The sequence below is a fragment of the Lissotriton helveticus genome, chromosome 8 (genome assembly GCF_964261635.1).
Source record: "Lissotriton helveticus chromosome 8, aLisHel1.1, whole genome shotgun sequence".
In the NCBI taxonomy this organism is placed as follows: Eukaryota; Metazoa; Chordata; class Amphibia; order Caudata; family Salamandridae; genus Lissotriton; species Lissotriton helveticus.
The window spans coordinates 795,663,161-795,807,339 of record NC_136069.1 but is presented as its reverse complement, the minus strand read 5'-3'; the positions used below and the strand labels follow the sequence as shown (position 1 = coordinate 795,807,339).

Here is a 144,179-nt window from a genome sequence, read left to right as displayed (position 1 = left end):
TCCACATCGACCCCAAGACCACACTCAGAGGCACCCTCCTCTACAGACCACCAGGACCCCGCGCAAAATTCAGTGAAGACATCTCGGACTTCATCACTCCACACGCGCTCCCCTCCAAAGAATACATCCTTCTGGGAGACATCAACTTTCACCTTGAAAAGAACAACGACCGCAACACCACCACCCTCTTGGACAATCTCGCCAACCTCGGACTTAAACAACTGGTCACTTCCCCCACCCACATCGCAGGTCACACACTCGACCCCATCTTCACCTCCAGCAACCATGTCTCCTTCAGCCACACTACGGAGCTCCTCTGGACTGACCACAGCTGCGTTCACTTCACCTACAACAAACCAAAACCCATCAACCACCACCAACCAACTCTACAAAGAAAGTGGAACAAAATCACCATCGACCAGATCTCCTCATCGCTCCTTCTAAACCCCCCAGCCCTCTCTTCTAATGCCAACGAAGCCGCCTCCAACCTCACCCTTTGGCTATCCAACACCGCCGACACCTTAGCACCACTGAAAAAACGTCATCACAAACTTGGCAACAAGAAGGCCTCATGGTTCAACGATGACCTCAAGAAATCCAAGAAACTGTGCCGCTCCCTTGAAAAGGCCTGGAAAAAAGACCAATCCACCAGCAACAAGGATGCCTTCAAAAGCGCCATTCGTACTCACCACCAACTGATCCGAAAAGCCAAGAAAACATCATTCAAGGATCGACTTGACAACAACGCCCACAACAGCAAAGAACTTTTCAACATCGTCAAGGAATTTTCCAACCCCTCGGCCAACTCCAACGACATCACCCCCTCTCAAACCCTCTGCGACTCCCTAGCCTCTTTCTTCCACAACAAGATTGCCGACATCCACAACAGCTTCGACAACCAACCCGGAAGCCAACCCACCCTACCATCTGCAGACCATCTTCCCCCCGCTAACACCCTTAACGCCTGGAACCCAATCTCCACCGAGGACACCATCCGCCTGATGAATTCCATCCACTCAGGATCCCCCACAGACCCATGCCCTCACCACATCTTCAACAAAGCAGACTCCGTCATAGCTCCGCACCTCAGAGACGTCATCAACTGCTCCTTCAACTCCGCCACCTTCCCGGATGACTGGAAACACGCTGAACTCACCGCCCTTCTGAAAAAACCAACAGCAGAGCCCACCGAACTCAAAAACTACCGCCCCATCTCGCTTCTTCCATTCCCGGCCAAAGTCATCGAGAAAGCAGTCAACAACCAGCTCGCCGCCTTCCTCGAAACCAACAAATCCCTCGACCCCTCACAATCTGGCTTCCGAGCAAAACACAGCACTGAGACCGCCCTCATCGCAGCAACAGACGACATTCGAACTCTACTGGACAATGGAGACACAGTCGCCCTCATCCTCCTCGACCTCTCTGCAGCATTCGATACAGTCTGTCACAGCACCCTTCTACAACGCCTCAACAACATCGGAATCCAAGGAAAAGCACTTGATTGGATCACCTCGTTCCTCAATGGAAGAACCCAGAGAGTCCGCCTCCCACCATTCAAGTCCGAGGCCTCTGAAATCATCTGCGGCGTACCACAAGGATCCTCACTCAGCCCCACCCTCTTCAACGTTTACATGAGCCCCCTTGCGGCCATCGCTCGCCAACACAATCTCAACATCATCTCCTACGCGGATGACACTCAACTGATCCTTTCTCTCACCAGGGACCCCAGCACCGCCAAAACTAACCTACACGAAGGAATGAAAGAAGTCGCAGAATGGATGAAACAAAGCCGTCTGAAACTGAACTCAGACAAAACAGAAGTCCTCATCTTAGGTACATCCCCCTCGGCCTGGGATGACTCCTGGTGGCCGGAAGCCCTCGGAAAAGCACCCATCCCGACAGACCACGCACGGAACTTAGGCGTCATCCTAGATTCTTCACTCTCAATGAACAAACAAGTCAGCGCCGTATCCTCCTCCTGCTTTAACATTCTTCGCATGCTCAGAAAAACATTTCGCTGGATCCCCTCCGAAACAAGGAAAACAGTCACCCATGCTCTGGTCACGAGCCGACTGGACTACGGAAACACCCTCTACGCAGGCACCACCGCTAAACTCCAGAAGAAACTCCAACGAATCCAAAACGCATCAGCTAGGCTCATACTAGACATCCCACGCAACGAACACATCTCTGGTCACCTGAGAGACCTACACTGGCTACCCGTCAATAAGAGGATCACTTTCCGACTGCTTACCCACGCACACAAATCACTCTACGACATCGGACCAGATTGCCTCAACTCTCGGCTGTCCTTCTACACCCCCGCCCGCCAACTTCGCTCTTCCAACCAAGCCTTCGCCACTGTACCTCGCATCAACAAGACCACCATGGGAGGCAGATCCTTCTCATACCTGGCTGCCAAAACATGGAACTCACTCCCCGCTTACCTTCGCCTCACCCAGAATCACCTAGCGTTCAGAAAGCAGCTTAAAACGTGGATATTTGACAAATAATCCTCCCCCCCTTTCCTAAGCGCCTTGAAACCCTCTGGGTATGTAGTGCGCTATACAAATTTCATGACTTGACTTGACTTGACTCCAGTGGTGCGGAGAGCCTGGGACTCACGTCTGAGCATACCCAGCCCACTCGGGGTGAAAATTGCAAAAAACACAGTTGATGGACAGAATGTAGAACAATGTCATACATTCACCCCAGTACAAGGATCTGGGCCTAAATCCATCATTTGTTAGCACTCCACAGCACCCTGGGTTAGACACTGGCTATATGCAAATCAGCTCTGACCCTGTGCCTCATGGGAACAGTCCAGTCCGAACAACCAAGCCATGTCTTTCCCAGACCGGAATCAAGCATCCAAGGACCGGTTTCTGGCTATCAGCCTTCATTCAGCCTGGATAGCTTGACTCCAGTGGTGCGGAGAGCCTGGGACTCACGTCTGAGCATACCCAGCCCACTCGGGGTGAAAATTGCAAAAAACACAGTTGATGGACAGAATGTAGAACAATGTCATACATTCACCCCAGTACAAGGATCTGGGCCTAAATCCATCATTTTTTTGCACTCCACACCACCCTGGGTTAGACACTGGCTATATGCAAATCAGCTCTGACCCTGTGCCTCATGGGAACAGTCCAGTCCGAACTACCAAGCCATGTCTTTCCCATACCGGAATCAAGCATCCAAGGACTGGTTTCTGGCTATCAGCCTTCATTCAGCCTGGATAGCTTGACTACAGTGGTGCGGAGAGCCTGGGACTCACGTCTGAGCATACCTAGCCCACTCGGGGTGAAAATTGCAAAAAACACAGTTGATGGACAGAATGTAGAACAATGTCATACATTCACCCCAGTACAAGGATCTGGGCCAAATCCATCATTTTTTTGCACTCCACACCACCCTGGGTTAGACACTGGCTATATGCAAATCAGCTCTGACCCTGTGCCTCATGGGAACAGTCCAGTCCGAACTACCAAGCCATGTCTTTCCCAGACCGGAATCAAGCATCCAAGGACCGGTTTCTGGCTATCAGCCTTCATTCAGCCTGGATAGCTTGACTCCAGTGATGCGGAGAGCCTGGGACTCACGTCTGAGCATACCCAGCCCACTCGGGGTGAAAATTGCAAAAAACACAGTTGATGGACAGAATGTAGAACAATGTCATACATTCACCCCAGTACAAGGATCTGGGCCTAAATCCATCATTTTTTTGCACTCCACACCACCCTGGGTTAGACACTGGCTATATGCAAATCAGCTCTGACCCTGTGCCTCATGGGAACAGTCCAGTCCGAACTACCAAGCCATGTCTTTCCCAGACCGGAATCAAGCATCCAAGGGTCAGAGCTGATTGGCATATAGCCAGTGTCTAACCCAGGGTGGTGTGGAGTGAATAAAACGATGGATTTAGGCCCAGATCCTTGTACTGGGGTGAATGTATGACATTGTTCTACATTCTGTCCATCAACTGTGTTTTTTGTAATTTTCACCCCGAGTGGGCTGGGTATGCTCAGACGTGAGTCCCAGGCTCTCCACACCACTGGAGTCAAGCTATCCAGGCTGAATGAAGGCTGATAGCCAGAAACCGGTCCTTGGATGCTTGATTCCGGTCTGGGAAAGACAGGGCTTGGCAGTTCGGACTGGACTTTTCCCATGAGGCAAAGGGTCAGAGCTGATTTGCATATAGCCAGTGTCTAACCCAGGGTGGTGTGGAGTGAAAATAACAATGGATTTAGACCCAGATCCTTGTACTGGGGTGAATGTATGACATTGTTCTACATTCTGTCCATCAACTGTGTTTTTTGTAATTTTCACCCCGAGTGGGCTGTGTATGCTCAGACGTGAGTCCCAGGCTCTCCACACCACTGGAGTCAAGCTATCCAGGCTGAAAGAAGGCTGATAGCCAGAAACCGGTCCTTGGATGCTTGATTCCGGTCTGGGAAAGACAGGGCTTGGCAGTTCGGACTGGACTTTTCCCATGAGGCAAAGGGTCAGAGCTGATTTGCATATAGCCAGTGTCTAACCCAGGGTGGTGTGGAGTGAAAAAAACGATGGATTTAGGCCCAGATCCTTGTACTGGGGTGAATGTATGACATTGTTCTACATTCTGTCCATCAACTGTGTTTTTTTGTAATTTTCACCCCGAGTGGGCTGGGTATGCTCAGACGTGAGTCCCAGGCTCTCCACACCACTGGAGTCAAGCTATCCAGGCTGAATGAAGGCTGATAGCCAGAAACCGGTCCTTGGATGCTTGATTCCGGTCTGGGAAAGACAGGGCTTGGCAGTTCGGACTGGACTTTTCCCATGAGGCAAAGGGTCAGAGCTGATTTGCATATAGCCAGTGTCTAACCCAGGGTGGTGTGGAGTGAAAAAAACGATGGATTTAGGCCCAGATCCTTGTACTGGGGTGAATGTATGACATTGTTCTACATTCTGTCCATCAACTGTGTTTTTTGTAATTTTCACCCCGAGTGGGCTGTGTATGCTCAGACGTGAGTCCCAGGCTCTCCACACCACTGGAGTCAAGCTATCCAGGCTGAAAGAAGGCTGATAGCCAGAAACCGGTCCTTGGATGCTTGATTCCGGTCTGGGAAAGACAGGGCTTGGCAGTTCGGACTGGACTTTTCCCATGAGGCAAAGGGTCAGAGCTGAATTGCATATAGCCAGTGTCTAACCCAGGGTGGTGTGGAGTGAAAAAAACGATGGATTTAGGCCCAGATCCTTGTACTGGGGTGAATCTATGACATTGTTCTACATTCTGTCCATCAACTGTGTTTTTTGTAATTTTCACCCCTAGTGGGCTGGGTATGCTCAGACGTGAGTCCCAGGCTCTCCACACCACTGGAGTCAAGCTATCCAGGCTGAATGAAGGCTGATAGCCAGAAACCGGTCCTTGGATGCTTGATTCCGGTCTGGGAAAGACAGGGCTTGGCAGTTCGGATTGGACTTTTCCCATGAGGCAAAGGGTCAGAGCTGATTTGCATATAGCCAGTGTCTAACCCAGGGTGGTGTGGAGTGAAAAAAACGATGGATTTAGGCCCAGATCCTTGTACTGGGGTGAATGTATGACATTGTTCTACATTCTGTCCATCAACTGTGTTTTTTGTAATTTTCACCCCGAGTGGGCTGGGTATGCTCAGACGTGAGTCCCAGGCTCTCCACACCACTGGAGTCAAGCTATCCAGGCTGAATGAAGGCTGATAGCCAGAAACCGGTCCTTGGATGCTTGATTCCGGTCTGGGAAAGACAGGGCTTGGCAGTTCGGACTGGACTTTTCCCTTGAGGCAAAGGGTCAGAGCTGATTTGCATATAGCCAGTGTCTAACCCAGGGTGGTGTGGAGTGAATAAAACGATGGATTTAGGCCCAGATCCTTGTACTGGGGTGAATGTATGACATTGTTCTACATTCTGTCCATCAACTGTGTTTTTGTAATTTTCACCCCGAGTGGGCTGGGTATGCTCAGACGTGAGTCCCAGGCTCTCCACACCACTGGAGTCAAGCTATCCAGGCTGAATGGAGGCTGATAGCCAGAAACCGGTCCTTGGATGCTTGATTCCGGTCTGGGAAAGACAGGGCTTGGCAGTTCGGACTGGACTTTTCCCATGAGGCAAAGGGTCAGAGCTGATTTGCATATAGCCAGTGTCTAACCCAGGGTGGTGTGGAGTGAAAAAAACAATGGATTTAGGCCCAGATCCTTGTACTGGGGTGAATGTATGACATTGTTCTACATTCTGTCCATCAACTGTGTTTTTTGTAATTTTCACCCCGAGTGGGCTGGGTATGCTCAGACGTGAGTCCCAGGCTCTCCACACCACTGGAGTCAAGCTATCCAGGCTGAATGAAGGCTGATAGCCAGAAACCGGTCCTTGGATGCTTGATTCCGGTCTGGGAAAGACAGGGCTTGGCAGTTCGGACTGGACTTTTCCCATGAGGCAAAGGGTCAGAGCTGATTTGCATATAGCCAGTGTCTAACCCAGGGTGGTGTGGAGTGAAAAAAACGGTGGATTTAGGCCCAGATCCTTGTACTGGGGTGAATGTATGACATTGTTCTACATTCTGTCCATCAACTGTGTTTTTTGTAATTTTCACCCAGAGTGGGCTGGGTATGCTCAGACGTGAGTCCCAGGCTCTCCACACCACTGGAGTCAAGCTATCCAGGCTGAATGAAGGCTGATAGCCAGAAACCGGTCCTTGGATGCTTGATTCCGGTCTGGGAAAGACAGGGCTTGGCAGTTCGGACTGGACTTTTCCCATGAGGCAAAGGGTCAGAGCTGATTTGCATATAGCCAGTGTCTAACCCAGGGTGGTCTGGAGTGAAAAAAACGATGGATTTAGGCCCAGATCCTTGTACTGGGGTGAATGTATGACATTGTTCTACATTCTGTCCATCAACTGTGTTTTTTGTAATTTTCACCCCGAGTGGGCTGGGTATGCTCAGACGTGAGTCCCAGGCTCTCCACACCACTGGAGTCAAGCTATCCAGGCTGAATGAAGGCTGATAGCCAGAAACCGGTCCTTGGATGCTTGATTCTGGTCTGGGAAAGACAGGGCTTGGCAGTTCGGACTGGACATTTCCCATGAGGCAAAGGGTCAGAGCTGATTTGCATATAGCCAGTGTCTAACCCAGGGTGGTGTGGAGTGAAAAAAACGATGGATTTAGGCCCAGATCCTTGTACTGGGGTGAATGTATGACATTGTTCTACATTCTGTCCATCAACTGTGTTTTTTGTAATTTTCACCACCAGTGGTCCTGCAGCACAGATTGTGCCACACACTTAAGTAGCCACTTTAGCCATATCTTAGGCCTGATATTGCAGAGCTTGTGTGTGCAGTTTACACAGCCACATCGACCTGGCAAAATAAACCTTTTGCCAGGCCCACACCTTCCCTTTTTATACATATAAGTCACCCCTTAGGTCGTTCCTGGACAACCCAGAGGGCATTGTGCAATGTATTTATAATGCAGGACATATGCTTTTTTAAGTTTAAATGTCCTGGTTGTGAAAAGCTCCAGAGTTGTTTTTCAGTATGGCAAGATAACTTTGGGGTTACCTCATCACATTCATCACATCATAGTGTAATTTCCAATTGGGAAGAGATAAGACCCACATGACTGGTGTCTCTGGAATACTAATTTAAAATCTTAACTTATGTTGAAGTCAGATTTTAAGTTATAATTTTGAAAATGGCACTTTTAGAAAGTTGACATTTTCTTACTTTAGCCATCTGGTACCTGCTGCTCTTCTCTGATCACATGTCTGGGTGGGTGACAGTTGTGTATTACCCCTAGGCAGCCTCACACAATGGGAGCTTAGATGTGACTTGATGGGCCATCTTGATAAGATGGGAAGGAGGAGCTGGACCCAGCCTCATTTATACCTGAATAGGCTGTGTCCTTTCCCCACACAAAAGGCTGCATACCCCCTGTAGTGAGTCTGGAGCCAGGACAGTAAGGGAGGACTTTTGTGCACTTCAAAGACATGTCTTTGAAGTTTCTCCCACTTTAAAGGCACATTTCTAATAAGTACTGGACCTCTGATACCACCACTTCAGTACACTTCTGGACCTGTAATAAAATCTGTCAGAAAGTAGTACTGCTGTGCTGCTGAAATGAAGGCCACTCTGCTAGACTGCTACTCTGAAGGAGCTGCTGCATTGTTGTTGCTGACCTGCTGCCCTCTTGCCTGGAGAGGATGGACTGGACATGGCACCCATCTTGAACCCATGATCACAGCGGGACTCAAAGGGGTAGCCTGCTAGCCTCCTGATCTGAGCCCAAGGGACATAAAAGTCTCCCCTCAGCTCCTGGACCAGACTTCAACAAGCTCCTGACCCCCAAGAGGGGCCTCTCAGTGTCACGATCGCCCTATTACCGGTAATCACTGCCTGCCTCATTGCAGTGTGTTGGGTAAGGAACGAGTGATCGAAGAAACTACACTTCCCAGCACTACTAGCGGGTCACGTATCACGTGGCTTGGCTTAATGCCAGAGACGGAATTTAATGGCGTTTGCTGGAGGCTGCGGTGCCGATAATTCTGGACTACAGGTTTGGCTGTCTAAACTTGCTGCTACTTTCCTTGTTCTATGAGGCGGTAAGAGTGCACTTGCACTACTCTTCTGGCCGACTATTTCTGGCCCAGGACGACGTGTTTTCGTTCATCTTGGGGGAGTTGAGGAACTATAGATGGTCTCTGTTTGGTTTCCGTGTTTGCCTTGCGATAGCAATTCTCAGTGGGCTGGCACCTGAGCTGGGATTACGGGCATAGAAGCCATGGGGTTGGCCGCCCACTTATCAGAACTTTCCTCTGTTGGGTGAGACCGTATTTCGTCGGTCTCGTGCAGAGGAGCCTTTGTTAGATCCATTTTGTTGTTATTTCTGTTTCGTTTGCTTCTCTGTTGGGTGAGATCGGATGACGGCGATCTCGTGCAGAGGAGCTCTCTTTGTTCATAACTGTAAAACATTTGCAGCTTACACACATATGTAAGCTTTGCTGTTGTAGTGTTTATTTGTGGAGAATTAACTAAAAGAGGATTAAGTGCTCTCTGACTATTTTGACGTTTATTATATTTTCTCAATCTAACTGGTGAAATGAACTAGGATCATGAGTTACTCATTTTCGCACTGAAGTCTATACCTCCTAAGCTGTTGCTTTTGTTGTTTCTTTTACTTATATCCAGGAGAGATATCAGAGAGGGTATGTCATTGCTGGGGTCTAAAGTATCTGAGTCACTTCCATCACATGGGTAGGTGAGTAAGGAAATAGGAAACGTGATATACGTTGATATCCAAGATAATGCAGTTGTGGGATGTTCTTGTTATCTTTTGTATTTTGCAAACTCAGTGTATGAAGTGATCTTACCTCTGCCCTCCCCTCTCTTCTAGGGCCTAGGCTCCAATTATTTTGCTTTTCAGCTGAGGGGGAAGGTGAGGAATAAGATGAATTCTTTAATACTGTGTGTCTAGGGCTATCAGTAGCATTGTGTCTTTCTTCTCTCATCCTCAGATCTCCCTCCCCGCAGTCCCTACCCTTTCCTTCCTCCGCTCGATCACCTCAAAAGTCTGAGTTGTTTCACAAGCCAGACTTGAGGTAGTCCAGAGGTGGGCCCCTTATAGCGCATCAACACAGTCCTGAGGATCGTCTGGTGGGGCCTGACACTCAGCTCCTTAAGTTCAAGCTTTTGGGCTGTTTGCTAACGCTAACCGTTTCAGGGTAAACCCCTCATCAGCAAGGCTATCTTGAATCCAGTTTCAGCACAGAGAGCAAGGGACTGACATCTGGACATACCCATCCCACTTAGGGCGAAAAGTGCTGTGGCAACAAATGATTGGTGGAATGATGAATGAATCAAACATTCTCCCCCAGTCAAGAGACCTGGGTCAAATCCATCATTCTTTTTCTCTCTACGCTATCCCAGTTTGGACCCAGCCATATGCAAATCAGTCTTGATCCTACTCCTCATGGGAAAGTCCAGCCCAAACCACCAAGCCAGGTCCTCCAAGGTCCTGAAACAAGCATTCTAGGAACGATTTCAGGGTAACACCCCTCATCAGCTAGGCTAGCTTGAATCCAGTGGCACAGTGAGCAGGGGACCTACATCTGGACATACCCATCCCACTTAAGGCAGAAAGTGCTACGGCAACATGATGATCAGAATGCTGAATGAATCAAACATTCATCTTGAGTCAAGAGATCTGGGTTAAATCCAATGCTCTTTCGTTCACTACACCACCCCAATGTGGACCCAGCCATAATCAGTCTTTTTTTTTTTTAAACCTTTATTGTGGCATTCAATAAAAATACAAGCATGGGCCTACAACCGCCGGGGCCGGACGCTAAACAAAATTAAGACCCCCTATATCACAGTACGACACAGCTCATCAGCCGACAACCCTGAGGTCCGGCAGCGATTCAGGATAGAACTTGTATTAGAATGCACAACTGAGTCCCAGGATGAGACAGAGGTTCCATTTTATATTATTTAAGAAAGGATCAGGCGCCATACAATCAAACAAAAGAATACGGGGGACAGGGCAAGAGACAGGATATGCACTTAAGAACCGCTATAATGGAACATTGGCGCCAAAGCATATGAATCTATGCAAACGACAATACAATATACATTCAATGTTGAGCGCCAGTTCTCAGGGCCTGCCCACCCGGGAATCAGGATATCATAAAAAGCATAAGCACTAAATACAAGTACACAATAAGAATCCGAATGATTCACAAGCTATACGATCCTTTAAGGAAGAGAAAGGGAGAAAAGAAAAAGGCCATAGAAATAAAAAAGGCAAAATAAAAAACGCATTTTCAACCCTCCACCCTGCACCCCTGCAAATGGCTACAGCCTAACTCCACTAGCAGCGTGCCTGTCGCCCCTAATGACTAAAACCCTAAAAGTAGGAAAAAGAATGGAGGAGGGCTTATCCGTTTGGGCTCCCAGCCCCTTTAGTCCCCCCGCCAGAAACAGACACCCCCTATCACTAAAAGACCAACGTATGACAACACTTATAGACGAAATTAGGGGGCAGCGTAATTCACCGCCCAGCCTTTTAGATCAAACGGTTGCAGGTCGAACACCCGTAAAAGCCACTCCAACCCGTCCCATCCTAGTTGATCTCAACCTTGGCCCTTCCGAATCAGCACACAAACCCCCCCCCAGTGAGACCCAAAGGCACACAAAGGAGTAATAGAGGAGAAGGGAGTCATCAAGAATCAATCTATGGCGACTCGTAGGCAGTGAGTCCACAAGAACTTCAGACGCAGAAGAACTCTCCCTCCTAGATGGACAGTCCCAATGTATCTTGTGCAGGAGTCGTAAAATCACCAAGAAAAGAGAAGACGACCACAAAATGAATGGAGAGTCAAGAACAAAAGTCTCCGGGAGGGGAACGCCTTTCGATACCTCCAAAGTCGATAGTGGTGGAAGGTTCGGCAATACACTGACGACCTCGGGAACACCTTCCTCCAGGGCACCATCCGATGGTTTCAATACTTGCTTCCTCATGGGGTTCTCGCACGGAGTCAAAATGGCCACGGTTTGAATGGCTGCAGATTGCTGTTCCAACAGTTAGGCTGGGTCCGGTTCCACCAGGAGCATCTCAGATAGGCGCATGTCCAATTTGCACAATAAGACATCCACATGTGAATGAAACGCCCTAATTTCTGCCAATATTGACCTCAGCGATGACTCAAGCACCGTTCGATCCATAATCTCACACCCGACACCAATCACAATCACCTCCCCGGGTGAATCTGGCATCCTCATGGGGGACAAACAGGATCACGAACGTGCAGATGCGGAGGGTGACCAGTCTTTATTCGCAGACACGGTTAACCTGGTTAAGGCCGACCCACCGAACCCCGGCGGGCCCAATACCGGGTCCGCGGGACGGGGACCCCCACCCGCAGCCAACAGCAAGCAGAGTCACTCCTCCATCGATGCTGAGCAATAGAAATGATCGCTGCCAAATTCGGGCTTAAACAAAGCCTCCACTCCGATTGACCGGACCCAGCCTGGGTCTCCCGGCCGATGTTGTTGCACTGCAGCCCGGCTGTGAAAGTACTCGAGGCCCCGGCTTCACCGCTGGAGTAGGCCACAATCTTCAACTCGATGTAACTTCGTAAAACCAGCCGATAAAAGTTCCCGGATTTCACCATCGGAGTGCGGAACAGTTCATGTACAAAAAGGCTAGGCGTAAAATCAGGATAATGTACAGGATATTGCGGCGGGATACGGAGGTCGGCGGAGCCGGGAGCCTAAGCAGCCATCTCGTTTGCTGACGTAGCTCCTCCCCCCAGCCATAATCAGTCTTGACCTTGCTCCTTATAGGAACAGTCCAGCCCGAACTGCCAAACCTGGCCCTCCCTGGACTGGAAACAAGCAGCCTGGAACCTGTTTCAGGGTAACACCCCTCATTAACCAGGCTAGCTTGAATCCAGAGACACAACGAGCATGGGACCCACGTCTGGGCATACCCATCCCAATTAGGGTAAAAAGTACTGCGGCAACAAATGATGGATGGAATGCTGAATTAATTAAACATTAACCTCCAGTCAGGAGATCTGGGTTAAATCCATTCTTTTGCTCACTATGCCATCCCAGTTTAAACCCAGACATATGCTAATCAGTCTTGACCTTGCTCTTCATGAGAACAGTCCAACCCGAACTGCCAAGCCGGGTGTTGCTCGCTGTTCCACTGGATTCAAGCTAGCCTGGATAGCACACATACAAAGTGGGAAAAGGTTAAAGGCAGCCTACGCATAGTATTTTGTACTGGAAGGGTATTCTTCCTGTACAAAACCTATGCTAGAATCACAGGTGCACCCTTGCCCATGGAGCGAAGGTATCTCTGTGGTGCAGGGAAGCTGATTTCAGTGCCGGCGCTAGGAAAAGGGGAGGAGAGTGCCATATTTCAGTAAATATGGTGCCCTCCTCCTCTCTCCTTCATACACAGCGCAGCATTTGCGGCTGCTGCACTGCGCAGCATGAGTTAATGGTAAATCTACCCCTAGATATTAGACACCTTAAACCTATGACCATGTGACAGACCCCCAAACTACGTGACTGGGTAGAGTCCATGGGTCTCTGTGACATCTAGAGGATTAGACACCATGGCAAGAGAACATTCAGTTTTTATTCCCCGTTTCACAACTTACTCTCTTGCCTAGACTTCTTATTCCTTCCGGCTTTAGAAACCCATGCAGTGGTACAACATGACAATTCTAACAAGAGGTATATCTGATTGTTCCCCTATATTTGAGACATTGAATGAGGAAAGATCAAGACCTAAAGGGTCTTAAAGATTTACGCCCTGGTGGCTTAAGAATCAAGACCTAGTGAAATCCTTGCCGCACATATTGAAAAATACTTTCAGATTAACCTAGCCTCATTTTCCTCATCTATCACTGTGTGGAAAGCCTTAAAAACTAAAAAATGAGGGATAAGGGGTGGGCTATTGCACTCATCAGGTCACATAGATTAGGCAGCTTGCATTCTCACCCTAGAGATGTAGGTACTTGAGCTTGAACGCCAGAATGCAGGGCCTACCAAAGCTCTGCATCTCTAACAGTTTGAACTCTCTGGATACCAAGTTAAAGACGTGTCCATGGACAAAGCTCAGAACATTTGGATTGCTTCCCAAAGTAGAATTTACGAATGTGGTGGAAAATCCAGTGGTGGCCAGCAGGGATTGGGAGCGGCGGGCGGAGGGGATCTAACAATAAGGAAAAAAAACACTTACCTTATCGTCGCGTCTCTACTCCATCTCTCCTCGCATTGGGAACGGAACAGGAAGCAACCAGGCTCCCCTGACCAATCACAGCGCTGCAATGCAGCATTGTGATTGGACTGAGCATCGTGGTTTAGCGCTCAGCCAGGGAATGGAAGCCTGGGCATGTTCTCCACCCAGGCTCTAATGCAGACTCGGTGGAGAACATGCAAAGTGCGAATGAATGTTTGACCGGCCAGAGACGGCCAGCCAAATATTCATGCGCACTTGGAGTGGGCACACCACTCCTCCTCCTGCTCCTCTGTCATTGGAGCCGCCCCAAATAAAATTAAAATAACGTGGAGTTATTATCATTTTATTTTTCCTTTATTTCACTGCTAAAAAGCATTGGGTCAATGCTCCTCCGAATTAGCGGAGCCTCCACTGGAAAAACCACGGAAATTAGCATATTTGTTGGCTAAGCATGAGCAACAATCGAGGGTGATCTCACATATTACAACCAAGGAAGGTAACATACTTACTGACACCAAAGAAATAGCAGATACATTTTCTGCCTGTTGTCAGGCCTTTTATGCTCATTGGCCTCCCACACATTGAAAGTTGCACACCCATATATTGCACGCCTCGCACTTAGATTTTTTGCAATTGACACACAAAAGAGACCATGACATTGCCATAACAATTGATGAAATTGTATAAGCGGTTACAATAAGGGAAAACACCAGGAGCACATGGTTTCCAAATAGATTTGTTTCTTAAGTTCCTATCATTGGTTAGTCCTCATTTACACTCTATACGAGGAAGTGACTAAGAAAGGTATAGTGCACTAGGCCTGCTCAGTTACCAAAACCAGGTAAAACACCCGAACAATGCCATTCTTACCAATTGATCTCACTCACAAATATAGATACCAAAACCCTACCAAAGATACTTGTATATTGGTGGACCAAAGTTATCAGAACAATTGTGCACCTAAACCAGAACAGTTTCATGTCTAGGCATAGTACTAAACACAGCCTATGGAGATTGCATCTGATCATAGCAGTAAGCGGAAGTTTTGAGGTCCTCTTGCCCTTCTATTATTATATTTTGAGAAAGCTTTTGACACCATAAGTTGGAGGTTCTTGCTGTAAGTGATTCATAAGATGAATTTTAAAAGCATTAGATTTGTGGCCAACCTTAATATCATATATTGGTCAGAAAGGGCACAAGTGAGGTTTAACAAGGCATTATTAGACCCCTTTCCTGTAAACAGGGGCACCAGACAGGGATGTCCCTGTCTCTATCCTTATTTTCACTGGCAATTGAACCCCTAGCTGCGTGGATCAAGATATATGCACTAATAGATGGTTTTCAATCGGTAGATCTACAAGAAGCCTGAATACTTTTATATGCAGAAGACCTGTTTCTCTTTCTGCGAAACTTTGAAATAACTGATACCTGTATAATGCAAATTATGCACCTTGCTGCAGATGTGGCAGGTCTCACAGTAAACTGGAATAAATCCCTGTTGGTCCCCCTTGACCTGTCCGAAGATGGTATGATATCGCAGTCAAAACTGAAAATACATATGGGAATTTTCAAATATTTAGGAATCCATATTTCTACATGTCCCCATCAAGTATGGAAACCTAATATTTCCCCTCAACTGACTCAACTTGTCCTTAATATTCGTAGATGGACTGCCCTTCCCCAGTCTATAGCTGCAGGATAGCACTTTTCAAATGATTGCCCTCTCTAAGATCTGTACATCCTGTAAAATTATCCATGTATCATTCCACAATCCTTCTTTGACCAACTTAAAGTCATCACATGGAAATATTTGTGCATGGGTACCAAGGAGAGCCTAGGCTAAGCATACACAAACCACACATGATGGGGGATTAAGTATGGCAGATACCCAACTATACCACTGGGCCACTTAACTTATAATCATCAATGATTGTATGTTTACGGACAGAGACGATCTGGAATATAGGCTTTAATTACAATATTTTTAAGATACCAACCAATTATACATTTTATACCGAATAAAAATACCTAAATATCACTCTGAGGTTGCCATGCTGGTATGAATGGGGTGGTGCAAGGCATTAAACCATATTACATGGTATAAAAGAAATAACTACATATGATGGACCCCCCCCCCCCCATGGCAGAGAGATTTGCTCCTGAAAGTCTGATAGCACTTGAATTCAATTCCTGGGACCAAATAGGCAATTCAACATTAAATGATATATAGGAAGGTTATTATATAAAGTCATTAATCGATTTTAGTTGAGAATTTTGCATACACAAACCCCAATTGTTCAAATTCCATCAATTGAGACATATACTTCAGCCTTTCAGATCTAAACTAATACATCCGTCAAGGGTTTAACCCACTAGAGTGTAAGCTGACTTTGGGCCCACTAGGGAAGAAATGGGATTTCAAGCAGTCATTGGTGGTTAATACGCCAGATCTAACAGTACAACTACGAGCTTCCTGGAAGCATACCTTGCCATGCTCGATGATGATGAGTGGAAGGAAGCCAAGGTGGCCTCATGCGTTATATCCGTCTTCTCTCTCCTCCATGTCATCCAATTTCTGCATCTACACAGAACTTATTATACACCTCAGAGACTGTCCAAAATAATGCCAGAACTCTTCCCAAAACTGCGCTTGCTGTCACACAGACAGGGGCACCTAATTGCATATGGTAATGGATGCTTCTCCTTTTGAGAATTTTTTTCAGGCTGCCTTTGGAGGGCGAGCAGCTGCAGTCCTGAGCACACTCTTTGTTCCCTGATATCTTCCCAAATTATAATATTCTTGGACAGTTTACTTTGCAATCGTCTGCAAGTGTTAATTTTGCGATTAACCTATTAGTACATAGGTTGCATCAATAAATTAAAGGCAATTCGCAAAAAATCGGTGCACAATTAGATGCCACTATTTGCAGCCTGCGAATATATGTACATCAGGCCCATAATTTGGATCTAGGAATATGCAAACTAACAACTATACTCATAACATCAGTCATGGTTACTAGATCAAAAATAAAATTGAGTCCTCAAAACGGTAGATCAATCTATTTCTTCATTACTTAGGCCAGATTAATCAATTTCGATTTTATTTCTTCGATACATTAATTTGTAAGAGGAATATCACATAATAGATCATATCTCATTGAAAAAGAGCCAAGTCAGAGTTTATAATTATGCTGATGTTTTGCAGTAATGATTTCCCATCAATCACTCCAATGAATCCCTTGAATTCTTTCAGAACACAATGTTGTTTATAAGAGACTGGATGAATAGCAACCATTTAAAACTTAACTCTGATAAGACTGAGATTGTCATCACTCACAATAAACAGAATCTGGGGAATTTATCTTCTTTTCCTCTGTTGGTGGGAGACCCTCCTATGCCCAAGAATTCTGTTAAGAGTCTCGGAATAATCATTGATAAGAATTTATCATTGAAACCCCGTGTGGGAGCAATCACTTCTGCCTGCTTCACTCAACTACAAAGAATAAAGGAAATTGGCAGATTTTTTTTACTTTCAATGCTCTAATTCAGATTGTGCTGGTTTTGGTAATCTCTAGATTTGATTACTCAATTCCCCTCTATCTTGGCCTCCCCAAAGGTAAAATCAGAGTTTGCAGCTGGTTTAAATCAGGCAGCAAGGCTCATTTGTCAAGAGCCTAGACGCTGCCACATCACCCCTCTATTAAAGGACCAGGAATAAGTCCTAAATCCCCGAGGAACTTTAGCCATGGAGCGAGGCTTGAAGCATGAGCACAGAATCAAGTTTGCATCACCAAAACAACTGCAGCCTTCCCAGATACCACCAGAGATAAAGGGGCCTTCTGACAAGACATGATTGAGGATGGTTGACATGCTGGGACCTTGACTAAGCAGGCTGGGGTCAGTGATTTCCACTCACATTTCATGTGGAAAAACCGGACGGAATGTTTTTTTTGGCGGGGGGGTCAAAAAGGGGAAAAACCTCAGTGATTTGGTAAGCAATCACTGGTTCTTGAGATAATTCTCTTTCCTCGCGCAAAAAAACCAATATCAAACAGTAAGTAATACACCAGGGTGCCTATTTACAAGCCCCTTGAGCTACCGGGGCATCACTTTTCCCCATGTTAAAACTAAAGAGACGCACTGGGGACGCAAGGGACTTGTAAATAAGCCCCCAGGATATGGTATTGGGATTTACAGGTGCAGTATTACTCATCATCAGCCAGATGCATCAAGCTAACAACCGGTCGCAAAGGGGCAGATTCTCAGAATCTGCCCCTTTGCGACCGGTATTTTTGCTTTTGGGATGCATCATCCCAAATGCAAAAATCGCAATTTGAGAATTCGCTAAATTGCGAATGTTTGCATTTAAGGAATCTCAAATAGAGATTCCTTAAATGCAATGCATGAAAGTTTCAAAAATAGCGAATTCGCTAATAGGGCACGCAAATTACCACGAAGTACAACTTCATGGTAATTTGCAAAAACTTTGAAAAATGCGCCAAAGTGCATTTTTCAAAGTTTCATGTTGCACACACAAATGCCCTAAGGGGATGTGTGTGCGCAACATATGTGCACGGATCAATTTCAGTGGTGCAACAGGGTGTCCACCGCTTTAATGAAAGGGCAGTGACGCTCCACAATTACTGAGTAGGGACTCGCTAACATTTGGGCATTAAAATGTAACAACATGTGTTTTATTTAATCATGCACTCACACGCCGGGCTTCCTTACATGAGTGGGAGCAGGGTCTTGTGAAGAGTAGGGTCGTGTGAAGGCAAATAAGGATAAACCTTTCCCATTGGTGTACCATACGCCCTGACACACCATTGAACCCTTAGAGGCTAATTAATGAATTAACAAGCCTGGGTGACAACACCACTACTTTACCTTTACTGAACATTAGTAATACTAGAACAGAATGTAGTGGGGTGTAATTTTGAGTAAATGTATAATGTGAGTCGATTTGAAAACGGAGACTGTGCCTGTCTTTCTTTCCCTCCTTACTATTATTCCACTCTAGCCTTAGCTACAGAGGCTTGACTCACCGATGTCCGTCCCGCCAGACACTGCTGGTACATTTAACAATTGACCTCTAGGTGAGTGGGGCCAGCCTGTACCTATGTAAACCGGTAGTGCTGTTTTTAAGTTCTTAATATTTACGCTGCTGCCCTTCATGTTTTTAATCTCACAAGAAACGCCTCCTTACCTACACATGTGAGCATGGCACTCAATATTGCTCCATTGGGAGATGTTTCACATTCACCACATGCTAGTAGTCACCAACACTAGCATGCCACTGTATGCACCAGGTCATGTAAGGTATGGAGTATTGTACTGTACCTGCTTGAGAGATGTAACCTCTTACCTTCTCCTTTTGTTTCCTTAAACCCAGGCATGGACTAATGTATTTGCAGGTACTCTATTTCATAACTTTATATGTAAACACTGATACTTAGATAGATCAGCAATACTGTAGACAATGAGTACTATTTATAGGTCCTGATGAATCGCGGGTAACTAAGCCCTGAGCGAGAAACATGTCGACCACAATCCTCACTTATTAGTATAGTCTCGAGTGTGGAATATATCACTTTCCAAACCTCCTAGACTAACTTTTGTTTTTATTTAACACACGGGACCACCCGATTAAAGTTCCTTTTGGTACCCCTGCGTTATTTTAATTTCACGTGCTGTCTACTACTACTCTGGCCCCTCACCCACACTTCACCTAAGGGCAGTTGGATAAAAGATCTCCGCTAAAGAGCCCCTCTTTGAGGTGTAGCCCGTTGGGTATTGCACCGCCCACCCAACGAGGAGCACTGCCAATGATGAAGCATGACACCTGCAAGGGTGTGTGAGGCCATTATATCCAACAAAATGGATACCCATAGGTAGGTTATCATTTAAACCTCCTCTACATATCCACACCCCAGTGACCTGCACCTTTAACCCAGGAACAGCCCAGTCCCCTCTTTGGTACTTGTCCTTTGGACACCCCTGCACCCTTGAAATCGCAATCTCAAATTGCGAATCGCTAATTGCAATTAGCAAATTGAGATTGTCTTCCCATTCATTCCTATGGGCCTCTAGGCCAAGAGGAATGAATGGGAGGTATTCCTTAATTGCGACTCGCAATTTGCGACTCGCAATTACGGAATTCTAAGAAATCGCTATTTTTTAAGCGATTTCTTCTTGCATACCATTTTGCTATTCCTTATTAGCGATTCCTTATTTTTCGCTAATAAGGAATCGCAAAATGGATGCTTGATGCATCTGGCTGCATGAGTCTTGTGGAGGTCAGAATGAGGGCCTAGCTGAGAAACCAACACTCACTTCTTTCACTGTTCACTGTTTTATGCTTTAAATAATGTAATAATATGAGGAAGGGGTCCCAATGAGATAGAGAGAACAAAGTAAAACTGAATAAAGACAACAATCATATAGACATGAAATATAGCCGCATTGTTTTAATCACAATGGGTAAAAAATAATTAATCACAACAATAGTTAATTAATTGGTGAAAAGGTGGAGCAAAAACCCCAAGAAGAGGGAAAGGGGGGGAAAACGTGATGTTGTGTGGATACAGTGATAGGAAAGGATTGGTAAGTGACAGAATAATCAGTGTTTCCAACTGAATACTTTTGATGGTTACAAAATATGTACAAAGCAAAACTGAAAATGATCCACTTTAAAATCAAGACACATCGTACTCCAAACAGTACAGTGTATGAACATTTGGGGCGTGGAGTCGATAATTAGGACGGGTGGTTGTCGACGTTTCGACCCTCTGTTGAGCAGGAATACTTTGATCCTTGCAACGGGGTCTTCTTCAGGACGGGAGAATGGGGGTGGGCCACCTATTTAATGTATACAAATACTGGCATTATTCAAATTTATTTGACAGCCGGAAATAAATCACCATCATTAGATGAGAAAAGCACAGGAATCTATTGAATATATGAAAGGGAACACATACATAATTGTATCAAAGGTGTGGTTTGGCTCCACTATGGTTGGATTACGATTAAAAAGAAGAACGCTAGGAGAGTCAGCAATTCGCCACCAGAGGTAGTAGGATTGGCACGTAGTGTCTGACAGGGTATACCTAGTCACAAACGGTATAGTGTGGGAGTATTATCGTAATTACCCACATAGTGATAGGAATGGGCACTTGGAGGGTGCGCAGGAGACTCACGACCCGTCGCACAATGGTTGTGTGCTGGGCCCATGGTGTCTGACATGATATAAGGTTAGATGAATAACCGTTACCTTTAAAGAGTCACTTGAAGGTATAGTGTCAGTTTACGACATCGGGTTACTGTGAGGTATCGTATCGATCAGGGACATCAGGTGGACGTTCCTAGAAGGGGCCGATAAAGTGTCATTGGAGTGAGTGGTTGACACACATTATTAAAATTATTAAAGAGCGAGGTCTAACGCGCTCGGGAGTAAACTTACCCCAACTGAGTGTTCTTTCCACGTGTGACTAGGAATGAAATGCCAGATGTGTCTCCAAATAAGTCTATGCAGAAATCTAAACAAGAATAGTCAGATTGAGGATTAATGTTGAGGGGCCAACAAAAAATCGTCGGGTTGCATTTCTGGCAAACGTGATCAAGATACGGAACACTCGGGCACACTTACCCCGTCGGAGTATTGTTGCCACGAGGGAATGGGGGCCGGATACAATCCCGGATGATTCTACGAGTTAATCTGGGCGGGAACCGAGAGAAAGATAGTTAGAGGGAATGGCGCTTAACAAAGTAATCGTGGTAATGAGTGAGCTCGGATAAGTCCGCCAGTAACGCTTACCGAGAGCTAATTGAATCAGGTTCACGAATCCGATTGAGTTCGCAATGGCGAGACTCAGTTCCTGCTTGGCTAAGTTACCTAGGTAACAGAGTCACGTGGTCACACCGACCTCGATGGAGTTGGAAGACAGACTACGCTAATGTCAAAGGGACTGGGGATTATTGTTAAAGCGATCGCTGCATTTGGCAGGAGAGGTAGAATAATTAAAAAGCCAAATAGATGGATAAAATTATATGATAATTAGTCTCTTCAGAGGAGTCGTTAAATTACTGCGGGTTGCCAGACATTATATGAACAATGCGAATACAATGAATGGTACGAGTACAAAAATTGCTAAATGCAGATATTACCGCATGTAGTTTGGTGACCAGAATGGAAACCATTATATGTGTACTAGGTGGTGCATTATTAATATCGTTCATGGAGGGTAAAAAACAATAATTATCATGGTAAACGCGGTAACGCATAGTGAGGCCCACAGGTGCGAGATAAAATGTTCCAAGGGGGCCACTGTTATATTAATTGGCGTACCTCTCACACGAGGGTAAAGGCCAAGTCAACTCAACTGTGAAGTAACATAGTCATACATGAATATATTCAGTGTACATCATGGTATGCAACGCCTTGGCGTACCTCTTCCAAAAGGGTAAAGGCCATGGCGCCACATGTGAGACAAAATACATAGTCACTGCAGGGTTGCCAATTGTGAAAAAGAGCTATCTTGTTCATTAAGACCTTTATCAATGGAATCAAAGAAAAACATCCACTTTAGTTCCCGAGTGTTAAGAATACTTGCAACATTACCACCCCGGGGACCCAGGATAGCCTTTTCTATCACTACCCATCTGAGACTTTCTGGTGGGTGTGTGGCAGTGGTGAAGTGTTCAACCAACGGAGCTCCCTGTACAGCACACCTGATTCTGCTCATATGTTGAAGTATGCGCACCTTGATTCTCTGTTGAGTTTGCCCGATATATATTAGCTGGCAAGGGCACACTATCGCATAGATTACGTTAGAGGAGTTACAATTGGTGTGTGCCTTTAACTGAATTTTCCGTTGACAATGTTGGAATTCCTTCCCTTGGATGGTGTTGTCACAAGCTTTACAATTGCCACATTTGGAGTGGCCGGTCACTGGAGGCAAGTTCCATAGAGTCGTGATAGTCGGTTCCTGCGGTGTGGGTAAGAGAGATCTCACTACAAAGTCTTTTACGCTTTTAGCTTTTTTGAAAGCGTATAGTGGTTTGGCAGATTGGTTAATGTCCTCGGAGATCAATTGCCAATGATGATTTATAATCCTTTTGATTTCGTTGCTTCTGGTATTAAATGTGGTAACACACACAATCCTAGGTTCTTGTTGGCTCCTGTTGTTCTTTGGTGATAAGAGTTCCTCCCGGGGATAGAACCACGCTCTTTTCTTTGATTGTTTCACCAACCGTCTAGGGTACCCTCTAGTCAACAGACGATTAGTAAGCTCCTCAGACTCCGTCAGATAGTGTTCTCTGTTTGAACAGTTTCTGCGGATTCGGAGAAACTGCCCGAACGGCAGATTGTCCCTGAGGGCTCTGGGGTGGTGGCTGTCGTAGTATAGCAGAGAATTCCTCTCTGCTGGTTTCCGGTAGAGTGTTGTCAAAAGGATTCCCGCATCCTCATAGATGGTGAGGTCTAAGAAATTAATCATGTGATTATCCGATTGTATCGTGAATTTCAAAAAATCGGATTGAAGGTTCAGCCAGTTGAAAAAGGAAAGCAATTCCGCTGGGTTGCCATCCCAGATGATGAGGACATCGTCAATATAACGCATCCAGAGACCAAGTTGGTCTCTGAATGGATTGACTGGATTGAGAATGGTGTCCTCCTCAAAGGCGGCCATGTATAAAATGGCTACATCTGGAGCAAAGGGAGCCCCCATTGCTACACCAGATGTTTGGATATAAAAATTGTTTTTGAAGATGAAAAAATTCTTCGTCATAGCAATTCGGAGTAGGGACACGATGAACTCCGTAGGTACTTGAGCTGGTGCCGGACGGCGCTGAAGACAGCGTGTTATAACATTCAGGGCTTCTTGTTGTGGTATACAAGTATAAAGCGACACCACGTCGCATGTCGCCAACAACTGGAGCTCCAGGTTGAAGGGGGAATTTTCAACAATGTTAATTGTGTGCATCATGTCACGTAGGTAGGTAGGAGTGGATTCGGCCAACGGTTTCAAAATGAAATATATATACTTGCCCAGTGGCTCAAGTATAGAGCCATAGCCAGACACGATTGGTCTGCCTGGTGGGTTATCCATGCTCTTGTGGATCTTGGGAATTATATATATAGTAGCCAGACAGGGATGTTTCTGGTTCAAAAAATTAAATTCGGATTCAGAGAGGAAGCCCATGTCCAATCCGGTTTGTGTTATCTCCAGAATTTCTTGAGCGATTGCTCTGGATGGGTCGGCTCGTAGTTGTTGGTAGCTGACTCCGTCATTCAATTGTCGAAAGATTTCAGTTTCGTATGACGAAATGTCTTGAACGACAATAGCTCCCCCTTTGTCCGCCGGTTTGATAACCACTTGGTCTTTGTTGGCAAGTGACTGCAAGGCCGCCTTTTCTCCCTTACTGGTATTGTAACGGACGAATGTTTTGGTCAGCAGAAGTTGTTGCACATCACGCCACACTACCTCCTCAAACGCCAAAATCTTGTGTGACATAGTACTATTGTAGGGAACAAAAGTGGATGGAGGTCTGAGGCCAGTCACTGATAGTTGAGTTCGTGGTTCCGAATTGCGAAAGAAGTATTTAAGCCTGATCTTCCGAAAAAACTGATAAAGTTCTGACCGGACAGTGAAGTTATCAGGGTTATTGGTGGGAACATAAGATAGTCCTTTTTCCAATACTTTGGTTTCATTCTCGCTAAGAGTCTGTTTGGATATATTGACCACAGGGCTACAAGACACAGGTGCTCCACCTAGTAGTTTCATTTGAAAAGGAACATGGGAGGCATTTACCATCTGTATGTTTTGTTGCGGGTAACTCGCTCTCCGTGTTGTTCCTGCTGGAACTGAACCTGTTTTTGAGGTTGACCACGACCTCCATCCCAATTGCTTGTGTTTGGTTGAAATCCACGTTGGTTGCCTCTGGGCCAGTTGTTTGCCCTACCACGGGGTGGTCGCCATGACCATTGACGCTGGCCTAAAAAAGGATAGTATTGATGTTGTTGTTGCTGCTGCTGTCCATAGTCAGGGCCGTAGAATTGGTTGCTGGTACCGGGCTGTTCCTGTTCTCCTTCAGAACTGTACGAGGAATCCGAAAAAGTTTGGTAATTGCGTCTGGCCCTGTAGGATCCTCGACCACGATTGGTAAAACGACCCTGGTTGTCCTGACGGAAGTAGTCTTCCTGCAGGTACGGGTAGGTTTTCTTCTTATCGTATAGTCTTATATCCCGGGCTAGTTTCTCTAATTTGCGGTTTTGAGTTGTTAAATCAAAATCCTTGAGTGTCGCTTCAAGGTTATTGAGGGTCTCCTTCGCGTTTGTAAAGTTGGCATCAGCCGCTATCTCGGCTTTGAGGGTAGTCTGTCTTCCAACTCCATCGAGGTCGGTGTGACCACGTGACTCTGTTACCTAGGTAACTTAGCCAAGCAGGAACTGAGTCTCGCCATTGCGAACTCAATCGGATTCGTGAACCTGATTCAATCAGCTCTCGGTAAGCGTTACTGGCGGACTTATCCGAGCTCACTCATTACCACGATTACTTTGTTAAGCGCCATTCCCTCTAACTATCTTTCTCTCAGTTCCCGCCCAGATTAACTCGTAGAATCATCCGGGATTGTATCGGCCCCCATTCCCTCGTGGCAACAATACTCCGACGGGGTAAGTTTGCCCGAGTGTTCCGTATCTTGATCACGTTTGCCAGAAATGCAACCCGACGATTTTTTGTTGGCCCCTCAACATTAATCCTCAATCTGACTATTCTTGTTTAGATTTCTGCATAGACTTATTTGGAGACACATCTGGCATTTCATTCCTAGTCACACGTGGAAAGAACACTCAGTTGGGGTAAGTTTACTCCCGAGCGCGTTAGACCTCGCTCTTTAATAATTTTAATAATGTGTGTCAACCACTCACTCCAATGACACTTTATCGGCCCCTTCTAGGAACGTCCACCTGATGTCCCTGATCGATACGATACCTCACAGTAACCCGATGTCGTAAACTGACACTATACCTACAAGTGACTCTTTAAAGGTAACGGTTATTCATCTAACCGTATATCATGTCAGACACCATGGGCCCAGCACACAACCATTGTGCGACGGGTCGTGAGTCTCCTGCGCACCCTCCAAGTGCCCATTCCTATCACTATGTGGCTAATTACGATAATACTCCCACACTATACCGTTTGTGACTAGTTATACCCTGTCAGACACTCCGTGCCAATCCTACTACCTCTGGTGGCGAATTGCTGACTCTCCTAGCGTTCTTCTTTTTAATCGTAATCCAACCATAGTGGAGCCAAACCACACCTTTGATACAATTATGTATGTGTTCCCTTTCATATATTCAATAGATTCCTGTGCTTTTCTCATCTAATGATGGTGATTTATTTCCGGCTGTCAAATAAATTCGAATAATGCCAGTATTTGTATACATTAAATAGGTGGCCCACCCCCATTCTCCCGTCCTGAAGAAGACCCCGTTGCAAGGATCAAAGTATTCCTGCTCAACAGAGGGTCGAAACGTCGACAACCACCCGTCCTAATTATCGACTCCACGCCCCAAATGTTCATACACTGTACTGTTTGGAGTACGATGTGTCTTGATTTTAAAGTGGATCATTTTCAGTTTTGCTTTGTACATATTTTGTAGCCATCAAAAGTATTCAGTTGGAAACACTGATTATTCTGTCACTTACCAACCCTTTCCTATCACTGTATCCTCACAACATCACGTTTCCCCCCCCCCTTTCCCTCTTCTTGGGGTTTTTGCTCCACCTTTTCACCAGTTAATTAACTATTGTTGTGATTAATTATTTTTTACCCATTGTGATTAAAACAATGCGGCTAAATTTCATGTCTATATGATTGTTGTCTTTATTCAGTTTTACTTTGTTCTCTCTATCTCATTGGGACCCCTTCCTCATATTACTAAGCAACCCAGGTCCCCTTGACTCCGTCTGGGTAAACCCCCCCAATTGTACACTCCTTAAATAATGTAAGGCTCACATATTCAGTTCATTTTGCAGATTAATTTGATTGGCAGGCTTAATACCTAGATGTTTGTAGACACAAGTAGTTTGCATCAAAACCCATCACATAACATGAATTAATTTATAGGGTAGTTCCCTGAGGCTTACTTACAGTAAGCTGTGTTTTCCGAGCCACAAAATTAATTCAAATTGAAATAAACTGTATTGGCAAGACATGTGTTACCCGTGTTGCAAAAGTACATACATTGAAACTATCCATAAGGGAGTATATTGTTGCTTTTCAGTTTTGACCATAAATCTACAGGGGGGTATCTTAGTCAGTGATATTGGGAGGACGGGAGTCTAAAATTACCTAACAATCACCACAGTGAACTCAATTAAAAACGATTGACGAGACAAGTTGTATGGCTATAGAGGATCTCAGCTCAAGGTTGCAAACTCCAGTCCCAATAAGAGGAGGGGTGTGAATATGCTACAGTGATCTGCGTATAACCTGCATGCCTTTTATTGTACTATCAGTAAAAGAGCTTGGTGGGTTTATTCCACTTTACCTGTAAGTTAGACCATAAACTGGTGACAGAGATGATCTCCTTGTATAAAGCTAAATGCTTATCTGTCACATCTTAGGGAGCAGAAATGTGGGGTCATCATAAAAGCCGCCGTTTACAAGTTGAGGAAAATAATTTCATCAAAAGGCTATTGATGACCCCAAGGAGTGCCCCCACGCATTTTTGACATTCCGAGGTGGGGTTGGATTACCTAGAGGATCGAATTGATACTGCCCCTTTATTCCTTTGGTTCAAATATGCCTGTCAGAGGACTTAACGATTTCAAGAGAAGTTATCAAAGACTGTACTAATCTTGATAGCGTCATGGCGATTCCTTGGCCACGATTTGTCAGAGATAAATTTTATGAGATTAGTTTGGGGCACTACTTTGTTGATCCCACCAGCATCCATATGAATGCGAAAACCATGATAAAAGAGGCTCATAAGTCTGAGGTGAATAAACGTTGGCAACACTTGGTGGGGCTAGGTCACCCAAGTTTGCCCATTACTCAACAGCAATGTTATCTTTCTTTTACTACGAACGTACAGATACGATTTTTTATGACTAGATTTCACCTATGCACTTTGCACTTTCTAGAGGCATTTTCCACACAGTCAGTTTGGGCTGATAAACTCATCCCATGCGACAATTTGACAGTTCAGAGCACCCTGCACATTATGCTGTTTTGCCCTCTTTATAAAGAGCAGAGGGTACAATTTTTAGCCCCACTTTTGAGGGAACTTCGTCCCTGCACCTACATAGATGGTTTTCACTTTTTGCACTCTTTGTCTACTGCTTCTATTTGCACTGCTGTTTCCAGTTATATTAAAACTACAATGTCAATGAGAAAATGATGCAAAACACAATAGATAAACAGAAGCAGATCGTTGGAATTAAAAGCCACGACAAATAGACACACCGGTCCCATGAACCATGTAAATAATCACATGAGGGTTCGGACATATTAAATAAGAAAGGTTGCCAAATCCTGAATAAGAGACAGTTTATCCTAGTCCTGGGCCCCGAGAATCAGAGAGATATTCACGTAAAGGTCTTGGACATTGAAGGAAGGTTGGCCCCCAAATTGTTCCTTTCATCCTTAAATCAAGGGTAGATCATTAAACGGAAACATGGCCATTAATAAAGACTTCTAGCTGTGATTTCAAAATACCCTGATTGAATAGAAGAAGATTCTCACATACGTGCGATTGCATGGGTGATACCAGTTATAAGGAGAAATATATTATTGTTTGTCCTGATGAAGGAGGTCCTATCGAATTTAAACCACCGAAACGCGTTGACGCTCTAATTTTATGTTAAATTTGGAAGGTCCAACAACATTGTGGTGACAGGAAAGCTAGACTCATGCCCTCTGTTGTACCAAGATAATCCGAATTACCGTGTACAAGACAAAAGTTAATTGTCTATGTTTTCTCCTGGTTTTTAATCTATGAAGTCGTTTTTAGGTCGAGCATAGCGAAAGACCTATTGTGATCCGTATTTGGGAATGTGGACACGAGAGGGTGCACGAGCGCCAAGCGCAGATTTCACCTCGTGGGCGTGCACGGCGCCGTGCCCCTCTCGTGCCTCATTCCCACGCGCAAACACTGCCACACTCACGCATGCGCACACACATTCCCACGGGCACACACGCATCCCCCTCCTCCCCTCCCCACACACACGGGGCTTACATACACACACAAACGCACACACACACCCTCCCAACCCCACTCACCGGGCACACGCAGGGCTTCCATCATTTTTAGAGATGGCGGGGGGGCTGTGCATAGCTGCGGGTGGATGGCGGCACGTCTCAAAGCAGAGCGTCGGTCTGACGTATTAGGCTCTCACCCAATTGTCACTCTGGGTTTGTTGCCTACGTCATTCCCGGCATGCCTTGCTCGTTTCTGACTGCCATGCGCCGGAAGTTTCAGTTTCGTTAGCGCTCGCTGGATCCCTGTTAAGCGAGTGTGTGTCATCGCTGGAGCTGGGAGGGGTGCGGGGGATTTCAGGAGGCACGCCCGTGGGCTGGGAGCTGCGGTGTGAGGAGTGCCACAAACACCCAGAGCTTCACCGGAGACCGCTGGCTGCGCACCTTGTTTTTTCTCGTTTCTGTCTCGGTCTCCCTCTTTCCAAAATTGCGCTTGGGGTCTGTGTGTAGGTGCCTTGTCTGTCCCCCAAACTCTGCACAGTCTCATACATTTGAGAAGAAAATCTTTCATCTGGAATATTACAATAAAAATCAGGAAAGGAATATCCAAGCGGGATTCAGAGGAGGTAAGCACCACTCTAGAAATGATCTTTTTGTTGTCTCTGGCGTAAGAAATGTTAATTTACATAAGATGATATAGTAATGCATCACTTTTCATAGACCTGAACGTTGCAGAAAGACGTTGGAATAATCCTTTGATGCCCATGCACTAGTATTCTTGGTGAATCTGTCTATCTTAAAGTGTGAAATTGAGGTAAGGAGTGTACGTCTTTCTATGTGACTCTTTAAGTGAAATTTTGGCAAAGGCAGTACGTACATCAATGACAGTGGGTACCCATGCCACAAATCTACTCTACGAAACGTCATTGCAGCCCTCTCAACTGCCGTTCTTCTTTTTCTGTCTTTTCCCCGCAAGTATCGCGTATAAATATTTCTTGCACATACGTGTATGTGGGAAGGGTGCCCAGTAATAAAAGCCAAGAAAGAAAGCGGGAAGAGCATCATGACAAAACATGCTTTATGATACTGTGGCTCTACTTCGCTTGTGTGCATGTCAGTCTACCAGCTAGCCACAACTGTAAATACGTAAAATATGGTTTTAGCTGGTGTGTTCTGCCCACCAGTCTTTTCTTAAAGATCCCAAATCCCTGCACAATGGTGACTGTTGTTTCCAGGGCCAGGATGGGGAACAGCCGTTGTTATTTGTGATTTTGTTCCTTTTGATGGGATGTGGACAAAACGTTAAAAAAACTATATAGTGGTTTCACATAGGCAAACTTAAGAACACCGTGATTGCTATCCATGCAACTGAAAGAACTCAAGCGATACATTTGTGCTTACATTTGTGTGTTATATTGCTGCTCAGCCCAAGTGTGTGAGAGAATGTTGGTGAATGGAATGTTCGTGTGTGACCCCCTCACCCTCACCCCCTCACACCCTCACACACCCCCTCACCCACCCTCACAACCCCTCACACCCCCTCACACCCCCTCACCCTTCCACACCCTTACCCTCGCACACCCTCCACACACACTCATCCTCACACTCCCTCACACCCCCTCACCCTCACAACCCTCTCACCTTCACACACACCCTCACACCCCTCACCCTCACACCCCCTCACCCTCACCCCCCCTCACCCTCGCACCCCCTCACCCTCACTCCCCCTCACCCTCACACCCCCTCACCCCCTCACACCCCCTCACCCTCACACCCCCTCACCCCCGCACCCTCACACACCCTCACACCCCTCACCCTCCCTCACACCTCCTCACCTTCACACCCCCTCACCTTCACACCCCCTCACCTTCACACCCCCTCACCTTCACACCCCCTCACCTTCACACCCCCTCACCTTCACACCCCCTCACCCTCCCACACCCTTACCCTCGCACACCCTCCACACACACTCATCCTCACACTCCCTCACACCCCCTCACCCTCACAACCCTCTCACCTTCACACACACCCTCACCCCCCTCACCCTCACACCCCCTCAGCCTCACACCCCCTCACCCTCTCACCCCCTCACACCCCCTCACCCCCTCACCCCCCTCACCCTCACACACCCTCACACCCCTCACCCTCACTCACACCCCCTCACCTTCACACCCCCTCACCTTCACACACCCTCACCTTCACACACCCTCACCTTCACACACCCTCACCTTCACACGCCCTCACCCTCACACACCCTTACCTTCACACACCCTTACCTTCACACGCCCTCACCCATACAACCCCCTCACCCTCACACCCTCTCACCCTCACACCCCCTCACCCTCACACCCCCTCACCCTCACACCCCCTCACCCTCACACACCCTTACCCTCACACCCCCTCACCCTCACACACCCTCACTCACACCCTCACACCCCTCACCCTCCCTCACACCCCTCACCCTCCCTCACACCCCTCACCCTCACACCCCCTCACCCTCACACACCCTCACCCTCACACCCCCTCACCCTCACCCTCACACCCCCTCACCCTCACACCCCCTCACCCCCTCACACCCCCTCACCCTCACACCCCCTCACCCCCGCACCCTCACACACCCTCACACCCCTCACTCTCCTTCACACCCCCTCACCTTCACACCCCCTCACCTTCACACCCCCTCACCTTCACACCCCCTCACCCTCCCACACCCTTACCCTCGCACACCCTCCACACACACTCATTCTCACACTCCCTCACACCCCCTCACCCTCACAACCCTCTCACCTTCACACACACCCTCACCCCCCTCACCCTCACACCCCCTCACCCTCACACCCCCTCACCCTCTCACCCCCTCACACCCCCTCACCCCCTCACCCCCCTCACCCTCACACACCCTCACACCCCTCACCCTCACTCACACCCCCTCACCTTCACACCCCCTCACCTTCACACCCCCTTACCTTCACACACCCTCACCTTCACACACCCTCACCTTCACACACCCTCACCTTCACACGCCCTCACCCTCACACACCCTTACCTTCACACACCCTTACCTTCACACGCCCTCACCCATACAACCCCCTCACCCTCACACCCTCTCACCCTCACACCCCCTCACCCTCACACCCCCTCACCCTCACACCCCCTCACCCTCACACACCCTTACCCTCACACCCCCTCACCCTCACACACCCTCACTCACACCCTCACACCCCTCACCCTCCCTCACACCCCTCACCCTCCCTCACACCCCTCACCCTCACACCCCCTCACCCTCACACACCCTCACCCTCACACCCCCTCACCCCCCCTCACCCTCACACCCCCTCACCCTCACACACACCCTCACACACACACCCTCACACACACACCCTCACACACACCCTCACACACACCCTCACACCTCACCCTCACACCCTCACCCTCACACCCTCACACCCTCACAACCCTCTCACCCTTACACCCTCATGCCCTCACCCCCTTACCCTCACACCCTCACCCTCACACACCCTCACCCCCCTCAACCTCCCTCACACCCTCATCCTCACTCACCCTCACACCCCCTAACCGTTACTCCCCCTCACCATCACTCCCCCTCACCCTCACTCACCCTCACTCCCCCTCACCCCCCCTCACCCTCACTCACCCTCACTCCCCCTCACTCACCCTCACTCCCCTCACTCACCCTCACTCCCCCTCACCCTCACTCCCCCTCACCCTCACTCCCCTCACCCTCACTCTCCCTCACCCCCTCACCCTCACCCCCCTCACCCTCACTCCCCCTCACCTTCACATCCCTCACACCCCTCCCCCTCCCTCGCCCTCACACCCCCTCACCCTCGCATCCCCTCACCCTCACACCCCCTCACCCTCCCTCACCCTCCCACCCTCACACCCCATCACCCTCACACCCTATCACCCTCACACACCCTCACCCTCACACACCCTTACCCTCACACACCCTTACCCTCACACACCCTTACCCTCACACCCCCTCACCCTCACACACCTCACTCACCCTCACCTCCTCCCCATCACCCCCTTTACACCCCTCAACCTCACACCCCCTCACCCTCACCCACCCTCACACACCTTCACAGACCCACCCTCACTCACTCACCCTCACTTGCCCTCACTCACCCTCACTCACCCTCACACACCCTCACCAGCATTGCATAACAAAACATAACAAAACACAGCATAGCATAGCATAACAAAAAAAAGCATAGGATAGCAAAACATAGCATAGCAAAAGAAAGCATAGGATAGCAAAATAAAACATAACAAAACAAAACATAGCATAGCAAAACACAACAAAGCATAGCAAAGCAAAACAAACACAACAAAACAGCATAGCATAACAAAACATAGCATAACAAAACAAAGCATAGCATAACACAACAAAGCATAGCAAAACAAAACATATAATAGCATAGCAAAACATATAGCATACCAAACACAACGCATAGCATAGCAAAACAGAGCATAGCAAAACAAAGCATAGCATAATAAAACACAGCAAAACATAGCATATCATAACAAAACATAGGATATAACAAAACATAGCATATCATAACAAAACATAGCATAGCCTAACAAAACATAGCATAGCCTAACACAACATAGCATAGCATAACAAAACATAGCATAGCATAACAAATCAAAGCATAGGATAGCAAAACATAGCATAGCATAAGAAAACAAAACATAGGATAGCAAAACTAAACGTAGCATAGCATACAGCATCACTCAGCACCACCACAGCATCACTCAGGGGCACCACAACATCACTATGCGCTACCACAGCATCACTGAACGCCACAGCATCACTCGTTCGCCATCACAACATCACTCAGCGCCACCACAGCATCAATCTGTGCAACAATTCAACAACAACTGGTTCAAATATGTTCTCTCAATGTTTCAAGCTTTATTACAAATGTAACAAAAAGATATTAATATTTCACTTCTGTTCTTGGATTTTCATCACAATAAAATATACAATAAAATACACTAAACATAATCTTCACAAAAGTTATATACAAAAGTTTAAGCTATAACCATTAAAAATTACAATAACTTTTATTTAAGTATTAATTATTTTAAAAAAATTAAAAGCCATTGTTATTTGTAATATGAATACCTGTAAGTCACGTAAATAAAACACATATTGCATCACAAATGCTATAGGTGTCACATTTGCGAAAGTTATAACTATTGGCATTGTAAATGACAAAGCTATTAATTTCGCATTTTTCAAAAACAAAAGATAAATAAAAAATGTGTCATTTACAATACCAATAGCTCAAACTTTCCTAATGCGAGACCTATTGCATTGCAAATGCTTGTTTATTTATGTTAGTTATTTGTATGAAATTTTGCAATAGGGACAATGTTTTTATGATAAATAAATCTTTGTGATATACTTATAAATAACTGTGATCTTCTTTGTAAGTGCTTTACGGTTTGATAATGGTATGATACATGTGTTGATTGTGAACAGAGATGTGAGTTGTTCTTGGCTTTTATATAAAACCACACTTAAGGGAAAATTTCTTTTTTACTTTACGGTATCTGGGCGCTCCATTCCATTTGGTTCATAGAGCCCCTCTCCTTACTATAAGACAATAGATAAACATCCATTTTATTTAATTTTTTATATTTCTAATATCATAACTGTCTTGTAGTAATGAAATTTGATGATTGTCATTACAGCCTGTTGTTCTGGGCATTGAGCATGTGGGATTATAGCTTTCCAAAAATGGAAAATTAAATAAATTATATGAAATCTGGGGTTTTAACGATATTTATTGCACAATCTTGGTATGGAAAAATCTTTTTAAAGTATTATGTACATTTGTTAAGCTTTTATGGTTCTTGGAACCGAATAAAGTTATCTTTGATTGACCTTGATGGGTTAATCCCTCTCCTGTACACATGTTGGTTTGTGTGTGCTTCTCCCTTTCTCTTCTCAAGTTTAATTTTGTGCGATAATATTTATGTATTTCATGCCATGTGATCTACAAAGTTCAACAATCTGCTGAACTAGGATCTATTGCTATTTTCACCCCCACTATCCCACAATTCCCCAACACCTGAGGTGTATGTAGACATTTGATTATGGGTAAATGTTGATAGTTCAGACAGAGTGAGGAAGTTGAAGGTGGGTGTAGTTGAACAGATGGTATTGGGCACGACAGGTGCATGACTTTTGTGTTATTTGCTGTGACGCTTTATGAAATTTTCTATTTACTTTTCTTTTGTTTGGCCAAGTTTTGAGCTGTCAGTTGCTCACCTACAGATATAACATGCCACAGTGCATGTGGATAGGCTGAGTTTCAGTTCTATATTGATGCTCTTCACACCCATCCAAATATAGGGTTGGGTTAATCAAGAAATGGCATATGGGCACTTTGGGAGTTTGTAAATGTGGCATAGTTTCACAAGGTTTAGAGCGACCATATACCACCTCTGGATGACAGCAAATGTCAGGTACCACCATACTCATTCCACAGCTATATATATTTACTTTTTGCCCAGAGGGATACACAGTGAAAGGCCACCTGTTGCAACCCATTGAGATGCAGTGAACTGTCAGTATACATGCCTTTAAATGGCACTAGATTAGAAAGCTGACAGCCAATCTCCCTGAGCATGAATAATATAACGGTACATAGAACCTTCTTAGAGGATGCTGTATGAAAGGAGTGCCAGCTAATGTGCTTCATACAAACAAATAGTTTTGTTTCAACTGTTTCTCAAACATGGCTGTACCATTCATTTCTAACCCTTCATTAAGAAGCGCTTTACAGACACAGGAGAAAAAATATGATGTAAAGTTTGAGAAATTATGCGCTTATCTTCTCTTGCAGAGGAGCTTTTTGTTTCAGGCACACAAGCCAGTACCACAGAGGTTGCGCCAGACACTAAGTAAATCACTACCCAAAAGTGAACTTGGTTCTAAACCACTAAAAGCTGGCATTGCACATTGGCAAAGGAAACTGAACAGGGTTTCAATTTATTGACATAGCATGTATCCATGGACTCCATTGCAAGTAACATGGATTACCTTAAACAATCCATGGGAAATGGGAACTTTAGCACCTCCAAATTGTCCACACACAATGTCAAAGGTGTCATCTAATACCTGGAAATAGATTTGTACTTCGTGTTTGGCACCAACTGTGTATCACAAAGTTCATGCCCGCTAGTTGTGGTCTACATGTTCCAGTGAGTGGGTTTCCCTTGGACCCCGAGCACCCACTGAATTAGATTGCACCCGACCAGGGACAATAGGGTACCCTAGTTTGGCTTTAGGTTGCACCCTAATCTTCAATCCGCAATCTACCAAGAACTGTATGTCATAGCATGATTGTTCAAATGTCCTTAATTCAAGGTGGCCATCCTCAAGGTAACACAACACACCTCAAGGACCTAGACTGAAAAAGGAAAGTCCCTGAAAGATCTTCCAGGGCTCAGGTGAGATAGACTATGACAGGGTTCAGTGACCTTCATCTGGCCACTTTCTTTTTTCATTCACAGTTCAAGGGAAAAAAAGAAGAAAATCAAAAAATTACCACAGCTGCTCATATCACCTGTTTGACAGAAGACTACTACTTGTTAACTTGTGCAGTAAACTTGAGCTGGGTTTAGATTTCTAGATTATTTTGACCCAATCTCAAGTCCACATGTTTCTGTACAACAGCTGTACTACCCTCGCTGTTTATACACTGTACTGTAATTATAATAATCTGTCAATAAAATTGTTTGAAATAAAAAAAATTAAAAAAATATAAAAATAAACTTTCATTTTTCATGCTGCAGGACATAATGACACTCTCTGATGAATTTTCGCAATTTATTGTTGATTTAGCAAAAACTACCGATTTGGGAATTTACATTTTTTTAAGTTGATGGTCCCCTGTCTCTAAATAAGGTAAAGAGAGCCTATCATGACAGGCTAAGGAAAAGCTCAATGACAGTGAAACAGAATACCTTGTGTAAGGGCTCTGTTGACCATTCTATTGGAAATCTGGATGCAGTTGACATGTTTCATAACTGTCTCACGTTCTTGACAAATGGTTATGGAATGCTATTCTCCAATTTCGGATTGAAATAGACCTCCGGTGAAGAATCTCTGGTTTTGGAACGAGTCTCCAAAAATAATAGTTGTTGTAATTGCAATTTAAAAATGAAAGACTTTCTAATACATTTTATGGTAAACTGTTTTCTATTCTTGTGTTAGAGGAAAAGGACTCGCTGTCCAATTCTCATGAAGTACAGTATTCGAAAACAAGACGATGCATAAGTCACTACTTTCAATTAAATCATTTAACATTGTAATCAGTTCTGCACATATACTTTAAGGAACAGGTCAGACCTGATGATACCTAGGGTTCTCCTAGGGGTAACTTTATTTATTTGACATATAAATTAGAGGAAGTACACAGGGCCTTGAGGGAAAATAGTAGGGAGAAAGTTCCGGACCCTGAAGGATTCCCACTTGATGTATTTTGTGAACCCCTAGACCTGTGGGCTCCTCTAATTATTAATGTCTTTAATGCCATTGCTAAAGTAGGCCCACCACCCACATGGAGCACTTCGATTATAATCCCTATATTCAGAAAAGGTGATACATCCCTCCCTAAAAACTATAAGCTCATATCCCTCTTGGATTCAGCAATGAAGGTGATGGGACGCATTTAATTGCTTAGATTGGAGGACTGGGCCACTGAAATAATGTTTTAACAGATACACAGTATGGTTTTAAAAAAGAATTGGGCATGGTGGGCCAAGGCTTGAATTTATCCTTGCTTATTGGGAAATACACTGTTGCTAAAAAAAAAAGGGCACAATCTTTCTTTCTCTTATAGACTTGTCTGCAGCGTTTGACTGTGTATCACATTCTAAACTGTGGGTCATCATGGCAGAATTAGCAATAGAGGAGACAATCATTAGTTTCTTTAGACAAATGTAGGAATACTCTTCCCTCTGAAACCAGACAGAATTCTTCTACCGTATCTTTCAAAAAGGAATTAAAAGCGGTTCTCATACCAAAATGTACTTGACCACTCTACCCCGCCCTGAACCCTTTTCAACCGAGACGCGCCTGTTATGTTCTCTGAAGACTTTTCTGTGTTTTTGTCCTGTGATCCCATGCTTTTGTATTTTACTACTTTTCGTGTGTATTCGTATATTCATCCCATGCTTGCTCTTTTCCCCATATTACTGAATGTATAATGTGTCAAGCTATTCATTATGTATAATCAGCTTTGATCATTGGAAAGCTCTCTGATATCCGCCAGGATCTTGTTTGCGTTCTATAAAACCTTCAAAATAAAATAAATAAATTGTGGAGCCACTTCACAAAGAAAATAGTAACTCTACAATAGTAAAATGACTTACAATACAGATGCTGATTTACTTATTATTCAAGTCACATACATTTGCAGTAGGATGTGTGGAAAGTTGCACCAGGTGCAGCTTTCCAGGCAAGCTGATGGGAATGTCATGTGACAACTCCCCTGGACTCTTATTGCCCCTGTGCGGAATTCTACATAGAGTAGAATTAGGGACAGGGGATGCCCGCGCCCCCACCCAATGCAGGGGCAAATCTATTCCATCCTGCATCACGGCAACAGAAATGTCTCCGCCATCATGGTGGTTAAATGTGCAGTAATAAACTGTACACGCCTGGGAGGAATCCTCTGGTGAATTACTGGCAGGCGTAAAAGGAGGTACTTTCGGCCATAAACATATGTTTATGGCCGAAAATAGATTTGTGGATTACCCCCTGTGGGTCTTTGTGCCTAGATCGAAGTAAATGAGCAACAAATAAACAAGTAGAAACAATTTCATTTGGTGCAGTTTAAATGCATAGTTTTAAATGTGAGCAATTCCTACTTAGAGCCATCAGGGGTAAGTGGCTGTAAAGGACATTATTTGCTTTCCATACCTTGTTATTTGTGGGAAGTAGGGGGGGTTTATAAAGGGACTCCTCGATTGTCATGGGGGTCAAGGCTGCAATTTGAATGACACCCGACAGAGGGCAACATCCAGACTAGGGTGTACAGTGTACCGTGTCGGACTACAAACCTTCGAATGTAGTTATCATGGTGGTGGGGGCTGTGTGACACCCCTCTCACTCCCCAAGGTAAGCTCCTATAAATCTATCTCGGTATACATGCTTGAGGTTACATTTCATGCCCAACATGATGACAGGATGTTTTAAATGTACTGGCTAAACCTAGGGTTATACAAGTTGTTTACATTCCTTTTTTCTTGCGAAGGTTTTTTCCTTCCCAGAAAGCACATCGTTGAAATATAAAATGCGGCGACCGAAACTATTTCCTGCTGTGCTTCGCCTCTGTATTTGTCCTCAAACGTCTCATCTGAACTCCCTCATGGCTTACATAAAATTGATTATCATAATTTCAGAAATAATGTGTTGGTTATGCGGCTTTTGTGGGGGACTTGTGGACTTGTCGCCAGTGCATCTCAAACGTACCTCATTCGCCTTATTGCAAGCCCTACAGGATATAATGCATTTGTAATAAGTTTCACGAAATCCAAATCAACTGCTGTTTCACAGAAGATATAATGGCAATCAAAAGAATTATGCTACAGCTGAAACCTTCTACATCAAAAATGATTGGCGTCTCTTCCATGAACCAGACATAATTCCACTTTCTCATTATATTTTCTGTTTCTCTTTTTATTGTACACGAGAAGAAAAAGAACGGATTTAAAATATACCCAGAAATGCGATGATGAGGTAGGAGCAAGAAAAAACTAGGAATACATCCCTTATACTAGGATTAAGAGAATACCCACTTCCCCTATTGCCCTAGCTATACGTCGAACAAAAAAGTCACACAACATGAGAGGAATGTCTTGATTGGTAGGGTAGTTGGCTCTGAGACCCCTAGCTGCCTTGGAGCAACGGACTACGGGACTGAAGTGGAGTAGGTAAGTACTTTATTTTTTATTGTTTACAATTATTTTCTTTTGCCCACTGTCAGGCAATGTGAGAAACTCGCACTGCCTTCAGCCTCTACTCCAGAGCTAATCGTGGCTTGTTATGAACACTGTTTATAACAGACCACAATTGAGAGCATTGGGTATGTGCCTAAGGGCCTTCCTGGCTTCAAACAGTGCCTGGAAATGGGTCAAAATGTTCACCACTTTGTAAAATAAGCAGCTGCTACTGGTAAATCAGAACACCTTGTGGCTTCATCAGAAGTATAAATTGCAATGTGCAATATAAATACTAAAATGTAGTGTGATGGGCAAGACCAGACCTACGGCCATCAGACAGTGATGAGTGATTTGGGCGCTGTATGTATTTATTGTTTCTTAGATGACTTTGGGAAAATGTTGCTGTCTTCAATGCATCTTGTTAGGTGATGCTGTTAGGAGACCCTGTTTAATGAAGGATATTGTTACAGGGCCCGCGTGAAGGCCATATGTTGCTCGGATTGAAGGTGAACGGATTGCTTGTCAGCTGCACCACATTCCTGCCCTTTATTTTGATTCACGAGAATATTAACTGGCTGATAATTGCAAGGTCTCCCGCATTGCCACCTGCGCTGACACTGACAAATTACCGCCGGGACTTGAGGAGTTTCATAGGCCACAATAATTGTCAAGTGTTTAGCTGTTTGCCGTGACAGATCTAAGCGCCTGCATTAAGATGTTCTTGGAAGTAATATATGTTTCTCAAGCAATAACAAAAGCAAGAAACGGAATAGGGGAAAGCCTTAATACATTGTCACCATTGCTTTTGCCTCTGTTTTATAGTAAACATCACTTGACCTCATTAATGTTGTTCGAATGTGAATTTACCTTGAAAAGCAAAAAACAAGAGGCATTTGGCAACCACAGTCTGGGCCTGAGGACTGTCTTCTGTCCGAAGTATTTAATTAAACCAAGTGTTCCTGTTTTGCCAAACTCCTCTTGTCTTTTGTTTTTTCAAGGTAAATTCATATTCGAGCAACATTTTGACAAGCCATATATGAGAAATGGGTTCTTCGAGCACGAGTGTAGCAGAAGGAAAATGACTCCGCCCATATGGATTCATATCTGTGCCGGAAGGGAGGTGAGCAGACAACGCAATTGATTGTGAGTTCTGCTAAATCCGCGGGGCTGAGGTCTGTCCTGAAGCTGCCGTCTGTGAGTAAGAGACTACATCTGATCCTTAGTCCCAGAATTTAGCAAATAGCAAACTAGGAAGATGCACAAAAATGTAACATGAGCATCCTGTCACTGACCGAAAACTGACACATTACCTTATTTATGTGTCCAAGCAGAGTAGTCGCAAGGCGGCCTCGGAGGCGTTCCCATGGACGTCACCTTTTTTTGACTGTCAGCATGCTAGAAAAGGTGAAGGTTGTTTAGTCGCTTGAACCACTGGGTGTGACACAGCAGGTACGCTTGATCCCTAGGTGTGACACATGGGCGAGGCCTTATCACTTGGCCACTGGGTGTGACTCAGACTGTACGCATAGGCCCTGGGTGTGATATAGGGCCACCACCTCGATCTTATTTTTTTAGCCTAAAAGATTTTTCACAGTATTGTTGGTTTCTTAACACTGGTAGTATCTGAAAAAAGTGAGAGTTGTTATTTACTTGGACCCCAGGGCATGACACAGCCGGTACGTATGATCCCTGGGTGTGACATAGGGTGTAATTCATATGTTAGGGAAAAATTTGGACCTGGTGGATTAGGTGTAGCTTGTGCTTGACCAAGGAGGGCCTATACTTGTTGAGTCGTTCCTTCTTCTCCGTGTAAATTGATGCTATCTTTATCTGAGAGCCGTTGTGACAGACTATTGGGCTCACTTAGTCCATGTACCGCGCAGAGCCTCCCGTCGGCACCGTGTAGCATGCGCTAGGAGTGGGCTAAGGTGTTTTTGACAAAGTCATAATTTTTTCTTTCTATTACATTTTTCTTCTATTTCCATTGTGATTTTCAATTGATGCATTGCTGATGTTGTGGTGCTGGTAAATAAATTAAACTGCGTTTTATATGGAATGTTCTGTCTCATTAATGACTAATGTGTGTATGAAGAAGTTACCATTTTTGCCCAAATCATTATTCTATATCTGCTATTCTGCTGCTAAAAAAAATTCAAAATGTTTTGAATTAACCATTGCACTTTCTTACAGGTTGTGACCCTTCATATGCATTGTCATTTTATGTATTGTGAAAAGTCTGTTTTGACGTGTTTTTGTATAAAGCTGAGCTCGTAGTAGGGTAGTTATTGCTGACATAAGCCAGTGTACATATTTTCCCCATGTGAATAAAACAAAGGCCCCCTGAGTAACAAAGAATAAATAATTCCTAGATCAGGGTAAAATAATGTGTGTAAATATATATCTATTATTTATCACCAGGGAGGGATGAGGGAGTCCTATCTGTTCCCCAGAACGTAGTACTATAATCAAATTGGATAGGACACTTGTTACCGCTTAGCCAGGAGATGTATTACTGGGAAACCCTCATAAACGCCGTGTTATTCGAGTAGCGGTGTATCTTGTTATCCGCCCCACACAAGCGTTGTGGCAATAGTCATAGGGTCTCTCAAAAGTAAAGTGCCAGCCTCACCCGAGGCAATCTCTGGTGTATCATGGCAGTGTCCAGAGATAGGTGGTAACCAACTGGTAGGTATGTACAGTAGCAGATAAAAATAGTCTCAATCTACAGACCAATTTTTATTCAGGTAGTTGAGTGGCTAAATTAAAAATTATTGGGGTATGCTAGTAGGACTGATTAAGGGGTCCTATGCATATCACTTAATCATACGTCGACATGTTTCAGCTCTGCGGCCCGAAGGTCTATGGAGCTTTCGTCAGGCCCTTTTGTGCCGCCGAGCTCGCGTCCCGTTTTTCTCACGTCTCTGCCTCCTCAGTAACCAGTACTCCTCCTGCTTCACCGTGTGGGCTCATATTTACAAGGTATGTTGTAGGGTGAACACAGCATGCTACTCTGCTCTACCTTCATGACTTTTTGCGCCACAAATCCCTTCCTTGCTTGTGACTGTGTCATTACTTCATAACGGCGGCCATTTTGTGGTGCTCTTCCTGCGCAATGCTCAACATCTTTCTCTCACCTGCCTACAACCCTCTGTGGATTATCAATTGACCCCCTGGGTCTCATATATTATGGACGCTTTGCTGTTTCTCTACTGCCCTATTACTGGATGGTTTTTTGCCTGCGTATTGAACTGATTTTCACTCAATTTCGACGCCTGCCATGTGGATTTGAGGTATTGCTTCTCCATTGCTCCTCTTTACCTCATATGTAACCTCTTCCTTCTACTGCATCTCCGAGTTCTGCCTATAGGGTCTCAGTCTTTTGGTTCTTGTGGTGTGGCTTCCATCCCTGCGTCCCTCCTAGTGTGCCCCTCTGTTGCCACAATGTCTCTAGACGTGGGCCACACGAAATCCTCCGTCACTGGTACCAAACCGAAACGCCCCAAGAATGACCCTCCGTCTCCAATTCGTTCCTCCTCGAACCCTGTGTTGGATTCCATCCTAGGAGAGGTTCGTGGTTTACAACCATTTATGTCTGCAACCAACGAGAAGCTCAAGCAGATAGAAGATAGATGGGTTGTCATGGAGGGCAAGGTTTTGGACCTAGAGCAACGCATCAGTGACATCCAGGATGTGTCTACCAAAATTCCCATTCTTGAAAAGGAAATTCAGCAGTTGAAACTACACACAGGGGACCTTGAAAATCGTAACAGGAGGAATAACCTACGTATTTATGGCATTCCGGAGTCCCTTGAGGGGGCTGACATGGTGTCCTTCATTCGCAAATTCCTTTATGATCTTTTGGAACTCCAACCAGAATCCACTCCTCTAAACATCCAGCGTGCTCACCGTCTGGGTTGTCTCACATCCAACCCGACCAAACCTAGGGGCATTATCCTGCTATTTCTTGAGTTCACTGAATTGATGACTGTTCTTAAAGCTGCAAGACTAAAATGTCGCCTCATTTGGTCGGGTCATACCATCTTTATTGCCCAAGACTTATCAAACGCTACGAATGCACGTCGCAAGGAGTTCCTGAATCTTCGCCCTCATATGAGGGACTTGAACATTCAATATGAAATTCTGCATCCATGTCTCTGCAAAATAACTCACAACGGTCGTTCCCGTACATTTGATGATCCTCTGAAGCTTCAAGCGTATCTTCAAAGTGTCTCTGCTTCCACTATGGACACCAATGACTGAAATTGATTCTTCTTTGTTCCCTGCATTTACTTAACTTATGTCTTGACGACTGTTGTGGCCTTGTCCTGGTCTCTCCTATGTAATTCTTTCCTACGACTTTTCTTTTATTTTTATCTCCTATTTCTACTTTTCCCGCGTTTCCCTCGCTCTGTGGGATTGGCGCCTTTGCCGGCGTTTCCATGCTCCTAATGTCTTAGTATTCTCTTTTCTCTCAGATCTGGCTTCTTTGCCATGATCTGTTTGTTTCTTCTCTTCTTCTCTATCTTTCTTCTCTTGTCCTTCATTTCACAGGCCATGCGTGTTCTCCCCCTATTCCTCTGTTTTTCCTTCTCTTTCTTGTTTACCCCTCATCCTTGCTTATTGTTGCTCATCGTATTTTTCCTTGCTCCCCTTTTCTTCTCTTTATGCTCGGTATGTTCACCCGTTCACTGTTTCTCTCTGTTTACCTGACTTTCCTTGCCTTTGTTTGTATTTTGAACTCGATTCTCATTTGTAATGTATTTGTTTGCATTGTCTTTCCTCGTAGTTGTTTCCCTGCAGTGTATTGGACCCAGATGTTACCCCCTTCTCCTGCCTTCCGTCATGTGTAATTTTGTAACTTGGAATGTTCGTGGTCTCGGCAACCCTGTTAAACGTCAAAAGGTACTGTCCCATTTATCCAAGTTGAATTCTCAGATTGTTTTTCTTCAAGCGACTCATTGTACAGATGTTGAATCGTTGAAACTTAAGAGGGCCTGGGTGGGTCAAGTTGTATTTTCTCCTGCTGTTGATAAAAAAGGTGGTGTTGCTATATTGTTTCGTAAAGGTTTGAATGTTCAAATTCTCTCTTCTCAAGCCGATGATGTGGGTCGCTGGGTTATGTCTAAGGTTATCATACAAAACAAAACTATGGTACTCCTTAATATATATGGCCCTGTCCGTCCTGACCCCAAATTTTGGTCTGACATCAAAATCCTCATTTCCTCCATTGATTGCCCTAACATTGTCATAACTGGTGACCTTAACCAATGGTTAGATCCCTTTTCAGACAGGCTATCTTCCAGCAAATTCCAGCCTGTTAAGATGCACAAATCCTTTCAGTCAGCCATTGCCTCCCGTCCCCTTTTCGATGTTTGGAAAACATGCAATCCGGACTCGCTGGAATATACCTTCTACTCGAATGTTCACCACACCCGGTCCAGAATCGACTATATTCTAGTCAGCAAGTCCCTTCTCCCTACGATTCAGAAGTCCGAAATTGGTTCTATTTTTCTTTCGGACCATGCCCCTGTTTATGCCACTTTTGACCTGACCCAAACCTCCTCATCTTTTAGCCGATGGAAATTTAACACTTTCCTCCTCTCAGATTCTGTTTTTATGTCTGAAGTCAAGGATTTTATCTCTGAATACTTTTCCCTCAACTTACCTCATGACACATCGATTTCAAACAAGTGGGATGCTTTTAAAGCTGCCCTACGCGGCTTTACAATTTCCTATGTATCTAAAAAGAAGAAACTCAATCGCTCTAAATATAATGCCCAACTCACCAATATCAAGACACTGGAACACTCTTACTTTTCTTCCAAAAATCCCGACGCTCTCCTCCAACTTAGTAAAGCCAAATCTGACCTCAATCAAATTGCCACAGTTGAAGCCTGTAACACCCTTTTGAAGATTAAATCTAAATTTCACGGGGGTCAGAATAAAGCTGGCAAAATGTTGGCAAATTACCTCAAAATTAAGTCTGAACGAAAATCAATTGGACCCATTCTCAATGACGCATCCAACACACTAGTTACTTCAGACGAGGATATTGCAGAAGTCTTTCATAACTACTATAAACTCCTCTATACTGATGACACTCATCCTGATGATGATGACCTCTCCCATTTTTTCAAAGATCTCCCCCCTCCCCCATCTCTCCCTACCGAGTTCCACCAATTAGAAACTGACATTACACCTCAGGAAATCCTCAAGGCAATTACTTCTCTAAAAAAATCGAAAGCTCCTGGTCCAGATGGTCTCCCTATTGAATTTTACTCCGCCTTGCATTCTATTTTTATCCCCCACCTTTTACAACTTTTTAACTCCTTTATTGCAAACGCTAAGGCTTCTGGCTCCTTTTTGGACGCCCTGATAATCATAATCCCCAAGCCTGACAAAGACCATTCTCTATGTAAAAACTTTCGCCCCATTTCCCTAATTAATTACGATTGTAAGATCTTTGCCAAAATTCTAGCTGCCCGTCTCGAATCCCTTATCCCTCTTTTAATCAGCACGGATCAAGTCGGTTTTGTGAAAGGTAGACTTGCTGCTGACAATGCCCGTGTTTTTGCCAATGTTATTTCACACAGTAAACACTTTAAGGCCCCCCTAGCCGCCCTCTCCTTGGATGCTGAGAAAGCTTTCGATCGCAATAATTGGAATTTTATGTTTAAATCATTACAATGGTTTGGTTTTGGCCCCTCTTTTATCTCTTTAGTTAAACTCCTGTACTCAGCTCCACGTGCCAGCGTTTTTGTCAATAATCAATTCTCAAAATTTTTCCCCTTATCAAAAGGAACGAGACAAGGATGCCCTCTTTCCCCTTTATTATTTATTCTTTGCCTTGAACCCTTCCTGATTAGAATCCGCTCAAACCCCCTAATTAATGGGTTCCAATTGTCGTCGATTGAGACGAAAATTTCGGCCTACGCGGATGACATCCTGGTTTACATGGCCAATCCTGTCTCTTCCCTCCCTCCATTTTTGGAAGAAGTCCGCTTATACTCCTCTGTCTCTGGCTTGAAGCTTAATCTCTCCAAAACGGAGGTTTTACCCTTAAATTCAACTTTTTACCAATATATGTTTGCATCAACTGATTTTGCCTGGTGTCCTTCCAAGATCAAATACTTGGGTATTTGGTTTTCCTCTTGGTTGGGTGAAACCCTTAAATTGACCTTAGCCTCTCTTACTCAAAAAATTCAATCCCTCCTTCAATCCTGGTCCCCCCTTTTCCTCTCCTGGTGGGGTCGATTAGATACCATTAAAATGATGATTTCCCCACATATTTTGTACACTGTTTCCATGCTTCCCATGAAGATCCCTAATTTATATTTTAACCGGCTGAACTCCATCTGCTCCAAATTTTTGTGGAATAATAAAAGACCCCGTATTGCTTTACATAAGCTTATACGCCCTAAATCTGAAGGTGGAGTTCGCTTTCCTGATTTTAAATCATACCACTCTGCCTTTCTAATAAAGCAATCTTTCTCATTGGCCTTTAATTTCAATGATACCCCTCTGCCCAAATGGATTGACATTGAACGGTCCTTGTTAAAAGATTTTACTTTCCAACAATCTCTTTTTATGTCAAATTGTTCATTTCTGACTAACCACCCTGTACTGAAATACTCACATACTCTGCTGCACACTGTATTCTCGAAAGATTTATCCCCCTTGCAATGTTTTCTCTCATCAAGTGTGTGGTACAACAAATATCTTAAGTATAAGGGTAAATCTTTTTAATTCAGGTATTGGAAAGAAAAGGATATTGTATTTGTATACCAATTTTTTTCTGATTCATCCATTATTTCATTTCCTGTAATGCAAACCATGTTTGACCTACCTGTTCATTTTCGCAAAGAATATGACATTATCACTTCCGCCATTTTATCTCATTTATCTACCCTTCCTACTTTTGATTCCCTTCCTTCCCTTACTCCTTCCACTCCTCTATACCCTTTGTTTCCCCAACAAATCCCCAAAGCTGCTCTAATTTATAAACTTTTGTTAGATAATATTGTGCTTAGACCTAAAACTATTACTGAAACTGCTTGGGAAACTGATCTTTCTATCTCATTATCTGTCGATGTTTGGGATCACTTATGGTGCAAATTGTTTAAGACATCGATTTCAGCTCGACTTACTCAGTCACTTTTTTTTATATACCATAGAGCTCTTATCACCCCTGTTAGCATTACAAAATTCTCCTCCTCGTCCTCCCCCCTCTGTTGGTCCTGCTCCTCTCACCCCGGCACGCTCAAACACCTACTGTTTGATTGCCCCTCTGTTCTTGCTTTTTGGAACTCAGTTTGGGATCTTTGCATGCGTATTTTTCATTTTTCTGTCCCATTCTCATCGCTACACGTTTTTTTAGGCTCCCAATCTGATATTTTAGACTTACATTCATATAATGCTAAACTATTTGATCTTTTCATTGCAACTGCTTTTAAAGTAATTTTGTCCTGTTGGAAGGATAATACTAAACTGTCTGTTCATACATGGTGGAATTTCATATGTGATGAGCATAGAATTGCAATTGCTTCTTCTTCCTCTGTCACCTTAAAAATTCAATCCGATCTTACCTGGCTTCCTTTTTCTAACTTCTTATCATCCCCCTCCCCTTCCTAACCTTTCCTTCCTTTCTCTCTCTCCCTTTCTTTTTCTTTTTTTTTCTCCTCCTACTTTCTTCTTCCCCTCTCTTCCTTTTCTCACATTATCTGAACCACTTCTCCTCTTCATCTCGTTCTCCTTGTCTTTTCACATTGGTTCTGATTTTTTGTACACTGTTATATTATGCTGTACTCTTTCTTAAACAAAATAAAACTTTATTAAACTGAAAAAAAAGATTTGCGGGGAGACTCCATTTTCATGGGCAGTAGCAAATATAATTGTTATTAAGAAAAAAGGCATACCCCCATTGAATCCAGGGTCTTATAGACCAAAAACTTTGATTAATTGCAATGCCAACATTTTTTCTAAAGTTTTGGCAAATCATTTAGGTAGAATTATTGCTACACTTGTATCCCCCAGACAGCACAGGTTTATCCCCAGTCATGGAACTGTTGATCACATAAAAAGTGATCACCTTGTTTGATATTGCTGAAACAACCAGGAAATAAAATAGGCCTGATCTTGCTCGATGCCGAGAAGGCACTTGATCGAGTTTCCTGGACCTTTTATGGCCTGCTTGGGAAGATAAGGATTTGGGCGGTTTAATTAAAGCTATTAGATCACTGTATCTTGCTCCCAGGGCCAAACTATGGATTATGGAGATAGAATCTGAAGAAATCCGGATTTCTGGGGGGGCAAGACAAAGCTGTCCATGTTCACCATCACTATTTGCCTTGTATATTTACCTTTTTATGACACAGCTGGAAAGAAACCGACAGATCTGTCTAATGCCTGCAGGGGAAGCTGAATAAAAGGTCCTAGCACTTATGGACGATGTAGCAAATATTACAGCAGATCCTCAGCAAGCTTTAGCGGAGATCCAGAAGACAGCAAACGTATTTGGGGCTTCTTCACACTTTGATCCTCGGGTGGTGGAGAAGGCAACCTATCTGAGGATACTTATATCTTCAGACGTTGAGCATATAGTAGACCTAAACATGACTCCCTTTGTATGCTATAGAAACAGCAGGATCATAGGAGAATGGATAACCTCCATTTGTCATTGATGGGGAGGGAGAACGTCAAACAATGACAAATTTACCCAAGTTATTGTATTTGTTTAGTGCCATTCCCTTGGATATTTATCGCCACTGGATAGCTAAAATTGAAAGCCTGTGTTATGTTTTTTTATGGACATTTAAAAAGGTAAGAAGAGCTTCTAAATTTATGACCCTTCCAAAGAATCGTTGGAAGTTGGGCTATACAGAATACAACACTGTACTAGTGGGCATTTCTGCAAAACATTTGAATCTTGATTATGGGTAGAACACATATGCTTAAATCAGCTGAAACCCCCTCAATTTATGAGCGTTTTATGGGTGAGGAAGATAGAGGATACATGTTGAAATATATTGGACGTAGCTGTCACAACACCAAATTTAAGGTCTTATGTTGCGCTTTTCGGTTGTGGAGGCAACTGAATAAAGAGTGAATATCATCAAATATAATTTTTGTACACTTTTTTAGGGGCATCGGTTTTACCTTCTACATTTCATGACCCAATTGTTAGAAAGTGGATGCAGAGTGGCATCCTTCAACTGGGGGAGTTTTATGATGGTGAACAGGTATATTTATTTGGTGATCTTCAGGAGAATTATGAGATTACCAAGCAGGAGTTTTTTATATATCTCCAGATTCTGGATTTTATTAATAAGCTGCCTGAGAATCAACTGTCGGCTAGTCGTATTTCTATTAAAGAGGCCATTGACAATAGGGCCAGGATTGGGCTTCTATATGACTTACACTTACCTGAAGTTCTAGAATCCCAATATGCTAAGTGGGAAATCAAATCAATAGTTAGGGAAACCCAATGTACCCTTGGAGGATTGGGCAGTAATCAAAATGGTAAAAGGACCCTACAAGGGATTTATTCACAACAATCTTTCGTTGTTCAAAGATGAATCAAGAGAGTAGTACTGCCGGAACAAACACCAAAGTGTCAATAGACATCAAGAGAGGAAAAATTATCTTAACATAAAAACACAAAGGAGAACCTAGTATTTTGAAAAATATATCTTACTATATATATTTTGCTTGCAAATGGAATACAAATAGATAAAATCATTCAGCACAAAATCAAATAAAGAAGCTAAATCAAATTGGCCTAACAGTACTTGACTAAACAACTATTCCTAATCAATCATAGGCAACGGATCTCTTAATGAGAATATGTATTGCTTCAGAATGAATATTTTTCTTACAAATAGAGGATGAGGTCGACGTTTCAGTCTGTTCGGCTGTAGTCCATCAGACCATCTTCAGGACGGATACAATAATGGCTGAGAAAGAAGACTCCTATGTAAACATAATACAGCATGTTACCTTAAAATTGTAAACATATTTTCATTTGTAAAAGCAAAGTTCTAAAAACTGAGAAACCTGTGTGTATAACAAAAAAGTTGACTAATGTGTCACAAAGTGCAGTTATCCAATTTGTGCACCACCTGAAATAAATTAAAAGTTGCCACCACCTTCACCTATTTGTGCTGACATAGTGGAAAATGTGTCGCTTACTTATTTGACCTGGTGACAGAATTGCCTAATACCATGAACTGGAGTAGGGGTTGCTGTTTCGAATGAAGCACTATCCAAACACAGAACGCCAATAATAAGTTGTTAATCTGTTCTGAATGGTTCGCCATCATTCCATTTTAAATAGCTGAAAGAGGCATACCTGTATAGTAGGGAAAATATTTTCCTATAATTGGTTCTTGAGCCAGAGTCTTTATGGATACAGATAGATGGCTGCAAAATAATTTATTTATTTCTCCGATCTGTGAAAATAAAAAAATACCTCAAGTACTTAAAATTCTATCAAGACATTGCAAATCACAATAGAAAATCTTTACAATGATCGTCATATGTTACATGACATCACGTTGGTGCACATCTAAATTAGCATGCTGAGAGGCTAACTGATGCAGAGTGGCATCCTTCAACTGGGGGATTTTTTTGATGGTGAACAGGTATATTTATTTGGTGATCTTCAGGAGAAATATGGGCTTACCAATAAGGAGTTTTTTATATATCTCCAAATTCTGGATTTTATTAATAAGCTGCCTGAGAATCAACTGTAGGCTAGTTGTATTTCTATTAAAGAGGCCATTGAAAATAGGGCCAGGATTGGGCTTCTCTATGACTTACACTTACCTGAAGTTCTGGAATCCCAAAATGCTTAGTGGGAAATCAGATTTAGGGACGAGGGATTAATATTGCAAGAGTCACTTGATATAAGCAGTAAAGTATTGCTGATGGCAGGACTGAAGAGTTCACATTTCAAAACTATATTCGATCTTTATTACACCCCAGCGAAAATATTCAAGTGGGACAAAAGTGATAACGAGTGCTGCCATTGCTGTGGGGATGCGCATGTTGAAATAGTACACATGTTCTTTTTATGTCTGGTATTATGTTCTCTTTGTCGAGAGATTGGCAGGTTTTTAGAACATGTTACTGGGGTCAGATTAAGATCAACCCTATATGACTAGTATTAGGGGTGGTGGAGGATTCGATGGATACTGGGCTAGCCAAAAAAAGGAGTATATGTTTTTTATTGCCATGGCAGTGGCACAAGTGTGAATCCGCTTCAAGTTGGTTGAATCCTGAAGCCCCCACATTTTCTTAGTCGAGATCCAGGTTCCCGGCAATTTATAATATGGAGATTTAGCTGTTTGACTGTGATGGGTGAAATAGTGAACAAGGTGGGAAGAAATGGTAATTAGGCGGGAATACCCCTGGTCCCCTTAGAGAAATCTCGCAAAAACAATAGGAGAGGTACACCTTAGAGACATGACAATGTCTCCGAAGTCGGACTAGAGGTGCACATGAAAAAACTAAACAATTCTCCTTTTTTAAAAAAATATTTTTAATTGCATTTTCAAAACAGCGCGATACATGGTCATGTAGAAACACAAAATATTTTAGGCACAGTAATTTGTCAACAGAAACCAGCAGAATTACAGCACTAATACAGGAGCATCTCTGCCCAGCAATCAGAACCATGGCAAACAGTAATGGGGACAGTGGGCAACCCTGACGCGTGCCCCTAGACAATGGAAAGTCCGCCGAGATGTGGCTGTTGGCAGCAACATGCGCCATAGGTTTTGCATAGAGTAGACGGATCCAGGAGCAGAACTTCGGGCCAAAGCCAAAGTGACGTAGCACCGCAAATAAGAAGGGCCAGTGGACCGTGTCAAACGCCATGTGTGCGTCTAGGGATAGTATCACCGCTGGTTCTAATAGAAACGTCGCGCGCGCCAGTACACCATGTACTCTCCTTAAATTGAGCGCCGTGTTTCTGCCGGGCATGAAGCCAGACTGGTCTTTATGTATGAGTTTGGGTAAATGGGACGTGAGGCGCAGCGCCAACAGTTTCGCGAGTATTTTAGTCTCGGCGTTGATTATGGAAATCGGGCGGTAGGACGCACATTGGTCAGCTGGCTTCCCTGGTTTTAATATAGCTACAATAGTGGCCGTGCGTTGATCCAATGGAAGTTCCCCTGCCTCCAAGCTTTCTGTAAACATGTGCAGCGTGTCCGCCTCTTGCTTGTATAAGTCAACTGGTATACCATTTGGTCCCAGTGCCTTACCCGCTGCAGGGCCTTGATCGCTAATTGTACCTCGTCGGTCGTTAGGTCTGCGTCCAAGGTCTGTGCCTCCTCCTCCGTCAATGCGGGCATTTTGAGATCTTTAATGTAGGTGTACGCCTCATCCTCCGAGATCGTGGATGCTGAGGAGTACACCGTTTCATAGTGTTGGGCTAGCATGTGTACTAATGTGCTCGGATCTCTAATAGGGTCTCCTCCCTCCAGCGTCAGTTGTGCTATCCACCTGTCCCGCCTGTCAAGTCTGTCCAGCCAAGCCAGTAATTTGCCCGCTTTGTCACCCACCTCGTAAATTTTGTGTCGTGTGGTGGACAGTTGCAGCTTGACTCCCTCTGTCAGGTGTGCTCTGTGGCGATGTTGTGTTACTTGTAAACTGTGCGCCGTAGTGGGGTTCGGGTCAGTCGCGTGCCGTGTCTCTGCCTCAGCCACTGCCGTTTCTAGAGCTAACAGTTCCGCCCGCCCCTCCCGCTTAAGCGCTGTAATGGAGACTATTGCATGTCCTCTAATCACTGTTTTGTAGGCCTCCCACAGAGTGACAGAGGAGGTCACCGAGCCAGTGTTGTCCCGGAAATAGTGTTTAGTCCCCACCTTTAGCTCCCTCTTGATCTTAGGATTGTGGAGGTAAGCAGCGCGGATTGGATAGGTCCGACGCCGTGTGGGCTGGTGGTGTGCATAGGTAATTAGCAAGGGAGAGTGATCTGAAATGCCCCGTGGTCGGATTTCTACCTTGACCACAGTGCCAGGGCCACCCACCGAGCCAAGCAAATAATCAAGTCTGGTGAGACTATTATGGACGCTTGAGTGGTAGGTAAACTGGCAGTCCAGGGGATTGTATTTCCTCCAGAGGTCCTCCAATCCCATAGCTGTCAGGAAGCCCCCCAACCGTGTTGTACCAGCTGGAGCTAACTTCGGGGGGACTCTAGCCACCAAGCTATCAGCCACTAAATTAAAATCTCCCCCGAGAAGCAAATCCCCCTCAGGGAGCCCCAGTAGGAAAGCGCTAAGATCTGATAGGGCCGCCGCCTGTAAGGCAGGTGGAATGTAGACTGAGACAATATTAAAGGGTCTTCCCTCCCACTGTGCATGTATTGCGGCAAACCTACCCACTGCGTCAGACCTAACAGACTTTATGAGTAGGGGGAATTGTTTCTTTACCAGGACGCCGACTCCCCTGGATCCGGAGGTGAATTCAGAGTGGGCCCCCATCTGAAAACCCCATCTGTCCATTGCCTTCGTGGCCGTGCCAGTGAGGTGCGTCTCCTGTAGGAGTACCACTGCCGCCCCCTCCCTTTTAATGCACTTCAAGACCAGACCTCGCTTGATTTTGTCACCAAGGCCTCGGACGTTCCATGAGAGTACAGATAGGGACGGGGTTACTCCAGCCGAGCCGTCCTGTAGAACTGTGCGTGTGTCAACCCCCATCATCAGATTTTGCGCTTTCGGGGCCCCTATGGATCAGTGTGCTAAATAGATAACAATCCGTTTCTGTGATCCAAAACACCATGCCGTTCAATTTAGATCGGTGTATTGCAATAACATAGAACACAACAAACAACAAAAAACATACCTCCCTTCCCTCCCCCTCCCTGCCTCCCTGCCGTGCGGACTCCAAACTGCCCGCCACCCCAACTCAGCAGAGTGCTCATGATCCCTGTCAAAAAACAACGTTGCCTATAAGAGCATAGGGGGTGAAAGTCCAAGGAGGACCAGATAGTCCCCAAAAGTTCCAGAGTCCCAGCTCAATCGTGAATGGCTCAGTAGCTAGTAAGGGAGGTGAACCCCAATCGGGAAAGTTCGGGCTCACCGGCCATAGTTCACAGAGGAAAAAGAGAAGTACTTCCCTTGAGGTAGCAGGAGTCATTCCGCAGAGTCTGCGGCTGGGTCGGTCTCGTTCTTCTCCTCTTGTCCGGTCATATCAGGCTCGTCGGTTTGTCCTTGTCTTCTGCGCCTACCGTTCTGTCTGCCAGAGCCCTCCGCCGGACGCCACCCCTCGAGCCAGTCGTGCGCCTCCTCCGGAGTATCAAAGAACCAGGTTTTTTTATCAGCCACCACCCTGAGGCGCGCCGGGAAGAGCATGGAATAGGGCAATTCGCGAGATCTCAATGTCTTTTTCACCTCAATGAAACTCCTTCGTCGCGCCGCCACCGCCATCGTGTAGTCCGGGAAAATTGAAATTTCCGAATTTTGAATCCGTATGGGTGGCGCGACCCTCGCCGTTTGCAGAATGGCGTCGCGATCTCTGAAATTGAATATGTGCGCTATAACAGGTCTCGGTCGCGCCCCGAGGTGTGGGCGCCCCCCCGGGACCCTGTGCGCCCGCTCCACCGAGAAAAAATTTGAGAGGCCTTTTGGTTGCAGCATGTTTCTCACGAGGTCCTCCACATAAAGGTCCATGGCAGGCCCCCCTTCCGATTCTGGAAGGCCAATTATGCGAATATTATTGCGCCGAGAGCGCCCTTCTTGTTCGTCCATCTTGTCTGTCAGGAATTTGTTGTCTTCTTCTAATTGCGTCACGCGTTTTAGCAGTGACGCAGTGTCCGAGGTAAGGGTCGTTGTGACCTGTTCCACCGCAGTGACCCTGGATGACATTTTTTGTAAGTCTGCCCGCAAAAGTGTGACATCTGTCGAGATTGAACCCACCTTGGTTTGTACCTGGTGTAGGGCCGCCATGATGTCTTCCAGCGTTATGGCAGGGATAGCGCCGCCCTCCACACCCTTGGCGCTGGTCCTCTTTTGCTCCGTCGGTGGGGGAAAGTCCTTGGCATAGGCAAATTTATCGAGCTTGCTCTGCTGGGCCCCACGAGTACCCCTGCCGCTCATTGTGAGGGGATTGAGGAGTGCCGCCTCGGGTCACACTGGATAAAGGTAGTGGGCGCGTAGTTTGTGAGTTCGCACCTCCAGTCGAGTAAGCCAGGTCCGAAACAGAGAACGTCCGGCGATCGCCTCCCAAGGTGTTCCACGTGTCGGCCCCTTCACCTCACACGTCGCCGAGGCGCTGCGAGGGGACACCAGTCGCAGGCTCTAGCAATGTCCGCCCAGGCACCACGGCGCCAGGTCCGCTCCGTCAGGGGGGCCCAAAGTCCAGGAATGCGCCCCAGCAGTCGGCGGGAGAGCAGGAGCGTGTCCGGTATCTGTGAGCCCCAGTGGGGCGCGAAGGGCGCAGGCCCGGGCCGCGGCAGTTCTCGGCGCTAGCGGCGGACCCTCTGGTTCCCCGTCACAGCCGGTCAGGAGTGTGGCGGGAAGGCAACAGTAATCTCGCCTGTCCGTTCGCTGGGGGCGAAGCCGGGCGGGGGGGGTGAGCAGTCGCACCACTCACCAGCCTCCGGTCGCCTCAGCTCCGCTCTGTGATGCCGCTCGCCGGCAATCAGTGGTGCCCCACCGGCGGTCGTCCCAAATCGAGGCCGGTGCTTATGGCACGGTTGTAGGCCTCAAACTCGTGCTCGATGCAGCTCCGGGCTCCGATGTCTCAGAGAGCTCGGAGCAGGGTCGATGTGCGCCGGTTCACCTCCGCCACAGGGTTTTTCAGCTTGGGGCTATGCTGGAGCAGGATAACTGGCCGGATAAGTACGGGGAATCGGTCTCACCCTCAGAGCCTCACTAGGTCGCGGCCATCTTGGTTAATCGCCGGCCACGCCCCCCCCCCCAACAATTCTTCTTTTTGAAGAAGACCCCTCACTCACCAACCTAGTTGGTGACATGCTTCATCATCGGGGTCCCACCCAAACAGCTGAGTGTTGTTCGGGTGTGCTGCGACACCTGATTACAGTGGAGCGGGTACTTTCGTGAAAGGGTGAAATAAATGAGTGAGTTAAAAATTGGACAGTTATAACTCCTTGACGGGAAATTATTTATTCTGGAGCAACTTCACAATATTAAAATTTAAATTGGGCGATACCGTAAGGGGTGTAATTGACCTTTGGTATCTATGAGTGAAAAAAAGGTTGAATTAAAAATGGTCTACATGTTTCAACCTCTCAAGGGAAAATTCCAGGTTTTCGTCATGTCCAGTGAGAGTGACCAGAGCGGTATACAGACGCTAAGGTGTACCAAACCCTTGGTCACAGTGAAACCCAACCGTCTACTCACAGTTAGGTGTTCCCTTTCTCAATTCTTGAAAGAGAGTGATTTAAAAAGCAAAATCGCGAACCTCATGGATGCCAGGGTCAGGATACCGGTGCGGGTCTGAATCTAGGCGTAACAGCCTTCAAACAGACATTCAAAATGTGATGCATAAATCAAGCACTATATTTTAGAACCTGATTGGACAGAAACCTCTCAGAAAAGTGTGAGCTTTGTATCTAATTTGGTAAGGCACTTTTTCTGCAGTCATACATTTTTAAACCTACATGACTTAGGTTGCTACATTTTCTTTGTATCTAATTTGGTAAGGCACTTTTTCTGCAGTCATGAATTTTGAAGCCTAAATGGGTTAGGTTGCTACATTTTAGGTAATCAGCGGAGGTTATGGTATCTGAGAATACATTTACTTCAATTCAAACACTTGAAGATCTTTTGATGTAGTATATCTGACTTGCAAACAGCTTACACTTTTAAACTAAATCCATGGTAAGCTGTGCGGTGGCCAAAGTATGGAGTAATGCTTCAAAAGTCCACTATAATACACTGTTCTATGACACTGGGGTTCTTATTTACAAGCCCCTTGCGCCACCTGTGCGTCACGTTGGCTGATGCACAGGCGGAGGAACCTGCTGCTTGACATTTACAATTACATGTAAAGTCACCCTGTGTGGCTTTACGTGTGCTTTTAAATTTTGCCCCTTTTTACACAACACTTTGCATGTTAGGGGCGTGACATAGGTGTTACTGTGGGCGTTCCTGAAGTTGGGGCCTGCCCACAAGGATAATTCGCATATTAACTGCAGCACCTCTACACAAATTCAACACTACGAAATAAAAGATTTACAGATTTAAAGTATGTCGCATTGGACTTGTAGATATTGTCTACATGGACGTCCCTATTTACTAGTGAAAGGGCGAGATTTTGATCGATACCTTATATCTATTGATCTAAACCTCGATCTGGTCGACTGAACCTTTGTTGCCTGTCATTAAGGTACAAGGTACATCCATTTCCAAGTTAGTTCACCCAATAAAGGACTCTGCTCTCAAAGATCACGGACAACTTCTAGGTTTCAAAAGTTTATTGTAAAGATATAATGAGCTGCAAATACAGGCATCTCAGAATGAGATTCACGAGATACACAGGTCCAATTACATACATGTGCTCTCGGAAAGCCCTCAAACGAGCAACAGAAATCACTAACACAAGTTCTAAGAATAATAAAGCTATCAGCATAGACGCATATCTCTCCTTCATTTAGGTTGGAGGAAAACACACACAGGTTAGGCGTCCCTACCCTGTTCTAGATGGTATCCCTACTTAACCAAATTCCAACCTAACAAAGGTGTCAGCAGTGAATGACCCCAAGGGAAGTCACCCACTCTAAGTCTCTTGGTGAAAACCTATAGTTCTCCAGTCATGACCCCTCTCTGCCTACCCATCCACTCTCTAAAGGGTCCTCAGGTATCTGCTCTAACTCCACCCAGGGGTGCTGTCCCTAATACAAAACAGTCAACAACATTTGAGACGCCCCTTGCGAAACGCCTCTCACGTGGTGCAGCTTCAGGCTTTTTCCATGATGCTTTGTATTGGGCCTCAGACGTTAGAGTTGACCTTGCTTCTCAGGCTCTTCTCCGGCCCGCTGATACCCCTTAAACATTCCAGAACCCTCCTCCATGTCTGGGCCGTCTACTGAACAGACCTCTATTCATTCATTTATAATTGGATCCCCCCTTTCCCGTTGCAGACAGATATCTGCCGCCAAGAACCCAACTCTCATAGACTTCTAAAAAGGCTTGCAACATTTCTCAGCCCAGACATGTACGTGTAAATCAATGCTAAAACATTTCAGGCCTACAATATTTCTCATTATGATTATAGCATTCAACTTCTTCTTTTAATTAAAGCATGTTACTACTCTTATTCTATTATTCAATAAACATTTTATAAATCATGGCCCATTTAATGCGATGGCCAAAACGTTAATGCAATCTGTGTCGTGAAAAGAACCACCTTCCCTTTTAGCTCCAGCTCTGGCCCTGAGGCCTACCACATTCTGCGTTTAACCACAGACCATCTTACATTTAAAACAGCTACACGACATAGATTCAAAAGTAATCACATCTAATAAAAGCATATAGTGTCACACATTTCTGTATTAGTTCCACTTCTACTTAAATCTCTACATTAGCTATACATTTAGAATATAATTGCAGATACTATTAGCACTCATGGCATTTCTCTTCATGATTTGTGCTTACTACAGGTAAGTGTGGTGCACTCATACATTTAAGTCAGTTTGCGCTCTCTCAGTTCCCCCCTTTGATGACCTCTCGGGGTCATCACTAACATTTAAACTGCAGTTATTGCTGGCATTCTCTGCGCTTCCAGAGCCCTCAGACTCCTGTACTGATTATCTTGTATGGCAGCCAATCTCTGCAGCTGTTCTCTTTGGGCCCTTTCTGACCTTCTTGCTCTGTACCATTTGAATACCCTCACCAATCCCCACAACATGATCCCACAGATCAATATTATGATGATAGGCTTTAGGATATACCAAACAAAGCTTTTGCCTAAGGTGGAAAACCACCCTCCAACTGCACTCATTCCGTGGCCCACCTTTTCCCAAACATTTTCTCTACTCAAGTCTTCGATCTCCTTGTGAATATCAGTTATGTTCCTAATAACCTTCTCAAGGGGTTTTGAATTGTCTGGAATGTAAGTGCAACATTCCTGGACCTTCAAAGCCTTACAGACTCCGCCCTCTTTTGCTAGTAGGACATCTAATGCAAGACGATTTTGAAGAACCATAGCCCTTATCGATTGCATCTCTCCTTCTACCAGCATTAAGGACTGAGCAGTGCTGGCAGACAACCTGTCGACAACTGTTGCCAGTCGTCTAATTTTAACATCATTAAGGATTATTCCCAAAAGAGGGAACATAGCTCCAAAGACATCTCCAACCATTTCGGCATCACCTACATCTCTCCTTCCCCTCGATGATGTCTGACCCTCAATGATCACTAAGTCTTGTGCATGATATATTTTGGGGAAGACAATTGCCAAGTAACATGATCCATACCAGTTGTCAGGTAGTCTCACATAAGCATTTCTTCCACATACAAAATACACATTTGGAATCACTTGCATTCCCTTCAGGAAATCCTTAGTGTAGTACTCTAAATTAAAAGCATGTTCACAGTCAACTTCTCCAACGTATACATTTTCATAATACGTTTTGGCTCTGTGAAGACATAACTTTCCTCTCTGCGCTTTATCTAAAGCTATTGGACCACTACTACCCTTTCTCTGGTGTGACTTCTCCTCCTCGGTCCAATCTGTTTTCCCTTGTCCTGATTTTTTCAAAATCTTTTGTCTCCTGTAACGATCATCCACCTGCCCTATGAACTTCTTCTCGACTTCTGACACCTTGCATGTCAGATTATTTCTACGGGCATGTGAAGTATCTAAGGTAATCCAAGGAATGAAGAACTTGGCCAATCTGTCTTCACTCTTCCAGTAATCCCATTTATTCATCTGCTTATAATTTGGGACTTCTGGCAACACGGAATCATAATTGGAGAAATAGTATTCAAAACTGTCTCTCTCATAAAATATACTAAGCAATAAGCTACATGTAATGCCATATGTCAGAGGGAGGTGATGATAGCGAATTCCTTCATCTACAGACGCCGGCAACTGCATGCAGACGTAGCAATCCTTAACCTCCATGGCATCCACGTATTCATATAAAAGTTTAGCATAAGCATTTGACCTAAAGTCTCCTTGGGACTCGTCTACGTGTAACCTGCGGGCTTCTGCAGCTAATAACGCTTTCTCTTGAGTGTTTTCCCTTTTCTCACCAGCAACAGTAGGTGTAAGCGTTTCTACAGATTTCACATCAGTTACCTTTGCCTCTTCCTCATGTCCCTTTACATAAGAAATTGTTACCACTAAAGCTATTAATATTATTACTCCTACTATTAGTGTACCTATTATACATTTAGCTCTGCGGTTCGGGGTGCCGGCCTCCATTTCGTCAGACAATATAGCTCTCTCTTTATCTTTGCAAAAAGTTCTTTTCCTCTCGTTCCTTTACAGTCTCTTTTCAATCCTTTTGTCTTTAGAATCCACACAGCTGGAGGCTGACAACCTTCTTCGCAAAAGTCCTTTAACAGTTCAAAAAGACAACCCTAGCCCTTCTCCATCAACTCAAGGGAAGTTCCCTAAGATTCTCTGCTTCCTGGGCGCTAGGTAATCTTCTTTTTTCTGCTTGCTTTATTTACAAAGTTCTTTAACAGTCCACTATCAGATTTGTGGTTGCTGCTTCAATAGCATAGTTCAATATTTCCAAGCGAAGATTGTGCTCTTCATGTGCTGTTATCGTTGTACCAAAGTCGGGGAATTGCAATTCTGTAAGAAACATGTGTTTTAACTTGCTGAGGCGGGGAGGTCTGGGGAGCATGAATGTTAGTGACCCTTCTTGTTCGACTCCGGGTACCAACAGTCGTATTTCCACGGTGATAATGGGCTCAGAACTGGACACCACCACCGCTCGGATCCTCCCTGTCTCCGGTTTCACAGACATTTGTCGCCAGATATGTCCACTCAGGTGTGGAGTATCTTCTGTTAGGCACACGCACTCTTCTTGACCTTCTTTGGTCGGGTGCTTCAGCGCCCTGAGCACCTTCTTCGGGGTCTGAGTCTTCTGATATCGGAGGAAGGGTTGCTTCTGGAGTTGACCTCAGGCTAGAGCTCCTTCTTTGCGGCCAATTTGCTTCTCCACGTGCCCTTCTACTCCTTCTCCTTCTTTTCTGTTCTCGCTCTCTCTCAGACCGGTCAGGGTCTGACTCGTACTCCCAGCTACTTTCTCCTTCTGTAGCGTCTTCAGTTTCACTGTTGTACTGACCGTCCTCAGCTTGGTCAGACTCGTTCCCTGCTTCCGCTGGCACCTCTACAGCTTGGCTAGCCCCCTCTATGGCTTCTCGGTCCTCAGCTGGACGTCTATCCGAGAGAGGAGCTGTTTCCAGAGGTGCTGGAACTCTTTTCGTATGTGACGCGTGGATCCAATTGGGCAGGCCTCCCACCTTTACAGCTGTGTTCGTGATCAGGATGACCTGGAAGGGTCCACGCCAACGAATATCCAGACAGCTTCTTCTCACGTGTTTTCTTACCAGGACCCAGTCCCCAGGATACAGGTCATGGCACGGGCCCTGGCACGCTGGAACCTCGGCAGCCTGCACCTGAAGGGACACAGAACGCATGGCGTCAGACAGCCCCTTACAATAGTCCAGGATCATATCATCTGTGATATTTAACAGTGCAGTAGCTGGAATAGATGGCAGCCTCATTGCTCTCCCCATTAACACCTCATGTGGTGACAACCCTGTTCTTCTGTCTGGGGTACTACGAAGGCTCATGAGAACTAATGGCAGGGCATCAGGCCAACTCAGGGTCGTTGAGGAGCACACTTTTGCTATCCTGCTCTTGATCGTGCCATTGATCTGCTCCACAATTCCTGAGGCTTCTGGTCGGTAACTGCAATGCAGCTTTTGGTCAATGTTTAGCGCAACACAAATCATCTTCACAAGCTCGCTGTTAAAATGTGTTCCCCTATCTGATTCCAAAAAGGCCGGCACCCCGAAGCGAGGAATGAGTTCTCTAAGCAGTAACTTGGCCACTGTGAGGGTGTCGCACCTACGTGTAGGGTATGCCTCAACCCATCTGGAGAACACACAAACAACCACCAGGACATAGCGGAGGCGGTTGCACCTTGGCATTTCAATGAAATCTATCTGCATTCTATTGAATGGACCTCCAGACCTTCCTATGTGACTTAATGCAACTGGTGTTCTTTTCCCTACGTTCAGCTGCTGACAGGTCACACAACGCTGACACACTGCTTCTGCTGCTATTCTAAACTTAGGATTGTACCAAGTCTGTCTAAACACTCTCAGCATAGCATCTCTCCCTAAGTGTACGGGACCATGTATGAGTCTAGCCATTGGACTCACCATCTCATTGGGCAACACTGCTCTGCCGTCTGCTGAGACCCAAAAATGGGTCTCACCCATTACACATCCTGCCTTTTCCCATGTTTCTTTTTCAGAATCTGGAGCATTTTCTTGCATGGTTGACAGTTCATCCCAAGTATCAACAGTTTCCAGTATCATGGCTAATTCAGTTCTTACATTTATTCCACCCACATCCACCTCTGTGAAAGAGTACCCTTGTTCCGCGCAATACCGCGCAACTTCATCAGCATATCTATTGCCTTTCGAAACAAAGTCCTCATTTCTGGTATGTGCGATGCACTTTACAACTGCGATACTTGCTGGGCATTGCAATGCTTCTAACAACAGGCGCACAAACTCTCCATTGCGAATGGGAGAGCCTGAAGAGGTCATGAACCCTCTTTGAGACCATAACTGCCCGTAATCATGAACTACCCCATACCCATACTGGCTGTCGGTGTATATGGTAACTCGAATTTGATTGCCTGCTAAGCAAGCACGTGTCAGGGCGATAATCTCGGCTACCTGAGCGGAGTGTACTCCTTCCAGGCACCCAGCTTCCACAACTCCTTCAATTGTACAAACAGCATAAGCTGCTCTCAACTGCCCAACTTCGTCTCTTACACATGAGCCATCGACAAAGAAAACTTCGTCTGGGTCAGTCAGTGGCTCATCTACGATGTCGGGTCTGGGTTTGGTGCATAGTTCAGTCACATCGAGACAGTCATGGTCTGTACATTCATCATCATCATCGATATCATTTGGAAGTGGCATTAAGGTGGCAGGGTTCAAAACAGAGCATCTCTTAAGGGTCACGTTCTCTGCAGCAAGAATAACTTGCTCATAGCGCGTGAGCCTGCTGTTGGTCAGATGCTGGGTTTTGGTCCTGGTCATCAACAGTTCAACAGAATGGGGCACGCACACCTCTAACGGGTGCCCCATAACGATATTTTCACATCTCTCAATGCTGACACCCGTTGCAGCAACGGATTTGAGACATCCGGGCAACGCTGCGGCTACTGGGTCTAAAGTAGCCGAGAAATAAGCAACTGGTCTACGGGCATTCCCATGGATTTGGACCAACACAGACAACGCACAACCTTCCCTCTCACAACAGTAAAGAAAAAATTGTTTATTGTAATCAGGCATTCCCAATGCCGGAGCACGACACAGGTCCTCTCGCAGCTGCAAGAATGCCATCAAACAGTCTTTGTCCCATGGTACCGGATCACTCACCTCTTTGTGCGTCAGTTTTTGCAAGGGCTTTGCTTTCAGTGAAAAATTCACGATCCACTGTCGGCAATAACCCACCATCCCTAGAAACATCCTGACCTCTCTCTGTGTCTTAGGCGCATTCATTTTCATGATCGCCTCTATCCTGTCTGGTGACACTTTTCGTTTACCTTTCTCTATTCTGTGTCCCAAGTACTGCACTTCTGTCAGGCAGTACTGCAATTTTCCCGGGGACACCTTGTGCCCATTTGCAGCTAGGTGATTTAACAAAGCAATGGAGTCCTCCCTGCAAGCTTCTTCTGTTTCTGACGCCACAAGGAGGTCGTCTATGTACTGGACCAGAACTGACTTCTGGGGCAGCACTAGACTTTCAAGATTTTTCTTCAAAAGCTGGTTAAAGATCGATGGACTCTCTGTATACCCTTGAGGGATACGACACCATGTTAGGACGCGATTTTCCAGCTTAAATGCGAAAAGAAAATGGCTTTCCTCGTCCAGAGGGATCGAAAAGAAAGCCTGACACAGATCGATCACTGTGAACCACTCTGCTTGGAATGGAATCTGAAACAGTATCACTGATGGATTCGGTACCACTGGACAACACGAAACGACTATGTTATTAATCTTTCGAAGATCCTGCACTATCCGAAATTTCCCATTTGGTTTCTGCAGACCCATAATCGGGGAGTTGCATGGACTACCCACGATTTCTTTCAGTATTCCCTGTTTAATCATGGACTCGATCACGGGTTTTATGCCTGCAATCGTTTCTGGAGTCAATTTATATTGGGGTGTTCTTGGGAACTCAGCATGCGGTTTCACTACAATTTTCACTGGGTCCACCCCTTTAACCAATCCAATCTCTTCCCCAGTGAAATCCCATACTTCTGATGCCACTGTCTCTCTCAAGTCCCAGGGGAGCTCATCTACTGTCAAAGTAGGGTACAGCTCCACGCATATTCTGGAGTTTGCAACTTTGAAATCTGCGTCATCATCATTGGTCAATACCTCCACTCCCTGAGGTGTACAATATATAGTACAATTCAACTTACACAACAGGTCTCTTCCTAGCAGACACACAGGGCTTGAATCGCAAACCACAAACTGGTGCTCATCGCTGTACTTCCCTATTTTCACCTGTACCGGTTCTGTCAATTGGCTGGTTATTCTCCTGTTTGCGACCCCTACCACTTGTATGGTCTCTCCAGACATGGGCAGGTCTGGAACTGCTGCTGATCTGATCGTGGACCTAGTGGCTCCTGTGTCCACCAGAAATGTCGTAGGGCACCCTGCTACTTCTGCTTCAACATAGGGTCCCCTCTGATCCACCTCTAAGGCTGCCCCAAGGGTGCAGTCTTCTCTTTCCACTCTCTGTCCGGTTAATGGGTCCACATAATAGCACTCTTCTCCTTCTACAAACAGGGGCATTTGTCTATAGGTCTTACCCATACTCCCTACTCGAGGAGGTTGCGGGAACTGGGCTCGGGGAGGAGCCCCCCCCCCTTTGAGCACCTTTCCTTGGTATGGCGTTACCCCTCTTGTAGGTGCGCTCTGAACCTCTTCCTCCTCTATCTCTTGCTCTCCTATCTCTACATTGTAGGGGCACTCGCGTTTCCAATGCCCCAGCTCGTTACACTGGTGGCACCTAGTCGTTTTCTTCAAGGTAGCTATGTCTATTCTGGGTCTAAAGGTGGAACTCTCCTCATTGCCCTTGTTCTGACTGTACTGCTTCTTTCCTCCTGTACCTGTCCCTTGCTGCTGTTGCTGTTGTCCCCCTTTCCCTGCTGCCTGCATCTGTACCACCATCAACTTTTCTTTTAGTTTCTTTGCCTTAGAGTCTATCTCATCACAGCAGTACCTAGCATATCTCAGTATTTCATCTAGGGGTTTAGTTTGCCAACAAATCGAGTGTTGCTGAATCATTAAACTAATATCCGGTCTCAGTCCCAGGACGAACTTGGACACAAATTGCCCTATGTCTTTTGGATCCATTACATCCAAGCCGCTATACTGTTTAAACGCCTTCAGCAATCTCTCGTAATATTCATGAACTGTCTCTTTGGGTTCCTGTCTTGTTCGGTCTATTCTGACCCAATCTATGTCTTGCATTGGCACTTTTTCTTTCAGCCAAGTCATCACTCTCTCGAATTTTGCCATCACAATCTCGGACGGTCCATTAGTCTTGGCATCTCTCTCTGGCTCCGTTATGGGCCACTCAGCGCTAACCTTGCATGCTGTCCACAGATCTCCTGGTACTACAATGTCAAACAGCGTGTTCAGATCTATCCAAAGGACCTTTGAGATTTTTACAAACCTCTCGACTTGCTTGTACCACTCCACAGGGTTCTCTCGCAACTTGGGGAAAGAGGTGGTAAAAGCAGCTAAATCTCCCCTACTCCAAGGGACATGTACATAGTTCCCATTTGCAACTTCACGCAAAGGGTAAGCTTCTATTCCCTGCTGTCCTGGTGTCATACCAATCATGCTTCTCCTGCCGGTCCCTTTCTTGGACCACCTCTCTTCCCACTTATCTAGTGCTCTCCATGTCCTTATTCCAGTAATCAGTTCCCTTATGTGCGTTTTCAGCCCAATCGTTCTCCTCTCATCTAGGTCTCGATCTGTATAATGTAGCCTGTGGTTACCCTGTAATGCTTTGGTTCTTGACAAGTCCACCATATACTTGCCTGCTAGTTCGACTAACTTCTCATGGACTGCTCTCGCTTTTCGAGTAATGTCCTTTGCCATATACAGTATTTCATCCTGTTCATACATTTCCATTCTTTCTAAAGGCAGGGTACCATCTACCATGTCATCCAGATCTGACCTTAAGCTGGAGACATCAAGTCTCTTGGCTTTTATCTCAGCTCGCAATATGTCTTTCGAAGGGGGCTCACTGGTCTCCCTACCATCCCAACTTCGAGCTCTGCGTTTGGGCTCGGGAGAGTTAATGGGTGCCCTCCCTTGCTCCCATCTCTCCAGGTCCCATGCTCGGCCATCCGATCTTGGAAGGTGATGGAACACGGGCCTGTTATCCCTACTCTCTTCTTCTTCTCTCCTCTCACCGCACACCTCTCTGTTATTTTCCCTCTGGTCGCTACTCTCCCTTTGCCTCGTATCGCTCAGTATCCGATACGATCCTTCCTGGTTCCCCATATTCCCTGGGCTGCGCTCATTTCTGTCATCACAGGGACTATGGTGCGACCTCTCACAACTCCCATTCAGTTCTCTGGTGCCAGGTACACAGTGTGGACACTTAAAGCTGTTCCTGTACTCTTGCGCTCTCCTCTCCCCTTCACTGAGTATTGGGCACGCCACCCCTTCACTCCCGGGGCCCCCGTTTTCCAGGTCTGTTCTACCTCCACTCCGGGCCCAATGGGTGACTCCCCTACTCCCTCTACAGTCCCACTCCGGGCTACTCTCCCCAGCCCCGCAGTGAGTCCGTGCTCTGCTGTCCTGACTTTCTCTTTCAGCTTCCGCAGCATTGATGCTCTTTTGAGCCTTCACTGCCTCATCCCACTGCTTCATGTACTCATTTAGCTCTTGAAAGGATTTTCGTCCAGATCCCCTCAGATCCATTGGCCATCTAGGGCCCCCGGGATCTCCTCCTGGGTCCCCTGCTGTGTGCATCGGGGTGCTCCACTCTCTGGGTATCGGCATCTGACTTGGGGAATTAGTGGTATCGTTCCTCCTTGCCTGCTCTGCTCTTTCTCTGTCTTTCCGTTTCCGTTCTTCCCCTCTTGCTCTTTCTTGGTCATATATCGATATTATAGGACCTATGGTAACAGGTACCTGTAGTGCATCTGGTAATGGGTAGGATGTGGCGCTTTCCGTTTCCGGCGCTCTTTGTACCACAAACCTCCCGACTACCTGTTGCACCTGACTAGGCTGAGACAGCTCTCTCTTTGGCTCAGGATCCCACTCTGAACTGGGAAGCGGTCTATGCTCTCCTGCATTGCCCCCCTTTTCTCCTTCAGCATGTTCGACCTCTCCCCCTGCTCTATTATACGGGGGTGGCCTGTCTGTCAATAATCTGTTTATCAGGCTGTCCTCTGTTTCGCTCTCTTCATCTTCTTCTAGGGGACTTTTATTTACTGGCGCCTCTAACACTGGGTACAGTTTATTTACTTCCATGTTATGCACTCTCCATCTTTTAGCATCCGCATCCCACCTGGCATCCTGCACTGCCCTTACCGATCGTTTCACCCTTTCTTGTCGTCTGTTCATGTTCTTTTCATGCGCTGCCCTAATCCATGCATCTAGGGCTTCAAACTGGGTTGGTCTAGGCAAGGGTCTCTTTGAGGTCATGACTGATTTCAATCGATGTAACACCTCTAATCTGAACGTCCCGTACTTCGGGAACGTCAGTTCCTCATTTCCTTCAGTAATCTTACTCCACTCTGATATCCAAAGGATCGTATGCAGCCCAACATTCACTGCCATATAACGAGCTGGCGTACCCTCCGGCGGGGCTTCTTCCCCTTCATACGATCCCCGCTTCTCTTTCTTAAACACCGCTTTCAGCCATTTAAAACACTTCATAATTATGCGCACAAAATCCAGCCTCGCTACTCTGTTTACTTCCTGATGACAATCCACCAATCCTGTCGCGGCTTTGCTAGCTTGGCCTATCGCAGCGCGGTCTTTCTCCGGTCGGCCAATCACGTCGCGACCCTACCTGACGTCACTTTTCTCCGCTTCGCAGCAGCACCCCTCCTTTCTCAACTCTTCTCCCGGTTATGCATGCGTCCCATTCATACACCGAAAAATGACTACTTCCGACCAAGCGGTCACTTCTCTCGACTGTACGTCCACAGTCTATCTGTAATTGTCAACACAACTGACGAGATGTCTATCGTCTTTCTGATAGGTTGCTTACACACATAGTAACTTCCGACCAGCGTCCATTACTCACGCACTCACTCTTACGTTCCCCCTATCTCGGTCCTTCGGGTGATCAATGGTACCTCATGACCCCCTTCACACTAGTTGACAATTACTCTGGGTGTCCGATACACCCGAACCACTTAAGCTCTCCTTGAACTTAAGATTTCCACCGGTTGCGCGCGCTCACAACCTGTTCCACAGTCGCTCTACAGACATTCAACTCCGCCAAACATTACAACATAGGTACAATACAAAAACACCGCAATCTAACACGCATAACCCTTTATACTCACTCTCGACCGATACTGCTGCTTTTTCTCTGTCTCACGTCATCCGGATCTTCTTCGGCGGGCTGTTCTTCCAATCATCGAATTCTAGGGGCCTTGGGGTAAGCTAACCTGGCCTAGGTCACCGTCCTCAAGAAGGCAACCATCCTCTATAGCTACCAACTGAAAGGGCGAGATTTTGATCGATACCTTATATCTATTGATCTAAACCTCGATCTGGTCGACTGAACCTTTGTTGCCTGTCATTAAGGTACAAGGTACATCCATTTCCAAGTTAGTTCACCCAATAAAGGACTCTGCTCTCAAAGATCACGGACAACTTCTAGGTTTCAAAAGTTTATTGTAAAGATATAATGAGCTGCAAATACAGGCATCTCAGAATGAGATTCACGAGATACACAGGTCCAATTACATACATGTGCTCTCGGAAAGCCCTCAAACGAGCAACAGAAATCACTAACACAAGTTCTAAGAATAATAAAGCTATCAGCATAGACGCATATCTCTCCTTCATTTAGGTTGGAGGAAAACACACACAGGTTAGGCGTCCCTACCCTGTTCTAGATGGTATCCCTACTTAACCAAATCCCAACCTAACAAAGGTGTCAGCAGTGAATGACCCCAAGGGAAGTCACCCACTCTAAGTCTCTTGGTGAAAACCTATAGTTCTCCAGTCATGACCCCTCTCTGCCTACCCATCCACTCTCTAAAGGGTCCTCAGGTATCTGCTCTAACTCCACCCAGGGGTGCTGTCCCTAATACAAAACAGTCAACAACATTTGAGACGCCCCTTGCGAAACGCCTCTCACGTGGTGCAGCTTCAGGCTTTTTCCATGATGCTTTGTATTGGGCCTCAGACGTTAGAGTTGACCTTGCTTCTCAGGCTCTTCTCCGGCCCGCTGATACCCCTTAAACATTCCAGAACCCTCCTCCATGTCTGGGCCGTCTACTGAACAGACCTCTATTCATTCATTTATAATTGGATCCCCCCTTTCCCGTTGCAGACAGATATCTGCCGCCAAGAACCCAACTCTCATAGACTTCTAAAAAGGCTTGCAACATTTCTCAGCCCAGACATGTACGTGTAAATCAATGCTAAAACATTTCAGGCCTACAATATTTCTCATTATGATTATAGCATTCAACTTCTTCTTTTAATTAAAGCATGTTACTACTCTTATTCTATTATTCAATAAACATTTTATAAATCATGGCCCATTTAATGCGATGGCCAAAACGTTAATGCAATCTGTGTCGTGAAAAGAACCACCTTCCCTTTTAGCTCCAGCTCTGGCCCTGAGGCCTACCACATTCTGCGTTTAACCACAGACCATCTTACATTTAAAACAGCTACACGACATAGATTCAAAAGTAATCACATCTAATAAAAGCATATAGTGTCACACATTTCTGTATTAGTTCCACTTCTACTTAAATCTCTACATTAGCTATACATTTAGAATATAATTGCAGATACTATTAGCACTCATGGCATTTCTCTTCATGATTTGTGCTTACTACAGGTAAGTGTGGTGCACTCATACATTTAAGTCAGTTTGCGCTCTCTCACTAGATAGTCCCTGTAAACAAATATAGTCCTGAAAATGGTCTCATGGATGAGACCGAAATGTTGACAATTTATACACATAAGCCCATAAAAAGTATCAGCAAGTCTTATCTTCAGGGGCCAATGTGCCCTTTAGAAATAAAATATTATTTTATTTTATGAAATATGTTTTCTGCTGCTTCCGAGATGATCACTACTTTTCATCTTCGAGAGACGTAAACAAGATGCCAGGAGCTGCTTTGGAATGCCTTCGTGTTATGTGTTCCAAAACAGTGCCGGCCATCTTATGCGCTGCTCTCGATTAGTAAAATAAAAATGTAATTCATGAAAGATATTTTTTCCCTGTATTTCCTTGTCAGAACGGTACCTTTTCTGTAAGACAGATGGGGAAGAAAACAACTTGTGATAACCATTTTTTCGTGCCATGTTCAGTGAGACGGGCTGGTGTTTATTTACTGTAAGTGGCTCCGTACACACTGGTATCAGAACCATCTTTACTGTTCGAGTCATCTGCACATGCTAGCATGGCATTAAGTGCAAGGCTTTTCAAGACTTTTCAAGACTTTATGCTGCTCAGGGATGATAGCGGGATGGAAGAATGGTGTTTTCCTTAGTGCAAACTTAGTGCAAATTCGAAATTCTGCTATATCTACTTGGATGGGTATTTTTCTTGGACTGAGGCTTGAATCAGCAAGTTCAATAACACATTAATGACAGTGAAGACTTAATTGCCCCACAGCAATGACAGAGAGGAGTACATCTGCAAACCATAATGGATTATTAACACATTAGTTAAGTTACAACTTCAAATCAAATCATTTTGGTCTTAAGTCAATATTCACCAGAATACAGCATATTTGAAAATAATCCAGCAAGCTAAAAGGCAAATTGTTGGGATTAATTCCAGGAGTCAAATTAAGTTGAATTATTTATTTATTTCCACTGATAAATTCGTTGAGCTTCACATAACCTTAATAGCTGATCCATCTGCCCTTTGATGTTCCACAGTAACCATGGTACAGTGACATCAGACATGGTCAAGGATGGAACATCAAAGAGCCAATAGCAAACAAGTTTTAACCCAAATGCAAAGTCAATTATTTAAAGAGAGAATACACAAATTATACCAGATCCTGTTCCCCTGAAGGAAAGCTCCCAAATACTAAACTACAGGTGCAGGCAAAGTGGGGAAATTCATCAGCAGATATATTATCTCAACTAGAACCAAATGAAGGTTCCAATCAGGGCAAGAAGAAATGTGCTCGCTCCAGTAACTATCTCTATGAGAAAGAGTAACAACAAGAAGAAGTCTCAAGAGTGGTAATGGAAGGGGGGGCGTGGCTTGGCACCCGGGGAGTATGGCGGCACAGTGGTGAGGCGCTCCGGTGTGGTCGGTAAACTCCGCGATTTCAGTCTACCTTTCGTCGCGAAGGAGACGGATTCTGCTGTCTGAAGACCATGGGCACATCTTGATGTCTTCATTAACTCTAAATTTGGTGTTGCAGGAGAATTATTCACGGCAGTAAGTCCGGTCGCGGCTCCGTTTTTGCCGCGACCACCATTTTGTAATGTCACGCGACACGTGTCTCTTCAAACATAACTGCCTCGGTGCTCCTTCTATGCATTTCTACCTGCTCGCTCCCTGAAAATGCCCAAGACTGTGTTTCTGCTGATTTTAAGCTGAAGTTGGCCTTTTTTGGAATAATTCTGCTCTGTTCATCATTTACTGAGGCATATACACAGCTTTGTGTGAGGCAGCCATTTTGAGTCTCATCAAAGGCCACTATGATGTTCCTTCATATTGCTGCTTCCTTAGCTTGAATACTATACTCTCTGTTTATCAATGCCTCAATTTTACCAGGTTTAGGAAGTTCATGTTTTTTGCGCTGGAGCTACATTATCAAATGCTGCACATTAACTGTTGATTCGCACTTTCACCTATTTCTTCTTCATGTGCAGCATGATCATTTTGCTTTTGTTGCTCAAATCCTCTCAGTTCGCAGCTTTAATTTTTTCTGCACTCTCCCTCCGTCAGTCACTTCAACATACTTCAATATCTGCAATACCAGACAGTATATGTATATACCCGTGATTGCATGAAGAGTCTCCTTTAATCTGTTGCTGGTTTGTCTTTCTCTTTCACAGACACTCAATCTCTTCAACAGTTTCTACCTCACTGAACTGTTTCTTCTTGTGCTTTGTCGGAGGGAAATGCTGTGAATGCGCCTTATGGGCAGAATAAAAACGACACATTCTTCTAATTCTAAACCAAAGGATATATTTGTTAAAAACTCGAAGATCTTCTCTGAGTTCTCTAGGTTTGAGGATTCTCAGACGTCTTCCCCTCAGAATCTGCAGACAACAATGGATTTCTCTTCTACAGCCGCAGGGAAAACAAACGCCAAAAGTCTAAAAAAAAACTCCTTCTCCACCTAAGTCAATGTCGCCAGTTTCTATGGAGCTTCTGTTGGAGGAAATTAGGGCTCTGCGTCCCTTTATGGAAGAAACCAACGCCAAATTGCAAATACTGACAGATAACTGGTCTCAACTGGAGACGAGGGTCTCATCAGTGGAACAAAGCGTTTCATCCTTAAAAGAAACATGTGTCACCGTTTCTCATTTGCATTCACAGATCTCTTCTCTCCAAAGGCAAGTGGAGGATCTTGAGAATCGTAACAGACGCAATAATCTTCGCATCTACGGCCTGGGGGAGGGCATTGAGGGGAATGACCCTCTCTTTTTTTAAAAATCTTTTCTCCCCAAATTACTACACCTGCCAGATGATACGATGCTCAATATCCAACGTGCGCACTGATTGGGCCGAGTTCCTTCTCCATCCTCAACCTCGCAGAGACCAAGAGGAGTCATTTTGTACTTTCTTGAGTACACAGATCTACTGAAGGTGTTATCGGCTGTCAAAGCTTCTCCACGAATCACTTGGTCTGGCTCGTCTCTGTTCTTTGCGCAGGACTACACCAAGGCCACTGCAAACCAATGCTAGGCCTTTCTGGATATGAGAGCTGATCTACGGTTTGTTGTGAACGTATCTAGGACTCTATTTAAATAGCCCCAATTCATGCCCTTATGTGGTTATAACAAATCATATCCTTATAAAGGCATAAGAATCATATCCATATTTAGTCATAGCCAATGCAGTCCAAATACAGCAAGGCTGCTCCCATAGACTACTAGAAAGTACAACGCGTTCTATAAACAAACCAAGCGTCCATCAGCCCGGGAATTCCCCCTGCTTCTGTTTTGATTTGTCCACGAACTTCTGGAGTCCTGAAAGAACTGCAAGTTCTTAGTGAGGTCTTATGTCCAACCTTATGTCAAATTCGACACCTTCCAGGTATAAATATACCAGCAGCTGCCCTAACAAACACACGGTGGTTTGGAGCAGATAGGCTATCTACTTACCCGAAGCCCAGCTGTAACGAGAGCCGAAGGAAGCCGATCCTCCTATTGACGCACTGAGAGAGACGCTGTCTTTTATCCTGCCGAGAAATCCAGCTCCAGTTTTTCCAGTCACCCTTGCGGGTTGCTGGGAGATCGAGTCCTGAGAAAGAGATACAAGACCTCCTTCATTCTATAACCAAGGTACGGAGCTGATTAGATACTTAGAGAATTCTTGATTCAGATTCTTGGCAAAAACTATCTTAACTTAAACTGCAACTTACTTACTCCTTCCCACGTACTAGGCTTAGGTTAGGTACACCGGGGTAGGCGTATTTTAGAAATACCAGTTGAGCACGTATTTTATCCGTTTTAAGTATCTTATGGCTTAGAAACCATATAAATGCTTTTACAGTATTATTTCATAAATACTCCTTTTACTGTACGCACTTTACTTTATGACAAGTATTGCAATTTTGGCAATTCACTTCTCTTGCATGAGAAAGAGGACTGCTCAATAAATAACAACTTTTATTGAAAACGCCCATCTCTCTATTTCTCTGCACTCCTGGTGAAACTAAGCATGAATGATTGACTGAGTGAAATAGCCATCTATTGTTTTCCGCGACTCTGTAGATATACTCCTTATTCTGGGGGGAGCAAAGTTGTCATGTTTATGCGGTTGTCAGAAACTAATCCCCTCTTGTCTATTCAGGAAAGTTAACTCCTTCCTGTTCACTCGAGAAAGTTTCTAGTGACCTCTGAGCTAGCTGGCATTCATAATTAAGTCTAACATATTCAATAGAGACCTAGTCGACCTCAGTCCTCCGTCTAAACTATCGTTTATGTTATTCCAATGCGCAGAGCCTATTGGGAATGTAGGAACTACACTACAGGTTAATAGGGGCCTGGTATGGTCTCTTCCACCCATGCCTCTTCAAAGTTACATACAACAATAGAACAACAACATACGAGGATCCTGTGCGTCTCTAAAGCTTCATAAACTCTTGTAAAACAACCAATATGGATTCTTCAGGTCAATCAATCAATCAATCAATCACCCTGTAGGGTTTCAAGGCGCTGGGGGGAGGGGTCCGTTACTGCTCGAAAAGCCAGGCCTTGAGTTGTTTCCTGAAGGAGAGGTTGTCCTGGGTCAGCCGTAAGTGGATGGGGAGGGAGTTCCATGTCTTGGCCGCCAAGTAAGATAAGGATGTTCCTCCAGAGGTGGCTCTGCGAATGCGTGGTACGGTGGCAAGGGCGAGGCTGGCCGATCGTAGCTGGCGGGTGGGTGTGTAGAAAGTGAGGCGGCTGTTGAGGTACTTCGGGCCCATGTCGTGGAGGGCCTTGTGTGCGTGGGTGAGGAGTCTGAACGTGATCCTCTTGTTGACGGGGAGCCAGTGCAGGTCTCTCAGGTGGGTCGAGATATGGCTGTGGCGAGGGATGTCCAGGATGAGTCGTGCGGAAGCGTTCTGTATGCGCTGGAGTCTTTTCTGTAGTTTGGCAGTGGTTCCCACGTAGAGGGTGTTCCCGTAGTCCAGACGGCTGGTGACGAGTGCCTGGGTGACTGTCTTCCTGGTTTCGGTGGGGATCCATCGGAAGATCTTACGGAGCATGCGCAGGGTGTTGAAGCACGATGACGTTACTGCGTTGACTTGTCTGGTCATCGAGAGGGAGGAGTCCAGGGTGAAGCCCAGGTTTCGTGCGTGGTCCGTTGGCTTGGGGGTGGTGCCCAGGGCAGGGGGCCACCAGGAGTCGTCCCAGGCGGAGGGTGATGATCCCAGGATGAGGATTTTCGTCTTGTCTGAGTTCACTTTCAGCCGGCTGTTCTTCATTCACTCGGCGACGTCTTTCATCCCTTCGTGTAGGCCGGTGGCGGGGTCGTTGGTGAGGGATAGGATCAGCTGGGTGTCGTCGGCGTAGGAGATGATGTTGAGGTTGTGTTGGCGTGCGATGGCTGCGAGGCGAATCATGTAGACGTTGAAGAGGGTGGGGCTGAGTGAGGATCCTTGTGATACGCCGAAGATGACTTCGGTGGCCTTGGATCTGAACGGGGGAGGCGGACTCTCTGGGTTCTTCCGGCGAGGAACGAGATGATCCACTCCAGAGCCTTCCCTTGGATTCCGATGTTGTTGAGGCGCTGTACTAGGGTGCAGTGGCAGACAGTGTCGAACGCCGCAGATAGGCCCAGGAAGATGAGGGCCGATGTTTCCCCGTTGTCGAGCAGGAATCTGATGTCGTCGGTGGCGGCGATGAGGGTGGTCTCGGTGCTGTGGTTGGCTCAGAAGCCGGACTGCGAAGGGTCGAGGGATCCGTTTGTCTCGAGGAAGGCAGCGAGCTGTCTGTTGACGGTCTTCTCGATGACTTTGGCAGGAAAAGGGAGAAGCGAGATGGGGCGGAAGTTCTTGAGGTCGGTGGGGTCCGCTGTTGGTTTCTTCAGGAGGGCGCTGAGCTCAGCGTGCTTCCAGCTCTCCGGGAAGGTGGCGGTGTTGAAGGAGATGTTGATGATGTCCCGGAGTTGGGGTGCGATGATGGAGTCGGCCTTGTTGAAGACGTGGTGGGGGCAGGGGTCGGTTGGTGATCTGGAGTGGATGGTGTTCATCGTGCGGGTGGTGTCTTCGGTGCTGACCGGGGTCCAGTTGCAGAGGGTGGTGGTGGGGGTGTTGGTTCGGTGGTTGGGTGCGTGGTCTGTGCGCCGAAGCTGTTGTGTATGTCAGCGATCTTGCGGACAAAGAAGGTGGCGGGTGAGTCGCAGAGGTCTTGCGAGGGTGTGATGTTGTTGTTTCCGACGTTGGGGTTGGAGAACTCTTTGACGATGCTGAAGAGTTCCTTGCTGTTGTGGGTGTTGTTGTCCAGTCGTTCTTTGAATGTTGTCCTTTTGTTGGTGCGGATCAGCTGGTGGTGTTTGCGGGTGGCGTTCTTGAGGGCAGTCATGTTTTCTGTGGTCTGGTCGTGGTGCCAGGCTTTTTCAAGGGTGCATCAGTTTTTCTTGGATGTTTTGAGTTCGTTGGTGAACCACGAGGCTTTCTTGCTGCCGGGTCTGATGGGAGGGTTCTTTAGTGGTGCGAGGTCGTCGGCGCAGTTGGTGAGCCACTGTGTGAAGGTGCGGGCTGCTTCGTTGGGGTCCGTTGCGCTGACGGGAGGGTTCAGGCGGAGGGAGGTGGTAAGCTGGTCGGTGGTGATCTTGCTCCAGCTCATGTGAGGAACCTGTTGCGGGTGGTGGCGGGTCGTGGTTCTTTGGAAGCTGAAGTGGACGCAGCTGTGATCCGTCCAATGAAGTCCGGTGGAGTGGCTGAAGGAGATGTGCTTGCTGGAGAAGACGGGGTAAGCGTGTGGCCGGCGTAGTGGGTGGGGGTGTTCACCAGTTGCTTGAGTCCGAGGTTGGCGAGGTTGTCCAGCAGGGTGGTGGTGTTGGTGTCGTTGTTTTTCTCCAGGTGGAAGTTGAGGTCCCCTAGGAGGATGTAGTCAGCGGAGAGGAGGGCGTGCGGGCTGATGAAGTCTGCGATGTCTTCGCTGAATTGGGTGCGTGGTCCCGGGGATCTGTAGATGAGGGTGCCTCTGAGGGTGGTCTTGGGGTCGGTGTGTATCTGGAAGTGGAGGTGCTCAGCGGCGGTGAAGGTGTGTTCGGAGTTGGTCGTGATGCGGATGGTGTTCCTGTGGACGATGGCGATGCCTCCTCCGGTCTGGTTGACGCGGTCCCTCCGGGTGATCTTGTATCCGTCCGGGATGGCTATGGGGTTCATCCAGGTTTCCGTGAGGAAGGCGACGTCTGGTGATGTTGTGTCGAGCAGGTTCAGAGTTCGACGGCGTGTCTGTGGACGGAGCGGGTGTTGAGCAGGATGCACTTGAGCTGGTTGTTGCTGGTGCCTGGTATTTTGGGGGCGGTGCAGGTCCGGAGGCAGGTGAACTTGCAGACTTGGCAGCTGAAGTGTCCGTGGGTGCGTTTCGGGGTGGCTCGGTAGCAGGCGGGGTTCCGATCGGGATTGAGTGCGTTGAGGGTGGCGGCGGCGTAGGTCCGTCGTGTGGGCTGGCGTCGTCGGGGGCCAGGGGTCCTGGTGCTGGGCGCGGTCCAGGCGCGGACGGGCGCAGACAGGCTTGCCTTTGGCGCGCCTTCGGCGCACAATTGGCGCGCTCGCTGCGCGTACGCGCGGGCTCCGTATGAGGCGAAGTGGGAGGGAGGAGCAGCTGGGAGGCGGGAGCAGGGCTGCAAATGGGGATGCAGAGGAGCGAAGGGGGCGGGGCTGCGAGGGATCGGTGGCAGGAAGCGGCGGCGGGAAGCGGGAGGGGGCAACCAGGGGTGCGAGCTAGTGGCCCGAAACCAGAGTCTGAATAACAGGAGGAGATAGCAAGACACTGAAAGAGGGCAACAAGACAAGAGAAAAACAGGAAATCACGAGGGCACAGCGAGGAGAGAACGGGCAGCAGCGAGGGGCACCAAGGCAAGGCAGGCACCAAGGCAGGGCGAGACGTGCAACAGCAGGCGAGCCGTGTGGCGTGGGGGGTGTCCTGGGGTCAGGACACACTCACCTACGCTGCGCGGGCTCCATATGAGGCCAAGTGGGAGGGAGGAGCAGCTGGGAGGCGGGAGCGGGGCAGCAAATGGGGATGCAGAGGAGCGAAGGGGGCGGGGCTGCGAGGGATCGGTGGCGGGAAGCGGCGGCAGGAAGCGGGAGGGGGCAACCAGGGGTGCGAGCTAGTGGCCAGAAACCAGAGTCTGAATAACAGGAGGAGATAGCAAGACACAGAAAGAGGGCAGCAAGACAAGAGAAAAACAGGAAATCACGAGGGCACAGCGAGGAGAGAACGGGCAGCAAGGCAAGGCAGGCACCAAGGCAGGGCGAGACGCGCAACAGCAGGTGAGCCGTGCGGCATGGGGGGTGTTCTGGGGTCAGGTCCTTCTTATTCATTCCATACTTGAGATCGTATTATTTTTCTTAGATGGATCTCTCTAGCCTTTGTTCTTCTTCATGTAGTTACTACTTCATGTTCTGAAGTCCCTGGTTTTTCAAATAGTTTTTGTATTTATTAGAATTACTATGTCATAGGTTTTATTGTTAAGAGTGGGAATGGGAGTTTCCGCTTGCAAGGGTGGACGGAAGAATGTCTAACTGTCTAATACCAAAAGCACACAAATAAATCACTACATTTAAAAAAAAGAAACAACTCCTACAGTACCCACAAAGAAGGAACTGATCAAAATTAATGTTCCTGAAGTATCTGGTGTCAGGCCATTTGTCCTGGTTAATGCAATGCGGAATTTACCATCACTGTGTGTCAAAATCCCTTTTTAGGGCTCAGCAGGGGTTACTGGGCCCAACCCTGGGGGATGCAGCCCTTTACTTCTGATCTCTCGGGCCCATCCCACTATGGACTCTGAGCAACTGGGCCAAGTACCCCTTCTACACTTGACTCTCATGATTGCGCAGTCCGAGCAGTCTAAGTCTCCCTTGGTAGGAGGAGGTGACTTCAGATTAGTGAACACAGGCTCACCACTCAACATGTGCGTAGCAGCCGCAATACAACATTGTCCAGCCAAATATTCACTTTTATGAAAAAAAGTATTTTATTTCTACAGCTAATGACACAAAGAAAAAATAAGACATTCACAATCAATTACACATGCCTCCCTTGAGTTTGTGAGACTAGTATTTAATTGGTGGTTTCCTGCCTCACTCACGATCATAGTTATTCCCCATTTGCTATTGGTAACAGCCAGTGTATGCCCCACTAGTAGTCCGATTCTTAAGAGTCCATTACGACTCTGATTTAAAGTCAACGACGTTCCAGCGCAAACGTGCTCAGATTGGTAGCAACTTCCCCCGGGGCCCTCAGGCCTGAAACAAGTCTTGCCCACATCAGCAGGTGTGGACTGTCCCAAATTCTATTGTGCACCCTGGCCTAGGGTGCTCACAGTGGTTGCAGCATTGTGGGGGTAAGTCAGCTGAACACACCCCAGGTGGTTGCACTCAGTGGGTGCAGATTCTCTCGCGCTACTGAAGTGGCTGGCTGTGTACTGCAGCTCCTCTTGTGGTTTAAGTGTTCGTTTGGATCCCAATGGGGGCTGGATACGTCGATCCTGTCTTGGGTCCTGTGCCTAGGTGAAGGCCGCCACATCATCCTTGCTTCTCCGATAGGGGGGAAAGAACAAGTCGCATTCCTTGGTGTTCCTGGTGATCTCCTCCAACAGACAGTGTCACTGCAACTTACTATCCATGGCCCAATCAGCACAGTGAAGTTATCCACAGTGGCCCCTCCTGACATCGCTACTGCACAATGCTTCGGCTGTTACCGCATGGCTGTCTTTCTCTCAGCAGCACCTCCTGGCATCCAGGGTCACCGCACCACTACCACATGGGGCTTCGGCCCTTACCACACAGGAGTCTATTCCTAGGCAGCACCTCCTGGCATAAGGGTCGCTGCTCCACTACCGTTCAGGGCTTTGGCCCTTACCCCACTGCAGTCTACTAGTCAGCATCCCCTCCTAGCATATGGGGTTGCCACAAGACAGTCTTTCACGTGTCTCTCTTCGCAGAGGATCCCTCTTGGCATACGGGGGTCACTGACTCAGTGCTGGACACAGGCAATGACCCGATAGTTGAAGCAGCTGTTTCCTCACACCTCACACCGGGAGTCCACTCAACCGAACTCCCCACTGGACCTAGCTCTCTCCAACACACTCTTCCTCCTCACAGGGCACACTAGTCTTTGAAGCAGGCAGGCACTGATGCTTCAGGACAGATGGTCTTGGATTCACTGGGTGACATCCTCTCACTCAGCTGAGAGACTAGCAGGCCTTGTCCCCCAGTCATGGTCATAGGCAGAAATATTTCAGAGCCCTTCTGGATGCATAGCATTAGTCCATTTCCAGACACAAAATGTGATTTAGGGTCTGAATATTTGAGGTTGTATGTTGGGGTTCTGCTCCCCTTCCTCTTATAAATCAGTCTGTCACAGAAGGAGTAAAGCTGATAATCCCACAACACAGGCATTGAGAGTGACTAGAGTTCACACCTGAATGTCAACTGCAGTGATATGTGCATCAGAAGGTTAACAAAAGCCCCAGCCCTACTCTTTATGATTCTCTTATCAGCCCCATGTCCTTCCTGAGATGTGCCCAGGCCCCTTCCCTTGACCTCTCGTCAAATCAAAAAACACCCTTTGAAGTGTATAGGGGAGGCGTGGTCCACCCCTCCAATATGTCTGTCACACTAGGTTTACCGTAATGTTGTGTTACAATAAGTATTTATTGCACAGTTGCTTTTCTAGTGCAAAATATACGTGCTGTGACAACCATTTGACAGTAGCAGAGATATATGATCAGCAATACAGTGAATATAAAAGGATAGTACAGTTCTACCATTTTGCAATAGTCATGAACCCCTACATGGATATAAAATACATAATAAAACAAAGCGTGCATACTCCTACGATGCCTATCTAGATGTACCTAGCATGTGAGTAGGTGTGAAGCCAAAAATCCCTCTTGATTTAGTCTAACCCCATTACCTGAAGCAAGAGAGTGTGGGACCAGTCCTGGACTCGAGTTGGACACCCTGCAAGGGATGTTGAGACCGCCGTCAGCTGGAGCGCCTGCATGCAGGAGCCTTAGAGTCTCTGGTCAGTGTGTCGGCCTGGAAGTCTCGGTTCCCTCTAGCTAACACTAGCAAGAGGTGATTATTTATACAGAAAATATCTAAGGTTGTTACTTGTATCAGCCAATGTCGGGTATGAGGATAACGTATGGGATGAATCGTGTACGTAGATATGGAGAGGAAGGTGGTGTAACCCCAGCCTGGTTTCCAAGAACACCCTATGAATATTCATTCATACTGTGTCAGTCTAAAGATGGAGACATAGAACGCCATTGTTCAGAGAAACCCTCATTCTGCGCTCAGGACTAGAACTAGGTAAAGGTTCAATCCTAAAAGGCTTGTTACTGTGTAGTGTAGGAGAGGTGATGTAGGTGAATGGGTATGATGTTACCCGGGCGTATATTAGGGTACCTATATGAAACATAACATCCACTCCTCTTCTGAATAGTCAACACTAATGAAATGCTAGCAAACTAAAAATTTTGACTAGGTAGCAGCGCATAAAATTATCAGTGAGCCATGTAAAAACATTTTTAAAACATTTAAAATATTTTTAATAAAGCAAAAAGGGGAACAACTTTTTCTGAAAATTCGTTTTTGGGAATTGTTCCATAAGTCACAGTCCTAAAGAAGTTTGTTTATATAATTTGAACCCCTACAAGATTTTAGAAGGCCATGCTTTTCTAGCGAAAGTGTTAATTTTGGGAAATGTTCCAAATTTAGTTGAGTTTGAACTGAAAAAGAAAATCCAAACTCATTCCGAGCCCTCGATGAGCCAATTATAGATTAAGTGTTCTGGCTGGGAGACGCAACAATGTTGTTGCCTGCTGCCGCAGTGGATGGACCTTTTAACACCTTACAGAGTACGTCAATGGGGCACAGATGACATTCAGCACTGCCAAGACGCGCTTAGTTACCATAGGCGAGGTGTGCCCAGATGTTGTACCATGCGTTCACAGTAATTCCGCTCCAGGAGAGCTTTTGCCATCTTGTTGATGATTGGGCCATCCATTGCATAGCAGATAGATGACAATCAGGATTCCAGCTATTGAGAGCAGGATCAAAGGAAGACCTCCTAGAATGCTTCCAAATACGGAGTGTATAAAGTTTGGAATAACTCAGAGGATTGTCTGAAAGGTGCTTAGAAATCCTGTTCCTATGGTCTTAAATAGGTGTACAATACCACTCGTATCAGACATGTTAAAGATACGACCCACCATTTCTACGAAATGAAAGGGGCAGTGTGTACGTGTAAGTGCCTGTATCTCAGTCAAGGTCCTTGCGACTTGAAGATCAAAGGTCTCTTGAGCGGAGGTTAAGGGTACAGTTTGCTGTAAAAGCATGGCTTTCATTCTGCTCAAAGTATCAAATTGTATAAAAGAAACATTCAACGAAGGCCATAACGGCGCCTCCCTGATTGTACTTGTCGGGGGAAACAATACTTGCAGACAGCAAGTAAAACTGGAGTTCACAGATCTATATGGTAATTCCCAGGATTACTTAATGTATTCCATAACCATTTTTTAATATATGTCTGCCTGCCTTTGCTCAAGGCAATATTGAAATTGAAAAGTATTGACCGGTAGAGTTATGTGGCCATGGATGAGCCATTCAGTGGATGGTAATTCTGCTACTCTAAATGGTAATCTATCCAGTTTTTGAATATGTAGCATTGTATATTTAGCTCCTCTTTGTGCGATTTCAACCTGTTTATCTGTTAGATTATATTCAGAAAACAGAGACGTACTGTTGATATAACGCCAAGGCACATAGCCTGCACACAAAGATTGCAGCGTCCACCTTAATAACATAATAGAACGTAACTGAGATTGCCCGTGTTCTAATATGGCCAAATCTTGTTCTAGTATGTTTATTGCAGATTTTACAATGTTGCCTAAAGAATAAATCCTGGCGGTCAAAGTTGTTAACCCATTGTCTACCACATCTAGATATTTCTCTAAGTTAATACAGTCTATTTCCCGTATTCTCTCTGTGGCCTCTTGTTGGGATAGTTTCCAAAATTAATTGTAAGCACCATAAATGCCAACATATATGAAACATTTCTGACGTGTCTTACTGGGAACTAGCAAAAAAAAATTCTGGGAACTAACAAAAAATCATGTCAAAAGATCTATGTCTTGTGAGAGTAAGGATAAGTATTGTTTCACTTCTGTGAGTGTTGAGGTCTCTAGCCAATAAGGCACAACTTCCCAACACTATAGGATGTCACTACCCCTGGGTGTTCTCTTTGTACATAATGTGGGTCTGGTCTATGCATATTGAACCCTTCGGTGATCCCCAAGAATGCTTTTATGACAAATGTTCGTGTCTAAGGGCCAAACCACCCATTCTTTCCAATTTGGGTCTGTCCTATTGTACTGTAAAATGTCATCTACTGTAGCCCCTTTCTTTGCAGTTTAATTTTGCCACCCCTGTGATGGTGTTGGAAACCGAAGTGTGTTCAGGTCCTTGTTCTTGGCTAGTCCAAGACAAGATGCCTGTTGCACAGTATCATTTAGAAATATCATCTGCTGTGGAATGAGGCATGCTCTAAATAGCACTTCTGTTCCAGGACTTGCCAGTCCCTAGGTCCCCAGACCGATTTTAAGTCTATTGTGTCCTTCCATAAGTCAAAACCCTGTTCAGACAGATGGGTAATAAAGGAAGAAGAGTAAATCTCTTTGGTGTTAGCTTAATTTTCATTGCCGATGTCGGTGTAAACTTATAATAATAAGAGGTCGGGTGAGTGGTGTTAAACCCTGAAAAATATGAACATTTCTGTGTAAATGTTTGCGAGCTACTTTTTGGTGGTGTAGGGCAATGTTCCTATTGATGGTACTCAAACATATTTCTAGGTGTAATAGATGTGTGTAGGAAATGATGACCATAATGTTGGTAACAGTACAAAGTGTCCTAGTCTGAAGTACCTTTTAACATTTCAGTGTTCGGAAATGCGGCAGTTTTCTCTAAATCAGAAAACATGTTATTAACAGTTTCAGTGTCCCAATCATCACAAAAAGGCAATGGAGGTAATGATATCACTTAATGAAATTTTAAATACATGAGATATTTTTTAAAGTTTGGTCGGGCCGAATATATATCGAAATCAACCTTGTCTCACACCATACCGTCCAGTATAGGAACTGCTGTGATATTCACTGATGACAAGTCTCTTTGTTCACGATGTGATGATTGATTTGGCTTCAGGATCAGGTTTACCTTTTGGGATGTAGAGCTTTGCTGAAGGTATCGTCCATTAATAAGCATGGTAAAAGTTATAACTAAGCCTAGACAGAAAAGAAAAAACAGTATCCCAGTAATTACCCAGAGTTCTACCCAAGGCGATACCAGGTATGTCTTTTGAAGAAAGTGCAGAAAGTTCTTTATCTGTTGCTTGCGTGATTGTTGGGCTTGCATTGTTTCCGGTTCACGTGTATCCAAGGAAAACGTATCAAAGTGCATGAAATAGCAAGAAGCAGTTCGACCAATTGTTGGAATTGCATTGGGATTTGTTGAAATCGCATTTTGCTCTCATTGAGGCATGTTCACGTGGACGTCTGTATTAGGTCTAATTGCAACCTGATTATTATTTTGAGTTTGATTTTGAAGTCGACGTTTGGTTTCAAGAGGAACGAGTTCCATAGCATTGTTGCATAATCCTTCATTCCGTACAGGAGGCTCTTCAAACGTGATGAGTCTTTCTGTTTGAACTTCTTGGATTGTAGCGAGAGGAGGGCGTCTGCTACTTTGGAGTTCACGAGGCCTACTGCTTACAATTGGCCACATAGTGTAGTTTGATTAAGTAGATTATGACAAATCTTTTCTCTTTTTTTCCAGCAAGAGGTGGCAAAAGTACAGTTCTTCTTCCTTGTACTGCTAGGCCAGGTACAGGCTTTCTGTAGGATGGTCCAAATTCTTTTTTGTCCACTGTTTTCTCTCTGGCCAGATCCTCGACTTTTGGGATCCAGACAGGTCTTGCCATGACTGCCTTTACTTCCCCAGTGGTGGTCTGTTTTTTGTGGACATTACTGTGTTGTGTCCTGGATTCATTTAGATCCTGTAAAACAGACAAACGATCATATATATATGAAAGGGTTTCTCATCCGCCACTGCGCCTTCACAATCAAGATCAGATACCCACATTCTCCTCCCAAATAGGACCTCATATGGAGTGACAATCCCTAGAGAACTTCTTGGCTGATTGTTGAGGGTTCTCTGTACCCCATGCCTAATACCGTAGCTGTTAAAGATTGCTTTAAGTCCCAGCTTTTCCTCTCCATGACTGAATTTCCCTCAGGATGGTACAGAGAAGATCACCTCAATGCTATGCACATACTTCCCATGGCCTCTTTGTAAGCCTGAGAGCTAACACTGGGCCACTGTCAGAATGTAACGTGCCAACTGCTTATGTCCCTATAAAGACTCGCAAATCTTTGATAACAGTTCGAGCGTCAGCCGAGCGCTTAGGCCAGACCTATAGGAATCTTGTTCATGAATCCTCTGCCTCCAAGATATACTTGTAAGCCCCATCAGATTGTAAGGGGCTGCAGTGGTCCAAATATACACATGCAAGAGGTTTGTCTGTTTTAATAATGGTGTCTGTGCCGGGCATGTTATGGTGGATCCTTTCATCTGCTGGCAGATGTCTAATTTCAAGACATAGTCCTTAGTTTGTTTTGTTAGACCTGGCCACCAGTAGCTCTGTTTCAATAATGAAATAGTCACTGTAACGCCTGTGTGCGCAGAACCCAAACCCTTGTGTGTTGCAACAATCAAACCTTGTCTGCGATCCATATTTGGTGTTACTCTATCCCCCACCACAGGAATCTGAGCATATGGAATGTTGCTTGCATCTAACTTGTAGGAGTACTTGAGTGGAAATTTCTTTGGTACTGCTAAGCTGCCTATGCATGAAGCAATGACAGTGACCATAATCTCACCGTCTGTCCTTGTTTTCGAACGAGTGATTGCAGCTACTGAAGCCGTGCATATATTCCCCTTTGCGGCTTCATCAGCCAATGAATTCCTTTCAATGTGAATGCTGTCACGCTGATGACTCAGTGTATGTTTAATGTGAGCCCTTGTGTGAGAAGTTGGCCTGATAGGTGATGTTTTCAATTCTGGAACCACCTATTATCAGACCAAACAATCCCTTATGGTGTCAGGTTGTAAGTCAACCTTGTTAGACAAGCTATCCTAGGGGTAGCATGGACTAAGCAGCCTAAAGGCTTAACTTAAGAGGTCGTGTTAAGCGAGCTGTTTTACCACATACAATCCTGTAATATCAAATGAAAGGACACCACACAAGTATATATTATAAAAATATATGTGTTTATTACTAAAAACAATCCCCAGTATTCTTTATGAATAAAGGGGCACAAGCGTTAAATCAAAAGCACAGTTTAAACATACAAAGTTGCACAATTATGGATGAGGGCGGGTGGCCACTCAAACCATATACTAAACAAGTGGTATAAGAGATACCAATCGAACAGTGGTTAGGCCTAGGGCCTAGGGAATCGCTGGGAGCAGTCAGGGCAAGCAGTGCTGAAGTCGGGAGAGGCCCACGGGATTCGGGAGCAGTGCGGAAAGCGCACGCATGCACCAATGTTAACCAATGGTGCGTAAAAGTTACAAAGTTAAAGTTTAAGGACACTTCCGCTGAACCTAGAGGAACAAAACTTAAGACACAGACCCTAGAGATGTGTACCAGTGTGGGAACACTGGCGGAGCAAAGTTACCTCACCCACAGGAAGCGGGTGCACAGGGTCGAAGTGGCGTCGGGTTTTGACACGCAGATTCTTGGCGCTTGAAGCTGAAGATGCTGCAGGCGATGTGAAGGAGAAGTGTCCGGTGGATCCAAGGGTGGATCTGAAGTGGTGAAGACCTGAAAGCAGAGGGGACAGTGTTCAAAGTCACTGACCAGTGACCACCGTGGAACCAGATTGGAACCAGGCAAAGTCGGGTGCAAACAGGTGATGAGGTGTTGCTTCTCTCTGCAGCCACGTGGACACGAAGAGGTCAAGGACGTCCAGAAGTCGATCACAAGCTGTCCCTTGAAGGCTCTAGCTGATGGCAGTGTCGGCAACTCGATTGAAGCAAACAAGCCTTGGCTAATGCAAGCCACGGGGAAAGTAAACAATGGCTTATTACTCGGACCAGCAAGGTCAGAACGGGAACTCCTTTCTACAGGAGCGAGGGCAGGTCTGGAGCAACCAGACCCACAGTGTAAATTGTAGGTTTCGTCGCCAAGATGGCCGCTGACCACGTGACAAGCGGCCGGGATGGTGAGTCAAGTGGCACAAAGCAAAAGAGCCCCACGCAGATCGTGGAGATGCTGGAGGGCTGATCTTTGGTGCAAATGCTGCTCGATTGTGGGGCTTCTTAAACCCCAAAGCACAGAGTCGAGGGTGCCTCGGGTGCTGCACAGTCAGCGTCTCGGGGGTCTTTCAAGATGTCCGCTCCCACGTCTCTCGGTGCCTCCACGGGTCCCTTCTTTGCAGGGACTGTGGATCGGGCTGGGAGAAGTCTGGGAAGCTGGGTCTTGTCAGGCTCTGCACTCGGGCTCCGGCAGGAGGCGGCGGCAAAGCAGACGTCGAGGTGCTGGGTAGTGCCTGTGTTCACAGGGTGGCCCCTCCTAGGCCACAAGGGAGATGCTCTACAGTCTTCTGTTCATCAGAATGTCGAAGTCCAGTCGTCTTCTTAGTTTAAAGGTGATTTCAGGATGATCTTATGTGCATTGGCACTGCTCCCACTCTTATTCGAATATGGGGGGCGTGATTACCTGCTAGGTCCCCCCCTATGGGTGGGACCCAGGAAGGGGGTGGATACACCCCTTTCCTTTGATCCAGGCCGCCCTGGCACGAGGGCTGGAGTGCCCCAGAACTGGTTTGGCCGGATTATGCAAGGGGCAGCCTTGTGCGCCCCAGGCAGTGTCTGGTTTCTTTTAGACCTCCCTGCTACAATCCACTATCTCCTGTCTGGAGGGTGGTGACACCCTCCTGTGGCAGGAAACCCTTTGTCCAGGCCCCATTTGCTGAGTTTCGGTCAGCTGCAGGGGTCCAGACTCTTGTCTGTGGCAGAGGCATCCATTTTGTGGATCTAAGGCCCTTTTTGAAATTAACCGCATTAAAGTAAAGGAACATGTCTTACCCCTCTAGAGGGGTGGAATGCTATCCCCGTCGCCAGAACTGGCGAGGGGATAGTATTCCAAATCGTATGACACCTTACACGACATGTTTTGATAAAGCCAAACCAGAGTTGCTATATAACCGCGAGGATTATAAGGCACTTAAGAGTATATGGTATGGCATTATCCTGAAACAGCTTAGGGAGTTGTTCCCGACAGCTGTAGACAGGCTCAGCTCATGCCAGAGCTCCATCTCACATCAAACCACGCACTCTGCCTCCAGGATTGATGAGGCCTTCCCTAGGAGTGGCTCACAGGTTTATATGTGTCCAGATATAGGTTTAGATATAGGTATACTATATCTAAGTAAGGGGTGATTACACCACCTTACCCCAGCTGAGTGATCAGCCAGTTGTGTCAATTTAAGAACCAGCCAGGGGTGGCAAAAGATATGCTGCAGCCCCTGGTAGGCCTTGGTGGCCCCTATGCCCTGGGCACCTATAGTGCATTATACAGGGGCTGACAAGGAGTCCATTTCCAATTGTGGTATGTACCTAGGGTACATGGAATCCATTTTACAGAGAGAGCAGATGGCCTGGGGCCCTGATTAGCAGGGAACCAGGTCAACTAAGTCAAAAAACCAGCTAAACACAGGCAAAAAATCTGGGGTAACCATAGTCAGGTAGCCACCTTCCTACATAACCCCCCCCCCCAAACGAAAGGAGATAAGGCTATCCTTGGCCAGGTAAGCCTATATTGCCTGAGTGGCCATATAAGGAAGTACCTGCACTAGCATGGGTACCCCCTGTCTCATGGTCCACTAAGCAGTCCCTCACCCTTGGGGTATTAGAGGGTCTCCACCATAGGGAATCACTACCTTGGGTGTGTTTATGCAAAGTTAAAGGCTGGTTTGGATATGGAGTATTGAAGTGAGGCTCTACTAAGTTAGGGCTTGGCTTCCTCCAATTATCTTCCACCATGTGTGCCTTTCTTTCTTTAACTGAGTTGCACTGTGCTCTCAGGGTCAACCTCTGGCTACCTAAAGCTGGAGGCTGGGTCCCTCTGTTTGGCTTGCTGGAGGGACAGTTCAGGTTTGGGCCCTTTGGGTCCCAGGTTTGGCTGTGCCCAACAGAATCCATCTGTGGGAGGTCCCTAACTGTTTTTAAGGGGGCTCCCTCAGGAGTTTTTAAAGTTTTCACCTCACTAGGGCTACTAGTTTTGGTGCCCCTAATCTGTTGATGGGGGTGCTTTATTTGACAGGGGGCCCTCTGGGTCTCACTGTCCTTCTTGTCCTCTGCAGCCCTGGGCTGGCTAAGGCAAGGGAGAGAGGGGCAGGTTACCTGCTCCAGACTGGGTCCCACCTGAGAAGGGTCCACCGCCATCAGAGGCTCTGTCAGGCCAGGCCTAACAACCTCTGGGGCAGTTCCTTCATCAGGGGTAAGATCAGTTCCCTGAGGAGGCTGATCCTGTCCTAAAGTCTGGTGAGGGGGAGATTTCTCTTCCTCCTCCATGCTCTCAGTTTGTGTGGAGTTATCCATCATTTCAGGCTTCACAACACACATATCAGTTTGAGTTTGGGCTGTGGCCATCACAGCCCCACCCACCTTTTCAGGAGGAGACTCAGTTTGGGTTTCTGCTGTTATCATAACAGCTTTGCTATTCTGTTCAGGAAGAGCTTTTGCTAAAGATGGGGCAGAGAGTTTCTCAGCCCTACCAACCTTTTCAGGAAGGACATCTTGAATTGGGGCTGTAGCCATTACAGCCCCACTAACCTTTCCATTGGAATTTACCATTCTAGAATGGATTTCCTGTTAAACCTCAGCCCAGGCTGAGATTTCCAAATCATTACCAAGTAGGCAGTCTACAGGCAAGTTTGATGACACTGCCACTCTCTTTGGGCCAATGACACCTCCCCAGCTGAGACTTACTACTGCCATGGGATGATTTGTTTTGATGCCATCAATGTTTGTTACCTGGTATGTGGCACCAGGTAAAAGTTGCTTAGAGGGGACTATACAGTCAGCCACCATGGTGATGCTAGCCCCTGTGTCTCTAAAAGCTTCAACTTTCAAACCATTGATGATGGGTTCTTGTCTATATTTGCTCAAAGTATTTGGGCAATCAGAGAAGTTGGCAAACCCCCTGCCAGTCTCATAAACAAGATCATTTGGGGATGGGGACCTGGATAGGCCAGGGTCCTCCTGGGCTCCAAAAGTAAACCCACCCAGATTCCTGGGTGTGCTCCCACTTCCTGGGGGATTACTGCTGACAGTAACAGGAGGTGTTGGAGCTGGCTTTGGAGGTATATTCTCTTTATTGTTATTCTTGGGACAACAGTTGTCTGTTTTGTAATGCCCAACCTGTTTACAGGCATAACAATAAGGCTTTTTCTCTGTTGAAGAAGTGTCTTGGGACCCACCCCCATTCTTGGAGTTTTGGGGCCCTGGGGAAGTCTTTTCCTTACTTTTATCCCCACCCTTATCTTGAGGCTTGGTAGACTCCTTCTTCTGGTTATTGTCCTGATTCTTAGGCCTAATCCTGGTTCTGACCCACTTGTCTGCCTTCTTTCCCAATTCTTGGGGAGAGGTCAGATCAGAGTCCACCAGGTGCTGGTGTAAGAGCTGGTTCTGACAATTACTTAGGATCTGCTCCCTCATAATCAAATTATACAATCCTGTAAAGTCATGTACTTTGCTGCCATGTAGCCAACCCTCCAGAGCCTTAGTTGCACAATCAACAAAATCAGTCCAGTCCTGAGTCTGTGTCTTCTGGGTGTCTCTGAACTTCAACCTGTACTGTTCAGTGGTTAAGCCAAACCCATCTATCAGAACACTCTTCAGGACTTTGTAATTGTTTGCATCCTCATGTCTAACAGTGAGGAGCTTATCTCTCCCTTTCTCTGAAAAGGAGTACCATAAGATTGCTGCCCACTGTTCCTCAGGAACCTGCTGTACCATGCAGGCTCTCTCAAGAGCAGTTATCCACTTGTGGATGTCATCCCCTTCCTTGTAGGGGGGCACAATCTTTGTCAGGTTTCTACTATCATAGGACCTGGGTTTCTCTTTAGGAATATTGCTGCCACCAGTGGCATCTAAGCCACACAATTTTTGCTCTCTTGCCAAGGCAAGTCTAGCTTGAGCCAAGGCTACCTCCTCCCTCTCTATCTGGAGTTTGACAGCCCTCATTCTGGCCCTATGCTCTAGCTTTTGAGAAGCAGTCATGCCTCTCTGTGATTCTCTGGGGGCACTAGAAATATGAGAGTCCCCTGAGGGAGATCTCACTCTTCTGTTGCCTGGGAGAATAACATGATGGGATCTGGGGAGGTGCTGGCCCTCTCCATTCCCCAGTAGGTCTAAGTTGGCCTGGCTAAGCCTGGCAACTGGGACCTGGCTACCCCTCTGATCCTGATCTTCTGGGTCCTCAACTTCTGAGTCCTCCTCCTCCTCCTCTTCTTCTTCCTCGTCCTCCTCCTGAGGGGGATCAGTTACAGGGGGGTTCCCTCCATTTCCTGTCTCTAGGGAAGCTTCCTTTGCCCTTTCTAAGTCATCCTGCTCTAGGATGCCTACCAGGATTTGGCAGGTGGGACTTCTGCCCCTTTTTAACCCTCTTGATTTGCACAAGGCAACCAAGTCCTTTCGGGTTAGTTTGTCATAGCTAAAAGTTGCCTGGGTAAGGTCAACTGTCACAGGAGTAGACCCTGAGGCTTTTCCTGTGTCAGACATGACTGCTAGTGAGGTGTAAGTGGTGCACTTACCTACACTAAGTGTTTTCCTACTGTACCTTGCTAGTGAGTTGTAGTCAGGGTGTGCTAATCCCTTTAATCTACAACTACTAAGTTCAGTAGAACTTAATATGCTAAGCTTTTGATTTATATGTACCTAGAGGTACTTGATGTGATCTTTCAATTTGATACAAAGATTGCAATGGTAAAACAACAGCAAGCTCAAATCCGCACCGCTGCTCACCAATGTGAGAAGTTGGCCCGATAGGTGATGTTTCCAATTCTGGAACCACCTATTATCAGACCAAACAATCCCTTATGGTGTCAGGTTGTAAGTCAACCTTGTTAGACAAGCTATCCTAGGGGTAGCATGGACTAAGCAGCCTAAAGGCTTAACTTAAGAGGTCGTGTTAAGCGAGCTGTTTTACCACATACAATCCTGTAATATCAAATGAAAGGACACCACACAAGTATATATTATAAAAATATATGTGTTTATTACTAAAAACAATCCCCAGTATTCTTTATGAATAAAGGGGCACAAGCGTTAAATCAAAAGCACAGTTTAAACATACAAAGTTGCACAATTATGGATGAGGGCGGGTGGCCACTCAAACCATATACTAAACAAGTGGTATAAGAGATACCAATCGAACAGTGGTTAGGCCTAGGGCCTAGGGAATCGCTGGGAGCAGTCAGGACAAGCAGTGCTGAAGTCGGGAGAGGCCCACGGGATTCGGGAGCAGTGCGGAAAGCGCACGCATGCACCAATGTTAACCAATGGTGCGTAAAAGTTACAAAGTTAAAGTTTAAGGACACTTCCGCTGAACCTAGAGGAACAAAACTTAAGACACAGACCCTAGAGATGTGTACCAGTGTGGGAACACTGGCGGAGCAAAGTTACCTCACCCACAGGAAGCGGGTGCACAGGGTCGAAGTGGCGTCGGGTTTTGACACGCAGATTCTTGGCGCTTGAAGCTGAAGATGCTGCAGGCGATGTGAAGGAGAAGTGTCCGGTGGATCCAAGGGTGGATCTGAAGTGGTGAAGACCTGAAAGCAGAGGGGACAGTGTTCAAAGTCACTGACCAGTGACCACCGTGGAACCAGATTGGAACCAGGCAAAGTCGGGTGCAAACAGGTGATGAGGTGTTGCTTCTCTCTGCAGCCACGTGGACACGAAGAGGTCAAGGACGTCCAGAAGTCGATCACGAGCTGTCCCTTGAAGGCTCTAGCTGATGGCGGTGTCGGCAACTCGATTAAAGCAAACAAGCCTTGGCTAATGCAAGCCACGGGGAAAGTGAAAAAGGCTTATTACTCGGACCAGCAAGGTCAGAGCGGGTACTCCTTTCTACAGGAGCGAGGGCAGGTCTGGAGCAACCAGACCCACAGTGTAAATTGTAGGTTTCGTCGCCAAGATGGCCGCTGACCACGTGACAAGCGGCCGGGATGGCGAGTCGAGTGGCACAAAGCAAAAGGGCCCCACGCAGATCGTGGAGATGCTGGAGGGCTGATCTTTGGTGCAAATGCTGCTCGATTGTGGGGCTTCTTAAACCCCAAAGCACAGAGTCGAGGGTGCCTCGGGTGCTGCGCAGTCAGCGTCTCGGGGGTCTTTCAAGATGTCCGCTCCCACGTCTCTCGGTGCCTCCACGGGTCCCTTCTTTGCAGGGACTGTGGATCGGGCTGGGAGAAGTCTGGGAAGCTGGGTCTTGTCAGGCTCTGCACTCGGGCTCCGGCGGGAGGCGGCGGCAAAGCAGACATCGAGGTGCTGGGTAGTGCCTGTGTTCACAGGGTGGCCCCTCCTAGGCCACAAGGGAGATGCTCTTCAGTCTTCTGTTCATCAGAATGTCGAAGTCCAGTCGTCTTCTTAGTTTAAAGGTGATTTCAGGATGATCTGATGTGCATTGGCACTGCTCCCACTCTTATTCGAATCTGGGGGGCGTGATTACCTGCTAGGTCCCCCCCTATGGGGGGGACCCAGGAAGGGGGTGGATACACCCCTTTCCTTTGATCCAGGCCGCCCTGGCACGAGGGCTGGAGTGCCCCAGAACCGGTTTGGCCGGATTATGCAAGGGGCAGCCTTGTGCGCCCCAGGCAGTGTCTGGTTTCTTTCAGACCTCCCTGCTACAATCCACTATCTCCTGTCTGGAGGGTGGTGACACCCTCCTGTGGCAGGAAACCCTTTGTCCAGGCCCCATTTGCTGAGTTTCGGTCAGCTGCAGGGGTCCAGACTCTTGTCTGTGGCAGAGGCATCCATTTTGTGGATCTAAGGCCCTTTTTGAAATTAACCGCATTAAAGTAAAGGAACATGTCTTACCCCTCTAGAGGGGTGGAATGCTATCCCCGTCGCCAGAACTGGCGAGGGGATAGTATTCCAAATTGTATGACACCTTACACGACATGTTTTGATAAAGCCAAACCAGAGTTGCTATATAACCGCGAGGATTATAAGGCACTTAAGAGTATATGGTATGGCATTATCCTGAAACAGCTTAGGGAGTTGTTCCCGACAGCTGTAGACAGGCTCAGCTCATGCCAGAGCTCCATCTCACATCAAACCACGCACTCTGCCTCCAGGATTGATGAGGCCTTCCCTAGGAGTGGCTCACAGGTTTATATGTGTCCAGATATAGGTTTAGACATAGGTATACTATATCTAAGTAAGGGGTGATTACACCACCTTACCCCAGCTGAGTGATCAGCCAGTTGTGTCAATTTAAGAACCAGCCTGGGGTGGCAAAAGATATGCTGCAGCCCCTGGTAGGCCTTGGTGGCCCCTATGCCCTGGGCACCTATAGTGCATTATACAGGGGCTGACAAGGAGTCCATTTCCAATTGTGGTATGTACCTAGGGTACATGGAATCCATTTTACAGAGAGAGCAGATGGCCTGGGGCCCTGATTAGCAGGGAACCAGGTCAACTAAGTCAAAAAACCAGCTAAACACAGGCAAAAAATCTGGGGTAACCATAGTCAGGTAGCCACCTTCCTACACCTTGGCAGTTCATTTCTCAACTCTACTATCTGTTCCCATAGCATTTTATGCTTAATTGTGCCATCTTTTGCATCTTTGAACCCGTTTTGCTCCCAATGATATAGATATTCATTAAACAATTGCACAGAGTAAAAGGAATCACACACAATTAGTGGTGGGAATTCGTGATCTGTATTTACAAGTGCTAGTATTAGTGCTTTTAACTCTGCCAACTGAGCCATGCAGTCTCCTAGAGATTGTGTTTTAGTGCAACTTGGATGGAACTTCCCATCCCGTATCCGACCTTTAACAATAGCACATGCTGCGCTGTATTGTTGCTTACTCCCTATGGCCAGTTGAGCAGATCCGTCAGTGCAAATGATGTATTCATACTGATCGAGAGGCAAGATTTCATTTGGTAGAGGATATTCTTGTTCGTATTGCAGGAATGCTTGTGTTTTTAAACTTGGATCAAATCTGTATTCAACGTCCGTTGCAGTAAGATCATTAGCCCAATGTAAGGCTTTTGCATTAGGAATGCTAGCTTTTGTAACAGCTTCTAAAGCTGGTACCAGAATTACGACAATTATGGGTTTTACCTGAGCCAGTGCTCTTTCTCTTGGTACATTTGAAAGCAACAAGGGGACCCAATAAAGTCGAACGAGGACCTTGGGAGTAAATTCTTTTAGACAACAGTGGTCCCTTAAAAAAGACAGAATTAGGAACAATACATATAGAATCAGTAGTTACTATATTAGTTTGACATGTCCAGCCGGACAGAGGGCTGATATTTACTTATAAACAATAGAGAGGTATTACACAGCAATACACAAGGTTGGGCACAAGCCTGTGCCCTACTTAACACATGAACAACGTACAGTTAAGGACAAAACAGGGAACAAAGGGCTTTTAGGAAAAAGCTTAAGGTTCGTTGCACCGGTAATTACACAGTGTAAAAGTGCAACAAAACACAACCTACACCTTTACACTTTCAGTACACATAAAGTTTGGAATGTATAAGGTGTTTTCAAATTGTCATTGTGAAAACACCTTATACATTCCAAACTTATGTAGTGTTTCGATCGGGATACCTAGTCCTGTACCTCCATCCTCAGTTTAATAGCCAGGGGTTCCAGCGCCAGTATAAATAAAAGTGGCGATAGTGGACACCTCTGTCTGCTCTCACGGAAAATCGGATAAGCATCCGATATATGGCCCCCGGTGTGGACCCGAGCCGTAGGGGCTTGGTATAATAGATGGAGCCATTTAAGATAATCTTCTGGTAGCCCAAATTTGCCCAGTGCCTTAAAAAAATAGCCCCCCGTACAGTGTGTCGAATGCCTGGCGAAGGTCCAGTGACACAGATCCAGCATGAGAGAAGTGTGTTGGGGTGGTAGACATGAGAGAATGTAGTCTTCTGATGTTCAAGGACATGCTACGGGCCGGAAAAAAACTGTCTTGTCTATATGTATCAGGTTATGTAGGAATGGCAAGAGTCTATTTGCCAATACTTTACTAAGGATTTTATATTCCGTTGCCAGGAGCGACAATGGGCGGTAGCCAGCCATGTCAGTGGGATCCCTACCCGGTTTTGGGAGTGTGATCATCAATGCCTGCGCCGTTGTAAGTGGCAATACCCCTTTTCCAAATGTCGTTTTATACAAGAGTTCCAAATGGGGGATGAGTGAATCCCCAAAGGTTTCATAGAATTCTGCAGACAAAATGTCCAGGCCAGGTGTTTTTTTATGGGGAAGCCCCTTGATTGCCATTTTTATTTCAGTTTTAGTAATTGGGCCTGAAAGGTCCTTGAGTGCAGCCGGAGTCAGTTGTGGGTACGTAGTGTGTCTAGCAAATCGTCCATCTGTGTGTCCAGGCGGTCCGTGGGTTTGCCGTAGAGCACGGCGTAGTATTCGTAGAATGCTGTGTTAATGTCATGTTGTGTATACGCTGTGTTACCCTCTAAGGTAGTGACCGTACACCAGTGCCGGTGGGTCGTCTTTTATTATTTTTTTGCCAACAACACCCCCGATTTGTCTGCTTCAGTGTGGGTTCTTTGTGGGTATCGCTGATAGTCTATGTTGCGTAGTGACTCAAGTAATTCCGCTTGTTGTATGCGAATTTCCTGCAGTGGCCCCTATTTCTCCCTGTCGCACGCCGCTTCCTGTTCTAAACGATCCATCTTGCGTTCAGTGTCTATGAGGGAATTATTAACCTCCTGTCAAGCACCCAGAGTTGTACTTATGGCCCTCCTGCGCACCACCGCCTTAAAGGCGTCCCATCCAATTAATCCATTAGAAGCCGTGTTACTGTTTTCAAGAAAATAATGTGTAATAGAGTCGGCCATGGCGGTACAAAATAATGTATCTTCTAGCAATTGTGGCCATAACCTCCAGGTGGGCACTGGGGTAGGTACCCTGCCCATGTAATCGTCATCTCCAACGGGTTATGGTCTAAAAAAGTTTTGTCAAGGTAGGTAGTGTGCGTGACCTGCATTGCGATACTATTTGAACAGTAGATCCTGTCTATCCTGGTGTGCAGCATGTGCACAGAAGAATAAAAAGAGTTTTCTTTGTGCGTTGGGTGGCGCATACTCCACACATCACACGGTGCTGTAGCTTGTTTAGTGACACCCACCCCATTTAGAGGGGGGTGTGACCTGTCCAAGGATATATCCATAACCATGTTGTAGTCCCCTCCTAGAATCCACGGGTGTGCTTCCCAACCAGTCAGTGCCAGGTTCAGGGTGGTGAGGAATTGTTCGTGATCAGTTTTCGGCGCATATGTGCTACCTAGCACTACCATTTGGCCATCCAGTGACCCATGCACAAATATATAACGCCCCTGTGTATCAATTCGGTGTTCCAATGGCATAAAGGGTACCCCATGACGGACCCAGATCGTGACCCCATGGGTATACCCCGAATAACTAGTGGTGAACACTTGCCCCCTCCACTTCTTATGGAGTTTCGCTGCCTCTAGCTGTAACATGTGGGATTCCTGCAAATACACTATTTGCGCCTTCCGTCGCAAGAGTTGGGCGTGTATTCTATGGCGTTTCTGCATGGATCCCAGTCCCCTAACGTTCCACTTTATTATGTTATAGTGGCTAAGTCTATGCATTGGGATAGTTATTGACCCCACGGTTGGGTCAAGACACCGCAACCCACCCCAGAAACCCCAATACTCGGTCTGGGCAAGAAACTATGCCAGACAATGAAACTAAACACAGTGAACAGAACAACACCCTGTGCAACAACAGCATTTGCCAATTGGGGGAAATTGCCAACGCCGTCTACAGAGCGCGGGTCATGCTCCATTACATATACGAGTTCCGAACCTCACGGAACCCGGGCTCAAGAAAGTGTATTTGCTGCAAACAACATAGCACAACGCTGAAATTTACATATACATTATCAGTGGACAGCTAGGGTATCCTACCATTAGCCAGAGTCAATATGTGAACAGCCTCACCATACCAACTTCAGTCAAACAGTCCATCTGCCGTTTGCGGGGTTACTGAGGGGAAGAGAGCCACGCTACCCCCCGAGTCCGATTTGTTCCCATCTTCTTCAGAAGAGGTTGAGTCTTCCACAAGTGCAGGTGGACGAAAAGTGTCCGCCGCTATGAGCACCTGCTCCTTACCCTGTCATTGTTGTTGCGACGTCGGAGTAGGTTGTTGAATGTTCCCACGTATCCTTCTGCTGCGACGTACGCCCATCCGATCCGCACAATCGGAGCCACCTTGAGAGCTCTGAGAGACGTTGTCCCCAGCCTCCGAGGGGTCTGTTACCTCCAGCCATTCCTCGACATCCTCAGGGCTTTCGAAATAATACGTTTTACGAGCATAAATGATTTTTAGATGAGCAGGGAAGAAGAGAGCGTATTTAAGGTTCAGAGCCCTCCGTTTTTTCTTCATGGCCATGTATGAAGAGCGCTGTCATTGCAGCAGAAGCGTGTAGTCCGGGTACAGGGATATGCGTGCATTTTCAAAGTTGATCTGGCCCAGCTCCCTCGTTTTCTGCAGCAATGTTTCCCAGTCTCTATAATTTAATAGCCGGACAATGAGTGGCCTTGGGAGGGTGCCCGGTTTAGGCTGCCCAGTGGGTATCCTGTGGGCACGTTCCACACAGATTTGGGTGGAGAGCCCCTCCGGCGTAATGTGGTCACTGAACCACTGCTCCATGTATGATGCCGGGTCTCGCCCTTCGCAGCTTTCCGGCAGGCCAATGACGCAGATGTTATTCCGTCTTGTCCGCCCTTCCGCATCTTCCACTCGAGTCAGTAGGCCATTGACTTGTTGCTGTAATTGTTGCACCATCGTCGTGTTCTGAGCTTGTTGCTGGGAGAGGTCTGCCAGTGAAAGGTGGATAGGAGGAGCACTCGAAATTTTCAAAAGTTTTAAACTAATTTTACAAAAATTGTTATTCCTTTCCTCTAAGCGTGCTGCCGAGGTAGCACGTTTGTCCTGTCTGAGGTCTGCCAGTACCATCGAGTTTTCCTTCACTTTGTCCGCCAGTTTTGCGTGGTCTGCTTTAAGCAGAGTGAAGCCCGTGGTAAGTGGTCCTATTTGTTGTTCGATGGCCTTCCTCGAATCCCTTACCTCCTGCAGGATGAGGTCCAGTTTGTCTACAGGTTCCTGCTCAGCAGTATGCGGGACACAGCTGGGCAATTGTGAGACCCCAGTGGGATCCATCCGCGCCATGAGGTGGCCCGCGCTGGGTCCGATGTCTTGTTGCTTTCCATAGTTGCGGCCAATTACCGCCGGGTATTTTATAGGAGTGTGCCGGTGCTTTCCCGTGGCCGCACTCCCTGTGTACTACATGTGGGCGCCCCGTCCAGATCAATATGCGGGCGTTCCGGGAGATGTGTCAAGCAGGGGCCAAGTGTGTCCCCCAGCCGAGTATGGAATGGGCTGCTTCTAGTGTGTCCACATAGTCACCACACTGCTCGGGCACCACTCGCTGCTCCCAGCATGTTGCTAGCAGGTCACCACGGCCTCCCAGGGGCTAATATGCATCCGTCCCTGGTGCCCCTCACCATGTATAGCCAGCACACACAGCCATATCAGGCCCATCCATCATCACGTCGCTCACCAGCGTTGCGGCTCGTCCCTGCCGCCCGGGCGCCCACCACCGGATCTTCTTGGCCGGTTGACTCCCGGTCAGGCCAGCACCAAGCCAGATGAGTAGTAAGCGGGCCCCCACCACCGGGCACAAGATGTCGTGGAGGGCATGTAGGCCCTGGGCCAGGGCGGCCGACCTCACCGTCTCTCGATGCGAAGGTAAGCGCCGCTCCTGGGGGCCCAACCGGTGAATGAAAAAGTCCTCACAGCAGGGGGGGGGATCACCATGGCGCAGTAATGCGGGGATAGTATCTGATCACCGGCACAGCCGCCGAAGGCCCTAGCGCATCCCCTGGGCTCGCGGGATTCCACCCCGGGGGACTGCACCCAGAATGCAGCTGCCGCTCGCGACCTGACCCGGCACGAATAGTCCCCACGCAGGCGACAGGTCCAGGGACACTCCTCCGTCCAGCCAGCCGCCTTGGTTGATCTCACGGCACAGGACAGTCAGCGCTAGCCTCGCCTCCCCAAACCAGCAGGCCGGTTGCCGATGTCGGGGCCTCTCCAGGTTCTCAGGTGGTGGGAAGGCCCCAGGTGCCAGCACCGTCCGATTCTGAGGCAAAACTGTTGAGAGCCGGTCCAACGTATACTCCCACTCCAGCGGGCAGTGATCGCTCTGTTTGCAGTGGGTTAGTGCAGCGTTAGGCAGATCTATTCAGCATGTGGGAGAACCCGGGTCCGGAGCTCCACTAAAACACAACCGCTGTGCTCGGCTGTCGGCCATGCTCCCCCCCTGTGCATATGTGTGTTTAAGGTGTACGGGAATGAGGTCGGAGAGAGATGGAAAAATTATATTTCCTGCCCTTGGGCACTCCTCAATGAATACTGGAGGCCAGTCTTGTTCAGCTAACAGGATGTCATAACCAGATGATAGATTCTTCCAAAAAAGACCTTTTATTTTTGTGGGCTGGTCCCCCTCCATCCGGAGTGTTATTTCATGTAACTTATGTGGGACGCTCACCCTTTTATCTGGTGTTTCCACCGTGATGTAATCATTCAAGTCCGCTGTCACCAGAAATTTCTTCAGTTCTGGCGATCTATTTTTACTTCTGCCGCACTGTCAAGCATCGTCAGAGCCCATTCCCCATTCAGAAGTTGTGCCCTCAGAATTCTGGGCATGTCTTACTGTCTTATTTTCAGGCCTGCAACCTTCTTCTTTTTAAACTGAGGTTTTGATTTAGGCTTTTCTTCTTTTTTGGAAGTATAGTCTTGAGCGTGTTGCTTGTCTCTGGACTTAGTACACTCTTCTTTGTGTTCTGACCGTCCTCTCCTCTTGGATGTTTTCGATGAACCCAGAAAGGAACGAGAGGAACGTGTATCAGTATCATGATACCTGTCAGGTTTCCTAATAATATCGATATTCCTAAGGTTGTATCTGTTTTCAGAGTGCTCCTGCGTAGGAGATCTACCTCAGGATTGAGATCTTTTCTCTGTATAGTTTTGTTGTTTTTTATTGTCCCACTTCTTTTCAGAAGAAGCAGGTGTCTGCTTAGAAGTGTCCTTTACCGGACTGCCCATCAGTTGAAGTTTTAAAGCTTTCCCACCCAAACTGTCGCTGCCTAATTCTGCATACGTAGTTTCAATTATTTTAGTAGTTCATGTGATTGATCTAACAGGCTGAACTCCCTTAGGTGTTGGCGGATTGCCACTGAAGCTGCTTCCCCTTTGATATTGGCAAGTATTATGGCTAATTCGTGTTCATAGTTATTTAATAACTCATCCCTAAGTTCAAAGCAGGCTCTGCTCCGTACTCGTTCTGTATTTGTCCTAATACATCGGGTATCACCGCTAATGAAGGAATACCATGAGTTCTGGTATATATGGCAGCAAAGACTGTACCCCAAGTGGTACAATCCTTTAACTGTGGTGTTATCCCCATGGGCAAGCAGATTGTTAACATTCTGTATTTTTCAAATGGGGTAGTAACCGGGAATGCTGCCTCAAGCTGAGTTATTTTCTGAGCTACCCAGAATGGCTTTTGTTCACGTTTTGTGGACATTTAGCCCATTACTGCCTGTAATGTTGGTGGAGTCATTTTAGGTGCTGTACACTGAGATTGAGTTCCATTTGTTGCAATTGCTGCTGGTTGGACTGTGAAAGTCCTCATGACGAATTCTGTCATGTTTCTGTAGATTTTATTTAATTATTTGTGTTGAATGAGTAAGTCCGGCTGTGGCATTCTTTCAATGTCAGGAAGAGGTGTGTAGCCTGCTTATATAGGCCATGTTGATCCTGGTCTTCCTTACGGACCAAGTCTTACTCCTCCTTTTAAGTGGGGTAGGGCACCTTTTAACCAGTATTGGTGTTCCTGGTAAGTGAGTGGAATATGTATGTCTTCAAATGGACAGTATTTCTCTGGTGCATCTCCCTCTGGGTATGAGTGAAATGTCTGTGTTCTTGCATCTGCTGCTGGGAATGTTACCCACGAGTAGAATACCTCTGTTTTGTTTGATTTGTGTGCCTCAGTCACGAAAGAAACTATGCCACCCCTAGCTTGTAAGCCATTTTCCAATAGTTTAGGGGGATTTTACATCTGTATTGAGGTGCAATTAGAATTCCGGTCAAATCTTCTTCCCCTATTGAGATGCGTTGAGACACCAGTGGGGGATCGTCACCCTCAGTCTTTTTGAAATTAAGAAGTTTGTTCAAGGGAACTAAGATAAGGCTTTATGCACAATTTTTTATGAACGCTGTTTCCTGTCCAGCTGGATTAACCAGCAGCCAATAAATAGTTTTTTTCACCTTCTTGGCTGTGGCGGAGTTTGTGCCCACCCACTCCAGACGTCTCTGGTCTTTTATGAGTAGGGGTCTCTGAGAATAAGCACAACTGAATTACTCAGATTCTACTGCTAAATAAGTTCCAAACCAACGTTGGTGGTGCCATGGAGTGTAGTTCCTATATTACCCATACAGGACCTGCGCATTTGGATAACATAAACTGTAGGATTGGTTGCAGACTAACTCTGAGCACCCCCACCGAATATGTTAACCTGTTTGCATTAGCTAGCTCACAGTGCCACTAGAATCTCCTCTTATCGGGGAGAGAAATAGTTTCTGGAAACCTTAGAACATGACAACCCTGATTCCCCAGGATCGTGGAAACAATGTACTACCTTTCGCTCAGTCACTCGTGCTCACTTAGTTTCTCCCAGAGAGTAACACAGAAGAAACAGTCGGCGTGTTATAATAAGTATTTATTGCACAGTTGCTTTTCTAGTGTAAAATATGTGTCCTGTGACAACCATTAGACAGCAGCAGAGATATATGATCAGCAATACAGTGAATATAAAAGGATAGTACAGTTCTACCATTTTGCAATAGTCATGAACACATAAATGGATATAAAATGCATGATAAAAGACAGCATGCATACTCCTACGATGCCTATCTAGATGTACCTAAGTGTACCTAGCATGTGAGTAGGTGGGAAGCCAAAGATCCCTCTAGATTTAGTCGTCCCCATTACCTGAAGCAAGAGAGTGTGGGACGCAGTCCTGGACTCAAGTTGGACACCATGCAAGGGATGTTTAGACCGCTGTCAGCTGGAGTGTCTGCATGCAAGGAGCCTCAGAGTCTCTGGTCAGTGTGTCGGCCTGGAAGTCTCGGTTCTCTCTAGTTAACACTAGCAAGAGGTGCTATATTTATACAGAAAGTATCTAAGGTTGTTACTTGTATCAGCCAATGACGGGTATGAGGATGACGTATGGGATGAACCGTGTACGTAGCTATGGGGAGGAAGGCGGTGTAACCGTAGCCTGGTTGCCAAGAACACCCTATGAATATTCATTCATACTGTGTCAGTCTAAAGATGGAGTCATAGAACGCCATTGTTCAGAGAAACCCTCCTTCTGCGCCCAGGACTAGAACTAGGTAAAGGTTCAATCCTAAAATGCTCATTACTCTGTAGTGTTGGGGACGTGATGTAGGTGAAAGGATATGGTGTTACCTGGGCCTATATTAGGGTTCCTATATGAAACATAACAGTACTGCTCTATCCTTCCCAGGCACACATACACCCAGCAAGATTATCCACTCTTGTGCCGCGCAGCACTTCACACCAACCTGATATAGATCAAGAGTGAGTTAAGCACACAGCAGCTGAACTTTAAAACATGTATGAGCCTGTAGGCCTCACTGCAGTGACACAGACTAAAAAGGACCTATTTACTCTCACTGATCACTACCCAGTATGCTCTCAGCATCACGCGTGTGCCGCTTAACTCCTGGTGAAAGAGGTAGCCTTCCACCACTATGCGGTTAGTGATTTGGGTGCCCCTCCCGATCCACGAGGACTGCAATCCAAAAGACAGGCCAATTTCATGGAGTTCATGCATGAGCATGTTTGCTTATGACAACAGAAATCAGCATTTGGGGTCCAGACATCCGTACCGTTGGGCAATCAGTGCAGGGGTGCACATCTGTTATCATGCAGAGGACTCTTCCGGCCCAACACCGTGACATTCATAGCTATCACAAAAGGGAGTATCCATCTTCGGCTCTCTTCTCACACAGGTGCTGCGAATCACTATACAACCCGTAAAAATGCAACAGCATTGACCTTCACACAGAATTCTAACAATACCAATGCAATAATGAAAACAGTGTAGCTCTTGGTTCTTGGAATGTGGAAAAGATAATGCACAAAAAGCAGAAATATTTAATATGGAGTCTTTAAATGAATCCTACAAACGTTTTCTGCTAACTTAACATGATCAACTGTAATGTAAAAGTCACACATTATGGCCACTCTAAATATAACATTAAACATTAATGTGTGCAATAAATGAGCATGCGTGCTATACATTAGTATATCATTAAATGCAAAACAGTGCCACTGTATATTTGCTAAATATTAATGCTTTAACTTTGTTTAAATTATGCCTTAAGCACATCGTAATTCAATGCGCATCATTACAGCAACGAGAATCATATATCACTACCATGTACATTAAATTTGCAAAGTGTTTTTACACCTGTACTAAGTATGACTGGCTGCACCCATTCTGCTTTGTTAAAATTATATGCAATGGTTATTTTTGTAACCAATATTTTTTTATTGCAAGCATATGGCTCTCACTTTTTAGGCAGTATGGTTTCTTTTTTAATTCTGTTAATGTTTGTGGCATATGAATGCCATAAAAAAAGAGAAAGAAACACTGCTAAGGGCACACCCACTGGCTTTGCCAGTGTCTGTTGTTGAATGGTTGTGACCATGTAATGGCCAGAAATATTGTTAACACTTGCACATAATGAGGTTAAGCCTGATGCTGGTTCTGGGTATGTGCTTATTTTATTTTACTACTTGCTCTGAGCAGATATTAACAACTTGCAAAATGGAATACATGTTTTGGGATGCAGTGATAAGGACTGAAAGGAGCACATCGACCAAATGTTCCCTTCTGTCCAGACCAACCCTCTTTCCCTGTCTGGACCCTTTAAATTTGCCGCAGTAGTCCTGAACCACAAACCCTAAGGACAGGCCTGTGAATTTATATTCTGATTATATATATGTCTAACCTTTCCAGTCTACATCTGCTGCTGTTGTGCCTTATGTGGTTGTTTGTGTTGTATTATAAAATGAATCCTAGTCTCTCCTTTCACAGAAGGATCGGTCACTTTTCTGGTAGCAAATGTTTATCATGCAGGAAGCTTTTGATGTCCTTCTCACATTGATGTTATAGCCTATGAACAGTGACTTGGAACTGTCATAAATGATGCTAATTAAAATCATATATTCTTTTTGTTCTGTCCAGGAGACACAGCTGGTTTGTATTTCAATGACTACTGACTTTCAAAGATCCAGTTAATGAAATACTACTCTACAAAAGGTCTCACTTACAGATTCTCTTTGCATATACATGTCCTCGCATTTGCCTGATGATGTCTGTTGTTGGACCAAGGTGTGCCGCTTCACACATATCAATCCAGCAATAGGACAGCAGTGCACACCACAAGGCATACCATGCATTGATGCTGGAACAATTTTCGGAGAGTGGTTGTTGCCATTAATGTTACATCACTGAAGTCCTAGGGATTGTGACAAATCCACGTGTCATACCAAGATCAAATATAGCAAATGCGGCACTCCAAATCAACAAGAGACTGATAAGGGCTGTATGTAGCTGGTGTTACATTTGGAAGCTCACTGGTGCAAATAAATTAGCTCACATCCTTTACAGACAACGGTGCAGATTTTGCACTGTGTTTGCGTCACAAAAGTGATGCAAATCTGCGCAAAATCTTTGTCCCCAATTTACTTTCCAGCGCTAAACTTGCTTAGCTCTGGAAATGAAGGGAAAGTAAGGCGGAGCAGCGCATAGTGCTGCTTCGCATTACGTTGCACCATGGGGGTGTACCAAGGGTGGTCCATTGGCGTTCCCATACAACCACTCAAGGTTTCTCACGCTAAACCCAATTTACTAAATGAAGTAGATTGGGCTTAGTGTGAGAAAAGGGCACCCTTTTCAAGTAGGCGCGAGGAAGAAGAAATGCTTTAATTTCTCCTTCCTTTTCCGACTTTGCATGTGTGCTGCACTTTACAGCGCGCACACAGAGTGGGAAAATGGTTAAAGTGAGTGGGAAAATTGTTAAAGTGACTCTGTGCATAGTATTTTGTACTAGAAGGGTTTCTTCCAGTACAAAAACCTATGCTAGACTCACAGAGCTTGGTGCAAAGGTGTCTCTGTGGCGCACAGCAGCTGATTTCAGTGCCGGTGCTAGTGAGAGTGGAGGAGAGTGCCGTATTTTAGTAAATAGGGCGCTCTCCTCCTCTCTCCTTTTCACGTAGCCCATTGCAGCATTTGCGGTTGCTGCAGTGTTCTATGTGAAAAAATTGTTAATTTGCCCTAACATATTTCCATGTAAGTGGCCACAAATTTGGCACTAGTTTGCAGTTTTATTAGTAAAACTATGTAGCACACAAACGATAATGCGTGGAAAATGGGTTTCAACAAATATTTATCATTTGCACATCACCAAATAAAGCGTTTTGATTTATTTTGATCCTATTAAAATCCTTACTTCCGTCTTTCTTCTGAATTACAAAAAAAGGTGCTTCATTTCTGTTTTCCCAACTGCATCATTTGGGAATATTTGTATAGCTCATTTCCAGGTATTTAAATGCTGTTGTGTGAAGGAAAAAAATGACATCCTGCAGCATTTCCTATCACACTCCCTTGTAACTCAGAAGGCTTGTCAAATAGTAGCCTTACATTTGGCCTCTGTAAGGCACCTTAATTGGACATCCGCAATCTGAACTCTTGAATGTTTATTTTGGAGATGCTCCCAATCCCTTCTTCCAGTGCAAATTATATCAGGGCCCGCAAGACTTCAAAGTCTAGGGGATTCATGCTCAGATAATCTGTAGGATATACTGAAGAGGTATTTTGGGTACAAATGTTATATACCCCTCATTTTTAGACGTTTTGAACCCAGGTAGAAAAACTGTTTGCTTACTTGAACTCCAACTAGGTGTGTAAATAAATACATTTTAAGGCAACATCTATGTACAGTTTTACTGAGCAAAAGGGATTTGCAGCCATGTAAATTCTGCCAGTACTGTGGAAATTTAACATTCACTTTTTTGTGGCTTATAGTGTGTTTATTTGGCATTCCAGGGAGGTTCCACTCTCAAAAGTAGATGGAGACCCACAACCCCATTGCTTTGTGGTTATCAATATCCCTTTACAAGTAGTTTCTGCCATGGAAAAAGTTCCAAAATGTACTTTTGTCAGATGTAGGAGATTGTGCTTTTTCGAGATGGAAATGAGGACTGACTGCACCCCAAATTAAACTAGGCTGTAGGAGAAGTGGTTTCTCCACTGAGAACAACTCCCCCCCACACCCCCAATTGAAAGCAAACACAGATTTAAATGCGCTAGTGCATATTACGTCATATTTCCTTATGCAGACATTTCCACCTCATGACATTTGTGTACCCTGGAAAAACTATGACTGGTGTAGGTTCCTAAGAGCACTTATGGAACATTTGCTCCAAACGTGGGAGTAATCCTATAGGGGCAATTTTTTTTATTTTTTTTATTTTGAATTGTTTTAAGTTATTTTCTTTATGTTTTTGGACGAGAGGGATTCTTTTAGTATCCACCAAAACCTGTTGAAGCCTGCAAAGTGGCCAAGCTGTTATTATCAGTGGACGCTTATTTGAAGATTAGACTTTTACAATTGCCATTTTGCCATGGACAATAAGTTTCTCAATTTGGGTGAAAAGAATATGGAAATATTAGATGTGAAGAAGTCAACTGGCAAAGCGCACACTCACTTCCTGCTGGGAAGCAACAACCCCCCATCAGTCCCAACCTGGGCCACCGCTTTCTTCAAGTGAGCTGGGGTAGGGAAAGGTGTACCTTATTTCAGAACGCGCGTTATTGCTAGCGTGTGAATAGGCGTGTAGCGCTAATTCAATTTTAAATAATACCGCTTTTTTCATCTTTGTTATATTTTGTGTTCTTAGCCCCTGATTTTAAAGTTTATTATCGCGCCCACATACCTGCATTATAATTGTCCCCCTCACCGCTTGTAGAGCGGACTTAATTTGTTTTTTTCACTGCCACTCGAGGCGCCTTGCCGCCATCTTGGGGGTGTTTGGGACTATCAGCGTGCCACTTGCCTGAGCGCTCTAGTGCTCAGATAGGACATCAGGTGAGCCTCTACTTAATGCTCACCCCTCCCGCGCAGCGGTGACGCGCAGCGGAAGCGCCTGACCCGCGCCTGAGTCAAGCCAGAGTCTGCCCGTCTGCGCCCGTCAGCGCTAAGGAGGCGTGAGAGGCGGGAGATTCTGAGCAACTTAATGCTGTCCACTTGTAATTCTCAGATTCAGGTATGTCACGTGACTTTTTGTTATCTTTCCAAGGGCCTCAAGTACCTTGTAATTGTGCCATACTTCCGCAAAGTTGGCATGGCCCTGTTTGTTGTGCCCATTGTCACACGACATTAAGTCCTGAACCTTTAATGGAGACACCTTCAGACGCTATTTTAGTGCGGGGTGGTTTAATTAATGCACGGTCATTAGCGAAAAATGCTCAGAACATTTATGATCTCATCAACGAATCACATCTGGACTGGCTTTTGGTCACAGAAACGTGGCTAAAACCGTGGTCTAATCCTGCCCTAGCCATAGCCCTGCCTCATAACTTCCTTATCCAGCATTTGGATAGACATGGACAACGGGGAGGAGGTCTTGCAATTATTTATCGAAATACCTTTAAATGTTCCACTCAAGAACTGATGGAAATAAAAGAGGCATAAGCACTAGTATTCTCCTTGGAAATCAATGATTCTTTTGTTTTCTCTGGAGTCCTTATCTATCGCCCCCGGGTCCTCCTTCAAAATTTTTGGATACTGTAGGCGATGCGCTGAGTGACTTAACACTCAGGTTCTCCAATTTTTCTGTACTGGGTGACCTTAACTTACACCTTGAGTCCCCAAACGATCCTGGGGTTAGCTGTTTTATGGATAAAATTGAAGTGCTGGGCCTTACTCTAGTGAACCGGGAACCCACCCACCAGGCAAGACATCTACTAGATTGCATCTGTTCCAATTACCCTAGCCTGACAGCTAAATCCCCTTGTCCTCAGGGATGGACAGATCATTTTTTAATCCCTTTTAACATAGCTGGGATTTTGAAACCCACTATAAACCCTTCAAAGTGTTATGATAAACTTCTTTCTAAAACCATCCCGGATTGGAAGTCACTAGCTAGCAGACCTGACATTATTGAGAAACTTAATAACAGTAGGCCAGTCCTAGTCGATCTTACCTCGACAGATACTCAGACCTTCTGTGACTGGATTGCTAGAGCGGGTACTTTGCTAAAATCATCTAGAAGTGAGAACCTTAAACCCAGGAAGACTAAAAAGAATGCCCCTTGGTTTTCAACAACCCTAAAGCTTGAACTAGGCGAAGTTAAAACACTGGAACGGAGGTGGCGTCGAAATTACGACACCGCTGCACGTAACATCTATACAGCAGCGAGACGGAAGTACCATGCAGGAATAAAATCAGCAAAAAAAATATACTATCTACAAGCCATATCTACAGCAGGCCAGGAACAAAAAGCAATCTTTAAGATTGTTAAGGATTTCATGAATCCTTCAGCTCTATCGCAAGAGATTCCTCCATCGCAAGATCTCTGTAACGCGATATCTGATTATTTTGATAATAAAATCCTGGCTATCACGAAGACTTTTCCATCAGGAGCCACTGCAACGATGGGTGTTGAAGAGATAGTAGAGATAATATCTTCCCCCTGCTTTGATGATTTCGCCCCAGTATCCTTGGAGGAAACTGCTAAAGCGATCTTAGCCAGCAAATCGGGATCCCCTTTCGATCCCTGTCCCCCTCCGGTGTTGCATCTTCTAATAGAGATGGTTAAACCAATGATCAATAAGATCATTAATTCCTCTCTAACCACAGCAAGTATCCCTAACGATTGGAAACTTGCAGCTGTTAAGCCTCTCCAAAAAAAGGCCCTTGCCGACCCTACTACCCTTTCCAACCTGCGCCCGATTTCCTTGTTACCCATTCTATTCAAGCTGACTGAAAAGTTTGTCAATAGTCAACTGACTAACTTTTTGGAGAAGAATAACGTTCTCCATCCTAATCAGTCAGGATTCCGGTCAGAACATTCTACCGAATCAGCCTTACTCTACACTGCAGAAACATTAAGGGCAGCAATGGATCAAGGAAAGAAGGCTGTCCTTATCCTACTTGACCTGTCGGCAGCCTTCGATACGGTCTCACATAACATCTTAGTGGACCAGTTGGCTGCCGCAGGGGTTGGAAGACAGGTTTTGGCCTGGTGTAGGAACTTCCTTACCAACAGACACCAAATAACAGTGCTAGGCCCATATCAGTCTGAGGCTAAAGACGTCAGCTCCGGGGTTCCTCAGGGCTCTTGCTTGAGCCCTGTTCTTTTTAACCTATATATGGTACCACTGATGAAACTGATCGCGTCATTCAAGATCAGTTCTATTTCATACGCTGACGACACCCAACTGATACTGGTGTTGGATAGGGAGCGACCAGGTGCCGAGGAAGATCTTAAGGACTGTCTTGCAGCAACTTTTAATTGGATGACGAACAACCATTTAAAGTGCAACGCCGGAAAAACCGAAATCCTACCCATAGGGAATCACAATCTTTTTTCCCCAACAGTGTGTTGGCCAGTGGATGCCGAAGTGCCCCCCAATACAATTGCATCCGCCCGCAATTTGGGCATTAAATTCGACAACCATTTATCTTTCAAACCCCAGGCTGTAGCAGTAGCAGGCATGTGCTTTCAGATCATAAAAGCACTAAGGAAGTTCTTTGATCTTCTCCCACTATCGGCGAGGAAAACAGTCGCAGTGGCCTTAATAAGTTCTAGGCTGGACTATTGTAATGGACTATACGTTGGAGCTAACAAAATCGTTCTCCACAAATTACAGATGGTCCAAAATGCGGCAGCCCGCCTTGTACTGCGCCTGCCCCGTAAGTCATCAGCCTCAGCAGCTTTAAACACCCTTCACTGGCTGCCAATAGGTAAAAGAATCTTGTTTAAACTTCTTTTAATCACCTTAAGGGCATTTCACCAACGAGGCCCGACTTATTTATGCAACGGGTTTAAAAGATACCATCCAACGCGCTGTCTGAGATCTGCGAGCCAGAACTTACTTACTCCCCCTCACTTCAATTTGGCCACAAAGGGTGGCAAATCCCTTTTTGTATTGGGAACTAAAGCCTGGAACAAACTTCCCCTTTTCTTGCGGTCTTTTTCTCAAGAAGCCCCTTTCCGGAAGGCTTTAAAAACTTGGATTTTTTCTTTGCCTGACGCCACTTGTAGGACTCTAGTGTAATGTTTGTGTAGAACTCAGGACACCCCTTTCCCTTCCAACTCCTCCATCTGAGTTGTGTGAGCGCCAAGATACTCCTTGGAGTGAAAGTCGCGCGGTAGAAATGTCCCTTACATTACATTACAAGTAAGGCCCTACAGAGGTAGGAGTCCAGGGGTCTCCGCAGGCGTCCCACTGCCTCCTCCTGGGATGCCATCCTGGAGGAAGCAATGCCAATCTTTACCAATGAGGTGGCACCCTCATGTGCTTTCCCGCTCCCAATCCTAAGCCCAGTCTAGTGTGGCCTTTCTTCCCAGATTGTACCCACACTCCTTACAGTGCAAGACTCTCTGCCTATTTACCCCGGCTGCCTAATTTCATCATTCAGCCCTGGGCACTGCATGCTTCTCCATCCACTTCCTTCAAACTACAGCAAGCCCATTGGGTGGCCCCCTCCTTTCCACCTACTTACCTTGTCCATCACTCCCACCTCAATGGGTTTACTCAGCTGCCAACCTCCCTTGACGGCCATACATTCGCCCCTCTTATATGGTGTAGGCAATATGGACAATACAATGCTTCATGGCCATGTGATCCAGCTGTATAAACTCTGGCTGTTGTGCTTGTTATGCTTTATGTAAAACTTTCAATAAAACATGTTTAAAAAAAAATTGGTATGATGAAGTCAAGTAATATTTTGAGGCTTCAGGCATATCTCTACACAGCCAGATTTTAATTTTCAACACTATTTGCCTCATAAAACCAATTTAGATGTCAGTTAGACAGCCTTCCGCAGGAAACATCGAGCTTCGTATATTGCTTTAATGTAAGGATTTACTTTGGAATTTTGACTCAAAAAGGGAGTTCGCGTGCAGTTACTTATAGGAGAAACTGGTAACATATAAAAGCAGTGGGGCGAGTGAAGTGTCCCCACCACATCCCACAACATAGATACATTAAAAACCAATACAATAAAAACACTTGCATGCAATAAAATTATGTTAAAAATAAAATAAATACACTTACCTGTGGTGCGTCCTCTGTCCTTGCAGTCCGTGGCTCCGATGGGCTCCAGTGCAAGTGGAAACTTCCATAACCAATCTAGACGCTGAGATTAGCGCCTGGATTGTATGGCGCATCCTGGCTGGACGCTCCTTTAGGCCTGTGCTTGGTCTCCACCCAGCTGTCTAGGACAGATGGGTGGAGACCTGCAAAGTACGCATGTCACTTTGGACGGCTCAAGACAGCCGGCCAAACTGATGTGCGCACTTTGCAGTGTCAGGTCAGCTACGTCACCAGTTCTAGAAACAGCAGAGAACATGCCCCTTCGTCTTCCTGGCTGCTCCTGGGCAGGCTGCAGGTGCTTTGTGAATAATAAAATGGCAATTAAATAATTTCATTGACTTTTTATTGTTCACATTACTTTAGCGCAGCTGGCAGCAGGCAGGGGGTGAGGGGGGGGGGGGGAAAGCTCCCCCGTCCTATCGAAAAAAACGATGTTCTGCTGCTAATATGGTCAAGCCTACCTAATTTGCTGATGGTTAAGGATAATAATTTGTTTTTGTCATTTGCTATCTGCCAAGTAACTCACGTCAGCCTTAAACCAATGCATTTCAGTAAGGTGATCTACATCACAGCAATAAAATGCAATGACACGCATTATAATAGCGCCTCCTCAGCTGTCACCTAAAGTGCTGCTATAGTACTGCACCATACCAGCTGCAGTGGCAGTGCTCAGTGGGTGCTGCTCCTGGTAGGCCGGGGGCCCTGGCTGAGCTCAGCCTGCACAGTGCTACAACGTAACACTTTGCACCCGACACCGGCGCAGCATTATCAATCACGTCAGGAAGGTCGGAGTCAGTGCTCTAAGGCACACACTTATAGCCGGGTCCTTCCGCCCCTGCTGTCTCTTTCAGTGTGAACGGGTGGGCGTTAGCGGTTTTCCTAAAACTTTGGGCCCAACCCCACTGGCTCCCTGTCTTGTGAACCACCTACTGGCCCATGCTGTCAGCAATTATGAGGATCCTTTGGAGCTCAGTTCAGCACTCACTTGCCTTCTAATCAAAGCGTTTGCCCTTTCCACAATGGTGCGGTGTGGAAGAGGTGTGGCGCAGCGGCCAGGGCGAGTGGAAGACGTGTGGCGCAGCGGTCAGGGCGACTGATGCTGGAATCTGGGGCTCACGGTTCGATCACCGGCTGCAGGTCAGCCAAGCACCATGTGACTCTGGGCAATAGCTTGCCTAATCTTCCCGAAGCTGGCGTTCTCACAGTTCCCGGTTACTGTGTTAAACTTGGCATGTTTCCTGCGTTTGGAGCCCTTTTGACTGGCGGTGATATTTTTTCGGCGGAGAAAAGCTCAAGACAGCAATGGAGAGCAAAAGCGAGGTGGCATAACTGAGGCGGTGCAACTTTTTTCGAGCGGAGCTTCCTTCTAGCGTGAGCTTGAGCCTGAGCCCCGCGGACCTGTGGATCTGCCGACGGACTGCTTCTTTACCTTGCCTCTGCCGCATTTCTTATTCATAGCAGTGGGGACGGTGGGTGAGTCATCTCTAGTAGCAGGATGTGCACGGCTTGAGTATTTTTCGAGCTTAAAGTGCAACAATTTAAAAGCGGTGCGATAAAACTCGAGCAGTGCAATAATTTAAAAGCAGTGCGACAAAACTCGAGAAGTGAAGTAAAGTAAAGCAAAGACAAGCTACTCTGACTCTTACCAGCCCGAACCCCGCAGACTTGTAGGACTTGATCCCTACTCCCTGCTGACAGTCCGATTGCTGATATTGCCTTATTTTTTCGACGGAGTGGGACTGCGAGTCCCAGGAGTGCTTGCGGCATCCACAGCAGCCGCACCTGGAGACTCTTCCCGCCCGACCCCGCCTCCCGGGTGTTCTTGACCATGACTCGCGGCCCCCACTTCGCGGGAGCCGCTTGCAGTTGTGAGGGAGTGAGGCGCTAATCTGTTTACTGGAGTTGGTCCCCTGCCTCTACCCACCATCACTGCAGCATTTGGGGCGCCAGATGACGGAGTAGGACTGCAAGTCCCAGGAGTGCTTGCGGCGTCCACAGCAGTCGCACCTGGATACTCTTCCCACCTACCCATCGCCCATAAGATCACGCCCCCTGACGCGCATCGCGGAACGGGCGCGGGCCGGCGCCGGCCGAAGCCCGGGCCAAGGGCGGGCCCGTTGTAGCCCGGAGGAGACCGGACCACCCCTTTTGGTCCCTCCGTGACTGACCGCGATTGTTTGTTTGGGAATAAGCCGATACTGCAAGACCATGGCAACGAGGGAGACCAGAAATAAACCATCAGGATTATCCACCAAGGATACAGGTACTTTGGATGGTTTTTTCATTAAGCTCAATACTGCTGTAAATAATAGCATGACGTCCCCAGAAGATCAGTCTGTGGAAGGATCTGACCTATCCCCATGTCAAACTATGATTGCCAAAACTCCTGACACTGAGAACGTCCCCCATTTTTCTCTGTTGGACAGTATAGATCAAACTATAGAATCTGTTCTGCAGCAGCTGCGGACCCCTTCGAATCCACATCGAGATTCCTGTCCTACACCACCTGAGGTCTCCATTTCTCTAACATCTAACCCAGTTTCCATTGTGGATGAGGGTAGTGACTTAAATGCAGTTCATTCACGGGGGCTCCGGGAGGGTGCAGTTCCAAAGAGAAAAAGAACTAGACAGCCGAAGGGCAAAAAAAGGCCCAAATTGGATCAAATCCCAAACACTACTGGCACTGGGCCTGAAACGACGGAACACCCTGCTATCGTGAAGGTCACTGAAACGGCAAGCTCATTGCACCCTGTCGATTCACAGACGCACGTATCGGCTGGCCCATTTATATTTGGTGAAGGGTCTTGTGGTGCAAGGGCTCAGTCCATTGATTTTGTTGTAGATGCTATTAAGAAACTTCTAGATCCCCTGTTGGCCAGGCTTGATTATATTGATATTAGACTACAAGCTCTAGAAGTAGCGACCGGGGGGATGGAGGATCAGTTAAGGACTCTGACAAGCGCTCAAGGCACAACTATGAAGAGCGCGGGGTCTCTTTCTTCCCTCAGTGTTTCTAGTACTCCAATAGCGAAGAAGATCAATGCCCCTTCTAGTGACAGTGTATCTATGGTCACTACACCCAAATCCAATTCAGTACCCCCACAAAGACAACTCCCTCCCGTGCCTTTAGTGCGGAAGTCAAAGTTGCCCACTATAGCGCCTACCCAGAGGAAAGAAAAGACGCCCAATAGGGTGGCCGATCATCCTCGACGGGTGGTCAATAGTTTTAAGCGCCCAAATATAGTTAACCTACCCCCAGAGGCGGCAGCTCATACCGTGATTCTGATCGGGGTCCCTGAGCTTCCCGACTCTGTACAGGAACCCTTTGATTCACCTAGAAATAAAGTCATCAGTTGGCTGAACATTCATAGGCCACTCTCACCTAATATGAGAGGGGAAATTTTGATGGTCAGGAGGGTTCCTTGGGTAGGACACACTGTAAAGAAAACTGGGGGTGACTGTATTTTGGTGAGTTTTAGGAACTCTAACATTGTTTCTCACATTTGTAATTGGCTGGGGAGCGGAGGAACTTCATCTATACAATTGGTACCGCTGTCCTTTTTCTATCCAAGAAACAGTAACTTGCATTTGGGAGGGAATGATGGCTGGACTAGGGTGGGCTTTGCCATTGACGGTACAAGATATAGACCCCAACGTCACGAAACAATAATGCAGAGCAACTTTATCCATGCCAATAGGTATAGCTGCCTCGACCAGGTGGACTGACTTTCATGGGTCGAGTCTACTGGGGAGGGGACGGTTGGCCACACAGATCCTACACATCTTGCCACCATGTCATCCGGCACTGATGTACCAGGAATCCTGCCCCTGATCCTGCCACCCCCAGATATAATAGACACTGAGCCTCTGGTGGGACCGACATCTATGGAAGGGGCATTAGTCAACCCTCAAGACCTGGGTCGAATGAGTGTCCAGGGAAATCCATCAAGCTCCGGGCCAAAAAGGATGAAGGTACTATCATGGAACCTTGCGGGTTTGGCTAACAAAATAGATTGTAGTGACTGGGGCTCTCTAGTGGACAGTAATGATATCTGCCTATTTCAAGAAACATGGGCCAGGGAAGCTTCCCCCAGGGTGGGCTTCGAAACTTTCTATATCCCAGCTAGGTGGGGAGGAAAAGGGAGGCCTTCAGGGGGACTTGCAATCTGGGTGGCCTCCCATTTGGGCTGCACAGCAGAAATTATGGCAACCCAATCGGAAGACATCCAATGCGTTTTTTTAAAATGGCCTTGTACCTACAATCTGGCGATTATTAACGTCTATTCCCGTCCAGTCAATGTGTCCAAGGAATCACGTACTCTAGATGATCTATCATCATTTCTTGGACTATTACCAGCAGATTGTAAAATCTTGATGGGAGGAGATGTTAATAGCCACTTCGAACCGTTACATGGTCTAAAGGAAGGCGCCCTTACGGCTGAGGACGATTATTGGGGGATTCCACGTTGTCAATCGCCAAGTCCGAAAAACTGGTCACCCTTGGCGCTGCAGATTATGTCACTCACCCTGAACTACGCACTGCGGGCCTGTAACGGGCGCACTCCGTCCGACAGCCCCTCAGTGTGCACTTTCAACAGAAAAGGCCATGAATCGCGCCTAGACTACATTTTTGTAGATACTAGTATGTGGTCCAGTGTCTTGGACTTCAGGGTGGTGACGAGAACGGATAGCGACCACAATGCTCTTTCACTCGACTTGGTTCACCCAGGCCCCAAAGATACTTTACCATCAAATAATTTAGAACTAGATACAGGGGCACTAGTTCTAACCAATAATAGACGTAGGGTAAAATGGGGAAAACTAGTCAATTCCACAGAGTGTATTAGGAAAATGTATGATTTGGCGCTTCCCAGATTAGTTGAGCTGGACAACTTGATAAACAAACCCAATTCAACCGCCCACCTAGAGAAACTAGGAAAAATTCATGCAGATTTGGTAGACAGCCTTGGAGATGTCTTCTATCCAGTTACTACGAGTAGGAAGAAAAGGACACCATCCCCAGCATGGTATAATTCTACGTGTAAGAAGATCAAGGCTGAGTTGATCTCCTTGGTCAAGTCTGGTACGGCCAAAAGTAAAATACACGAGGTGAGAAGGGAATATAGGGAAGCCATCGCCCTCGCTAAGTCAGAGTGGGATTGGGACAGATGGCACAGTCTCACAATGGCGCTTGAAATCAGGGATTCCAGAAAGTTTTGGTCATTGGTACACACAGGTACTGGGGAGCTGAAAGCTGCCTTAGAACCAAACATTGCAGCCTCAGTATGGGAATCCCATTTTAACAAACTGTATGAAGACAGTTTCACCTTATCTTCAGAGTTAGCAATTGACACTTCCCCCGAGCGTAATTTATTTATTTTTATTTATTTATTTATTTATGGGATTTTTAGTGCGCAGCTACTACCCTAAGGTGTCTAGGCGCAATGAGATACTCTAAAATACAGTAGTCAGGACATGAACTTATTGATTGAAGAGCCAGGTCTTCAAAGCCTTACGGAAGCCAATGAGGGTTGGTGCAGATTTAATGTCTGAGGGGAGTGAGTTCCACAATATGGGAGTTGCTACCAGAAATCGTCTGTCACCCCAAGTAGCCGTTCTTGTACGGGGTACAGACAGTAGACAGCTTGCTGCTGATCTTAAATTCCTTTTAGGGATGTACACCTGAAATGCCTCTTTTAAGAACTTCGGTCCAGTCTGATGGATGGCCTTTTAGGCGATACATAGAGCTTTGAATTTGATCCTGCTCTCCACTCTTAGCCAATGAAGATGGCGTATGGCTGCCGAGGTGGAGTGGCGCCTGGGAATGTTGAGCAGGATCCGTGCTGCCATATTTTGGACAGATTGAAGCTTATTCCGGATGTATTTATGCATGTTGAAAAAGAGAGCATTTCCATAATCAAGCTTGGAAAACACTAGGGTGGTAATCAGTGTTTTTCCTGCTGATGCTGGTAAATACGGCAGGAGTTTTTTTATCTTTTTCAACATAAAGAATGCAGCTGAAACTACCTTGTTTACATGATGTCTAAAGGATAGCTTGTTATCGAAGATCACTCCAAGATTTCTGACCTTGGTAGCTGGGACCGGGGGAGGGCCCATCTGACTGGGCCACCATGTAGGGGACCACTCTGGGGAAATATTACCAAAGGTCATAACCTCAGTTTTCTCCGCATTAAGTTTTAAACAGTTACTGTCCATCCAAGATTGTACATCCCGTAGCCCCTCCTGAAGTTTAGCTGCTACCACTGGGCCGTTCTTATGCACCGCCATCACAAGCTGGGTGTCATCAGCGTAGGTAGTTAAACGCATCCCATGCAATTTGATGACCCTCGCCAAGTCTGCGACATAAATATTAAAAAGCGTGGGACTTAACGAGGATCCTTGAGGGACCCCGCATGGCAGTTCAGAAATCGGTGAGTAATAATTACCCAGTTTGACTGCCTGCTTGCGATTAGCTAAAAAAGAGGCTATAAGATCTTTGGCCAGGTGGTTAATCCCAAGGACTGCGACACGGTCGACCAAGATGGTGTGGTCGACCGTGTCAAAGGCCGCCGACAGGTCCAACAGAATAAGCACTGCCGCTCCTCCCGAATCCATGATGTCTCTAATTTCATCGGAGGCCTTTATCAGTGCTGTCTCAGTTCCGTGTCCCCTCCGGAACCCGAACTGAGTATCATCCAAGAGTTTATGTTGTTCAATAAACTCTGAGAGCTGCTGGTTCATAATGGCCTCTACGATTTTAGCCGGGAAGGGAAGGCATGCAATAGGTCTGTAGTTGGCCGTAATGGTGGGGTCTAAAGAAGGCTTCTGAAGCAAAGGTTTGACAATGGCCTTCTTCCAAATCTCAGGGTAGACACCGGTTTTGAAGATGGAATTACAAATATCGGTGAGCGGCTGAGTGATGGTATTATTTAATTGATTCATTATGGTAGGAGGACATGGATCGAGCGGAGAACCCGATTTAATCTTAGCAACAAGCTTGCTGACCTGATCTTCAGTGACTGACTGAAAATGAGAAAGGGGAGGGTGAGTAAAAGCCAAATTAGTGGATTGATCAATGGTTTTTCCTAACGGTTCTTGGATAAAAGTGGAATATATATCCATCACCTTAGTGGTGAAGAATGTGGCCAGTGAACTACAAAGTTCCTGAGATTTCTCAATCACAGGTCCAGCAGGAGGGTTAGAGAGAGAGCTCACCACTTGAAACAGCATCCGAGCTGAATTCTGTGCATGCTCAATTTGACCAGTAAAAAAGACGAGAATGAGAATCTTGAGTTCACCTTGGAGGAGGTGCTGAATGCTATAGGGAGACTTGCACGAGGGAAGGCTCCAGGTCTTGATAAACTCCCTGGGGACCTATTTATACATCAACCAGAAATTTGGGGTCCCTATCTGCATATCATCTTTAATTCAATTCTGAGAGGGATGGAGATCCCCTGTACTTGGCTGGGAGCTGAGATAGTACCAATTTTCAAAAAGAGTTCTCCTCTCCTCCCAGCCAACTACAGGCCCATCAGCCTCATAGATGTACCCCAAAAATGTTTTGCTCGCCTTCTGCTGGACCAGGTCCTGGACTGGATGGAGGACAACGCGATCCTCAGTCCTCTCCAAGCAGGATTTAGGAAGAACACGTCCACCATGGATCAGATTTTCCGCCTCGTTCTCCTCTATTGGAAAACGGCGGGGATCGAGGGGGGAAGCCTGTACATGGTGTTTGTGGATCTGAGGTCCGCATTTGACCTAGTACCCCGTGCAAAACTTTGGGCGGTACTTCGGGAGCTTGGTCTCCCACCACAGCTCCTGCAAATAATAATCCGCCTCCATAATGGTAATTTTGCCCAGGTTAGGTGTGGGAGGGACGGGGCATTGTCGTCTAGGTTTCCAGTTGGCAGGGGGGTAAGACAGGGCTGCGTCCTAGCACCGACCCTGTTCTGCCTCTATGTCAACAACGTAATATCTTGCCTTGACAATGTCCCCAACAGCGACGCCCCCAGGCTGGCAGGCAGGAGGGTCCCGGCAATAATGTTTGCCGGAGATACTCTCCTGCTTTCAAAATCCCCGATGGGGATCCAGCGGATACTCGACGGGTTTGGGGAATTCTGTAGGGTGCATGGGCTAGAGATTAATGCAGAGAAGACCAAGTTCATGGTCTTTAACCCCTTGGCAAGCACTAGGCCAAATCCAACTCTGGGAATGGAAAGACTCGAAAGGGTAGAACGTTCCAGTATTTGGGGGTAACCCTTCATGAAAATCTATCTTAGGGCCCACAGATAGCAAGATCTCGCTTAAAGATATCACAAATGGTGGGGGCCATATTGAAGGTCTCGAACTCATCAACCTTCAAGCCAGTTAGTCCAGCCTTGGAAATGTACAAAACTCAAGCCAGGGCAGCCTCACTTTATGGGGGTGAACTATGGGGTTATAAGGCGGGGACAGAACTAGTCAAGGTAGAAACCAGCTTCCTTAGACGACTGCTGTCGCTACCTCAAGGTACGCCCCTTCTACCATTGAGACTGGATTTAGGGCTCCCCTCAATAGGTGAGGATCTGGCCCTAATGCCATTGAGGTTCTGGCATAGGCTCTGGTCGACCCCCGAACTGCTCCATTATAAGCAAGACCTGAAGCACATTCTAAGCTACAACTGTGCAGATAGAATACCGTGGCTGGCCTATGTGAGACGAGAGCTCTATTGATTGGGTCTAGATAGTTTGTGGAATGATCCTGAAAGAGGTTGTTCTGGGGTATCGCGAAAAATGCTCAGCAAGATTTTCAAGGACAAAAGATTAGATATGCTTCTGTGTGCCCCGAATATAGGCACCTGCACCGAACAATTTTTGGTTTCTAAAAGTTCATTTAAATTTGAGGATTTTATGGATATAATTTATCCCACTACAGCAAGGAAACTTTTCATCCAGTTGAGGCTTGGTACACTACCACTCAAAGGATTTACGAGTAAATGGACCACATCGGATGATAATATCTGCCCAGGGTGCAGCACGTGCGTGGAGGACGAACTACACGTGCTGTTTTTCTGCCCAGCCTATAGTAGATCAAGAAAGTACAGGTTAGTACCTATGTGCAGGAATCTTGGTTTCAGACACTGCTTACAATCATATAGAATTCTGAAAACAAGTTCTCTCCATTACATCGTATTTGCACTTGCAAAGTTTCTAATGGCTATGTGGTGGAAACGGAGTAACATTCTGAAAACGCTAAACCATTAAGTTGGAAATGAATTGTAATAATAGGTCTGGAATTTTATGTATTGTCACACATATTATACTACCGTGTCTTTCTTCCCTTGCTGTTTTTACACTGTAATTTGACATGTGATTTTATTGTTTGTTTTTACTGCATCTTTTATGGTCTTGATGGCCGAAATAAAGAACTTTTGGATTGGATTGGATTGGAATACCCATGATGCCACCACCTAGTAGTTCCTGAGCACTCTGAGGGCCCACTTACTGCTGCACCAGGCACCCAGCATCAAGTTTTCACTAATCATTCCTCTCTCTTCTCTGGATGGTGCAGGCGGACCGAGATGCCTGAACTCTCAAGGCAGGTCATCATCAGCTGCCTGGCACCATAGTTAATTTCTGAGCACAGTGTCAGGTGAGTTCTCATGTACAACTTTTTGGTTCTTCAAATAGTGATTACATGATAGTTAAATAATGGTTTGCAAGTCTGGAAATATTTAACTGCTTTACTGAATATTTTATCGTATTATATCGTTATTTTATTCTGTGGATAGTAATTCGCTTCCCATTAGGCACATGAGAGAGCTTTCATATTGAAGCTTGAGCTGGGACCAGGTCATGAAGAGGTGACCGGTTGCTATGGAAACTGGCCTGAGCCCCGCTAATTTATTTACTGGGATTTTTGTTACAATAACAGAACTTTCTCTGGGTCCAGTCAGCACATGCCTCAGGTCACAAATCTGGATTTAAATGCACTTCCAAGTCTAAACCCACACAATTAATTGGTGATTTCATATTTATTTTTACTAAGGTGTGCATGGATCAGTAGACAGTATGCGAGAGACCGACACACAAACCTTACACAAAGACCTAGTACATAGGAAATTTAGAATTAAAAAGAGGTTTTTTTACAGTGTGTTAGCAATCATCCTGTCCACCAAGGAGCACAATCACAATTCCTGGCAGCGGTAGCAAGGGAGACATTTACACAATTAAAAGTGCACAGTTTACATTCCAAATGCAGCCTTTTCAATATACATATAGGCAGCTGCACATTACAAAGCAGGGGTCATTAGTGTGTCTGTTTTCGACACCTAGGGGTCTATTATTATGTCGGGAGCATCGTCACCGCCCGCATGGCGGTGGCGATCCGCTCATTTACCACCGCCCGAATGCCATTTACCCCCCGCCATATTATGATGGCGACGGGTACCACAGCGGACGGGAAGACCGTCTGCCGCTTTTCTGCAGGTCGAAGAGTTGACCGACCGGAAAAGGGGTATAATATGGAGGCGGTGTCTGCAAGACACAACTATCCATATTATAATGCAAGCGGGGATTTGCCTTTTCATGGCGTTGCCGCCATGGAAAGCCATGCAGTGTCTGCATATGGGGGCCTGTTGCGGGCCTCCAGGGTGTTTGGGGGTGGGGGTGTGCACATGGGGGTACCTATGATACTCCACTGCATTTGCACGTGCGGTGCCTGTCACGTTGTGCATGCAAATGCACAACATGCATGTTTAACATTGTGGTGGGTGCTGAATACAGCACCGCCCACCACAATGTTAAATATACAGGATGCGACCGCCATGGTGGTGGTCGCATCCTGATAGGTCCCGTTGACTGTTAAGGGCCATTGTAATAGACCCCCTAATATTAAAATCACAACTTTCTGGAAGTTGCCTGTAGGTGGGCCCACCTATATTGTATTTGTTTAAGAGTACAATCAGGTAACAAGGGCAGTAGTGCCCTTGCATTTCTTGTCCTTTCCAGCACTTTGAATCTCTTCTTAGAGTTTCTTGTTTCTTAAATGAGTGTAATTTCTGATTCATATATATGTTTCCCTTGTCTTTATTGCTTGATTTTGCTTGTGAGAAAGTGTCACTCATAGTCCTTAATTGTCACTCATAATTATACTGGAATTATGGAAATATCACACATAAGCAATCTGAGACCTTGGCATCTATGCCTTGTTTCCTATATGGTAAAAGTGCACCAAAGTGGCAGTTCCCTCTCCAACCTCGAATGTCAAAATCCACAGAAATAATACAATGGGAGATAACTTGGTTGCCGCTCGTGCAGAGGTCTGCTGCTTTAGTGCTTCTTTTTTTTTTAATTCAATGGTCACTGGTGGTGGGATCTCACTTGGTTGCTGCATTGGTTTATCTGGATAGCATTAGAAATAAGGCAGTAGATTCTGAATTTGATCCTCATGTCAGTGGGATAGAAATAAAGATCTGGCAATATTAGAGTATTGTGATCACCTTTTCTGACGGAGGAAACAATGATATTTCTATTGCCATAGGCCTGAGCCTTTAAGTGATTATGAACTTCAACCTGAAAGGTCGCTGAGACCTGTGTGATAGCTTTTAGCTGAATGCATTGTTCCTCTGTCTGAGACATTAGTCTATAAAACCTCTGTAACACAAGTGATAGAATTTGATTACAAAGTCTGTAAAACATGTGGGATAGCTCTGTTGTAAGTTTTAGCCATACACTTTTTGTAACCTGTGTGTAAGTCTAGGACCTAAGCCTGCTGAATTTGTGTAACCTGAGGATTGCTTCTTTTGTCTGTAAGTTTTGTGTAACCTCAAATTTAGATTTGTTGTCATGTGTAAGACCCCTGCAATATGAGATACAGATCTGCTGTCATGGCCCTGAATCAGTAAGCATGTGTAACCCAAGGAAATGTGTTCCTCTCTGAAGCATCTGTTATCTGTAATCTGTAAAATATGTATAACATAATGGATACTGATAGGTAGTTCTGCCATCTGAAGTCTGAGCTTGTGAGATCTGTGTAACATGAGAGATAGCCCTTCTATCTAATGATGGGGCCTGTACAATCTCCCTAACCAAAGGGATATACATGAAGCCTAAGCGTACAAGATCTCCATAACCTCACAGTTGCTGCAGTGGGGACAATTATGCCGCACTGGATCCTCTTACAAATATTTAAACACAACAAACAACATTACCTGAAAAATGTGAAAGTATTCTACATGTTTATGAAAGGTAGTTCACACAAAATGTTATTGATGCACTTCAAATGTACTAAATGGTACTAGTGAAGTCATAGTTACTGCTATGGCTAAATTTTGGAGCTGGACGTGGGCCCTTAGAAGGATTAGTTTGCAAGGTTCTACGTAACATTATTGTGTTGACGGTACTGTGTTTTAGTCGTTTCTGATATATTCTGCTCATAAGAATGAAGGTCTAGCCATAACCTGTGTAAATAGACAATGTTTTTTTATTTTGTTTTTAGTAGGAAAGAATTCATAATCAATTTATTGTTGATATGTGTGTAGAATTTTAACTGAATTCCACCATGATATGTTTAATATGTTTTTTAAAACAAAATACTTACCATGTATTTTAACTACTTTGTATTGTTATATGTGTCTTTTACGAATACTTATGATCGAATAAAGACAAATTTGAATTTACTAAATGGTTTGCTGACATGAATAACCTTTAATAATGCTCATAAGTGGAGTGGAGTGGCTCACTGGTTAGAGGCGGCAGACCCGGAAGCAGAGGACGGCCCGGGACCAGGGTTCAATTCCCGATGCGGCAGGTTCGTGGACCATGGTCAGCGGACTCGATAATTCTCGCCTCGGTGCCTACTCTAACCAGGGATCACACTCGACAACTCTGGGCATTAGCTTGCCTCATCTCCACAACAGCCCCCCACAAACGCCAGGGATGCCTGGTTTCACCTTGGAGATACCCAGTAGGCACCATCTCACAGGGAAAGCCAGGACGGGTTCCCCAGCGGTCTATAGCGCAGAGATACTCCTTCGGGAGTCGATTCTAGCGCTTTAGAAACCCACAATTAATTAATTAATTAATAAGTATTTGCATTTCTATTCTTTTTACGTCTCGCCTGTAACTGCTCCTGTGCTGTTGCTGCAAGACATTTTGTTAGCAAACCATGGACTTAGAACCCACTCAACCATTGGTTGGCTTCATCGTCACTCTCCTTTGCTTGCTACCTTTTAGTCAACGCATGCCAACTTCATGTTTTTTTCTTGTGTTTGGTCATTTGCAGGAGCATGGCCCAAATAATCGTGTCCTTTGACTGCTCACACTTTCGGAGCTACTTCTTGCTTTTTTTGCAGCACTCTGTATGTGTTTTCAGGCAGTCTCCCTCATGTGCTTCTCTCCTCTCACCCTTCCATGTCGCTATCTCTTACCCATGTGCTTTTGTCTCTGAGTTATTGCTTACCCCCAGTGCTTAATTTGTAACAAAACGAGTGCTGGTGTCCTAAGCTCTGCTCAGAAGCCCATGTACAGTGCTATTAAATATCAGCAGATTGAATACCAAGGCTGCATAGTCCAGAAACCACCTCATGCAGCTCTAATTGACTACCAAACATCCCCTACCCATTTATCTCACTTTTGCAAGTTCCTGCTTTCTCCCTTTGTGGGAGTTTGCCCCTCTTCCTTTTCCTTCATCTTTCTGTTTTGTTCTTTTTTCCAGACAATGTCCAGTGAAGAACAATAAGTGCCAATCCCCAAAAATGAGCGCTAGTTGCCCACACTGGTTCAAATTAAACACTGCCTATCCGTTCCCACTGTCCGCTTTGTTGTTTACCCTCACCTGCTGTCTGTGTTGTTGCTAGCTCCCTCTGTGCTGTTGCTTGCAGGCAAGTGCCGTCCCTGCTGTTGCTTGCCGCCTCCCGCTGTCTGTCTTGTTGCTTGTCTCTCCTGCTGTCCTCTGTCCTTCTTCTTCTTTCCCCACTTGACCTTCCCCGATGTCTCACTTGTTGCTTTCTCCTTCCCACCCTCACCCCACTGTTCGTCTTGTTCTTTGCCCCTTACAACAGTTTGTCTTGTTGCTTTCCTCCTCCGACTCCCCTCCTGTTGTCCCTGTTGCCCCCCTGTTATGACAAACAAAAGTTTCATGCCATTCAGCAATCCCTCTTTTCCTCCTGTTGCTGTTGCATTCCCCCACCCACTCTTCGTCCATCACAAAAAGTGCTATAATGCAGACACTGCTGGATGAGTCAGAGTGCTTTTAAAAAAAATAAACTTTCAGGTCATGCATCAATATCCCTGCTTGTTGTCGTCGTTTTCACCTTAGCCCTTATTGTCGTTGCTCTACCCCACCCACTCATCATTACAAAATTGAGTGCTGTGACATGGACACCGCTCAAAATAGAAAGCACTGTCGCACTCCTTGTGTTTAAATGAAGTAATACTTTAGGTAAAGAACATTGTAGTAGGCACATTGAGGGTTATAAGGCTTTATAACTGGTGTAATGTATTAGCGGTGACGCTCTAACATCGTAAATCAGTTCAACTGGAGAAATGTTATTCATGAATAGTGATGTATACCCTTTTTTGTTTGAACAGAGTTTGAGCCCCTGAAGAAGGGCCAAGGGCCCGAAATGCATTGGGCAAATGAATATAAAACCTGCATTAATGTTTGGATGTGAATACAACATTGTAAACAAATGAAAAAACCAAAAATGAAAATACCAAAAATGAAAAATAATGATTTTTAAATAAAACTTTATTCATGTGAACTAAACTACAATCGCTTGACAATTTTTCATCATTGTGTGCATTTGGGGACGTTACCCTCGATTAGGATAACGCTACAGAGAATGGACACCGCTCAGCCATGCTGTACAGCTGCGCTAATGTGCAACATGGATAAAAACATTGGCAAAGTCAATAGTTCATGTAGGTGAGACGTACTGGGTTTGCCAATGCTTGTTTCTGTCTTTGGGTTTATATTTCAGTCTTATGTACTTGCTAACACTTATCAAGTCTAGATGTGCTGAGTAGGAATGCCAAAATATGTCTCAATCAATCAATCAATCAATCAATCAATCAATCAGGGGTTAGGGTCTCAAGGTGCTGCCGGGATGAATGTGCAGCTCCGTTGGGGGTCATCTGAAGAGCCAGGTCTAGAGGTCTGTCCTGAACTGGAGGAGTATAGAGCTTTGTTGGAGGTTGAGGTTGTTCCAAGTCTTGTCTGAGAGGTAGCAGAAGGACTTTCTCTTGGGGACATGGAAGGAGAGACGGATGTTGAGGTATTCTGGTCCGATGTTGTGGAAAGCCTTGTTTGTGTGTGTGAGCAGCTTGAACTTTATTCTTTATTCTTCTTTCGACAGGGAGCTAGTGGAGATGGCGGAGGTTTTATGTGATGTTGTTGTGCCGGGGATGTTCAGGATTAGTCTGGCTTCTGCGTTCTGGAGCTTGCGGAGGAGTTTTTTGTAGATTCCAGCAAAGAGGGCATTGCCATAGTCCATTCTGCTGGTGATGAGGGTGTGCGTAACTTTTTTCTGGATATGGAGGTGATCCATCTGAATGCTTTACATGCGGAGGGTGATGACGCAGGCCAAGGATATGGCGTTGATCTGGTGGTTCATAGTGAGCGATCAGTCCAATGTGATGTCTAGGTTGCATGCATGGTCTGTCGGGGTGGGGGTGTTTGTGAGGGTGGGGGGCCACCAGGTATTGTCTCAAGCTGAGGGGGTGGAGTCGAGGATGAGGACTTCTGTTTTTCTCTGAGTTGAGTTTCAGGCAGCTGTCCTTCATCCAGGTGGCGACAGCTTTCATCCCTTCTTGGAAGTTGTGCCTGGTGATGTTGGGTTCCTTGGTGAGGGAGAGGATGAGCTGGGTGTCATCGGATTAGGAGATGATGTTGAGCCTGTGGTATCTGACGATGGTTGCGAGGGGGGCCAAGTAGATGTTGAAGAGGGTGTGGCTGAGGGAGGATCCCTGGGATACTCCGCATCTGGTCTCTGTTGGTTCTGAGAGGTAGGGCGGGAGTCTGACGCTCTGTGTTCTGCCTTTGAGGAATGAGTGTATCCTGTCTAGGGTCTTTCATCTGATGCTGGCGTTGTGGACTCTGGTGGCTAGTGTGCGGTGGGAGACGGTGTCAAAGGCTGCGAATAAGTCCAGGAGGATGAGGGTTGCCTTTTGGCCCTGGTTGAGGAGGGTGTGGATGTCGTCAGTGGTGGCAAAGAGGATGCTCACGGTGCTGTGGTTGCTGTGGAATCCTGATTGGGAGATGGCTAGGACGTTGTTAGCTTTGATGAAGTTTGCTAGTTGGGTGTTGACGGCCTTTTTGATCACCTTGGCTGCGAATGGAAGCAGTGAGATGGGCCTCAAGTTATTGAGGTCCGTTGGGTCTGCGTAGGGTTTTTTTGGGAAGTGGTTGACTTTGGCATGCTCGAGGGAGCAGTTGATCATTCGATGTACCTCGGGTACGATGGCTGTGGCGGCTCTGTGTGAGATGTGGGGTGGACAGGGATCTGAAGGTGCTCTGGAGTGGAGGCTCTCCATGGTCTTTATGGTGTCTTCTGTTGTGAGCAGGCTCACATGAGTTGGGTCTGTTGGAAGGCATCGCTGGTGGTGGGAGTTGAGGTGGTGCAGAGGTCTTGGTCATCGAAGTTGTCATAAAGCATCTTGATCTTGCGGTGAAAGAAGGAGCTGAGTCTGTTGCGGAGGTCTTTGGAGGGTGGGACGTCTGTCATTTTGCTGTCGGGTTTGGCAAATTCCTGTATGATGTAGAAGAGTTCCTTGGAGTTGTGGGTGTTGGGGGATTCTGTCTTGGAGGAAGTTCTATTTTGTGGATTTGATGAGGTGGTGGTGTGCTGTGGTGGCTGTTTTGTAGACGGTGCATGCTTTAGAGGTTTTGCTGTATTTTCATGTCCAAATCAGTGGCAGGAGCGCTTGGATTTTTGAAGTGCCGTGGTGAACCAGCTTGCTTTCTTGTGTCGTCCTGTAGACTTCTGGAGGGGGGCGAGTGTGTTGGTGCAGTTGGTGATCCATAGGTGTAGGTTGCTTGCTGCAGTGTTGGCATCAGGCCTTGTTGGGGGAAGAGTTTACCATCTGAATGGAAGGCTGCCCACAAAATCCCTATCCCAAAGAAACACAATGCCTCGCGGGAAGATCTATCTAATTATCGCCCCATCTCTCTGTTACTGTTTTGTGTAAACTCTTGGAAAAACACATTAACATACATCTCTCTGAGTACATTGAAGCAAAGGGATGCCTCGACCCCTCTCAGTCTGGGTTTCGGCCTAGGTTTAGTATGGAGTCAGCACTGATTGCCGTCACTGACAACCTAAGACATTCCCTGGACAACAGTCAAGCAGCACTATTAGTGCTGCTGGATTTGTCAGCGGCATTTGACACGATATCCCAATCCATCCCACTTAACAGACTGAGGGATATTGGAATCCACGGCTTAGCCTTTCAGTGGTTATCATGCATTCTAACCCACCATACTCAAATCGTCAAACTCAGCGCTTTCCAATCCCAAACTTCGAAGTTGACCAAAGGAGTACCACAGGGATCCTGTCTTAGCCCCACATTGTTCAACATTTACCTGGCTCCTTTAGTGGATTTACTCAGGGAATGGGGTTTCATTCCCATCTCATACTCTGATGACACCCAGCTTTTAATGGCTTTTGACAAAAACTCTCCCTACACCCAGTTGACCTTTTCAGGAGGCATGACAGCCATTGCTGCTTGGATGAGGAACAACTTCTTACAGTTAAATGCAGGGAAAACGAAGATCATGTTATTCAGAGAAGCTCCTCTGCTCTGATCCCCAGAATGGTGGCCCACCGAAGTGGGTGCCGCCCTGATTCCTAAAGCGGTGGTATAAAACGTAGGCGTACATGTGAACCAAAAACTTAAAATAAAGGAGCACATCACTACCACCGTAGGTTCATGCTTCCATACACTAAGCCACTTACAGAGAGGTTTCCATTTTCTCCCTCTGACAGTGCGTAAATCACTCCTCCAAGCATTAGTAGTTAGCCGTCTAGACTATTGTAATGCTCTTCTGATTTCAGCTAATGAGTCTTCCCTCAATAGACTTCAGGTGGTTCAAAAAACATCGCTCGCCTTGTTTCTAACTCTCGTGCCAGGACTACATCTTCCCTGCTTCTTCCAGGATTACACTGGTTACCAATCCACAAGCAAATCAGATTTAAGATCTGCTGCATTGTGCACAAGGCACTAAATGGCAATGGCCTTAGCAACTTAGCAGGTACACTCACCAGTTACCAGCCTTCTAGAACACTCCGTTCAGGTTCTAAGTCGCTACTTCTGGTACCTCGTGTTAAGAAATCCCGCACAGGTGGGAAAGCCTCCTATTACCTACCCCCCTCCTATTGGAACCAATTTCCCAGCCACCTTCGGAAATGCCCAGACTATTTACTATTCCTTAAAACTGAGATTTTTTGAAAATCTCTTCCTCTCCCTAGCTGTAGCACCACCATAGCGTGGAGATACCTCTGGGGGTGATTCGGGCACTTTACAAGATACAAATAAGAGTGCTGGTGAGGGCAGAGGTGAGGTGTTCTTCTGTGACTTTGTTCCAGCTTCTGCCTGGGAGGTGGCACGTGTGCTTGTGTGCGGTGAATTTTCTAAAGGAGAAATGGATGCAGTAGTGGTCCGTCCAGAGCAGTTCTGTGGTGTGGCTGAAGAAAACGTTGTTTCATCCTGAGAAGACGGGGTCGAGCATGTGTCCTGCTGTGTGAGTGGGGCCGAAGACAATGTCTGTGCCAATGGACCTAAACTATTGAGGTGGTTTTGATACTACTTCCCCCAATGCATGCACCATCTGATTTATTCAAGTAAGTGCACCAAAGTGTGGTCAACACATTGAAATTGTTTGTAAATAATCACAAAGGTATAACTCTGCAGGTGCTGATGTGGTTTTGATGGCATTTTCTTTACCACTGCCTGCAATGCCCACATTCTTGTAGGTGGTATTGTCTAAGGAGGAGAAGTCTATAGTGTACTTTTTGGGTGTGTTAATTGCACATTGATTGCACATTTAACACTGACCCCGTAAATCAACTTCCAGTCTTGCATGCAGTTGAGTGGTAAAGCTCAGTTCAGTTCAGTTCACAAAGATTTACTCGATCTTTGTAAACAGACCATAAAAGCACAACAGTACAAGTAAAATTTCCGCATCAATAAATATAAATATATATGAAGTTAAAATAAGCATTAAACAAATTTGCTGTGGCCCAAATAGATCATTAAAAACATTTAAAGCAGTTTAATAGGTAGAACTACACAGTGCTACTCGCAAGTAGACCCTCCGTTTTCCTCTTCCTAGAATAGGCCCATAAAAATGAGGCAACCCAGAAAGAAACAAAAGGGTCTGGTAAGGCCTTTAGGAAATACATGGCGACCCGGATTAGCCTAAAATGTTGACGCCTCAAGAAATATTTTTCTTTCCTTAGAGTAATTTTACAGAATAAAAAGATGTGGAGCATAGTTACTACAGGGGCAGGGAGCAAGATCTGATAGTGTGTAGGTTTGTGGGTAACCCAGGAATAACGGAATCATATTAAGTCGAAAGCACAATTAAAAAAATCTATGCTGTGCGTTATTTATGCATGATAAATAATGAAATTCCTCTCCTGATATTGGTGGTACCTGATCGTATGCAATGGAAGAACGAAGGGTCCGATTTTATTCCCTTCGCACGTAATTTGTTCTTTTCATATACAAATCCGTTAACGATGTCTTCGTGACCTATTTACATAAATCAAGGTCCTGGAAAAGTTTTGCCAGCCTAGGGCTTTCAATTCACTCGACATAGTTTAGCCATCCAATCCTTGTATAGTATTCTAATTTACAGCATTCCCTAATGATGGTTTGGGTCAAGTCCACCGTGGTTCTCCGCCATATTGAGAGCCACAGTAGTACTGGGGCCAACCTTATGGTGTCACTCAAATTGGGAAGCCCCAATTCAAGATGTAAAATGTAATTTGGGGCTGATTGGGGTAAGGACACATACTTTTTGAAGAAAGCATCTTCGAATTGCTGTAACAAGATCATGTTAGCCGTCCCCCAAACACCTGCCCCATATGTTGTTGCAACTTTGTTTTTGCTAAATAAATATTCTTAGTCACATCCAGTGATCCTCCTCCCAATTTTTTAGTACACCTTCCAACAGCATTCAGGATCCTTTGCTTACCCTGGCCTCTTGTTTCCACCAGTTTGGACCACGAGTGGTCTTTAACGAAGAGCACTCTAATGTATAAACAGGAGTCTACCACCTCAATTTTCTGGCCTGCCAAGCTAAAGTGGGGATATTTCTCGCCTTTAGATGTTCCAGCCACAATTATAAATGACTTGGATTCATTCATTTTTAAGTCAAGGGAGGCCATAAAGATGGAATATGCTTTAACTATTTTTTGAAGGGCTAACCCCGATCTAAACATCAATACCGCATCATTGTCGTACGCCAAGATCGGGAGGGGGGTTTGATCAAATTTGGGCACGTCCAGTGAAAGGGCAGACAGGGAGGACTCAACCCTATTCGTTAAGATAGAAAAAAGGAACGGGGCGAGGACACACCCGTCTTACTCCCTTTTCGATTTTAAAAGTGGTAAAGCAAAATTGTTCGATTTCAGGATGAGGAGCCAAATATAGAGCCCAATTCGCCAATATAATTCCCTCCGCTGTTCTACTGTACGTCGAAGTAAATTCATCCATTGAATTCTTCTCCAGGTTAAGCTCTTCCCTAGAAATCAGATAATTTGGCAATGCCCTTCAAACTCTAAATTTGGCCAAACGCACAAAATAGCTTCATGAGACAGATCCCCAGCTGTTTAGATGATTCTTTTGACGCTATATGAAATATTCACCCTTCTTTGTGGGAATTAGTGGCGCCTGCACTGATCAACACAATACTTTGCATTTCTGGCATAAATAGGAGCACTCTGAGCCGGATTTAGATCTTGGCAGACCGGTTCCTCCATCACAACAATGATGGAAATATATATCACATTATATCCTATACAATTTGTATGAGATGAAAATTTTGGTGGCCGGGATATCCGTCATCATTGTGACAGAGTAACCTGTCTGCCAAGATCTATATAAGGCTTTATTGTAAATCAATTTTTTCAGGTTCCATGCAGGTGGTCAAAAAAAATTATGTGACACCAAGTCCAACCAGGTCTTTTCTCATTTCTAGCTATAGCATTGCTGAATTGTTTTAGATTGCACAAGCTGCTAGCTAACAGCCTCACTGGTTTTAATACTGGAATTGTGGTCTTCCGGGTGTTATAACATTATATTTCTTGGGGGCCTACATTCCCTGTATACAGTTCATTTCTACTTTACTTATTAGTCTTTTTGTCATGTCTCTCATCGCCTGTAATAACGAAATGGCATGGCGGCTCAGTTGTAATAAATTATTCCAACTGAGTTGTAACATCATAATGTCTGCTGTGAGTAGCACCAGCCAAGGTGAAATACAGGTCATAGAGCATAATTACAGCTGTAGTTTAAACACGTTTTCATCTTATTATCTGTTTTTCTAAAGTGGTCAGCACAAAGGAGAGATTTATGACAACACCTTTATTTTTTGCACTGTATAGATTGATATAGGAATTAAAATCTCATCATGTTACTACTCAATTTTGAGCAATAATCTTTAAAAAAAATCTGATTGACATCAAACTGATTCTAATAGGTTTTTGCAACAAGTTACTAAGTTCCTTTTTTTTACTATGCGCTATTTTGCGCTCTTATTCCTAAAGTTTGGAATTATACTCTCTCTTTCATATGAAGGAACCAGATCCCAAGGTTTTAAGTGATTTGTGAGAACATGTCTTATTAGGAATACAATTCCATCTGCCTTATGTTAAAAGGATATTGCAGATCACCTTGACTTTCCAGAACGTATAAAGGGACCTGGTCAGTTGCTCTAAATAGTCTCCGTACTCCTCTATGACTTGCAATATCTTTATAATAAGAAACTGATGTAGCTACTTAACTGTAACAACTCTTTGTTTTCAAATATTTTTTATTGAGCAAAGCAGAGGACAATTAGAGAAAGAAAAGTATTTGTATCAAGAGCAATACCTTTACAAGGGTTTTTAGCAACTTTGAGCGAAGTTATGTAAAATCATCATATATTCAAGAATAATCATTTTTGTACACAGCAGCATAAATATCACTTAAAATGCCTAGTACATTCTATTTCCTAATACCATTTCACTATCGCAGTAATAAGTGCCCATAATTCAACATGTCTAGCCATAACTATTGGCATTCATAAAGTGCCTTGTGCAAAAGTGCTAAGTGCTACCATATTGCGCCATCAAAATACTCCACTAGACCTAATTTGAACCATTATAATCTGTCCAAAGCTACTTATGCAATGGCAGATCCGAAAAAGGATGTTAACTTAACTGGCCTAAGCTGGTAGTATACATAAAGTGTCTTGTGCTAAAGTGCTTAAATGTATAGTGTACCCCAATACTGTGAGGAAATAGAGAGTATAAAGTGCATAGTTACAGAAAGATCATCAAATTGACATATTATTACTATAAAAATATTACATGGAGGTTAAAATCTCACTGTTCTTAAAATACTTCCAACTTTTAATACATTTTCTCGTGGATCCTACTCTTTTGGCATTGGCCTCTTCAAAATATTTTGGCCCGTCTCATTTTATTCGCCCATTTAAAATAGGATGGTGTCTCTTCGGACCTCCAGTTTTGAAGTATTAGGGAGCGGCCACCAAAGTGCAAATTGCCATATAAGATTCTTCTGACCTAGACAAATCGCTTCTCTTCATTGAAATACCAAAGAGTGCGATCTCAGCTTCCGGTTCAATTACCTTGTTAGTATCCTGACTAATTGAGGAGAAAATTTTAGACCAAAAGTTAACCAATTTGGGACATGTATAAAAAGTATGGATCCAATCGCCCCCCCCCCAGGTGCTGACATCTAAAACATCTATTCTCCACTCCCGAAAAACGCTTATTTAGTGATTTGGGAGTTAGATAAGCCAACCACCGCGATATAAAAGACATTCTCTTGAATTTGGCTGCACGAAGAGTCTTGCCGCCTAGCTGGGTGATCCATTTCCATTCCTGTCTTGAGAAGGAGCAGTTAGTTTCCTGAGATATTTTAACCAGAATTTCATCAACTAAGGGAGATTCTACACCTTTTCTCAGAAACGTATAACAGTTGCCTATTCCCGTTAATCCTATTTTATACAAAGCAGTGGCCAAAGGTGTTATACCTGATGATAAATTGTATTTATTTATAAAATTTGTAATCTGAAGAAATTCCAGAAATCCCGATTTGAACTTATTGTCAGTTCTGACCATAGTTTCCTGCCAAGTAATACGTTTCTGTGCAATAAAGAATGAAGCTAAATTGCCAAAGTTTAGATCTTTCCACTTTTGAAGTTTGTTTAACTCAATTTGAAGCCCCATACTCTTGCACTCCTCCAATTTCAAGTACTGAAACCCACCACCCCTCCCTGCTTAAATAAAGATTGCAGTCTAAAAACAAAAGTCCCGAATAGTCTTATACCTGGTCCTTTTTGGTAATTTTGCTGTTTTTAAAAAGATCGGAACTAGAGATCCACCCTCCTGAATCATCTTTTCATAGAAAAACATGTCAAATAAACCATTGGACTTCAATAAACGTGCTGTGAGGTCCATTATTGCTGTCATATACTACATACGTATATTTGGTAAAGCTAAGCCCCCTTGCGTAGTTTCCAACTGAAGTATACTCAATTTCACCCTAGAGGATTTTTTGTTCCATACAAAACCCCTGATCATGGAGTCGATCTCTCTAAAATACTGGGAGTTAATTCTTAATGGTACGTTTGAGAAAAGAAAGTCCATTAAAGGAAAAATGAACATTTTTACTAAGGCCACACGGCCAATCAAAGTCAACGGCAATAAAGTCCATTTCTCTAACAAATCTTTAATTTTATTTAGCATTGTCGAATTCAAACTAAATAGTTGATCGAACTGATTGGAGACATAAATACCGAGGTATCTGATTGGTTCTTTTTTTAAAGCTTGTGTTTTTAAATTTTCAGGTAGAAAATTACAATCCGAGTTCATTACTAATAGCTCGGTTTTATTCTGGTTGATCTTGTATCCACCAATCAGTTCAAATCTACTAAATTCGCCTATTGCTAGATCAAGGTTTGATGTAGCAGGATGTAAATATAAAATAATATCATCGGCGAATAGTTTGATTTTAGCCATTCCTGGTATGGGTGGCTTAATATCAGGATTTCCACGTATTTTTATTGCGAGGGGCTCAATAAAGAAAGTGAACAGGATAGGGGACATCGGGCACCCTTGCCTGGTACCTCTATTAATCTTCACTGTCCTTATCGAGTTAGCGTTGACCACCACCCTTGCTTGTGCATTATGATAAATGTTTTTTAACATATTTACTATTCCCTCAGAAAACCCAAACTTTAACAGACCGATAAATAAAGCTTCCCAATTCACCAGGTCGAAAGCCTTTTCGGCGTCGCCATTGAGATTAAAGTTGGAATTTTACTATTAGATACATAGTCTAACGCCTGAATTAAATACCCGGTATTTGAGGCCATCGATCTTCCCTGGACAAAGTCAGACTGGTCAGTATGAATTTATGCCTGGGCAATCGGGGAATTTTAAAGTCAGCATTGAGAAGGCTGATTGATCTATACGAATTGACATCTTTCTCATCGTTCTCCTTCTTGACAAAGCTTACTATGATCGATTCCTTGTAGCTAGAGGGGACCTGTTCTCCCAATCTACTAGCATTAAATAGCTAGGCAAACAAGGGAGTCAATTATTTTTTTTAAAGTTTATAAAATTCAATTGGGAGCCCGTCGTCTCCACATGCTTTAGCCCGGGCAATCAATTTTACTGTATCCCGAATTTCTAAATCTGAGATTTCACTCTCTAGTTTGTCCGCCAGAAAGGTAGATATCGCAGGGAAATGAACTTCATCAAAATATCTATAAATATGATCCGTCCCTACCTCGTATGTCGTTGAATACAACTGAGAGTAATGTTCTAGAAACACTCGGGCTATATCATCCTTGTTGCTGACTATGTTTTGTGTTTTTGGATCAATAATCTCCATAAATATACATTTCTCCTGTTTAGTTTTTGTCTGCCCCGCTAACATCTTCCCCACCATTTGACTCTCCTCATATATCTTTTGCTGGTAGGTTTTAGAGCTATTGATTTCCTCAATTAAAAAAACTCTTTTAAGGCAGCTTTAGCCCTTTCCAGTTGTAGAGCTGCATCTGCCCCCCGAGGCAAAATACTTCTAGAAACTAAAGCATTTGCCACATCCAACTGAAGCCTATTGATCTTATCGCGCCTCTCTCTCATCTGTGCGGCAGACCGTGCTATCATACAACCTCTGATAGCTGCCTAAAGCCTCCCCAAACCGAAAAGATTTCTGCTGTACCCTCATTCCGGTTAAAAAACTCCTGTATCCATTCCTTAGTTGAAGCCACCCATATAGAGTCTTGGAGGAGCAGCCGATCCATCTGCCACCTGGATTGAGCCTTCACTCCCCCTTCGATCTCAAATTCAACTTCAACCAAAGAATGGTCAGAGAAAGGATTAATTCCTATGGAGGTGTCTAAAACCCTTAGGGACCGTGAACTAAGGATAAAATCAATCCGTGAGGCCGTATGAAACTGCTTAGAGTAGCAAGTAAATTCAGCCGCAGAGGGATTGCTGAAGCACCATTGATATACTAGTAAATGTTCCTGCTTTAGGGCTTATAGAACTTTCTTAGTATGGGGTTTCAGCTCTTTTTTGTTTTTATTTGAGGTATCTTTCTTCAAATCTTGAATAAAATTGAAGTCTCCACCAAACACGATCTTCCCCGGGATCCCTCTAAGTAGCTCGGTAATCCTGAGCAATGGGGTAGTATCATCAACTATTGGACCATAATAATTTATTACATTTAGCAGCGTCCCATTCAACTTAGCCTCAACCCAAATCCACCGCCCATACGGGTCTCTCCTAATTTGCCCGAACTCCCAAGGAAGATTGCGGCTTAAATATATTGCCACCCCTCTTTTAGCTAGCCCGGCAGAGGCAAAAAACACATGAGAGAAATACCTGGGAAGATACTATTTGGGAAAATTTGTTTTCAAATGAGTTTCCTGCAAAAATAGGACCTGTGGGGAGAAAGAAACTAACCAACTCATTAGTGCTCCGTATTCAGATTTATTTAATATCCCATTGACATTAATGGATAGAATGCCACACGTATTGATCATTATTCAGTTGTATGACAGTACAACACGGGCTATTACCACGCGTGCCATTACAACGCTGTTTTTACAACACAAGTCGTTACAATGACTTGCGCTGTAAGCGCTGGATATTGGAATAGTTTAATTTTCTATTCCAACTCCAGTCCACGTTACAGTAAGGAAGGTGTTGGAATAGAAAATTAAACTATTCCTTTTCCAACAGCGCCCCCCAGCGCAAGTCGTTGAAACGCAAGCGACTTGCGTTGTAAACGCAGCGTAGTAATGGCAACGCGTGGTAATGCCCGCGTTGTAAAGGCTGTTACACTCATTATTCTTCCCTTCCTTTTCAAACCTGACCATAAACTTGTACCACCAATTCTCAATTTCTTCAACTGATACGCCCCTGCTACTGCTCATTTTACACCTAAACTTTTTTGCCTCCCCTAATCCTTCTCCTTCCCCCCACAAGAGGTGACACCCCTATTTCCCCACACACTCCACCTCTTACGCTCCCTCGCTTCCTTTAGGGGTGCCATGTGATTGCACCTGGTTAACCCTCCCCCCGTACATTTTTTATATCTAATAGTTAATCTGGTTAAGAGTGACAGCTTTTTAAAGCTTACTAGATTCATTTTCTCATCTTTCTCATCTTTCCTTTTTCAAATCATAAAATGTAGAAAACACAAACACCCCTCTTTAGACTTTCCAGCTAAGAAAAAGCAGATGTAAACCGCCTTACTGAGGCCCTGACATTTCCTTGAGGAGCTCCTGAGCATCATCTATATTAGTAAACATGTGAAACTTCCCTTTAACAAGGACGCGTAAATCAGATTGTTGGGCAATAGATGCCTGCGCTCCTTGTGCCTTAAACAAAAAAAGCAATTTAACAAATTCCTTCCGTCTCCAGGCAGCAGCTGCCGACATATCTGGAAAAAAACTACAATTTGAAGTTTCATTTACTGGAAACTGCTTTTGCTGTATGATCCTGGTGAGGATCTTCTCCTTGATCCGATAATCCGAAAAGTTAACCAATATAGTACGTGGACCACTTGAACTTGGTAAAGGATGAAACGGAACCCTATGGGCCCTTGTAATAGTCAAGTCTCCACTGAAATCCGGAAGGACCTTTTCTTTAATGAACGACTCCACCCATTGCCGTGCTTGCGCTCCCTCCACCATCTCTGGCACACCCACAATACGAAGGTTCGATCGCCGAGAGTGGTTATCCAACTCCTCAAGTTTGTTTTCCAATAAAAGTTTATCCTTATTAACATCACACACTTTAGTGAGCAATCCTGACATCTGATCCTCCAACTGAGAGATCCGTGACTCTGCTTCCTGTACTCTACCTGGAAGACATGTGACTGCCTCCTCTATTTTATTTAATCTGGAATGTAGAGAAGCGATTTCATTTTCTTGGGACTTCTTCATATCCCTAATCTCTTCAAGGATAAGGTTGAGCAGAGTTTTGATTTCCAGTTGTTTAGTAGCCCCAGTCGCAGCTTCTGGACCCTCAGTAAGTACATTCAACATTTCCATACCATGCTCGGGGATAAGCACTTGCTGGCTTTGTATGGCCTGTGTTTGTGAAGAAGGGGTCAGATTGCTCCAGTCTGAAATCTGCGCTTTATTCGCCTGGATAGATAGAGCTGAAGGCTGAGCTGAAGCTTGCACCGAGTTACTGCAAGGTGAAGAGGCCGGAGAGGCTGGATTTGACAGGTTTGATTCTGATTCTTGCGTCAGAGTAATGAGGGTTGAACTTGGGGGTGAAGATACCTGGAGTAGTTGGCGCCAGCATGGAATTTTCTGGAAATGCTGAAGCTGACAAACTTAGGTCCAACGTGAGTGGGCCAGGAGAGGCAAGATCAGAATCAGGAGCTGTATTCTGAGATGGAGATAGAATGTACCGCTGGGGGGTAGGCTGTATCAATTTTTTCACAAACAGGTGGAACTCCTTTCTCCCCCTTCTTCCTTTTTGCCGATTTTCCCCTTTGGGCATACTTCTGACTGATTCACAATGTCTCCTGATTTACTAGCAGAAATTTTCAGGGGGTTCTGGCTTCCGTATGCGTCAAAGGAGACTCTGTTGTTGCTTCCAATGGTAGCTCCTCCTCTTCTGAAATCTCAAAGCTGGAATTATGCAGATGAGACTCCCCCACTACTCCTGACTTACTGCCTCCCGCTGTCAAATTTTTCTGTGCCTTAGCCAGCCGTGTTTTAACTTTTAAGGCAATTGTCGTATTCCCTCTGGATACCAACCGACCCAATTTGTCGCGTCTCCCCATATTAACCTGATGAATCAGACTATAATCGTAAAAAAAGTCAGCAAACTCACAGCGGCAACACTCCAATGTCCAATGTCCAAAAAAGCCTTATGTTACCACCAGCAGAAACTTCTCTTCCTCTAGACGCACAACTTATTAGTTTCTTGCTGCTATATTACTGCTATATTGTTGCACGTTGTATAACAGCACTTTACTCCTCACCTGGTTGCCTCTCTCCATTCTTTCCGTTTTCTCCGCTTTTCAAAAAACCTCGGGCCGCCAGAGCCCAACCCTCCTCCTCCTCCACAGCATGTCCCTGGTAGCCTTTCGCCAGTTCTCACCAGAAGTTTAAAGCTCCGCGCCACTGCCCAGGCCTTTTCTGAAATTCGTATTCTTAATTGGGTGTTGTTTGCTTTTGACGTTTTTTTTTCCCCCTGACCTCTCCGCCGCCGCTGCCACACTTATATCAAAAACGCTTTATCCAGCTGGGTCATAGCAGGAGCAGAAGCATTCTTCCGACAGAAGGTAACCGCCTCCTCTCTCTTCCTCAACCGTGGCTTTTAATGATCAAACTGCAGCATTTGCGGCAATCACAGGAGCAGACCCGGCATACACGCTACACCCTAACCAGGTAAACGCGAAGAATCGCCATCACGGGGACGTGGTTATCTGAGACTACCCGGAGTTGTGGCTCTCAGGCATAGCCCCGAATTCACTCTTAGCTGTAACAACTCATTACAGTTCATTGCTGGCGAGTCAGACACCTGGCTGGGATGTGGAAATACATGTATCTATTTAATGCATTTATATGCAGCGCGGAATCCGCCCGGAGGCGTCAGGGCGCTGCACAACGGGACCAGCAACGCCACACGAGAGAACTGCCGCCGCAATGGAACGACAGAACAGCACAACGGACAGTACAAGCGGAAGCAACAACCAACATGACAAACATTACAATGACCAAATAACCCCCCGGCGAACAACGGCAAGCCACAGGATCAAAACAACGCAGGCAAAACGGAACACCCCCAAACACAGGATGTACAAGCCAAAACACAAACATATGTGACGGATCTACAATGGCCAAGGAACTTCACTGCAGGGTCTGAGAAGGAGGGAATTGGTTATTCCTCGCCTCTCATGTCCTCGAAACGCTGTTCCGTCTGCCCCTCAGTGAGCCCCCTCCGCTCTCTGAAGACACCAGTGCTGGTCGGGCATGCTCGAAGCGGACCGCGGCTCACTCCCCCCTGCCTGCCATCAGGGAGGGGGGCAAAGGACTCCACAGGAGGACACCCACACAGGCCCAACACAACCAGTGCCTGCCAATTTGACATGGAGGATCCTCCCCTAACCAGGAAAACGCTGGCATTGCAAGCCTCTGCTCCACCGGCCCACTCGGGGACCGGGGCAACCCGACGGAGTGGAAGGCCCCCCAACCGTGCCTGTTGCCCCGGCCTGCTGTGCAGGCAGACCGCGAGGGCGAAGGCCACGGTGCTCCCTCAAGCAAGTAAGCCACCTGAAGCCGGGAGATACTTGCGCCGGAAAGAATCCCTGG

General features: G+C 45.7%; 1 long non-coding RNA gene across 1 annotated transcript; it reads left to right on the top strand.

The window, feature by feature from the left end:
• The first annotated feature begins 25,540 nt into the window (after positions 1-25,540).
• Positions 25,541-26,673, top strand: LOC144771777 (uncharacterized). Its single transcript, XR_013599470.1, has 3 exons — positions 25,541-25,617; positions 25,716-25,806; positions 26,219-26,673. It is a non-coding gene; the product is annotated as an uncharacterized LOC144771777 (long non-coding RNA).
• Positions 26,674-144,179: the final 117,506 nt, after the last annotated feature.